Genomic DNA, 144,179 nt, shown 5'->3' with positions numbered 1-144,179 from the left:
TTTTTGAATGTTATGTAACAACTATTCCAGAGCAATTAGAGGGGGAAAGACCAATACAGACCGATGGAAGGTTAGGGTTATCCCGGCATTGGCAGCACTCATAAATGTCTCTGGGGATCCTGTTGGGATTAAAGAAAAAAAAAATGAAATTTTAGAGTCCACCTCACCCTCCAAGCTAAGCATATGGAGCTCATGAAGGTAGCGCTGGCTCCGTGAAAGCCATTTGCTGGCTAATGTGGTTTCAAAGAAGCCCCTCACTCAGACTCTTCTCCTGTGTGTCTGTTGCAGGTGTACGATGGGAAGTCCAATCGGGAGAGTCCAACCAGATGGTCCACATGAACGTCCTCATCACCTGTGTCTTTGCAGCTTTTGTCTTGGGTGCATTCATTGCAGGGGTGGCTGTGTACTGCTATCGTGACATGTTTGTTCGGAAAAACAGGAAGATCCATAAGGATGCCGAATCTGCCCAGTCGTGCACGGACTCCAGTGGGAGTTTTGCCAAGCTGAATGGTCTCTTTGACAGCCCAGTCAAGGAATATCAACAGAATATCGACTCTCCCAAATTGTACAGTAACCTGCTGACCAGTCGGAAAGAGCTGCCACCCAATGGAGATACAAAATCCATGGTGATGGACCATCGAGGCCAACCTCCTGAGCTGGCTGCTCTCCCCACACCTGAGTCTACACCTGTGCTTCACCAGAAGCCCCTGCAGGCCATGAAGAGCCACTCAGACAAGGCCCACAGTCATGGGGCTTCCAGGAAAGAAACCCCCCAGTTTTTCCCTTCTAGTCCTCCACCGCACTCCCCACTAAGTCACGGGCATATCCCCAGTGCCATTGTTCTTCCTAACGCAACCCATGACTACAACACATCTTTCTCAAACTCCAATGCTCACAAAGCTGAAAAGAAGCTTCAAAACACTGACCACCCTCTTACAAAGTCATCCAGTAAAAGAGATCACCGGCGCTCGGTGGATTCCAGAAATACCCTCAACGACCTCTTGAAGCATCTCAATGACCCAAATAGTAATCCCAAAGCCATCATGGGAGACATCCAAATGGCCCACCAGACCCTCATGTTGGATCCCGTGGGACCGCTGTCTGAGGTCCCGCCCAAGGTCCCCAACCGCGAGGCATCACTCTACTCTCCTCCCTCCACGCTCCCCAGAAATAGCCCAACCAAGCGAGTCGACGTCCCCACCTCTCCTGGAGTCCCGATGACTTCTCTGGAAAGACAAAGGGGTTATCACAAAAATTCCTCCCAGAGGCATTCTATATCTGCTATGCCTAAAAACTTAACCTCACCAAATGGTGTTTTGTTATCTAGACAGCCCAGTATGAACCGTGGAGGGTACATGGCCACCCCCACAGGGGCGAAGGTGGACTACATTCAGGGAACCCCGGTGAGTGTCCCTCTGCAGCCTCCCCTCTCCAGACAGAGCAGCTACACCAGTAATGGCACCCTTCCTAGGACGGGACTAAAGAGGACACCGTCCTTAAAACCTGATGTGCCACCAAAGCCTTCCTTTGTCCCTCAAACCACATCTGTCAGACCACTGAACAAATACACTTACTAGGCCTCAAGTGTGCTCTTCCCCACGTGGCTTTATCCTGTTCGCGATGTTGAGAGGATGAGGTTGTAAGGGTACCTTAATACAAGAGACTCGCTTGTATTTTCAGAGAACCAAGTGGCCAAAGAAACTCGTTCTAACTTTGGCAGCATCAGAACTTGCCATGTGTAGCTACTGCAGCAAGGCTTCTGTGTACTTGCCTGGAAACAAAGGAAGGTGCTGGTCATTCCATTTCTTTTGTTTGAAGCTAAAGAGATGTGTGGCTCCCAGGGGCTACCTGTAACCAGTCTGAAGAGCTGATACCGGGCTCGGAAGAATCTGTCTGTGAGCAAATACTTGAAAATGGGTTCAACTTAGACTGCCGTGATGCGTGGTCTTCCCATTCAATGTGAACATTTTAATATGTATGCATTCACCTTGCCTCTTGCACAAATGTCAAAAAAAAAATGGTAATGTCTCAAAGAAATGAACTTGTAGATTACCAAACAATTTGCTAAAAATTCAGTCTTTGACCCAAACTGTAGCATTTTTTTTCACGCGTGGCATTTTTTTTTTCATGCCACCAATGAACTGTGTTGCGTGTGCGTGCGAGTGCGTGTGCGTGTGCGTGTGCATTCTGTCCCCACTAGGATTTGTTCAGGTGCCCGTTGCATCTTTCCGTGCTGTGGAGTCGTTTACATTGCGCATGACTGAACAAGAGACAATAACTTCTTCCCACAGCAGTCCATTGGGTTCAGCTTTGAAAAGGAAAGAAAACCGAGGTTGATTTGACCATGAAAATGATTAACCTGACTTACGTGTTACCCAATGCCAGAATGTAAGCGTTCTAAGTCATTTTGTGCTGCTCCTCATTAAAACTTCCATTGCAGTCTTGCCAGCTTACGGGGATAGATTTGTTAAGAGGTATCTTGTGTTCAGTAGTAGAGCATACCTGTCCACTGTGAATCCAAGCCTGAATCACTCTGTTTAACCTTGGACACACTAACAAGGTTTGATTTTGATTGTTTGGTTCCTCCCGTGCCGTAAAATTCGTCTCCCTTTAACTCCTCCTACCCCCGAGATTAAACACACACACACACACACATACACACACACACACATACAAAACAAAAGACGAAAGAAGGGAATGTGAGAGGGATGTAATTGGCTTAGAAACAGTCTATGGAAACCTAACAGTGGTGCAATCATGTTGTCTATGTTGTGTGCTGTGAGAATTTTCTCCTAAGTCATGCAGGTAATGACAGTATAGTGTAAATACTACATGTGCGTTTACCTGAATCTGTGCATTTTGTGCCTTATTCACGAGAATGATAGAAATACTCAAATACGTCAAGTGTTTCCAGTAGAGCACATCATTTACTGAGTGCCAGTTGTAAATGTTTTTCAACCAGCACCTGAAAAGACTTTTAAAAACTCCTAAAAGCAACCTAGAACAATTAATTGTCAAACAACCCACCCAGATAGCCGCATTACATCCTTTGCCATGGTAAACATTCCACTCCTGCTTTTCCTAAGGATGAAACAGTGATAATGTGAAGTCAAATGAGGTTTCTCAGGTAATGTGACACCTGCAGAAACCACACGGAGTCATTTATTCGTAGTTTTGCAGAAGCCACTTAGAGTGGATGACGTGCAACCCAGATGACCGTTTCGGTTAATATGCTGCACACCACAGTTTACTGAACCTCATCTAGACAGTATCAAGGCAGAGGAATGTTCCTGACCTAGTCAGACAAATAAGTTCACCTGATTTCCTGTGACAACGCTGATGATATATATTACTTGGGGGAGGATGGGTTGCCGAAGACCAGAGCATTTTTGATACAGAATGTAGAATCCTGAAGCAGTTAATTCTTTTCCTTTGAGAATATTGTTTTATAAACAACGTGATCCCCTGAGATCGCTGGAAGCTCAAAAGCTAAAAGTTCCATCCTTGAAACACTTCAGCTTTGAAACTAAACTCTTACAGATTAATAATAAATTAAACCAACCAACGATAAACACTACTCAGTCCACCGCCGACAAACGTGTTTGAATTCACCTTACACTATTAATCCCGGCGTGCGGAAAATGGAACAGTAACTCTGTGTGAACCCGGATAACATTTTGTAACATTGTGCTGCCTTGTAGTTTGTAATGTGAGTTCTGTCGGTATTTATGTTGAAATTTCTAACATAAGATCTAGTCTCTATCCTGTTAATTTAATTTTTAAATGCTTTATCCATTTGTGCAAAGGTAAACACAGATTGTATCTTTTTTAATGGTACGGCATAAAAAGTAACCCTAAAGTGAAGTGGCTCTATACTGTTTTATAGAGTGCTTTAACCTGTATAGCTATCTTGTAAACTTGTGTTGCGGATGTGTAAATAATATGTACTTTGGGTTTTTAACACCGCATGTAAAGTCGAAATAAAATATACAAATCATCAGGTCCCTCCTCTTGATCGCGAAGAGGTTTATAAGGTATCCGGTTTTTGAAATATTTTTAAGTCAGTCAACATCAGTGAGAGTTATTTTAAAAATACACCAAAATAGTCTTACCAGGAGTATTTGCCTCCGGGTCATGGTTACACCACCAGTCTCTTCTTGGGAGGCTGATACTGATGGGCAGAGCCCCTCCGAAACACACGATTCAGAAAACCAGATGAACTGTACTGCATCAACAGTCCAGGGCTTCAGGCCAGCATACCAGTGACTCACCTCATTCTAATATTTCTAGTTCAATAGGCATTTTTAAAATCCATGATTTGGATTCTCTCACGAAATTTTTCCTATTCTTTAGTCTACCGTTAGAGCTGGTACATCAGGTTCCAGGGAACGTTCCTTACTCTTTGGTAGAGGGTATTTCTCAGTGCCACTGTTGCAACTGAACACGGCTTATTAAGAGATTCAACCATTGAAACGGGAGGTGAAGTTAAGACTCCATTCGTCTCCCCCTCAGCATGGCACTTGTTAGTGGCTGCTGTCACTGCCTCTTGTGGACGTTGAGGGTGTCACGACTCTGCTGGGAGAGATAAGAGGAGTGTTTGTAGCAATTCCTGTGATCTTGGTTTTGGCGGCTGCTCCTGGCCGAAGCCCCTCGGCACCTCCTGTATGGCCACATTTTCACCAAGAGCCTCAGTAGCCTCTCTGCAGAAGCAGGAGTCACCACATTTCCTGCCTCAGGCCTCCTCTTTCATGGTGTCATCTCACCGAGGGGCTGCACTGCAGTGTTAATTCAGTAGCATCAGTGGTCCTTTTTTCCCCTATCATGCCATGCGCCAGTCTAGAGATCTGAGGGAGAGTTGGCAGGCATCCTTCTGTAAGAGAAAAAGTGGGATGGAAGGCCTGTTTGCCCCTTTTTACAACTGCCACCACTCCAGCCACTCAGGCAGCAAGGCGGTGCCACCAGTCACGGAGCCTGACGCGGGCTTATGAACCTCCCCCTGACAGGGCATCTGTGTCATCCTGTAGCCTCCTGCAGTGCTGGGGACGACGGTGAAGTGTCTCCCATCTCACCCACTTGCAAAAGTTGATCTGTAACGTTTAGGGTCTGGACAGATGAATGAAGGAAGACACAAGCAAGGGAAATGCACCTTCAGCCTTGCTTCCCTTCTTGAGCGTGGTACCCTCTCTTTTCCACTGTCTATTTCTACTGAGTTAGTGTTTACTATGCCTTCTGGCCATTACACTAGTTTTCTTGGGTTCAGAGATTTTCTTTTTGGTCAGAAAAGTACATCGTTCTCTTTTCCCTTTGTAGCAGATCTTAGCCTTTCTCCATCATGGACATCTCTGATAATTTAATGAATGGTTCGGACTGAGAGCTGAATTTCATTTACAGATCCCCAAAATCATATCTCTGAATCCTGAAGATAAATACTTACATGCCGTTTGAGAGAAATGGGGTTAGAGCACTTGGAGAGTTTCATTAAAAAAGGCATTGTAAAGAAACAAAATGATTTAACCAAGGCAGACCCCCTGTACTCTGGTTCCAGAAACCCCATTGGTTGGCATTTAAGTCACTGGGGGAAATGGCCATTGTGAAGCCACGTGGAACACTGGAGATGCTGGTTCAGGCTAAGAAGAAAGTGTGTCTCCCATACAAGGTGGGGGGCCTTGTATGGCCCAGGTGCTAGCCAGGTACCAGGAGGACTCGCCCTCCTGCCATCTGAGAGAGGCCAACCTTCTCCCCTCCTCTCCCCTCCCAGCTCATCTCCTTCACCCTCCTTATCAGAGGAGGGCAAAGAACAAAGTGTCTGAAACAGCCCTGAGCCCAGGCCTGGGAGCTGGGCGCTAATCCCGACTCCACACACATCAAGTCACTGCAGCACCACACCTCCCTTGACGTTAGTTTTCTCATTTTTGAAAAGAGATCACTCAACATCCACTTCCCTGACAGTTCTGCAGTATTTGTCACCTCTATAATTCCATTAGCTATTTTATGGCTGCTGTGCTTAAATATTACTATTCTAATAGCTTGGTTTGTAGGCTACGGTTTTATGGACGTGTGAGGCCTGCTCCCTGTTAGATGTGAGCGCTATATGAGATTAGCAATAAAATAAGGCATGATAAACAATGCATTTTAAGCCATTTAGCTTGTGTCTGCATTTGATGGTTACCCTTTTTGCATCTATAACACGCAAAACACTTAAATCTCTGCCAATGTTGCATTCTTTATCAAATAGATGTGATACCATACATAAGGGGGAAGTGGACCTATAATAAAATCAGTCTTTAATTTACAGAGGAATCGGAGGTGAGGAGACGGGGGAGGGTAGTCAAATCCTGGATATTCAGACCATGAATCAACTGGGACGCACATGTGAAGGAAAATAGAATATTTCTAGACCCTGTCCCATGATAGAATTCTTTTTGGAATTAGTTATTGATTATTGGTTGATAAATCTCTTTATAGTATGCACTTTGGCTTCTCTCAGCCTCTCATGCTGGGCTTGGGTGAAGGAAAGTATGAAAATATGGCCATTGGTTCAGATGCTTCAGACTGGTCTTCATTTTTGTGAGTTGGGCTGATGCTGCTGTAAAGATCATCTTAAGGCCAGTTGAAGCAGTGATGAGAAGGAAGATTTGTCAGTGTCAGACAGCCCTGTCCATTGGAACTTCCTGTGCTGGTGGAGACATTCTATATCTGTGCTGCCCAAATGTGGCTTCTGAGCAGTTAGAATGTAGCCAGTGCCACTGAAGCACTGATTGGACGGCTCTGGTCTAGAAAGCCACCACTGCTGCTGTCAGGGGTCAGGCTGCTGCTCTGAATGTAGCAATTCCAAGGGACACTGAATTCCGATTAAAAGATAAGACCCACCTTGTATATTCTGTGTGTCCACCCTTGTGGCTCACAGACATCTGGGCTCACAATTGATCACTCACCCAATCACAGACCTAGTTTGAGAGTCTTTGGGATTTTTTTCCTTATTTACTTAGAAACTATGATGAGCACATCCTTTGGTACCGGACAGGAGGTCAGTACTTGGCAGGGGTGAACAGTTTTCTCTTAGGTTTTCTGGTGCTTTTGAGCCCTAGCAACGTGCTTTTTGTCGGAAAGGGATAAGATTTGACTTTCCCGTGTTCAAGCTTCAGAAATTGAGATCTGCGGGGCTGTGACAACTATGGAAATATAGATGACAGCCAAGTCACAAATCAGGGCTAATTCACATATTCTCACACTCCTGCCCTGTGCACAAACCAACACACTCCATGAAAGGGCTGAAAGAAAGTATCAGTGTTCTATCAGAAAGGATGGCTTCTCTCCCGTACTTTATGTATGAGGAGAGACAAAGGGTAGAATAATTACAGTATCCAGGGGTACATGCCAAATATCCAGTGAAAAATGAAACATTTAGTGACTCCGTCACATGCTTGGCCATCATAATGAACATGCCAAATCAATTATTTGAAAAAAAAAAATCCCCAGATTGAGCTGATGCAGTACTGTAGGCTGAAAGCAACCAAAGAAAAATAATTTAGAGATGATGTTAAAGGAAACTGACCTGATGTATCCAAATTGTACCCATCTAAGTTTCTGGGCATCCTGCCAGATCTACATCTGTGGACTGTCAGAGAGTCTTGGAGGAGAATTCACTTTATTTCTTATTTTGGAATTTCTGCATATTGAGCTGGAGCTGCACACTGGGAGTTAAACACGGTTGTGATTTTTTTGCTCTTTCCTATGGTTGCGGGGTGCTATAGGAGTCAGACTTTATCTTAAAGGAGAATGTTTTCTGATCATCTGAGCTGCCTAGCCTCCTGTGAGGCGTGGAGCAACCACATAGAAAATGTCCGTTGAAGGAACAAATTTGATGACTGCCTCAGGGTTTTATCCTAAATCAGAGGGCGGGGCCTGGCCAGACGCTCGCAGCCCTTAATGCTAAGAAGCACAGCAGAAGCACAGACCACTGAGCATTTGCAAATCAGGTTCCCAGGATAAGAGGAGTGGCGAATTCTTTAAACATTCTAAAAGGAGCAGGCCATGCGTTTGGGGGACAGCTTTAGAAAGTGTAAAAAGGAAATGGGACCCTTGGAGTACTTCTGCAAACTTGAAAATCTCAGGTGTTAGAGGGCGGTGGGCATCTGAGTTAAGCGCCAAAGTTCAAGGACATCTCAGGCTGGACCTGAGAGAGGACCATTCGCTGGTCTAGGCAGTGTGGATGTTTCTTGGTCAGTTATGTATCTGCGGCAACTCATAAAATGGAAATCAAAACTTAAGATTCAACCTGGCTTGTTGACAGCCTCTTCAGACTGCCCAAGTGAAGGCTGCTTCCCGAATAAGCCCTGAATTCCTGAATTTACTAAGCTACTTTTTCCAATTACCTAGGCAGCCCACCTCGAGAGAGGTGGAAACAGTTGAGCTCTTGATGTTTGCCTAATTTACACAAATATTTATCATAAATTTATTTAATAAAAATGGTAAAATATTTAACTGAAGAAAGCAACAGAATTCAAATTATTTTAAGTGTAAATATACACATAGAAGGGAGTCTAGAAAGAAACACCCCAAGATCCTAAAAACCTGCAATCATTAAAACTTAACGTATCATTTTGAAATGTACTTCTTTCAAACATATTTTTTTGGAGAAGTGTCTTTAATTTTGATTCTAAGTTTGTTTGCAAAAAGGAAAAAAAAAAAATCCCTGACTTTGATCAAGTATCTGGTCTCCAAACGTGAAGTCTGCTCACCACTGAAAATAAACTCCAGGATGGTCTGATTTAGCTGAGAGGGAGATGTTCCGGTGGTGATCGAACTCAGTGTCCTTTGGTTTCTAAGGTGTCTAAACAGTGTATTTCATTTTTAGCTGGAGATCCTAGGACTGAACTGATGATACATGAAAATTGTGAAAGTCCCAAAAGGCAGAAAAGAGGTTTCTGAGGGAAGGACTAGGTCCCAGGAGGAGCAGCCTGAGCAGCAGCTGAACAGGATGTGAAGAGATGCTAAGAGACCAGAGCAGGACCTCAGGATGGAGAAGCTACGTCAGCCTCCTGCCTGTCTCAAAAGGCAAAGACATGGAAACCTGGAAAGGCCCATTTTCTCCTTTGTCTTCTCGTCCCTGGATTCCAGCATAACAGAAAGCTAGAAAGCAGATGAATAGAGAACAGGTAGGTCTGAGGACAATGAGACTGTTACGGTAATGACAACTTGTGAAAATACAAAATAATTAGAAGCGCAAACCCCGCTCCTCTGTGACAGCACACCAATCAAGGCTGTCAGGGAAGCCACGCCCCTTTCCACAACTCCCTGAGTTTCCTCCCTCGCCCCTCCCACTGCTCCCCCCTTATTCAAAGTGAATTTTCTCAGTTTAATAAATTCTCCCTTCAAAGCAGTGACTTTGCCCCTCCTCTCTATTGTAGCCTGGACCACTTTCAAGGGGATTAAAGAAGTTTTTTGGGTAACCTTAACCGGTATAGTCAGCTAAAATAGAATTCAACCTCTAAATCGGCATTTAGGGGCTTAGCTATGTGTCATCATATCTTTTTTGCTGGCGTTTCTGCTGTTTTAACTTAACATCAAATGTCAACAGCCAAGACAATTCAATGGGAAGTTCTTGGTCTCTGAAAACAAGTGTAGGATGGGAAAGGGAGAATGAAGCCATTAAAGAGAAAATTACCCCCATAGTTGAAAAAACTTAAATTAATCACATAACTGAACTTGTGTCTTTGGAATTAGTTTGGTCACCTACTGCCAGGGGATGAAGAGATCTCTCCAGAGAAAGAGTTCTTTTTCTCATCTTTACATGTGAAATCACCTCAGTTGAATAATTTTCATTTCCAACTCTCCAGTAGCTAAATGGGTGGCCTGGGCACACTGAAAACAGATCGGTTACAACTTTTTAAGACCCTGCTGCTTTAGGGCCTTAGTCACATTTGATTGGAATCTGATCAGGCCCTGATCTGACAAAGCTACTGCCCTGTGCCTGAACTGACAGTGGCCAGGAGTCACAATTCTGTTGCCATCTTTTTTGAATGATTTTTATGTCTTTTCCAACGTTCAGCTCTTTTACTTTTTCTCTTCTCTCCTTTACTCAGACACTGCTATATTTAGGGAGTTGTTTAGAAGAAATACGAAAGGATTCAGGTTTACTATGTATATAAACGTGTTTATCAACTGTTTGGTTTTGTTCATATCTGATTAAAAGACAACAGAAAAGGCCACACAGCTCCTAAAAACAAACAACAACAAAATAAAACAGAACTTCTTGGCAGAATGGTTGGATTTTAGAGCTTTGTGAAGAAACTCCCTTCAGTGTTTGAATAGATATGGAAAAAGAGAAGGGGGTCTGGGAAGAATGCCTTCCTCACCAGTCTGCAATAGGCAACTTCTACCATTTGGGTAGTAAAAATTCCGGGGACATGTGGCATCTCTGCAAATGCAAGACACCATCCCATGGTCTTACATTCCCCTAGGAAAGGATGCGTTTTCCAGAGGCTTAGGAGGGACAAAATAAATCACAGGCTTTCAGTGGGAAATTAGAAAGAGAATGAAGGATCTTAAAAGCTAAATATCAGGAGACCCAGAAAACTCTTCTAAGTGCAGGCAACTAGTGGAAAGATAGAGGAGTAGTTAGAAAACGTTTTGCTTCATAACTGTGTTGCCCTGACATCCCGAACAACAAAGTATGAGGTAGGCTAAAACCTCTGTTCTCGGTTTTAATTAAACTTTTTGATAAAAGCTGAAGGAAGTGGAAAGGAGAGTTGAATGGGAGAGAAAGCAGAGAAGAGTTGGGCAGTAATGGATAATATTTAGAGATTAGTGAGCAAAATACCTGTGTCTGTATGTACTTGACTTGAAAGAATTTCTATAATATACTATATGATCTTTTTTTGGTAAATAAATAATGAACCCCCCATCTCAGAAGTATATGCACTTTTTTTGACGATTTATATAAGCACTGAGAAAATTACTAAAGGATAAACACCAGGTATAAATACTTGATATTGGGCTGATGTGCAATAAAACTATAATAATTACAATAATCGAATGTGAGAAGAAGCATGACCACAGTAAAGACCATCGACGACCCAATCCTGCTCGTGTGCGCATGTGTATAGAGACACAGAAAGACGTTTCTTTATATGAGCACAAGGAGATGCATGAAAGAATCAGCGTGGTTGGTAACCTCCCCGCCTCCTTCCGCTGCGTGAAGCTTGCCAGGAGAGCCCGCCTCCCACTGTAATAGAGGCGGAAAGTGCTGAGTTCGTTTTCAGTCTCTCTGACATTGAGGACATGGAAATGTAATCCAGTTTTGGCCAGTGGAGCCTCAGCAGAAGTCTGGGGAGGCTTTGGGGGAAGGCTTCCTTCCCTAACAGAAGGGAATACATGAGGAGAAGCTCCCTTCCTTTGGATGGTGGGGAGTGACATACGGGGCAAGGATCTGTACTTACCATCTTGGTACCGTGAAGTAAACCGGGCGGAAAGCCCACACGCTGAAGACGGCCGAGCAAAGATGGAGATGTAGAGCTGCTGCACTCGCCAGCTCTGAAGCCCCTCGTATCTGGGCGTCCTATTAAGGGAGATGTTAATGTTCTCCTTGTCCCGTTGCTGATGGGAGATTGTTTCTTCCAGTTGAACGCACCCTAGCTAGCTGAGAGAACCACCACCGTGCTCAAGGGGCTTATCTCCCAGCAGAGGGATGTTGGGCTGGAAATCTCTCCCATCTATCTATCCGCCCACATACAACTTGCTTTATATTAGTGGTTTCCAATTCTGGCCTCATATTAGAATCACCTGGGGAGCTTTTCAAATCTACCAATGCCTGGGCCACATCCCAGAACAATTAAATCAATTAAATCAGCATCTCTGGGTTGGGCCCAGGCACTGGTATATTCCAAGCGTGCTCCACAAGAGTCTGATGTTCAGCCAGAATCAGAAATCCCTGCTCTGTGTTATGCCTTTCTTGTGTGTCATAACAATGTTAGTCAGTGTATCTGTCATCTGAAATAAACTACTTGTATTAATTTTCTATTGCTGCATAACAAATTAGCACACACTAGAGGCTTGTGAGCATACCCTTCTGTAGGCTGGACTGGATTCCCTGCTCAGGGTCTCACGTGGCTGTGAGCAAGGTCTCGGCTGAACTGGGCCCTTCCCTGGAGGCTCCGGGAAGGAACCTGCTTCCAGCTCGTTCAGGCTGATGGTGGAACTCAGTTTCAGTGGAACAGCTGAGGTCCCGGCTCCCGTGCTGGCTGTCACCTGGAGTCACTCTGCATTTCTAGAGGCTGCTGGTACTCCTGGCCACGTGACTCCCTCTATCTTTAAGAAAAACTTTAAGAAAATCCAGAGAGAACTCACTGATTTTAATTTGCGCACTTCACCATTTTAAATGATCACTTGAGGCTCTTATTACAAGGACAACTGACTTGGAAGCTTTAATTATATTTGAAAAATCCCTTCACAGCAGTAACTGTATTAATATTTGATTGAACAATATGGGAATGAGAGTCTTGGGGGGCCATATTTAGAATTCTGTCTACCATGACACCCCCAAATTGAATGGCTGACAAGAAGAACTATTTCCCACAGCCCTATGGGCCGGCGCTCTGGGCAGGGCTCAGAAGGGCCAGTGCACCTCTGCTCCACGTGGCATCGGCTGGGCTTTCTCATGCACTTGCAGTGCGTTGGTTGGTAGAGCTGGCTGTGGGGCTGGCTGGTCTTTGTCGGCCTCACATATCTTGGGATGGCTGGACCTCTGATGTTATAGGCTCTCTCTCTCTTTCTCTCTGTCTGTCTCTCTCTCAAAGAGGCTGTCCCAGGCTTGCTTCAAGCTGTGGAGTCCCAGGAGAGTGAGAGTGGCAGCTCCGAGACCTCTTTAAGTGGCGGCTTGGAAATCACACAGAATCACATCTGCCACTTCCTTCTGGTCAGAGCAAGTCAGAAGGCTAGCCCAGATACAGGGGGTAGGCCAAAAAGACTCCACTGTTTGATGGAAGGAGCTGTAAAAAATTTACAGCCATTTATAATATGTCATCACAAGTAATCAATATTTATGAGGCTATGTTGACAACGAGGTGTTTGGATGCTTCAGAGGTGCGAGAAGCACACGTAGATGGCCCTGACTTACCCTCAGCTACAGGCCAGCACATTTCAGTTCGCTCTGATGGAAAAATCCCAGGCGATTAACCAAGACTGTATGTTGAGTTGTGACCACCAGGTGCCCACGACTCAGATGGCAAAGACAAAGGAAACAATGCGCTGCTACAAGTCCAACCTTTTGAATCTTAGAGTGGCTACAAAATCATGCAACTAGATGTCCAGCACTTTAAAGGGCCACAGGCATCAAAGAACTCTCTTTCCCAAAGTAAGAAGGGGAGCACTTCTCATTCTTAGTTTGAGGATCGTCTTGGCTGCCATGAGGATCTAGAAGCTCCTTGTGACCTTGTATTTTACTGAAATGATAAATAGTCAAACACATTCAGTTTACACTAATTTCACGAGGACATGTTGTCTGCTGAAACTATCCAACACTCTTAGGCTGTGTCCTTTTGGTGGCTAACGTGTATTTATTTCCATTAATAGACAATAGATTTAAGGCAGCCACATCTATATTTGGACTAAAAAGCCCTTTGTTCATTAAAGTTTTCATGATCACTGTTTGAAAGCAACAGAAGCTTAGATGAACATATGAACATCAGACTTTGCACCCACCAACTGATCTTCTATATGACCATCAGAATGATCTTTCTAAAACAGCTTTTGGTCAACTAAATTATTCCCTGATTGTTTAAAAGGCTTCAGTCATTTCTTACAGCAAAAAGAATAAATTAAAAAACCCAGCCTTCTTAGTTTTGTGCACAAGGCCCTTCCCAGTATGGCCTCAGTGATGGGTTCTCATCTCCCGTCATTTCCCTAAGTCCCCCGAAGAAGCCAGTATTGTTCATTCAGTAATTTAGTTATTCATTCATTCAAACAAGTATTCACTGAGGGCCTATTACGGACCATAGATGGTCTTCTAGTTACTGGAGATTCACAGATAAACAAAGTATTGTCCCCACTCCCACCCCCACCCTGCCAATGGAGTCAAGGCTTACTGGAGGCAAGAACAAAGATTGAAATGACAATTAGAGTGCACACAGTGTGATGCTATGATAATTCTCCAACCCAGAATGTTTTGCAAACATTCATTCATTCATTGGACATTTAGAGAGTGTCCACTGCTGAGAAGCATGGAAACACCTAGAGAGACCAGTGGGAAAGCACTGAGCTTAAATTTTCCACTTTAACTGGGCTTCCACGGCGAAGGAAGAAACCAAAAACAAGCACACAAAAAGGCCCAGGACAGTGTATCCATCTTTCCTTCCTGTGCAGGTGAAGCACCTCTGGCCCGGGGAACTGCACATCTCATTGGAGAGTTCTGCTGCCCCGGAGCCAGGGAGCTGTACCTGACTCCAGTGCAAGGCAGGGTGTGCACGGGGGTGGAAGTGAAGTGAGTCAGTTTCAGGAAAACTGTAGTGGCAACTGAAGGACAAAGGCCCCATGAACATCCTGTAAAATCTGTCTCCCTCCTGTGTTCCATGTTTTCTGCTTTTGGTTCTCAGAAAACAGGGAGAGAAGCAGGATCGGGTTAAAGGGGTAAGGTAACTAGCCTTCACCCTGGAGTCATTTTGTTTCCTTTCCCCATCGTTTCCCGCCCCGTCAGTGATCTCTGGAATAGGCCGAGTTACAGCTGGGGAAATGATGGACTGAGTGCTTTTCTGACACCTCACAGGGCCCCACTTCCCTCCCATCTGCCCTTCTACCCAAATCCTCCTCTCATGGAAGAGAACAAGGAAAACAAATTGAGAAAGTCAGCAAAAGAGGGCAGGGGAGGGATAGATTGAAGGAAGAAAGGAGATCAGTGAGAGGATGGATTCATAGAAATGACAAAATCGAAATCCCTTTCACGTGCCAGAGGCTCCAGCTGAACTAATTTCCTAGTTTCTGCACATGCAGGGTTTTCCACCACATACACCCCTGCATATGTGAACCCTGGGCCTCCTTTAAGGTCCAGGGCAAACACGGCCACCTCCTCTCTGGTACTTCCCCTGATCTGCTGGCCGGAAGTGGTCTGACCCCAGGACTCCTAGTCTTTCTCTGACCTCCCTTTCTGGGCCTTAGCCTTTTCTTCACTGCAACCAACCAGCACACATGCAGGGCATTTCCCATCCTTGACTGTGAGCCTGTGGGTAGGAGACTCCATACCTAGCACATCTTGGTAATCCCTGGCGGTGCCTAGCCCAGCCCTGCACAGAGGGGACCCTCAAACGACTCCAAGCCAGGAAACCGAAGGTTTTTAGCTCAGCCTGGCTGCCTGCTCCACTGGACTCTCTCTCTGGCCAGTAACCACACTCTGTTCTCTCTTTCAAGGTCTAGAGATGAGAATTGCTGTCTGCTCTCACTAGACCCCAGGTACTGCATTTTCCATTCTCATTTCCTTACAAAAGAATTTTGTAAATTCTTTTTCTCTTAAACTCTACTCAAATAATCCTAATTTGATTATGTTTTATTTCTCTTGCTCAGACCCTAATTGATACAGTATTTTGTCCATGACAGTAACAGTTACTATTGGTTGGATCACTTTATATATATATATTTCCCCTCCTCTGTCCTTGCAATAAACTGAGCACTTCAGACCTAATTTCACCCGGAGAGACTCAGTAAGGTTAAGTAATTTATCTACAGTTGCTCAGCTTGTGGGGTCTCAGTTCACGTGTTACCATCTCACAGGAGGGCTTCCCTACTCAAAATAACCCCTTCCTCCCAAGCCCTAGTGGCTCTCTTCATCCCCTTCCTAACACTCATCAGGACCAGGTATTTCCCAGTTTAATTGGTGTTTTATCGACTTGTCTCATCCAGCCGAGTGTGTGCTCCGCAGAGGCAGGACTTGGTTTCATTCACGGCTTCACTCTCAGAACAGACTTGATACTCAGTAAATATGTGCTGAATGAATGAGAGAAATCCTCCTTCTTCGGTCCAGGCCCCCTTTATACTACATGTCTTTCCTAACAGCCTGGGATGATTTCTTTTCCTTCTACATCAAGATTTTCAAATCCAGAGTTTAGATCATGAAACTCTACTCACATCAACTCTTTAGATCCAAAGTCAGAAGTCTCAAAATTGGTTTTGATGTTTTAGGAAGAAAATGAAAGAGCCATGAAGAAGCAAAAGGAGACAGAGAGAGACAGAAGGACAGAGAGTGACACAGAAAGAGAGACGCTGAGAGAGAGAGGGTGAGACAGAGAGAGAGCATGGGAAGAGACAGGGAAACCCTCCAGGGCCGGAGCTGCATTGAGAGCTGCTTGGTGACGGGAATAAAGGAGGAGCGTGTGCAAACCTGGAGAGTCGCTCCCGAGACTGCATTCAAGGCAGGGGTCCTCTGGCAACCCGCAAAGTAATGCCACGCTTCAATGATTGCTGACACCGTGTACCTTAAAGCAACAGCAAAGTAAAAATAGTCATAGTTAATAAGTAAACAACCAGTGTCGAGATTCAAATCCAAACAGCCTACTATCTTGAAAAAAATCAAGTAAGAGTACAGATTGTAGTGTATGTTCTGTAAATACTATACCTTCTATTCCCTGGTGACAAAAAATGTTTTACATGCTCTACTAAATCTACTGCTTGTAACGATAGTAGACACCCACACGATTTCACACTTAAAATATTTTAAAATTTCAAATGAAAAGATTTCAAATTCATATGATCCTGCTATACATATAAGTAGTCATTTGCCTTAAAAAAAAATCAACTTTGGACTTAAGTTCTTGGCAATTCTTTCATTTTGTTTCGTAAATCACTCTCTCGGCACAGAATTGGTCTCTGCCTGCTGGGTATCTACGTGAAGCCTCATTCAAGGCTTTTTCAGTTCAGGAAGAACAGAATTAAGTTAAACTCTCATTTCTCCGTTGTGTGTTCGCTGTTCTCCACTGCGAATTTCCCTTGGACGTCACTGTAAGGACATTCCTGGGAGTGTTCCAAAAACCATAAGGTGTACTTGTCTAGGCTGCAAGGCCTGGAGTCAGGGAACCGAGTACAGCGTGTGACACGTCGATGGAACTCGAAAGTGATTCCGTTGGCTGGCGGGAGGATCTCAGGGCTCATCTCAAGAGGGTAAATAGCTTAGTTGTTTTCTTTCCAAAGAAAAGAAGTTACAGCTGTTAGAAGCCTCTGTAATCTGTGTTCACTGGGTAGATATGAGGGTCCTTGCTCCTTAAAAAGTCATCCTGCGTGAATGCAAAAGGAGTCTTAAAGCAAACCCCTGGAGCCAGGGTGGACCAGCGTGGAGAAAAACATCACAGATTAAAATGAGAAGAATTCTGCACAGATGCCAACATGGGACAGGAACAAGACAGAGCAACCCCATTTCTGGCTGCTCATAACTGGAGCCATGACACCAGCCACCGCCGGGAAGGACCGGGGCGAAGAAGAAAAACCACATGTGTGCGTAAAATGAGCTTCCACAAGCCTGGATAATTTATATCAAGTGTGGCTGTTATTCTTGTCAGACGGTTTTGTGTGTGTGTATCTAAAAATCCTTGTAAATTCCACAGAGACATTGTTCCAGTAGAAATCCTTGCAATCACTGTGGTATCTCCTGACCACACCATCATTTCTGGAGAAGAAACTCCAGGCAGGGTACGCATGTCCCGAAGCTGGACTGTGCTGTGCTATCTGCCCATCAGTGTGACTATGAGACACAGTCTGAGGAGGATCACATCCTGCTGGGGTTAACTTGACTTACAGTGAGTCTCTGGGCTTGGCACATCCATGTCAACAGCTCTGTGGCCAACCCAGGTCTCCAAGGGTGGTTTTCAATGGGGCAGCCTTACGGGGAATCTGTGTAAAAAAAGGGTGAATTGTCAGTGATCTATGATTCCCTGAATCCATTTCACATTCCTGTTTGTGCCAATAAAACTTAAATTTCTCGTTTAAGAAAAATAAGCACAGTGGTATTGTTTTGGGCTGCCCTCTTATCATTCTTTCAAACAAATTCTATCATCAGCTTGAGATAAATGAGTTTGAAACCCAATTGCTGATCCAAACAAAACATTAGAAAAAGATGGAGGGAGACAGGAGGGAGTATGAGGTAGAACATCAAAGTCAAGGGGTTTTGTTGTTGTTTCTGTCTTGCAGCTACTTTGTTGTTTTTAAACAATGCAGCATCGTTTAGGTCAGAGTACACAGGGCTGGAGCTCAGGATCCAGACCCGTCTTTGCTGTGTGAGCCTCAGTCCTCAATATCCGGAGTAACAAGAGGTTGCATCAACTAAGCTCTAACATTCAAACCTTGCTTTTGTGGGTTTACACGGTCGGAGCCAGTTAGCCTGGACTTGCTCCACCATCTCTTCCATTTATTCGCCTACTTGCTGTGTGAATACGCCCTTCTCCAAAAAATAAACTCTCCTGGTTCCCCATTTGTTAAACGGGCACAATAACAGTACGTACCCCTCTTAGGGGGTCTGTGGAGATTAATGAGTTTCTATACGTAAAGGCAGCGTTGGCACTTGGAAGTACCTTGTACACATTAGCTATGGATACTTACATCTTTATTATTATTCCGTCTTCATGGAGAAAGCTAAACCAGCATTTCTCATTGTAAGAGAAGCATGCTGTGTGGTGCGTTGGTGTAGGCACGGGCTTGAGCAGCAGGGTTTTGTGAAGGGGCTTACGTTTTATGATACGTGAACCATGGAGAAGTGAATGCCCTTGAAACTCGGCAAAAGCTCTCACCCTGTGAGCCTCTTCCCAGTGAAGTCACTTCTTGCTGGATAAACAAGTCTGGCCCCATTGCGGGAAGCACTCCAAGTGAAGCCTCCTTTTTGGTGTGTGATCTGCGTCTGAAATAAGCATTTCAATTAGATTCATTAAGACAGTTATTACTTGGTAATTGAATAGCAACAGATTGCAAAGGAACACTTACTGAGGTCTAATAAGTATGTAGGAGAGAAATCGTCTCTTTCTGTAATTCCATCAGCTATAAAGCAGTGTAATTAGATTCTGACTAACACATTCAAATTGAAAGGAATGTTGAGGCATATAATTGGCACTTAGGAAGATACCTGCATTACGTTAGGTGCTTCCGATTTACATACTTATTAAGTGTCAGTTTAAGTTGTTAAATAATTGAGACTAGTGGACAGTAGTAGGTCAAGTGATTAAGTATTACATTCTTCAACATATTAATAAATTAAGACCAGGTCTATTTTAAAATGCAACATGCAACCTTACTGTGTCCATAAGGTTGCATCGATACATGTAATATTTCAATGTTTCTCATTCAAAAATTCAGGACTCGACTCTGATTTTCTCAACTATAATAGATTCATTCATTCATTCATTCATTCATTTGCAATCATTTTTTGAGCAACTACTGTGTGTAAAAAAGCACATTGTTTGCCATCAATTTGATAATAGAGATAAGACGGGTATGTAAGAAAAATCCAGTTTGTGACACAAACAAAGTATGCTGGCAGAGCAAAAACAGAAGAAAAAAAAAACAAATTCTTTTCATATTCTCTTCTTTTCAGGAGACATAATCCTCTTTTGGATTTCAATTTTCTACCAGTTATACAACTAGATAGTTCTACTTCCAAACCAAAGCACAAACTTCAGAGGTAGATCCTTATCCTTTATTATTTTTGATGCAAAATGAGGACCACGTGCTATGTGCATAGCAAGTTCAGTTAAGTACTTACAAAGCCCTGGATATCTTTTTGTAATGAAAATGCATTTAATTTTTTTGAGAAGTTCCATTTAATGCAGTTATATTAACCACCAAAATGTGGGTAACTCAGTTTGTCTTTCACTGAAACCACCTCTCATAAGAAAATATAACTTCTTTTTAAATATAAGAGACTCATATCCTAGAAAATCCACAGGGAAACAAAATCTGCAGTGACTGCACATGTGTGGTTGTGGTGAACAGTTCAGACTGCATTTATCAGGCAGAAGGCTCACTTGATTGATAGCTGCTGCAAAAAAGGACCACTTTTGTTAGCAAAGCTGCTGAAAAGTAAAGAAAAACCACTAACCCTCCCCCTCCCAGCACACCAAAAAGCAGGACTTCTTGATAATATCCATTTTTGATGATTTTCTAATTTGTAAATGTTGACAGAATGTGTCCAGATTGCACAAAGTTCTCACGATTGGCAACAATTCCCCCCTCCTCTCTTTTTAACCACCTTTTTATCTCGGAAGGGACGGAGAGGAAAAGAACATGTCTCTGTTACTGTTCCAGCACCATTCTGATTTTACTGTCAAAGCCCCAGCATACCACGACCTTATGTTTATAAATCCAGCTCCTTATCTAGCAGACCAACCTCTCCCCGCTCCCTCATTGTCACAGATACCATGGTCTCCCTCGTCGTTCATGCTCACTATCACAGCTGGCATCTGACACTACCCTTTCCTCCCTGTCACTAAAAAATGGATGTTGCTCAGCCTGTCACTTGTCTCTACTACGTCTTTAAAGCTCCATCTTAGCTCTCCGTGTCTGTTCAACCTTTACTCATGCTTCATCCTGTGTGAAGACTTACAATGCACTGATGTGACAACCAGAGGGATTTATCCTGAATATGAGGGAGAATTGCTTGACCATGACGCATTGGAAAAGGCTTTTAAGGGAGTTTGTCGTGATGCTTAAGGATGACAGACTCCTCTTGGATGGGAGCCATTTTGCGTTTTCTGGAACTTGACTTTGTTCATCTGCTTACTTGGGGCCATGCCTCCCCTCTCCCCTTGCAGCTCTGACTCTGCTGATTCCTCGGCCTCTTATATCTGCCTTCATTTCATCCCCAGCCAAGTACATAGATTTCTCTATTATTGATACCTTATCATTTCTTTACAAATTCCCGTGAACACCCTTCTGAAGTCACTTCAATGACCAATTACAATAGAAGCTAATATTTATTAAGTACTTACTATGCACCAGACCATGTCATAAGCACTTTGCTTATATTATTTCCTTTAATCCCATAACAACTATAGAAGTCAGATATTATCAATATCTTATTGTCCTAACTGGGAAAAGGAGATTTGAGTTAAACAACTTGTCCGAGGTCACGTGGCTAGTAAGTTGTAGAACCTGGATTTACACCTAGGAAGTCTCCCTCGTAACTACCACAGCATAAAAGGAGTCACCTGATTAAATTTCAGGCTTGTCTCCAACAGAGCTGACGTTTACTGCTATCCTCCAGTATTCATCCCCCTCTCCTATCTTAATATCACCCAGATTTAATGAAAATGCCACTCATCTCCAAACTGCCCCATCACAGCTCCAGTGGTGGGCTCTTGTTGGTTGAAACCCATTAAGGCGTTCCCTTTCCTCTGCCATGTCTTTTGTACAGTGGTGGGCGCCTGATGTTTAAGTGTCTGAACCTGGAAATTCTTGTTTGGAAGGCTGGACAGAAGTGCTCCCCCTGTTGCCGAATGTGAGAACAGCAGCACAGAGCTCCCACTTGTCCTGGCGCCAGTCCCATGGCCAAGGCAAGAGCCAGTCTTAGCATGAAGCTACCATCCAGATGGGATGGGAGGCAGATGGGAGACCTGGGAAGAAACTGGCTGAGCTACTTCAAAGCCCACCCAGCCTCTGGAGTTCTTGTTATGTGGGCTAGAGAACCCCTTGTATTGCCCAAGACAACTTAAGCTGGGGTATTTTACGGGTGGAGATGAGGCCCTTTTGCCCAGGACAATCCAAGTTTATACCTGTTTTTCTGGAATAATTATTAGCTATTATTAGATATTATTTTACATATTATACTTATATAATGTATATATTATAATTATTATTGCCTCCTTTCATTCTCAGAGTGTCCTCGTTTGGATAATAAATCATATGGCCACCCTAGCTTTTCCATAACTTGAAACAAGAAGCCCTAACTAACCCATTCAGTTCTTTCTCCGACTTGATTTCTTTCTGTGCTTTTCACAAACACCCTACAGCTTGATGTGAGAGGATCAGAAAATAAAGATCCCCTGATAAATGGGACATGGTAACTTTGACCCATCAAATTCCTGACCTCTCCTTGCTTCGAGTCGGCTAAGAAAAGGTCTCTTCGTGCCCAAATCTAATGAAAAGGCCATTTGGGGACCCGTGAGCTCTCGCCTGCGGGGAGCCGCACCTGAACCCCGCTGACCGCAGGCGGCGAGCCATCAGTGCTGTGAATCCAGAAGCATGGCATCCACATTCTCTTTGTCAGCAGGGAAAGATTAGGCTGTTCCTTGCTGCTCAGTCTTTCTTGCTGAACAGTCCAAAGCAGCCCCTTAGAACAGAAAGAACTACGCATCACTGAACATCATACCCGTGAACCAGCGCAGCACATCAATGCCGACGCCCTGGGAACCAGATTGAAAAGGTGTTCCTGGCGTCTGAGTCAGAGCCAGAGCAACACACTGAGTGAACGTCGGATTCCAGCTAGGAACGCTAATTTTAGCAGGGGCCGAGAAAGAGAAAATGAGGAGAAAATAGCTCTAATGGAGAATCATAACTGGAAACGTTTGGATTTGTACCCTGAAATGCAGCACAGGCCTTTGGACTTGAGGTTTGGGGAAGAGAAAACATAATGATTACAAAGCAAAAATAAGGAAGGATTCAAGCACTTTGCATCCCTGAATCTTTCCTTCCACTCAAATACTGAGAAGAAAAATTTTGAAAATATTTACTTTTTCCTCCAGATTCATGTTCATCTCCTTAAAAAAAAAAAAAAAAAAAAAAAAAAAAAAAAGCTTTAAAACAGCAATCTCGGCAACCAGTATAGTAGGTGTAGCAGGTATCCTGGCTGGGCGGAGGGTGGGCGTCCAACACACGGAGGGCCTCTCTTTGTGTGTAGTAATTGCAACCAGTAGGAGAAAAGTTGAAACTCATCTAATGACCCTGGTTGGTCCCATGATGACTATGTATCTGAGGGCCCCGAGGGCCTGCAGCCCATGGAAAGCAGTCGAGTGAGAAGGGGTGGACAAGGAACAGGCCAAGGTCTCGAAAGGGAATGGGAGTTCTGAACAGAGCTTGGAGGCTCCTACAGAATTTGTCATCATCCGGGGGACCAGGAACCCATTGCTGCATAACAGAAGATTCCCGAGCTTAAAAACAATGACCATTTTATATGAGTCATTTTATACGGGGCGGGCCTCGGTTGAGTCCTCTGCAATATGTCGAGGTGACTGGGGTCACTCCATGGCATTCAGCCGCATGCCTGTGGCCTTGGCAGGCATGGCTGGAAGGCTGGACTCCACTGGGCCCTTTCCTCCTCTGTGGAGTCTCAGGGCCTCCGCACATAGTTTCTCAAGCAAGGGCGTCAGATTTCTTAAGGGGTGGTGCTGGGCTCCAAGTGCCCAAGGCCAAGGCTGCCAGTTTCCTTAAAAGCCAGGGCCAAGGGGGAGCGTGTATTTCAGGGGTGGAGCATGTGCTTAGCATGCACGAAGTCCTGGGTTCAATCCCCAGTAGTGCCATTAAAAACAGAATTAAGAATAAATACATAAATAAACCAATAAACCTAATTACGCCCCCCCCAAAAGAAAAACTATTAAAAAAAAAAAAAGCCAGAGCCAAACTCAGCATAGCTTCACTTCCACCGTCCTTACTCTCTTAGTCAAACAAAGGCCTGCCAGATTCGGGGGGAGGGGGGCAGCAAGGACACAGGGGCCCCATATCTCCTCGGGAAGCATGTCAAATAATTTGCCTCCATCTCTATTTTGCCACAACCAGTTACACCAGCAGTGTGTGTGTGTGTGTGTGTTTATATATTGAAAGAATATATCCCTAAATACTTGAGGGCTGCTTGTGTAATCTTGCTCGGGGAACCTAACTCCCCTTCAAACTGTAAATGAAGTCATTCTTTACCCTTGACTTCAAAAGTGTTGCCCTGAGCTCGTTTCACCTCAGTCAGGTGAAGGCGATACTCACCACGGCAGGGAGGCAAGCGGATCTCCACCTTCAGAGCTGTGTCTCTGAGGACCTGCTAGCCTGTGGGCTACTGATCTAGGCTCAGACCCACCACCCGGGGCGGAGGAAAGAGTTGGATCACTCACAGCTGGGGAGTTTTGAGGCTCCAGCTGAATTTCTGCAGGAAACCTTGTCTTCCTCCCTTGACTTTCCCAGCCCCACCCTCGGCTTCTGACTGGGCAGGAGTGGTGATAAGGATCTCTGGCTCCCAGTAGGGAGGTCGCGTTCCACTTTCCTTGACATGGAGAACAGTTGATTCTCAATTCCTGCAGGATTCAGGCAACAGCAAAAGAGACGGCAGCTGTGTTCTACAATCAGAATGGTCTCTCCCTGGAAACATGGAGGCAGGGTTGCAGAGTGTCCATGAAATACAGAGTGTGAGTTTAGACAGCGGCGGTGATGAGTCATAACAAGACAATTACCCTGGTGATGGCGTGGGGTGGGGCCTGCAGTTAAATACGTACAGGGCTTGGAGCCATTAAGGTTTGGGCACTAAAATTCAATCTGTGCTTATTGGCTGGTGAAGCCTGAGATGGACACGTTGTATAGATCAGATCTTTATTTATTTATATTTTTTAGTGAAGAAACTGAGTTGAAATAAAACATGAGCCGACTTAGCAAAGGGAAAGGTGAAAACAAGGGAAGAGTGATACACAATAACCTTCTTTATTCTGCTCCATCTACCTTCCTTCTCCGCTTGTACAGTTTGAGTTTAAGTCCCGGTGGGGAGAGGTGGCTAGTGAGCACTCCTGAGCTCCAGTTCCAGGCTTTTGTAGAGGGCCTTGGGGCATCTGCAAAGCAGTCTTGCTTCAGGCTGGACATGGGCTGAGCTGCCTGTCTTCTTTTCCCCTTGGGTTATAAACACCTAAGTTGTGAACCTGAGACTTGAGGGGAATGGCTGTCCTGAATGCAAGCATCATCTGTAATCATCCTGTGCTAGTTCCTTCCTTTAGTATATTTCTCAGAAATGTGAATATTGCATTTCGCTGTAAAGGGCACTATTAAGAAGGGGAGAAATTATTAAAGGAAGAGGAGCTGTCTGATGATTTTATTTAAACTTCAGTTTGAACTGTCACATGACTCAGCATCCCTTAATGAGGGGTAAACTTTTAATGGTAATTGTTATGGAGTCCAGTGTGTTTAAGGCCATGCTTGTCTAACTTTTTCTTTTCTTCACTTCCTCCTTTTTAAGATGGTTTTTTTTCATAAAGGTAAAAGTAATCTATAATATTTAGATCTACTATTTAAGGACAGCAACTATAGCACTGAGAAGAGAATAAATTGTAAAAAAAAAACTTAAAAAAAGATCTTATTGATTAAATGTTCCGATATAAGAGGACAGGTTGAGAAACTGCAAATATGTATAGGTGTGTGTATCTATACATATGTGTGCATGTATGCATATAAATATATTAATATAGGAAAAAAAATATTAATAAACAATTTAACCACTTCTTTTATGAGACTAAATCTCTCAGATAACATGATGAAAAGTTAATCCATCTTTTGAAAAGAAAATAAAAACTGAAGGAAAAAAAAAGACCATGAGTCATTGTGTAGAGACATTGAACATACAAACCCTGAATCATTAAATACATTTTCCACCTTTATTGAGGTATAATTGACATATAACCTTGTGTAAGTTTAAGGTGTACCTTGTGATGATTTGATACATGTATATATTGCAAAATGATTACCACAGTAAGGTTAAACACATCCATCACCTCACCATTTTGTGTGTGTGTGTGTGTGTGTGTGTGTGTGTGTATGGGGAGAACATTCTACAAAACTCCCCATAAACTATGCCATCTTCACCTGATGTGGCTTTAGAACCATGGTCCAGAATGACAGCAGATTCACTGCAGCCATAGCTCATCCCAGCTATTCCCCTGTTCCGCCACGGGTACAGAGAGACACCGAGACCAGCTGCATAGGCAGGTTCTCCCACTGCCACGTGCAGGTGGGCTGAGAGACTCCCGATGCGAAACTGAGGGCACCCGCTTTGCAGCTGTAAACCCTAGGTGCCTCTGCAGGACCGCTGCCTGGGGGCACTTACGGAGCCTCTCCTGCGCTCCGCTTTTGCTCAGGCGGAGGCGCCGGCAGGAGGAGTTGGTGTGGGTCACAGGATAAAGGTCAGAACCATCCCCTCCCTACTCCACCACAGCACAGAGATGCGAGGCTGAGAGCTGGAGGGAGGAGCGGAAAAGACACAGGTTCTAGGACCCAGCTCCAGAAGGAGAGCAGAGGCGTTGGCTTCACCTGGGAGCTGGTTCAGAGCTGCAGACTGAGGACAAATCACCTGGGGTCTGGCTCAGCACTGAGCTCTGATTCGCTGGCTCTGGGGGAGCCCTGAGATCCTGCTTGTCCCCCAGGGACACTGCCGCTGTTGCCGCTCCTACAACAGGCGTGGCTCTGGGGCACCTGGTAATTTCAGTGTCGTTCCTCTCTTTGTTTTTAAGCAAGTACCTTTAAAATTGGAAAACACGATTAGGTGTTCCCATGAAATCAATCTCATTATTCCAGGAACTAAGAATATTGAAATCAATGAGGGGAAGGGACTGAAAGTTGGAGGGAGCGGTGGTTGGAGAGAAGAGAATTACCGATAGATATTCTGGATCCAGCCTTTGTACGGAAATCTTGGGACACCTGTCTTTCAGTAGCCAATTCTGTGTATCTCTCAGGTGCTCTGTATTTTCATAGTGTTGCTATGATTTATTATCATTATTATAACATCATGATAATTAAAATAAGAACATGAGGGGTGGTTCATAAGAACACGAGGGGTGGTTCAGAAAGATAGCTCCCCTGCTTGCCATTTGCATGACCCTGGACAAGTCACATACCCTCTCTGAGCTTCTGTTTTTTCATCTGTAAAATGGCAATAATAATCCTGCCTCTCTCACTGACTTGCGAGGATGAGCTGGAGTTAAAGAGATCATGAGGCTGAATAATAATGCTCTGTTCAGATGTTACTTGTCGATACTGCTCATCAGTGACAAGATGATACTGCAGGGACCCCGTTGTCCAGGAGAGCGTGCGCTTGGGCGACTTTTCCTTAGACAGCAGTGGGAAATTAAATCCCTGTTAAAATACGAATTCGAAAAACCAGTCAGAACAGGGGAATTATTGGAATAAAGTAAGCAATGTGTCTGAGTCAAATAGGAAACCGCGTCTAAAGACTTGGAGGGCCTCAGTAATAACTAGCTACCCCCGCGGGGGCCCTGGGGAAGGGTCTGTCTGGGTTTGAGTGACCTGGCCATTTTGTCCCTCATCCACTGATGAGGCCACAGGCAGACTCTCCTTCATTGGCCTTTCATAGATGGGGCCCAGTTCCTGGGACGCCTGGTGGTGAAGTCCCGCGCCGCGCTGCTGGTTCGGCTGAAAATAAACAGGGCGGTTAGAAGAGGATAGGAAAGAGTGTCTAGGAACTGGTGAGAAAGTGAAGACCCCAGCTCGCAGAGAGATGTCACGACTCTTCCCTTCTGCCTGTTGAACTCTGGAACGGCAGGGAGGACGGGGAGAGCAGGGACCTAAGATCTGATTAGAAGTGCTCCATGAGTCAGTTCTAGACGCTCTCATCCCACTTTTCTTTCACAACAGCTTTATGGGGCAGAGAAAAATTCCGCTGTTTCAGAACTGAGGAGACTGCGGCTCAGAGAGGCTAAACCACATGTCTGTCTCAGCTCACACAGCTCACAGAGGACGGAGCTGAGACACAAACCCAGGTCTGGCCTGACTCCAAAGCCCACAGTTTCCCCTCCTATCTTGCTGCTTCCTGAAAAAGACGGTTCGGGAGATGTGATGTTGCTACACAAATGGTGTCAATGCAGGTTGTGTGTTTCCACAGCTTTACTTAAGGTGATTGTTCTCAGACGTTAGCAGCATCTCCTAAAGATCTTCTTAAAACACAAGCTGCAGGGCTCACCCCAGAGTTTCTGACCGAGGTGAGGCCAGAGCATCTGCCTTTCTAGCCAGCTCTCGAGGGATCCTGACACGGCTAGTCCGAGGACCACACTTGGAAAATGGCTGTCTTAGGGGAGTGGATCTCAAACTCGGCTGCACATCAAAATCACATAGGGAGTTTAAGAACCCCAATACCCAATCTGCACCCTATACCAATTACATCAGAATCTTGGGAGGTGGGACCAAGGCATCAGTATTTAAAAAAAAAAAAAAAAAAAAAAACCAAAAAAACTCCCCAGGTGATTCAGCCACCCAGGCAAGTTTGAGAACCTGTGTCTAAAGATACTGACACAATGAGCCAGTGAGTGACGGAGCTGTGGGCTGGGCAGCCAGGGGACAGTTGTGCTTACAATTAGCGGTTGCAGGACAGGGAGGGGAAGAAGAACTGGGTGTTTTTTTTTTTCCACCACGGCCGAGGACTTCTTGGGTGGAGAAACCCACTCAAAATCCACAAATGGGAAGGTCGATAAGGAGAGTCTGTGCTCCATCATGTTTTCTGTTTCCTATTCCATTTCAAAGGATCACCAGCTGCTTATCCTCTCCAGCTTCCGTGAGTTCCTGCTTTACTCTCCTGCTTTCGAGGCTAGAGCCTGTGATTTAGAAGAAACAGAATGCAAATCAACCCTAACTGCGGTCTGCAGCTCGTAAAGTAAAAGTAAGCACACTTGATTATGCTGATGCCATGTGGTGCCGTGTGACAACGCCCTGAAGTTTGTGGTATATTTAGAATCATAAATGTACGTTGTGTTTTTTCCCTTCCAGGTCCCCCAAGCCTTCATAGCTACACTGTTTTCCTGCTTTTTCACTCATGTATTAGAAGCTCATGGGTTCTTAATTTTTAATAAATGAGATATTGATTTATTTTGCAAAATGCTCTAGCAAGTAAACCTTAATTGACTGTTCCTAAAGACCTAGGTTATAAAAAAGCCATCAGACCCCACAATTACACTCTGATTTTTTTTTTCCTTCTAACTTTGGGAGACATTAAAAAGCCTCCCCGCCTCCTTCAAGATTGTTCAGGCCCCTTAATTACAGAAGCTCCACTCACTCCCACAGGAGCTGTCTCGTGGAACTCTGGCCTCTTGCAACTCGTCATCTCCAGAGTGAATTTTTCCTCTCGGCCACTTCAGTTGGGCTTCGGGTGTCAGCTCTGTTCAGGAACACACACTGGGGAGGGGGAAAGCGGCAATTTTCTAGGGAAAGTAGGAGTCAAGTGTTTCCTTCTGATCAAGGAAAAGGGTGAGGTTTCTGAATGCAAAGGAATTGCTAGTGCCCTGTGGCCAACCCACTTGAGCAGCAATCTCAGTAAGATGGCTGGAAAATCACATCCTCACTCTGCAACTTACTGACATGGCTTTCTGGTTGACAGCAGAGAAGGGAGACAGAGGGGAGGAGGCAGGGTTGGAGGGCCAGAAGGATCATCGGAGCCTTAGATGCCAGAGTATGCAACTATATCTTTCTGCCAGATAATTAAACATTAACCTATGACACTAAAATTTAAACACGTGGCTAATAAACTAATGTATGAGGCCATCAGGCTAAAGAGAAAAGCTAATTTGTAGTTGCATTCTTAGTCCTGGCGCTACTCCTTTGGGTTTTGAGGCATGGACTGAAATGTTCGTTTTTTAAAACTACAGCAAAACTCAGGACTTAATGCCACCAATAAGGACTAAACAGCTTATGAACAAGAACCTTCAGAAGATCCCACCGTCACAGTGCAGTCATATCCTAAGTGGCCCTCAAGCTGTTCCCAACCAAATGCTCTCTAGACACCGGGAACAGATTAGTGCCAGTGTTTGGTCGTAGATAAGCCTAATTGTTCAGTTACTGCTTCCTTAATTTGATTTGTTTCCCCCCAGTTTGGCTTACCTGCTGTAATAGTGGTTGTCCTGTCAAAAGGAATTATTTCATACTGTGCAAAGATTCATTCTGGGCAGTATATGGTCCTATGCAAATCGGCAAGGACCATATATGATACCAATGATGCAGATCACCTCCAGTGGAATCTAAATGAGGTGACACAGGCTGATCTCATCAAGCCGGCGAACCCCAACTCCACAAACCACCAAGTAATTACTGTGCCCTGGGAGGTGAGGCTAATCTGATTGTCTTTGTTTTCTCTAAACACATATATACACACATGCAGTTTTGTTTATTTATCTTTGGGAAAATGATCGCTCCCGGTGGGGAAAAAAACCAAGCAATACAGAGTATGAAGATCTAAGCAGGAGAATCATGCGAGAGCGCCCCAGTAGAAACAGCCTCCAACAGAGGCATCAGGGAACTTTAGGAAGCCTCATTCCAGAGATCCATCCACAGACAGATCTCTTTATTATGATACAATTGTATAAAATTTTAAAATTTGATTTATAAAATATTAAGGCAATAAAATATTTTACAATTGAAAATGTTTCAAAATTTAATTCATAAATTATTATAAAGTGCTATCACTTTATTTTTTTTCAGATCATACTGTGATCCTACGATGGTAATTCCCTCACGCCTCAGGACCCTTTCCTGACTACACATGTCACTGTCCCCTCAGACCTGGGGTTCTGGGCACCACCCATTGTGCCGGCCCCATGTCTGGCCTGCACGTGCCGTTCCCAGGCAGGGCCATCCACAGACATGGACTTGAAGCCTCCCTTCTCAGCGCCTTCCCGGCTCTCGGTGCCCAACTCCTTCCCAGCACGTGCCTCCTCTGCTTTCTTTCCTCCAGGTCTTGTTTTCAGTCAGCTGTCATTTAGCTGTCAACACATTTCTGCTGGTATTACCTGATGGCTTATTCTTATCTCACTCTCAGGCATTACATTTGAATGGGGCTTCCTTAAGGCAAAGGCATCTTCAAATACCCCAAGGAATAAATCCTAAACTGAATTTTTAGCATCATGACTAAAAAGAGTGCAGGATGGGGTCAGAGAGAGAACTTGTGGTTACGAAGCCCTAATCTTTGCTCTCCAGATCACCGCTCACAGGTCAGGTCTGCTTTGGGAGTTCTGGCTTCTTCATTCTCTGCTCTCCTACGCTGCCTTCCAGCCTTCGTTTCCAAACCCGTGGCTCCCACACCGTTTGTCCTCCGGAGTCCCTTCCAGAGCTCCAGATTCACCTGTGCCTTCTCCTGAAAACACCGTTCCTTCTGGTCTCCCTGGCTGCATTCAGGCTGCGCATTTTCTGGGGATGTCTTCTTTCCCCTTCTTCTTTCTCCCTTTTCTGAATTTCAAAATCTGATTCACACTCTTAATTCCAACATAAACGTCCCCTCTTCTGCAAAAAACGTCCCCTAAATGCCCCAGGCCGAACTCATTATATCTGCCTCCCAGGATCCCTCAGGACCCTCTGAGGGACTGAAATGGCGCACACGCTGTAAAACGTTTAACGCACGGTGCCTTCCTGGAGGCAGCCGCTGGGTCCCAGTCAACTCGGTACGTTTGGCTCCCAGCTCAAGCTTGGCACTTTGGCACCCAGTAGGTTTGCTGTTGTTGTTGTTTGTTTGTTTTTTAAAAATGATACTTAAACCATTTCTGCCATGAACTGGCGCTGTGCTCTTGGCTAAATCATTTCCATTCCTCTGGGCCTGAGTTTGCTCCATTTTAAAAAGAGGAAGTTGGGCGAGAACTATCCTAAAGCTTTCCCCATCGAGACAACACTATGCCACAGCATCATGGCCCAGGCTCTCCAAAACAAAGAATTACTGTTTTCCTCATGGTATGATAAGAATGGGTGTGTTTTTTAGAGAACTCTTGACACATGTTTGCACAAATAAATTAACATCACCATCTCCACTGACTCATTTGGCCTAGAACCACAAGTTCACTTAAGAGAAAAATATTTTCAATTTATCAAAGTAGGAGTGTACCACCGTCGATTTTTATTCCGTGAGTACCGGCTATTGTTGTCCTGTCACTCTGCAGAATGGGAACGTTCTCCATGGCTTCTCCAGGGAGCATGAGGGTCAAGGATGGCTGCCAAGGCATCCAGAGATGCCATCACCCCTGTCCTTCTCCTTGCTGACTTGACTTCGGTGAGTGCTACTGAAATGCAAGAGAAACCCTCAAGGCAATGTGAAGCTGAGAGGCCCCCAGCTCCCTGACCATGACCACAGAAAGAAACAAACACTTGCCTCTGCTGGTTTCACTCGGTTGCCTGTTCCGTCCAGACTTGAAGGGTCTGAGCAAATGCCCACGTCCAGGGGAATGACGGCGGACCTGACCTTTCCCCTCTCCTGCACCCGCACTCTGCTCCCATGGTAGATGCTGTGGATCTGGACCCAGATCCCCTTAACCAGCTGGTGCCCCTGATCCCATTTGCTGCGCTGATGACTCACAGCTGCCCCTTCTCCAGAGAACCCCCCTCAGGGCACAGGAGCTGCCTTGCCCAGGAAGACAAGCACCCTCCCTGGAAGCCCACAGCCAGTGCCTGATACACACGGCGCATAGAACGCCACCCCTTGGCCTGAAAGGGGACAACTGATCTGTGTGGCATGTGCTGCAGACCCTTCCCCCCATGGGTCAGACCAAGGCAGGGCCTTACCAAGACCACATCCTCACCAAGCGTCTCTGCCTGCCCTCCCCCGTGTCAGGCTCTGCTTCTAAGGAACCCGACCCGATTCAGCCCGTCTCTCCTCGGACTTTCCTTATACCCCTCGTCTAGAAAAGCCCGTTTCACCGGTAGGCAGTCTGCTTTGCTGCACAGTTGCTCTTTGGAGGTTTTATGTAATCCCGATGAATTTCCTCTGTGCTTCATTGATATTTAAGGGGCTAGTGGGTCTCTGATAGTAACGTTCTCAGATCACTGGGGTGGAGGAAGTGAGGCTCATGGCGCTGTGGTGGGGGACTGGCTTAGGGTGAAGGGGAGCTGAGTCCAGCATCGCTCACAACCATTTTGACCCGGGACAAGTTGGTGTAGCTCTTGGGTCTCAGTTTCCTCCTCTGTCACGTGGAGAGAGGAAAAGCTGCGCCGGAAAGTCCCTTCCTGTTCTGCTATTCTAAGGGCTTAGGATTCACCCTTCTTTCCATTTCTACCCAGAAGAACGCCGCCGGAAGAGATGTGCATGTGCAGGAAGAGATATGTGGATGGGGTGGCCCCTAAACTCAGTGAGTCATTTCCTAGCTCCAAAGCAGAGAATCCACACACACATCTTAGTGATATTTATTCAGTGCTTTGTACCTTCAAAGAACTGGTTTTGAATAAAATGGTCTAAGCACCTACTTTTCAGTGGGAAGCTGGGAGCAGGGCTTCCTCACTGCACTCTGGCAACCGCCTCACGTCCGCTCTTCTTGGCTCTGCAGTCACAGAATTGCATGAGAGCCGGATGGAAAAGGGCGAGAGCTGCTCGGATCAGCACAGGACTCACTTGTAGAAAAGGAGAGTGCTTACTGTGTCCATCGTAGACCACAGCATCCCTTTGAAGAGTAGAGAGTCCCCTTGTTTTCCCTTTTCTTTTAATTTTCCAGAAGGCCTTCACCTCCATTCCTCCCTCTGGTCTTCCTGCTGGCCTCGTAGCATCCTACCTTGTTACTACATGTTACGTTGTAACAAACCTCTATTTGGGAAACAAGGAAACCGAGGAAGGGTGTGGTTATATGACTTGATTTTCTTGTCACAGAGCATTAATATCAAAAGCAGTCCTAGGGCGCAGTTCTCAGGCACTCAGCCACCTGAATTCCTACCAAATCACACTGCCTTTCTTAAGAGCCTAGAGTTTGCCCGAGTGTTCTCAAAGGATTTTGAGTTCCTTGGAAGATAGATAATTGCTATGCAAAAAGGAGTGGTCTGTGATGCAGTCGGTACGGGAAATGCTGGGTTAAGCGGGCTGTAAGACGTCCTGGAGCCTTCATGCTACCTCAGCGTTCCAGGACCGGGCAGGGCACGCAGCAATTCCAAGCACACTTGACTGTACAGGCCTTTACTTTCAGATATCCTGCATCCTGGAAAACCCTCTAAGAAGTCACACTCCGCGGCGTATACGATACCCACAGTTTGGGTATTTGGATGATTTCTGGTGCCAAGTGGGCACGGCCTGCTACTCAGATCCTTTCAGTGCGCAGTGACCGAATGCCTTGGCGCCCATGTGTGCTGGCAAGCCCCCCCCTCCCCGAGCTGCAGTACCATGCATGCCATCTCTAGCCCTTTGTCTTTGAAAAGTTTGCCACAGAGGACTGACTGACCACTCCTGCAGAATGGCCTCGGATGTCACCTTCTCAAGGTTTCCAGTAGGCTAACTGGAGCCCCTGGTTTCCAGCAATCTGGACATTTGAAGTATACTGGTTCTGACACGGCTTATCATGTCCGAACCTTAAACCTCATCCACGGTCTTCCTGCCGAGAAGCTGCACAGCTCTCCAAAACGGGGGTACAATCTCCTGTAGTCACAAGGATGCAACTGCCTGCATGTAATACAATTTCAAGGGCTCTGCTGTCTCCACATACACATATCAGACTTCCCTCCATTAAATGCCAAGTACCGGTTGGTTCTGGTTTATGCCTGGACTCAGTTTCCTCATCTCCGCAGCCCACTTTGCCCCACGGTCCCCTAGGTCTTGGATTTTACTCCGCCGCCCTGGTCCTATGGCTGCTGGCAGCAGCACTGGCACCCTATACGGACCTTTACATCCATAAAGGCTCGGGCCCTCCTCATCCTGGGCCAGGAAGGAAACCCAGGGCCTGAGGCTGGGATTGACCCTCTCCTGGAAGGGCTGAGTAACACAGCCGGGCAGTGTGTGGGTTTTTTTGTTTTTCGTTTTGGCAGGAAGAGGGATTAACAACCAGTGAGGCAACCCCTGGCCAGTGAGAGCCACGAGGCAGAAGGAAACCAGCAGGAAAACACTGCTCCTGTTCTCCCCTGAGCAGACTGTCCTGAGGGGCAGTGGCTCCTCATGGCATCTCCAGAGCCCTCGGGGCCACCAGCCGTGCCCCCTTGTGGAACTGCCGCCGGCTCAGAAAGCACTGCCTTTGACCGGCTTCCTCAGCTTGCCTTGCCTCATTCTCTATGCCCAGGAACTGCGTCCCCCAAAGAAGCCTTAGCATTTAACCCCCGCCTGAAGCTCTGTCGTAGGAAACCCAGGCTGATAATTCCATGCAGAGCCCAGGGTTTCCCCTGTTTTCGAAACAATCAGAAGCGTGGCTCTTGTACACGGAACCTGACTACACAGACTTCACGCACAGCTCTTCCTACCTCCCTTCTGATGAGAATGAAATTGTGAGAAACCACTGCCTGTAACACTCCGTTACAGGCTCCCAAGTGTCCTAACGCATGTCTTTCCCAAATTCTCTCCTGCCGAGGACAGATGTAAGAGTTCATTAAGAAAACAATCATGCCCTAGACAAGAATGCTGCCAGCTTTCATCACTGTCGAAGCCTGATTAGCTCATGATCTTCCAGCCCGACCCTACTCAAGGGATAAACGCATTCAGATCAAAAGTGGGAAAAGCATGTGCACGTGTATCGTGGAGGCTGCGCACAAGCTTAGGAAGGCAGGTAGATGAATTTAATCATAGACTTTAACAAAGCATTGAAAAAAATTGGTTAATTCTCTATCCTCGACAGTAAAATCTTATATAGCTATATTTTTATGGAAACTTGGTTCTTTCCCATGTGCTAGGTAGTACGTATTTCCTTGGGCTGGAAGTGGGAAGGACTTTTTCAAACCCTCGCCTAGAAAGATGTCTCTGTGATTCTTGCCATGGGGAACTAGAGGCTCCCCTCTTCCCAGAAGGGACTGTGAGGGTCCTGTAGGCACAGGCTACGCTGCAGCCACAGACGAGGCAGCGATCTCCGTGGCTTGTAACGGTGGATGCTTATTTCCCATTCTCCCTACGTACCCATCAAGGGTCGGCAGGGGCTCTGCCCCAAGTCATCCTGACTTTGGAAGCCACTGTCACCTGGCCATTGCCAGTCACCTTGGCAGGTCAAAGAAGAAGTGATGAATTACGTGGTCACTCTCAAAGCTTCAACAGGAGGTGACATAATTATTTCCACCCCTGTGTCCGTGACCAAAGCAAGGGAGATGGCCACAGCTCACTTCGAAGTGTTGGGGCAAAGGAGCTCTACCAAAAGCTCTAACAACCGGGGCTCTTCAACCCTGATTACTGTGGTCCTGTCGCCAGAGGAAGAAATTACATCCTGGGAATGGAAGGTCTGCAAAGCATCTTGTTCCCAGGGCAGCTTGCCATTTCTGAGCTCATAGTCGATATCTAGAGGTTCTCAGATGTTGGAAGCAGGAGGTACTACACAGACACAACCTACTACCATACACGCACACACACACACACCTCCCCAGACTGCCTAGTGTGACTGTTTACTCCAACCCCCCATCTAAGAGGGACGAGAGCTGGACTCCCCCTCTCTGGTGTTGAGTGGCCTGGAGAGGGGAGGGAAGTCAAAGCTTGTCAGCCCCATTCCGGGGCAGAATGATATTCCGAAATCGCCCTGCCCCCACTGTCCTCCGTGGCACCGAGGGCTTCCTTCTCCTCTTTCTGCAGACTTAGCCTTGGCAGTAGAACCAAGTCCCTGATGGTTTGACACCCGGTGTACATTGCATCCAGATGCATCAGTCTGCTCCGGGAAGCTCTGCAAAGGCAATCCCCATGTCCTCTGCAGGCAGCATCCTGTCAACCTGGGAGTTGGCTTGTTTTCTGTGGTGCTGTCTTTGCAAAAAACCATTTTCCAGAGTGTTCCCTTGAAATGTGCCTATAAACCAGAGTTGAAAGATATCGTGGCCAGAGGCCCTTTAAAGAAATTTCTGTTCTTTCTTCTCCAGGCTTTTAAAAGCCACATTTTCAGTAGCCGTTTTCTTTATCTATGTGGGGCTAAGTAGAGAATTCTACAGAGCAGAGACAGAAGGAGAATTTTCTTTATTAGAAAAAAAAGAAAGAAATGAACAAATCATAAAGGGTTTTTAGGTACTGGAACCTAGAAACTTTGAAGCAGGGCATATTTTTATCACTTTATAAAAATGTCTCTGTTTCTCCTTCAACCTCATTAAAGAGAACAAAGGAGAAAAGCACATTTTTCGCTTTCTTCTCTGAGGTTACCCCCCTCCACCCTTCCCCATATGCCCAAAGGTTAATGCAGCAGCATCACCAAGCCCCCCAAAGAGCTCGCCTCTCTGCCCACTGCCTCCCAGATCCTCTCCGGCTGCGTGGAAAGCAAGCAGCAGTTTAATGAGACAAATCCCCCGTGGAGACGCCTCTCCCCTCCAGGAATTCAGTAAGTGCTTTATATAAAACAGTAATAGGTTGGTTCAGCCAGACTCTCTGGCTCACATACACTAACTGGGGTTCCCTTTGGGATGGAGGAGCAGGTAGCCGAGTGATAAGGCCATTAGGACTGACTGCGCCGAGCCGGCTGCTAGTCCCTGAAGCCACTTTTCTTGCCTGTTGTTCATATAAAAGGAAGTCGGTGAATGGTTGATCAGAACAGACTTCCTGGTGGGATGGAGAGATGTCCAGGGCAGAGTCTGGATGATAATGGGCAAAGAGTGACTCAGTGCCATGATTAATGCTGAACAGGGGCTGGAAGCACTGGGCCCAGAAAGCTCAGAGGAGCTGCAGAGGGGCGACAAGTGAGAAAGCAGATATGCTGGCCCCACAGAGGGGAGACCGCCTACTCTTGTCATTAGAAGGAACCAAGGGGTTCCTCTGGGAGGCCTTGGCAACACTTCCCGGAACACTTGGAGACATCCGGTAAAACGCAGAGGATTTCTCTCCTCCTTAGGTATCACTTTACCTTTGTCCTCTGACTTCACAGACTTTCAGCTTTCTTATGACTCCAGACTTCAAGCGTACCTGGGTCTCTGCCCGTGTTGGTTTCTTTTCCCTAAGATGTTACGAATGTGGTAAGATCGCAACAACTGTTAAGATCAGCAACTGAAGTCAGGGAGAAGCTAGTTAAAGCCGTGAGTGGTGTCAGGACAGGTTAAGGGGCTTCGAATGGAAGTGAGTGGAGCAGAATAAAGAGTGACGTGAATAGAGCTGTATTTTTCTTTTTCTTTCTCCCTTTTCTTCTTTACTTTAATGCATGGTGTTCAGTGATACCTCCCTATCAACGGCACAAATTAGAAATTCTCCTCTAGAAGTGATTTTAAGATGTGTCCACAAATGCCTTGACATTCCACCTTTCGGAAATGGAGACTAATCCTCCTCCACTTGAGCGCGGGCTGGACCTGGTTACTTGTTTCTAACAAATAAAATAAAGCACATGGTGTGTGACTCTGGAGACCAGATCATAGGAAGCCTGTGGCTTAATGCGTGTTCTCTTTCACGCCCTCCTTGAAGCTTCCTTCTGGGGGAAGCCAGCTGCCATGTCTTGAGGACTCTCAGGCGGCCTATGGAGAATCCACTGAGGAAGGAACCGAGTCCTTGTGCCAGCAGCCACGTGAGTGCGCCCCCTCGGAAGCGGATCCACTCGCCCCAGGCAGCACCCTGACCGCCACCTCACCAGGGACGTGGAGCCAGACCACCCGGCTCAGCCACTCCCAAATCCCTAAGCAGCAAAAACGGTGGGGTAATAGGCTTGTTGTTTCATGCCACAACATTGTGGGGTGATGCTATGCAGCCGTAGACAATGGTGACAACTGGGATTGGTCACTGCGACACGGGCAGGGGCCCAAAGTCACAGATGACCAACATGAAGTCTGCTTCATGTCACCCTCTCCGTGATGCCACAGTTCATTAGCATCTCAAAAGTCTGGGGAGGAAGAAAAGGAAAATAAGCCCAAAGCTTTCCATTCATTGCTTTCCATTCCCTGGAAAAACGAATTTGTTATTTTAAAGCATCCTAAGACTTGTTCCTGCGTGCCTTTCCTCAGGTCAAGAGAAAAAGACCTCCAGCTGAAGCTATATTCAAGGCTGTGGTTATGTATTTATGTCATCACCCTTTTTGAATAATTTAGATGATACATCTTCCTATTCTGGGTTTGGAGATTCTCAGACTGGCCAAGTTGGAGCAGAAAGGAAGGAGAAAAAGAGGAAGGAAGGAGAAATGAGTAAAAAGGAGATCTATAGTCTGCATTAGCCTGTTTGTGAAGCGTCAAAAAAAAAAAAAGATTTCATATTTGAACAGCTAGAGAAAAGGTGTCCTCCCATAGTTCAAGTTCTTATGAATTTTGTCTCTAAGCTTTTCATACCTCTCTTGATTTATTAGCCTTTCTCAGCATTATATCTTGTAGACCTGCCAGGAGAACACAGTGGAATGAAACATCTGGCAAATTTTCCCAGATCCAATTATGAAATATCTTCAACTTTCAATTCAGTGAAAAGTAAACAGGTCGTTGTCTTCCTCAGAAGTGATTCACTTTGCCGTCAGAACCCATGGGCTGCGGGCGACAGAGGTCTGTGCGTCCCTCCTCGGGCCGATGGGCACGTGAGGCCTCATCTTTTGCAGTCTGGCTTAGCTGGAAGGGTCACAGAAGCTCTTGGGTGCTCTACCTAAATAAACACATCTGCTTGCTCCGTGAGATGGTTATTTTTTAGTTTCCAAGTGATGTACTATGATGCTGGTAAGGGGTCACTTATGAATTGACTTTATATCAGCAAACAGTAATTGCTTAATTTCTGCAGAAATGTCTAGTTTTATTTCCATTCCAACTTTCCAGCCCCAGCATGTGCACACACACACACACACACACACACAGAGCTAGGCTTTAAAAAGACAACGTAATAACACGTAGGCCACCTCCAGCTGCTCGTGGCATCACATAGCCACATTCTCTCTCAAAGGGGAGAGTTCCAGCAGACCTTTCCAATATCAGTCTGTCTTAGGCTTCATTAAAATGTACACGATTTCTGAAACCTTTGTCTTCATGAAACATAAAACAAAGCCAAATTTTTGGAAAAGAGGTTGACGACGATGCTGATTTTTTTTTCAACGAGGCATCGTCATAGATATGACAAATAGAGATGCTAAGCAGACACCCTGACTGACGGACAGGGAGCCCTGAGCATAAGGACCTGAAGCAGCACGTACTAGCTTTCAAGTGCCCCGAGCCTCTGCCAAGAGACTCTGAGTGACTTAGAACCCAATGACCCTCTAACAAACAACACACAAGGACAAACTAAGGTCGAGTGTGGGAAAGAAATCTGGTTAGTGTTTCACATAAGGGAGGTCAGTGTGGTGCAGACAGTTCAGATGCAGGATGTCAGGGGGAAAAAGGCAAAGATAAATAACTCCAAAGTTAGAGTGAGTCATCTTGGACCTAAAAACACTGCTGCCCTGCTGCAGACTCAGAAACGCCCCACAGCAGGGCAGTCTCACTGTTGCTGCATCTGACCCATTTGGATTATCCGAGGCCGCCTCGGCAGTCCAGAAAGTGGAAGGCCTTCTTTCCCAAGGAGCGCTGGTCTGTCTTTCCAGAGCTTAAGTTATAAAGACATTAAGAACAGAATCTATGATTCAGTCTGTTTCGTACCCCCGGTTTCAAGCAGGGTACTGGGCACACAAGCAGCATCCGGTGAATGCTTGCTGAAGTGGAAAGATGGACTAGTCTCCATCATTTTGCATCACACTTTCTACATTAGCTGCATCTTTCTTGCCTTTCTTCTTCCTTTTGAAGCTGAATGAAGGTAGAAAGGGGCTCCAGCACTCCTGAAATTTCCTTCTTGAAACAAGGGAGCCAGCTGGAAACTCTCAAACTTTGAGTCTCTAGTAATATTGTTCATGCGGTCACGCTGTCTTTCTTTTTGATTCCACCTTAATAAGCACTAAGCCTATTCGTGCTTGCACCCAGGGACGCGAGCAAAGGAGAGAAGAAGGGACGCAACCTGCGTTTTGCCTTCCCTTTTCTCAGGGAGCCAAATTATGTTATTTTTGTAAAAGCATCTCTCCTCTTTCCCCATCGGCAGCCCCCAGTCATCTCTTGTATCTGACGGAGGAGGCCTCAGCGTGGGGGCTGCTTATCTTGGTGGGGATCTGGTGGTAGGCTTTTAAAGTTGCCCCAAGCTGAGCTGGATGTCGGCAATTCTTAGCGTTACTCATTTAAAAAAAAAAAAAAAAGGGCGGGGGGAGGGGAAGAATCTTCACCGTCTCCTCTGGTGTACCGGTGTAGAGAATGCTAGTGAACATTTTCATTTTCAGCTCTAGTTTCTTAATTGCTGGGGAAGAAAAAAACGATTCTAGGCTAGTAAACCTAGAAATTCATGGGCCTGTGCGCGTGCTTGGCATTCATGTAAATATTGTTACAGGGCACCAGACTTGGAGGACAAAGGCGTGGGGGAACGGCCACAGGCAGTCTGGGAGTGCTCCGATCAGCGCTGTTTTCTTTTACCACAAACAGTTATCTTTTCCGTTAAGCCTGTTTGAAAATGCTAATCCAGGTTTGTTTATGGTCGGCCTGAGCCTGTAAGCTTGCAGGCTGGCCGAGCCAGGCGGCCACGAGTGACCCTGTGCCCTGTTCCAGCCTCATCCACGCCGTGAGCCTTGGTGGGGATGATCATGCCGCAGTATAAACAAGGGCGGCTGACGCTGGAGCCCAGAGCAGACAGCCCTGCTGTTTTCTTATTTTACATGGAAAAAAATTGCCAAAGCTTGTTCCAAAACTGCTTTGGGAAACCAGGGTTCAGAAAACAGTGGTCAGGAAGCAACGGATGAGGCCAAACTTAGCAGTTAAGGTGAAGCCTGATTCCTCTCCCATAGGATCAGAGAGCAGAGCTGGTGCAAAGGGACAGACCAGATGCAAAGCATTTGATACGAACCTGTGGGCTCTTTGCCACAGTGGTGGCATCTCAGCACCCTGGAGCTGCTGCACATGGGCTCGGGCCGTGTGCACGGGCCTCGCTGGCCCAGAGGAAGGGCCCTGAGTGACAGAAGCAGACACTAGCTCATCCACCCTCAGTGCCCATCAAATAGAGAAATTAAGGTAAGGCCTGAAAAATAAGAAGGCAAAGAGCAGCTCCATAGCCAGCCAAGAGGACAGGCAGGCAGAGCACAAATTAGCTGTCTCCTCCCGTCCAGGTCCATCCACCCCCAGCTCACCTGGTGCTCCGTAGACGGCCAGGCTTCCACAAACATCTAGCCCAAATGGCACCAGCATTAGGAAAATTAACTCAAAGTTGATAATAAATGAATTAAAGGAAAGAAAAAAAGACCATGATTTTATGAAACTGGCGGCAGCTCTTCAGCCTAATGGGTGGGGTGACTGTGCCGAGATCACGAGCAAGGTTGGGGAAGGTTCCGAGCTTTTATTTAAAGGGATGTTGGTTAGGGAGGCAAGGACGCGGCCCGAATGGGGATGTCCAGACAAAAGACCATCACGTACTACACAGAATAAGGCGATCCTGAGACCGACAGCTTGCTCACGTGTGAAAATGAGGTTTGCATTGCCTCGGCGCCAGCCTCAGTCACAGAGGGCGGAGGGCTGGGGGTGGGTGAAGGGTTTCAGTGAGGTGAGCACAGGTCCCAGAGAGAAGGTGAGAAAGCCAGGCCCGAGGGAAGAGCTCCGCCAAGGCATTCCCCGTGATGGGGAGGCCAACGCCGAGTTCAGCAAGTCAGCCAGTATGGGTCTGTTTTCGGTATGTGTGATGGTCCCTCTCTAGGTTTTCCTGTGCCTTCCAGACAGCTTGATGACCCTTAAGTTTGGGATCCAGCTGGAGACAACCCTGCTTGGGCGGGGAGGTGGGGGTGGGGAGGCACTGTGCTCACCCTACAGGTCCCTGGACCCCAGAGGCCAGAGGGGACTGAGAAAGTGGGCCGGGGTTGGAGACGGTGCTCACAGGGGACTCCAGGACCCTGGGGGACCACCAGGAATTCTCAGAAATGTGCAGGAAGGTACTCAGGCTGTAGCAGTCACAATGAGGGATGGGCTGGAGCCAATTTATTTTAACAGTAAAACCGAAGCTACCCCAGATGTCTAGGACTGGAGGACACCGTTGTCCATGACCTTAGAGTGCTGCTTCTGCTGATGGGAGACATGGATGCCATTCGATTCCGTGAGCTCGGTGGTACCCCAAGTGAACAGCAGGGCGGACTAACCACTCCTCGTTTCAGCAGTGCTGACTTAGCTGCCTAACTCCTAGGCAGGCTTCTTCAGCTCCCTCACTGCTCTCCTCCAATCTTCTCTTCCAGTCTCCTTGGCTGCGCAGCAATTAGCTAGCCTGGCGGCGCTGGGCCCGCCGAGCCTGGTGGCTGCACCGTCAATTAGCAGCCTAATGCCAGCCAAGGAGTGTGGGAGGCTGCGATGATTTATTAGATTTATTATTTCCACCAATATGAGTAAACAGGCCAAACTGCTTTTTTTTTTTTTTTTTAATTTTTAAGGCCAGAAATTAGACTACTACTCCCGAGGTACTATTAAGCAGAAATGAAAGGCTGGGGGAAAGCGTCAGTGCACTAGCATGCTGACTGTGTAATGTGTACGGTTAAGCTGCTTTGTGCTGTCTGCTCTTTTCGTCTTATGGTCTGACACTCTGTGTGATGGCATCTGATGATAAATATTTTTCTATCATTAAACTGGATAAAACGTTACTCCTTCATTGTCCTGAGACTTGATGAAATTGCTTCACTTTGGTTGCGTTAAGTTGCTACTTAGGGAGAGGATTTTTTTTCCCTATTCTTTTTATTTACTGTTTCTAAGCTGAAATTACATACAGATAATGAGTTTTGAGACATGTATACACCTGTGTAACCACTGCCCTAATCAAGTCATGGACTATCTCCATCGTCCAAGAAAGTTGCCCTGTGCCCTTTTCTAGTGACTCCCAACCACCTGTATTCCCCGAAAGGTAACCACTGCTCTGATTTCAGAGTTTACTCTGTTCCTGAACTTCATATAAATAGAAGCATACTGTACACTGTATGCTTTTGCTAATTCTTTTGCTCAACAAGTTTTTCGTATTCATCCATGTCATTACATGCATAAATGACTGGTTCATTTTTACTGCTGAGTCCTACTCCATTATACAAGTGTACCACAATTTGTATTTTCCCTTTCCTGTTGATGGACATTTGGGCAGTCTCCAGTTGGGGCTCTTGTGAATAAAGCTGCTATAAAGATTCTTGTGCAAGCTTCTTTGCGAGTATGTTTTCATTTCTCTTGGGGAGGAGTGGAACGGCACGATCAAAGGATAGGTGTATGTTTAACGTTATACAGAGCTGCCAAATGGTTTTCCAAAGTGGTCACAACATTTTTCCCTTCCACCAACAGAGTGTGAGAGCACTGGTTGTTCCTCAGTCTGTACCCACACTTTGAGTTCAGCCATTCTAGATGTCAAATGACATTTCATTGTGGCTTGCATTTTCATTTCCCTGACGGTAATAATGTTGAGTCTTTTTTCAGGTGATTATTGGCCATTTGCATATCTTCTTTTAAGACATGTCTATTCAAATATTTTTCTTATTTCATTATTGAATTATTTGTCTTTTTAATTCATTTATTTGTAGAAGTTTTTATATATTCTAGATATAAGCTCTTGGCCATATTGTGAATATATTCTATAGTCTGTGGCTTACCTTTTCATTTTCTTTAAATTTTGATAAAGTCTAGTTTATCAACTCTTTTCCTTTGTGTTCAGCAGTTTCTGTTTCCTCTAGAAAATCTTTCCTGTTTGGGTGACTTGTTGACCAAAACTTTTAAAAGAACATTTTCTAAGGGGTCTCACTAATAAAAATTTCCTTATTTTCCATATTCACAAAAATGTCTTTATTTTCATTTTAGTAACCCAAATGCAGTTTTGTGCTGATAAACTAGTTTTCAGGGAGGCAAGGGAAGCCCTAGTTTATAGTATTTGCAAATCTCCACGGTGTAAATTCTCCCACCATCACTGATTTCAAGCTACTGAGGGTTTACCAACTGGATTACAAAATTCCTGAATATTTAACAGTCAACTCGCACTAGCTATTATGATTCTGTCCAGCACACCACTGCAAATGCCACACAAAAACAAGAGGTAAACGCCTGGGGAAGGGCTGATCTCAAGGACAGTACAAAGATGTCATGCCTTGAGGGACACTTGGCAACCCAAGTTGGAGGGTCAGTGACCCTGACTGACAACAGAGCCTGACCTGATTTCCTGCTGCAGTTAATGTTAACAGAAGTGCAGATATAAGTGCTGCGAGAGTTTAAAAAAATAAACAAACACTTAAAATGGGAAACCCACTGTCCTGGCAAATTAGCATAAAAACAGAGGCTCTGCTGACATTCCAATTATCGGTCAACAGGCAACTTCCTCCTGAAATCCTACTGAAAGGAGACTGGAGGGGAGGTTGGAGGACCTCGCAGGGCTGGAGGATGGACATTTGGACTATAGACAAATGGAGTGGAATAGAAACCAACAGGGGGTGATTCATGGAGAGATCCAGAACCCATGGGCACACCTTGCCTAGTGAGTTCACTTGGAAAAGAAATTAAACATTAAACAGCAAAAGCCCACCGAGATGGCAAACGAACACATTTCATCCACAGCTGCTGTGGGCAAGTGGTCTCCTTGGTGTTCTGACACAGGAAATGATCACGGAGTCAAGACCTTGGAGTCCTCAGAAACAATCCCACAGATGACTTTCTTTTCATCAAAAAGCTAAGAAAACTAATAGGAACCTCCTACCACAGCAGTAAGCAGAAAGAGGCATCTCATAGCAATCATTCTATAAAGAACTTGCGTATTAGAGCAGAAAAAACCTGCAGATTTGCAGCTGTGCATGGTTTTTCTGTAGCAGCAATGACAGAAATAGAGGAGGGGAAACACATTTTTTTAAAAAAAATCTTTATTCTTTCAAAATTAAGCTTTGGCCAGTTATGAACCAAGATTTAGATGTATTTCCAGTGTGTATAATTAATTTTATGTTGTTAAATACATTATATGTGCACACATACATATTTAACTCAGTTTAAATAATAATAATAAAATGAATGCTCTTAAACTCACCACCAAGTATATATAATAAAATATCATCAATGCCAATGCTCTCTCTCCATCCCTAGATTCATCTCCCTTTCCCCCTCCATTCATAGAGGAGATGTTTCTTTATTTCAGGCCTCAGTGGTTTCCCTGACTTTACTGCCTGTTCAGCCATGAACTAAAAAGATGTTGTTGTTGTGTTATAATTTACCCTGCAGTTTGATGTGCCCTGGGTTAGGAGCGGTTTCTCTGTAACATTGATACGCCACATCTCCAGAAACAGAAAGTCCCTATGGCTTTTGGTGTCACTAAATAATTGGCCCGAGGTGGACGGACATTCTAGTCAAGGGGCCAGCCCTCCTCATGGCCTTTCCCTGAGAATCCGTGCTCCTCGACCCCAGCCAAGTAAGCATTAGAGCGTGGGACCCTGTCAGCGCCCCACTCCTGCTAACAGCCGACTGCATGAGGCTCAGACACCTGAGACAAGCCAGGCTTGAGAGTAAGAAATGGAGAGACAGAGATCTACCGCGTTCCTGCTGACCGTGGGGTTTGAGAAGCCATGTAGAATCGAGGCTGTAGGTACCACTTTCTCCGCGGTGCTCTGCTCACTCCCTTCTGCTGTCTCCATTTACTCTGTCCTGCAAGAGAAAGGGTGAAGGGGGCAGTTTTGAACTGTACCTCCTCATGGCTCCCAGCTGCAACTCTCCAATTAGCGGCAACGTGTGCTCCTCCATTATCCTTCCGATGGCTGCTTCTTTTTTTGTTTGTTGCAACTAGTTTTTAATAGGCTTGTTTCTTGAACTAATCAGTGCTGACCAGGGGAAGAAAGAAAATGTGACAGAAAGTGTGGTGTCCCAATGTGTGAATAATGAGAGTCTAGCTGGGGTGACATAAAACTCTTTAAGTATTTCCAACACAGAACTTAACGCAGGGAATTGGCAACCCAAGGGATGGATATGCTGAGCTCCAACCAAGAGATGAAGCGATAACCTCAAGATGAGCAACAGCTGGAAGCCACCGTCACACCGGGCAAGAGAGACCAGAGGAGGAGGCGGTGTTACTGGAGCCAGGGGCTTGGATCACATGTTGTAGTCGAGGGAACCTGTCTGGTAGAGCTGGAGCCCAGGAGGAGGCGTGGCTGCTGCTGAGACAGCATCCAAGGGGGAGTGGAAAGGGAGGAAGAGCTAGGCTTCTTCCTTGCCCTGTCCTGTGCGTGCCTTCCACCCGGGGAATTCATCCAGCAGCCACCTGACCCTGAGACCTATAATATGGAGCAAAGCAGAGGAAGGGTGAGGAGTGCATTTGAGGCATAGGGCTCTATAGTGTGAAAACAAGGAATTCTTTTTGCCTCTTCAGCAGAGTTAAATAGCCATGAATATTGTGTGTGTGAAAACCATCTAAATTGCCCAGGGATGGATAAATGTTGAATGAATTATAAAACAGTATGTGGGCTTTGAAAAGGGATATTAAAAAGAATGTATAATTCTATGAAAATATTGAAAGTTTGAGGTTAAGTAAAAATATAGGAAAATATTGAGCATCTATTAGTAAGCATTTATTACTTTTATAATCAGAAGAAAAGATTGTTTTTACTATTATCTGAGATAAGGACTCTACCGTGTTATGCAGCACCCAGGAAGATGACCTGCCATTTTTGGAAGTTACTGTTAGAAATGGTAATTACAATGCTCTCATGCTTCTTATAATATTATTTTAAATAATAACCACATGAGCTAGGTTTTTCTGCCCTGCAGATGAAAAAATAGAAACAATGTAAGATCAGGCTGGTAGTAAAAGACAGAGCCAATGTCAGAACCTTGGCCTTGAGGTACCTTGTCAAATGCACTGTGAGAGTCTTCTCTGACTGCTTCATATGTTCCTCTTTCGAGACACATAGTAGCAGAGCATCTCCACCTCCTGGGAAGTTTGGTCATGTGATTTGCTTTGGCCAAAGAAATACGAGCAGAAATCATGTGTTCCACTTCCTGGTAGAAACTTTAAAAGCCAGTGTACAACTCAGTCATCGTCTTTTCCTGAGAACAGGAAATCTGTGGAAATCCTGGCCACACATTTAAAATGAAGTCTCCATATGTCTAGGTCTCTAAGACCCCCACCTTTTTGCTTTGGGCATGTAGCATGAATGAGAATTAAATTTTCAGTGTGTCAGTCAGCAAGATTTGGGGGATGTTTGCACAGTTTAACTTAATCCATCTTGATCAAAACTGAAATTATCCTCCCACAGCAATGCACTGGGTATCCCATATCCTTACTCCTTCCCAGAGACCACTGAATAGTGACTCCTTGTGCAAACAGCACATCATGTTGACAAGGTAAAAATATTAGAGCAAAGTAGTCAGATTCCTCTTAAAATTATTTAGAATAACTTCATAAATGGTAAAGAAGTAACTGTCTAAATTCAAAGAAAGATAGAAATCACAAATGCAGCTTGGATTAAAACTCTTAACATTGTTCTTTTGCTCTTTCTCGTCCCTTCTTTAAAAACTATTTTTTTGGTTTCTTCCCTTCCTTTATCAAAAAGCCATAAGGGTGGACCCACATATGTAGGTGATCTGAAGGAGGCAGGCCCAAGCAGGGGCTGGATTCGCAACGAGGTGGGTAGCAGCCAGGTCAGGAGCCTGGAGATATTGGGGGCCGGGTTTCTCACTGTTGGCAAAAAGGAAGTACAAATGCAGAAAGGGAGAGGCCAGAGGAAACCTGGAATGTTGGACTGGAATTGGAAATATCAGTGAGCACTCATGGTTTTCAATCTAGTTAGAAAGAAAGAGAATAAATATAGGAGATATATGTGTGTGTGCCTGTGTGTATACACACATGCATGTATATATACATGTATGTGTACACACACATATACATACATACATATGTGTACATATATGTAAATGACTGATTCCCCAGGGCTGGGTCAAACAAAGAACAAGGTGAGCCTAGAACATCTCTTTGTGGCAGTAAATAAGGAAATGGTCAAAGAATGATGGGGACACACCAAAAGTTCATATATGTAGGGGCTTCCATTGGGCAAACGTAGACAATGTGAGCGTCAAAATAAATAGCAAGATGAGAACGAATTAAAACAGGTTGAATAAAACAGGAAGCCACGAGTCCACACTGATATAAATCAGTGAAGAAATAAGTGAATGAGAGGAGACAGAAAGGTCTTTCTTAGGAGAGGAAACCAACTAAAAACTGCAGAAGGAACGATGTTGTTGGCCGAACCACCATTTCCATCGTAGCAGTAATCAATTCAGACAAGAAACACACTGAAGGGCTCTAAAACTTGTCGGTGAAAACTGGATGAGGAATAAGATTTTATATGATCTCAAAACACCACCCCACAATATATTTATTAATTTGAAAGAAAAAAAAAGAGTTACTTCGCAGTGGAGAAAGCAGGTAGACACCATCCCAATCCCATGACTGAAGCTAAAAGCACCGGTTACAGGACGTGCAGACACCACAGGCCGCTGGACAGGATGTATCGGAAAGAACTGCAGCATCTGTGACATCCTCTCCACAAAGTTTACCACTGGGGCCTAATCAGGAGGAAGTGCTGGAAAACCCCAACTGAGGAACATTGCACAGAGTGACTGGTCGACAACCTTAAAAAATGCCAAGGTCGTGGAGATGAGAGAAGACTAAGGAACTATGGAAAGACCAGAGAGCTTGACCACAGGCCTAATGGTTGATCCCGGTGTAGACCTTCTGCTGTAAGGATTATTGCAGAGACATTTAGCAAAACTCGAATGAAGTTCTGGGTCAAGAGTATATGGGAGGTTTTTCTACTATTCTTACAAATTTTCTGTAAGTTCAGAACTGTCAAAATAAAATATTACACACATCTCTTTGCGTGGCCCAGTGGGTTCCCAGTAGCTGACAGAGACACGGTGAGGAACAGGGAATGGAGAGGGACACAGTGCCAGGAGAGGCTGAGGGCATCACCAGTATTTTTCAGTCTTGTCCGGCAAAATCAACCTCCAGTGACCTCCCGGTGCGGCTCCACCACCACGAGTGGGGCACGGGGACTGACGATGGTGGGGGTGGGTTAAGAGGCTTTCCAATTTCGGGAAATTCTGCTTTGCAGAGTCAGGTAAGAAAAGAGCAATTTGGGGAGCACGGACGGGGGATGCAGAGGTAATGAATGGAGCCCCAGAGGGGCTGTGAGCCTGGCAGCTCCGTGGACGGCAGAGCCTGGTGACAAAGGCAGGAGCCGTGAGCAGAGAACAAGAGCCTGGGGGTGGAGGAGCCTCCGCAAAGGAAGAGCAAGGGAAGGTGACGTCTGAGAAGCCAATATTAGGTAACTGGGGCATGAAACCGGTCAGAAGGAAGCCAGACCGGAGGAATGAAGTAAAGACACATAAAAAATAAAAATACATCAAGCTGATAAGAAGGTCAGGAGGACCTCTTAAAAATAGGTGGATTATTTATTGATATTAGAAAGTGAGATTACAGAAGATTGAAATAAATTCTGTGTCTGAGGGTTCATGGGAAAGGCTAGTGGATAGGAAACAGAAATATAAATTTCAGGAGAGGAGATAGCACAGCCAGAAAAAGTAAGCGTGCACACATAAGTGATGGTATAAAGATTATACCACCTAGATCATGATAAAACATAAAGTTTGGAACAACCACAGCCTAGTATTCAAAAGTGGGCAGAGGGAAAAAATAGAGCGATACTTCCCTTTAAAATCACATTGTAATGACAAGAAAGACACCTGGTCAATATCTTACTCAGTAACTAGACGAATACCCAGCGCTCAAACCATCACTGTGCTATCAGAGGGAGCAGAAGGAGAGGCTCGCCCAGCCTTCCTAGACGGGAGCCCCAGGCTTGTGGTCTGACCCACGGGAAGACACGCCGGTGTTCCCTGTACCGACTGAGGGCATCCGTCTTCCGACCCTCAGTACCTACGGCAAGAGCCAGTCACCCAGCAGTTGCTCAATAAAGGTTTTAACTATCTGAAGAGTAAAGGTTTCTCTCAAATGATAAAGGCAAATGGAGAAAAATGGAGAGGTCTGTATTATTAAGTAAAATCTCTGGGAAATTATTAGGAGTAAATAATTATAGATAAAAATTTATGTTAAGGCTACCTTTTAGATTTCATTTCAAAACATTTTGAAATAAACCTTTGTAAAGATGTTAGGCAGTAATTTATCGCTCTAAACTGTAGGTCTAGTAACCATGTTTAGCCAGTCTTATAAAATTTCAAATTGATCCTGACTATGGAAGGGAAGGTAAATGATTTTGAAGAGGGAGAATTGTTTTTTTCCTACTTTGAAAGACAAAGTAGAAAACTTTGTCCTCTTCTGATAGGAAAGACTAAAATTCAAGGAAAACTCAAATTCAGGAAAGATAGACTCTTGACTAGTAGACCATCCTGAAAAGTAAGAAGGCAGGTGACGCTATTGATTTAATTACTTCTGTTGACCTCTGTTGATGGAGAGAGGCTGGCCGTTGAGCATAAATGGTCAGAAGGGAACAGACATCAGGTTGTCCTGAAGTCATAAAGCTATAGTCATGTCACGATAAGGGACTCAGATTCCTCCAGAGAAACAGAATCAACTGGCTGTATATAAAGAGACTTTTTATAAGAAATTGGCTCACACAACTTTGGAGGCTGGGAAGTTCCACAATCTGCTGTCTGTAAGCTGGAGACAGAAAAGCTGGTGGTGTAAATTCCAGGCTGGCTCCAAAGGTCTGAGAACCAGAAGCACCAATGTTGTAAGTCCCAGTCTGACAGCAGAAAGCCAGTGTGCAGCTCAAGCAGCTAGGGAGGGAGAGAGGGAGATGGAGAGAGAGAGAGATGGAGAGAGAGAGAGAGAGAGAGAGAATTCTTCCTTCTTTCACTTCTGGTTTTATTCAGATCCTCAGAGGACTGGACTACGTCCACACTGAGGAGGACAGGCTGCTTTACTCAGCCTACAGATTCATATGCTAATCTCATCTGGAAACACTCACAGACAAACACCTAGAAATAACCTTTGGCAAAATATCTGGGCACCCAATGGTCCAGTCAAGTTGACACATAAAATTAACCATTGCGAGAAGTCGTGCAAAAAAAGTGACTCAGGGAGAATCTGTGTGGTAATTTGAGATTAAACACATACTGACCTAAGACTAACAGCAAAGGTCACAGAATGACAGATTAAATGAGGCTTCTTTAAAAACTGTTCTTCAAGTAAAGGAAAAAACAAACAGGCCCTTCTTTCTCAGTGGTTTGGCTAAGGAATTAAACCAAACCAGGAGAGCTGTGAGGACATATACTGATTATAAAAGACCTTCTTTAATACGAGTTCTACAAACCTAGAGCTCCCATACACAGTGACAGGAAAAGTCATGTGAATTAGTCATGTGGAGACTGAGCCCAAGCTAACCGGCTGGGGGATGAGAGACAACGTGGGGGAATGCACAGCTGTCTCGGCGAAGGCTGTCCTGGGCCGCCTCACAGCCAGCCAGCCAGCCCCCTCCCATGGAGGGAGCCCGGCCAAGGCGCACAGACCCTTCTGCCATCACACAGCGTCTGCGGGTATGTGGGTGAGCCCAGCGGAGACCCTAAGAACCACGCGGCTGACCTGTGGACTCGTGAGGACAAATACGTGTTTACCAGAGCACGTCACTGCTGTTTGGTTCTTTGCTACTCAGCTTCGTCGTGACAGTTCACAACTGACACCAAAGGCTTCCCGAGGTAGTAATCTTTCAACAAAGCCAATGAAGAGTGAGAAGTGTGACAGGCAGTGCCAACAGGGACGATTTCAGGCAAAGGAACAGCATGAATGAAGTCACAGAGGGAGAAAGCCCAGGATATCTTCGTTTCATGAATAAACTGAGAGTTTCAAAATGACCCCTATCATGATATCAGCCCTAAGAACCGATCGAGAGAGGTGGGTGTCCTCTGGCCAAGCAGCCCTATGGAGAGAGGGTCCATTCTGACACGAGGCCCCTGAGACGCTGGGGCCGTGGAATCTGGTTTGCACTCCTCACTGGGCTGAGCCCGGGAGGTACAAGAAATGGAAAGAGTCAAACCTTGCAGTTGCATCTGTTTTAGCACATGCATCTGAGCAGAGCAAGGAAGCAAATACTTTCTTGAAATGAAGATAACACGACTGAACGGAGGAATAGGGAACTGGAACAAGGGAATACAGATGTTTTTGCTGAGACAAATTATTTCACTGGAACTTAGAAGCCCTCAAGTCAGATTTTCATATTGGCTGGTTGCTGCTGTTTTGCCAAGAAACTAAATTTAGGAGCATGCAGGTGTTACCGAGACACTGTCACATTGGACTGCCTCAGAAGTCTTTGGGGAAGTAAATGGCATATGAATAATCAATAAATAACTAATCCCTTTCTAGAGAAACGGGAAGAAAAACAGAAACACAGTGTTGAGCTCCTCATATTGATTGTTTGCTTTTGCTTTGTGTTCCTGCCTCCGATTTCCTGTAATTGCCAGGATGCTAGGTGACCTTTCTGAGTTTAATTACCCAAAAGAAACATGCAAGAAATGAATGCCAGAGGAAGAGGGAGGTCCTTATTCCCGAGTGTCTTGTCAAAATAACCACCTTTAAGGTCTTTCTTCCTTTTCTGGGGTATATGTGATGCTTGGTTGAAATGAACAGGAAATGAAATGGAGACAGCAGATGGCTGTGAGGCCAGAGAAGGTGAAATAGGATGAGGGACAGTGAAACCAAAACACGTCCCTGAAAGGAAGCGTCTCAGTGTCATTCTTTGGAACAGAGTGGTTCCTAAACGGTCCATTCCTGGGAATTCTTCAGAGTTCTCATGTCAGATGCTTCTATCAGGAAGCTCCCAGTCATTAGATCCAGCTCTCTCACCCACCCCATGGTTGTTCCCAACCTGCTCATTCCATAAACACAGCTTCTTGCGGAAATAATGCTGAAGAGAATAAGGAAGATGTTTCAGAGCTATTGCTACTCAGTCAAGTGTCACACGCCACTTTCTCCAACGAGCGCAGAGGAAATAATATTAATTTCCTCTCTCGTCACTTTATCTACATCTGATGCCTTAGGTGCCTAATAAAAGCTCCTTTACTGCCCTGGATTATTTCCTGACCTGGTGACTATTTTATTTCACTATTATAGGGCTCAATAAGAGGTACACGGATGGACACGGGAGAACTTCAATTTGAATTACAAGATTTCTCATTTGCAGTTTGGGCACTGAGACAGAACGGCTCAGCTCCATTTCACAGCCCTCCAGCTGGAGTCCACACTGTCAGGGCAACAACTCAGGGTCCTTGAGCGCATGCATGTCTTGGAGCAAGGTCTAGGTCTATAGAGAAACAAGTTGGAAATGAAGAACCTTTAGTGGGAGTTAACAGAACAAAGTAGTGTGGGCAGCAGGTGAAGGCGACAAAGAAAAGAATTATGTCCACGTTAAGAAGTGGCTAGAGATTATGGCTTTGCTTAGTATCCATCCACTCAAAGAGTGTCAGAGCTAGATGCATCTCAGGGATTATAACCTCCAAACTACTCATCTCATCAAGGGGAAACTGGGACCAATAAAAGAAAAGATGTTTGCCACACACAGATCCCCATCTCCCCATTCTGGGTACCACTCCACCATGAGCTTTATTTGAAGTCATCCATGCTTCAGCCTAAGGACCTGCCTTTCACACCCTCCCCCACAGACACATACAAGGATTTCTGAGCACGGAGATAATCATATCTATCATGCCACCCCCACAGCCAACAACCCAGAAGGGCACACATCAGTACGTGTGCTTCATCTGCCGCGTCCATGACTAATCCAGATTGACGGGCTCCACCAGATGGAAGCCAGTCATGGCCAGGCTCCTCAGACCACACTCTGTTAAACTAAGAACTACTTCAAATTCCTTTCCCTTTATCTCAGCAGATTGTCTGTTGATAAAAAGGAAATGAACATCCTAATTATTCCTGCATTGGACCCTTTCTTTAGCCACTGGACGGATGATGGCCACAGAGCTTCTCCAGGTGACTCAGAATCCCAGCTGTCTGATCACAAAGCCTGGAAGTCCAGCCTTCAGGTGCTAGCCTGAACAAGGAACAAATGCCAAGACAGCTAGTGAAATGTGACTTCTTCTCTTGCTCACAGAAAGGGATGGCAAAGCTGGTCAGCCAGCGGATTTCAAGAGCTGAGATAGTGATTCTTCATCGGTGCCAAGGGAGCGACTACTTTCCCTCTAGTCTTTCTTGTAAATAACCATTTGACTTGGCCGCTGAATGACAGACTCATTAGCGTACTAGCCCTGTCTTGAGACATCTTGGAAGCCATGTTGGGGCTAGACTTCCCAGTGTTTACCTTCTCATCAGCACCCCTTTGACAAACGCCTCCTCATCTCCAATTTCCATGTGTAAGAATATCGGTTTTCATGTTTTAGCTTAAGATCCTTGATTATCTTTACTCCCTTCCCCAGTGTCAGTGTGGGAGTTCAGACATGTTTTCATATGCACTAAGATGTCAGAGAAATTAAAGAAGAGGCAGATTTTTCATATCAGTCAGTTAAAGACTAATTATAACTGTGCTTTCTAGCAAACCAGTGATTGGAGGCTAATTTTCAGTTATGAAACAGAGACTGAGGTTAATGAGGCTAATTGTGTTTACCAGCACTTTCAAAAAAGAAAAGAAAAGAAAGAAGCCAACTCAATTTTGAAGAGAGTTCTTTGTCAAGAACGAATTGGGGGAAACTGCTACACTTGTATCAGGGTTTCCTAAAACTGCTTAGTGCCATGCTTGGGAAACGAACATCCTTGAACACAAGCTAGCAATGAAGAAAAGCAAGTCCTGAGACAGTGAGGCTTTCCTGACCCCAAAGCATCCCTGCATGACAGTGATAGCTGGAATCGTGGAAGCAGTGTGATGAGGCGTTCAAGGGGCCTGCCCTCAGTCCTGCCCCATTGTGCGAGAGGGGGAGGCGGGAGGGGTCATCATATGCTGATGTCTGATAAACTAAGATCTAGCTTTGCTGACTTGCAGAGATTGAGGGAGGTGGCACAGGCAAGGAACCGCCTGAAAAGAAGACCACATCCAGCTGGAGATGAACAAGGCTCTGACGTGCCAGCGGGAGGGGACCGCAGCACGGACCGCCGCCTGTTTGGGGTTGCCCATGAATGGTTCATCCATCATCTCCAACAATTCCATCAAGCTAGAAGATTGGCTATAACAACTCCTAGGAAGATCATCAGTCAAGAAGCCAGAGTTTCCTGAGGCCACGAACAGCTCACCATGTAACAGGGTGAGCGTCAGCTGAATACCAAGTTCACGGAATGAAGAACAATGCTTCTGTGACCACGTATAGCTTCAGGCTGGAACTGGAGGCAGCAGGGACTGCCTGTATTCCCCACGCGGCCTCTTCCCACTTGCTCTAAAGGATCCCCCGCTTCGATGACACTAGACCACAGGGCAGTTAGCTGTGCTCTGGAAGAGGCTGATAACATGGCCACCAAAATCAGGTTCCTTTGGTTCTAAATTTAGATTCCAAGATCTCAGTGTCTCTAAGGAGGCCTCGGCAGAGAGTCCTTTGGGGGCGTTAGGCAGACTCTGGCGGTTCAGTCACCTTAAAGAGAACAGTGGTATTTGAAATACACCACATCCCCTGTTATGACTCCAAACAACATGCCCTGTTTTAAAGGAGGTCTGGGGTTCTTTAACTTGAGATTGCCTGATGTAACCGAATCTGCTGATACTGATGATGGTGGTGGTGGTGGTGATGGCGATGACGTGCCCATGACCGAGTCAGGGTTAACTGAGCACCTGCTGTGTTCCTGAGGAACACGAGAGCAAAAGATGACAGGGCTTGCACTAACGTTTACTCTCTGCCAGACAGACCAGAGCCCCCAGCGGCTGACACAACTGGGCGTGAAAGAAATCATATATTTTAAAAGACGGTCACATTGGGTTTGGCTAATGCTGCAATGGCAGATACAAGTGCTGAAAACAGTCAGATACTGAAGACCATTCTCCTTCACCAAGGCCTAGTTCAAACGCCGGCTCTTTGGTCCCTCCCCCTCTGGTCACAGTCAGCCGCGTGCCCCTGAGATCCCCAAAGCACAGGGTTCCAAGCTGGGCTCAGCTCCTGCTTCGCCTTGCCTTACGGGTATATTCGTCCATTTCGTTGATTTATCCCTTCAGTTGTAAACTCCTTAGGGCAGGGGTCCTAAGCTACCTTCGGGTTCTTCACAGCACGTAATACTGACGTAAAGTAGGCACTTAGTAAATGTTTACTAAAACGAACATGAAAGAAGAGGAGCTATTTGTGTTTTCCATCAATTATTAGGGAAAGCATTCTAGATATTAGGCAACAGAGGCCAGAGCACAGGAGCCAGTGGGATGAGGACTGAGGTGAGAGAAAGAGAGGTTGACTCCCTGAGAAAGGGAGAAGAGAGTGAGCAAATAGAAAGCAAACTTTGCGGGCGACTGGAGGGGCCAGGTAGGGGTCGGTAACGGGAGATCTGGCAATGGATCAGAGATGTAGAAAAGTAGAGACAGGTTTGGGAGATTTTGAGGAATTATTTTAAGTACAAGAAGCTTAAGTTTGCCAAAATTCAGTTCATTGATCCCTTACATCCATTTCTGAAATGCAAGAAGGTGATTCTGGGAACAGTGTTTATCGCTATGAGCTTGCAAGTCTGAACACCTACCACCTTGGTCTTTGAAAAGCCGGAGGAGTAGGGTGCTTAAGAGACAGCAAAGGTTTAGAATTAGCCCTATGTACAGGGAGGTGCTGGATCAAAAGTCAGGCCAAGAGCCTGTTTACTGTGGGGACCCAGGCTGTGTCTGTAGCTTGGCACTCCGGTTAGTCTAGCCTGACTGGCATCTTAATGTGGGCTTGGCTCCTAAGATCTGAGTACCAGCTCACCAGAGTCATCATGCCCAATCAGTCATTTTCCATTGTGGTGGCTCTTCAGATATGGCAACCTGTGCAGGGCACGGATGTCACATTCGCTTTTCCTCGTTTCCCATGGAATCATAGCCCCAGTTCAGGAGACAACAAGCCCGTGGCCCTGCTGGTTTGCAAGGACTACATAATCATCTAGGGGTGGTGGGCCAGCTCTTTCTTCTGTGGACACAGGCCTGAGCATGAACATCGCCATTCATGCCAAGGGACACTTGGTCACAATAGGCCTTTGAGGTCACTTGAATTCTGACATTCTACTCAGCAGTCCCAGAGCTCTCCACGGCAGGGCTGGCCCGTGCGTGGCCCCCAGTGGGCACAGAGGCTCAGCTCATTAACATTTTAGGTCTATGAGATAACGGCATTTTGTTTTTGAGTAGAAAACTAGTACAGAGTGGCACCCGAACATCTCCACGTCTAGGCATTCTATGCACTATTGTTTGCAAAATTATTACGAAAAAATGCATTCTTGCTATTTTATGGAGACAGGAGGAGGACGAGGAGGGGGAGGAGGAGGAAGAAGAGGGAGCCCCACCAAGGCCACCGCCACCAAGATGTAGACTGATGGTTTCTTATATTTTTCAGTCCCACATTCCAGAAGACTCTATCTCCATCTTCAAGACTTAGAAGTTTGAAATATTCGGGAGGTCAGGAGAGGGCGGCATGAAAGCTCCCGGGGCAGATCCAGCGCTTACGCTCTTCATAACCTGCCCACTCTTGGCTTTTGCAGCCTCGACTCCAACTACTCAGTCACTCCACAGCACCTGTCGCTCCCCACACATGCCTGCACTTTTCTGATTTGTTCACCCTGCCTGGGCTTCAGCCTCCCACCCTCTGCCAAGTGCCAGAAGTGCACAACATTCTTGCAAGCCTGGTACAAATCCCATCTCTTCTGAGAGTGGGGCCAAGCCAGTCACTCCCTCCCCAGCACGCCCGTGACGTGAAACTTTGCACACTTGTCCGTTAATCTCTTATGCTGCAGTCAAGTTGGTATGTTGACGAACGTGTGCCCTGCTTCTGTGCAGTCTAAGTAAGGGTATGGAATGGGTTTACTCTGCTCATATGGTGGCTGGCATGGAGTAGGTGTTCAGGAATAATGTTTACTAAATGAACGAATGAATAGGTAAGTGCATTAAACACTGAAGAATTTAAAAAGGAAACGGCTTTCCTTTTTTACCTGAATGAAGTTCTTTCTAAACAGGACAAGGATACCATTTAGCACCATGTAGATTTCTCCACGGTCTAAGCTACTCTTTGAGCACAGAACTAGAGGCTTTGAACTTAGTCTTAGGGGAATCTGATAACTGACAGCACAGGAAGAGGCTGGGAAGAGATAAAGTGAACCAGAGGCACTGTTACCCCACCTAGGGGCAAGGAGCGCAAATGGGCTGCCTTAACAGAGCGGACGATTCTGCTGGTCTGTGGGTGCGTGTGTGTGTGTGTGTGAGTGCGTGTGTGTGTGTGTGAGTGTGTATGCGTGTGTGTGTGCATTCTAGGGCTGGAGGTTCTGAATGAAAGATGTGAAGAACACGGACACTGGATCTGAGTAGAGTTAATAACAAACTACCCACAAACATAGAAAGCACTTTTTTCATGTTGAAAATATATCACAGTGAAAATACCAAAATTAAAGAGAAATTGCAGATTTGTAGACATGATCTTAACCTTAGTCATTCAAAAAACAAATGAAAATGAATTGATGTTTGCAAAATGATGGTCTCATTTTTCTCTGTATTAACAATTCTATGTTCTTCCATTAAAATACAGTTAATTGTTTTGTCCCCCTGGTTAAAAGCAGGGGGAACCCCTAGCAGTTGGGCTGGGCTGAGTCCTATCTTCCCGGCATTAGGGAGGCCGGCGCTCAGCAACAACTCGACCCGGACATCACTAAGGTCGTTCCGGGCAACAAATAGGAAGCATTAACGTATTGATCTAAATTTTGAGCGAAGGGACTGTAAGTCGTCAGCATTTCCCAGGCCTACTGAGCTCTATAGTACAGAAAAACTGTCCATTCGTAAATATTATCTAATTTCATATACAAATGTGTAGTTAGAATTTCATTTAAAAAACAAGCTGCCGTCACTAAAATACACCATTCAGTCAAATTAGATTGTGGATGCATCCAACATGCCGTGTAGGGTAAAAACTCATTTAGGTCTAATTTATACTAACAAATCTGGTCGGGAAATAAGGGCTAAAGAGATTGTTTCTCCTTTATCCCTCCGAAAAGGCTTTCATAATTTTTTCCTCTCAAAGTTTTCAAGTGGTTGCCTCAGTTCTCAAATTCTCTTTGTATGTGTAGCTATAGATGAAAATTTGTTCTCTCTGAAAATAAAATGCTTTCAAAAGCATTTTTGAATGCCTTCTAAATGAAAGCCAAAAAAGACCAAGAAGAAAAAAATACTATGTTTTGTTGGAAGAATGTTTCAAGCTTAATTCAATTACAGAATCTCATGATTCAAAGGAACTTGAGAGATCATCTGATAGGAGTCTGTGCTGAATTACTGAATCCCAGCCCACGCGGGCATCGGCCTCTGGCTCTTCTAATCACAAGAAGTGCAAGACGAGGCATCTCATTTGTTTCCTGAAAGTTCTCATTGTTTAAAATTCTGAGTGCCGTCAGCCTCCTTGAAATTCAGTTTCTGTTCTATATTCTGGAGCCGCACAAAAGCCTCCTCTTTCACACGTCAGTTTCACCCACCACCTTCAGCCGTGAGTGGGATTAAAGTTGTCAGGAGTGTGTCACTCAAGGAGTCACGCCCTACATGAGGGGTCATATCCCACTGTGTGAAAATTAGGACAAGTTCATGGTCAGCACCAATAAGAACCTATAAGGCTCCTTTGTCCAACATGGTAGCTATTAGCCATATGTGATTATCGAGTACTTGAAATACGGCTGGTCTGAATTGAGATGTGCTATGTGTGTAAAGTACGCAGTGGATTTTGAAGACGTGTATAAAAAGAATGTAAAGAATGTGAAAAACTCACTAATTTTCTATATTGATCGCGTGTTGAAAAGTCATATTTTGGATATGTTGGGTAAATAAAAACATTTTATTAAAATTAATTTAATCATTTTAAACTTTCTATATTTTTATTTATTATTTTTTAAGCTTTTTTGGGGGGGGATTAGATTGATTGATTGATTGATTGATTGATTGATTGATTGATTTAATGGAGTTACTGGGATTGAACCCAGGACCTTGTGCACACTAAGCATGCACTCTGCTACTGAGCTATACAGCCGCCCACCCACTTTAACCTTTTAAAATACAGTTATGAGAAATTCTAAAATCATAGATTCTCCAGTCATACAATTTTCACCATAGAATTTATCATGACTTGTACCGACATGTGATCACATGTGCGCGTGTGTGGTGGGGGAGGAGACATGTATGTGTGTGTGTGCTTGTGCAACGTCTGTCTCTCTAGTCGAGTATGAGCTCCATGCAGGAGGCCATTTCATCTCGTTCACTTTCTACTCCTAATACTTGGCACAGCACCTAGCATGAAGTAGCTATTTAAAAAATCGTTGAGTGTTTGAATGGATGGGGCTTACCATACCAAGGACCAATTTCTGCATCATCATTGGAGAGTTTTCAAACATGTGATTCTGAGTTCTGCCTACTCAACCCAGGAGCCATATAAGAGTTGGGGATTTGGTCCGACCTTAGTGAGAACAGGGCCAACACATGTTACAAAATGCAGAGAGCAAGGGACGTGGGCTGGTAGGACTGGGGAAAGGCACTTGCACGCAAGGCTAGAGCATGGGTTAGACTAGCCTTGCATTTGTCATGTCTGTAAGTAGCCACTTGCCCCCAGACAATGCTGTCCTATGAAAATACAGTGTCAGCCACATATATGAGTTTACAGAGAGAGTCATAAAGAGTATCTCTAAGGAAGTGATATTAAAGGAAAGATCTGGAAGGTAGAACAGATTCAACCAGGTGAGACTGGGCGAAAGAACTTTTCAGCATGTAAAGGCCTCAAAGTGAGAGAGAGGTTCGCCACATTCAACTAAATGAACAAAAGACCAAAGGAATTGAATTGTGGAAATCAGGAGGAGAATGGGCCAAGATGAGACTGGAGAAGGAGTCCAGGGGCACATTACAGATTGCTGTAAATCATGTTAAGAAATTTGGACTTTAAGATACCAACTGCCAATTGAAGGATTTTGATCTCACCAGCGATGTGATGAAATCTATTGCTTTTGTTTTTTGATTCTTTAGATCATTCTCACAGCCGTGAGTAGAACAGACTGCCAGGGTCCCAGAAAAGAAGCAGGGAGACAAGTGAGGCTATTTCTGTCTAGATGTTTAGATTTGAAGGAATGGGAATGTGGACAGTGGATGAAGTCAAAAAAGAAATTCTGTAGAACGTGGAATAGATTGAAGAGAGTGTGTGATGAAAAAAAAATCAGAGAGCAAGGATTTGGGGGGCTTCAGAACCTGGAAAGAAGAAGATACAGTCACTGAATGGAAGAAGGCAGATGAAGGAGCTGTGGAGAGAAAGATCAAGAACTCAGTTTAGCATGTTTTTAGCAAGCTGTGCACACTAGGATGAAAAAGTGTTGGGGGCGGGGTGGAGGTCAAGGGGAGGTGAGAAGTGGCTAATAATGGTCGTGACCCTCCTCCCAGGTGAGAATGGGCAGCCTCTGTGTCAGTCCTGCAGTCCCCAGGATAGCCTAACTTTATGACCCAGGGAACACGTGCTCACCTGAATGTCACAGGACTAAGCCTGGAGGCACTGACACCACCCAGCAAGCTTTGGATTTGCCTTCAGAGCTTCTTCTCAACTGTTTATGACATGGTTAAGAATTCTGCACACGGCGCTGAAGAGGAGGCATCAGATAAAAGTGAGAATTTTAGACAGCATCTCACCATAGGCATGAACCTCTGGGGAGCTTGTAAAAATTGGGTTCTTTTGTGTTTCTAGTTGATAAGAAGAGTAAGTTCCTGCCCAGACATGCTTAGGGTCCTTCCTAAACCTCTCACACTGTGCTACACAGAAGAAGCTTACTAACTTCCCAGGAAATCCAGCATCGAAGCCTACTGTGTCTTTTCAGCGCCACAAGGAATGATTTGTGGGAAGAAGGAAGCCGTCCGAGGACCCAGTCAGACGGTGGTCCACAGAGGACTTTTGATGATTAAAAAGGCACATACCACCCTGTATGCATAAGGAGGCACTCTTTGTGGGCCCATTATATTGGCTGCCAAGTCGGAAGTTCTTATTGCAAAGCTGCCCCAGCTCATCACTTTGGTTCCTGTCTGCATTTGTCCTCCATCAGATTCTTTAGTGAGCTACTATTCCCAAATCCAGATTTTCATGTCTTCTGGAGACAGAATGCTGCCCTACCCCCGTGCTTTCAGCAGACCTGCTCCCCTTTCTACACCCACCTCCTGTCACCTACCTCATACTCAAGCCACAGGAGTTATCCCCAAATCTCAGAACGCTTATGGTACCGTTTCCTGCACTGTGTTAAACACTTCAGGCTAACGATGCTCTCCATGTTTTGCACATTCACATCTCTTAAGTAAATTTTTTTTATAAATGAAGCTTCCAAATTGCCTGTGAACGGTTACAAAGCACGTCGAGACACAATCAGGACTAGTCAAGTATGAAGCAGGACAGAGGAAAAGTATTTCAAAGCAGGCGCACGGACCTCAAGTTATTGTCAATTTTACTCCATTGTTAGGATTTCCCTAATGTTGTATTTGTTCCATCGCGTCAAGGTTGATCTGCCATCTATGCAATCCACTGATCTTCAGACAGGAATTAATTGCAGAACTCAACAACTGTCAGAGTAAGGCACTTAGTTTAAAAATACAGTTTTCTGTTGCAGATCTTTGCTAATGATGATTTTCTAAAACTGAACTTCAGGAGGTAATAACACCAAAAGCAGAAACAGAAAATAGCTCCGTGCACATCGAGACTTGCCAAAAGGAATCTGAAAGCCTGTTATGTATTCCACACTGAGCTCACATATACTACACATGTAAAATGTTTCTTACACATCTTTATTGGAATAATTTTCAGTAACATTAAAATAAATCATCGTTCTTTAGTTGTATACATGACAAAAATAAAGAAGGAAAATGTAACAAACTAATTTTTAAATAATCCTGGTTTCTAATCCATATTTAATATCACAGGTCCACTTTTTCTCCTACTCATGCAACTAAGGACACAAATAAATAAGTGCATCCTGGTTATTTTTCAAAGATGCTTATTTATTTACTTCTAATTTAACGTTTATCAAAGTTACATACATGCATAATAGCAACTCAGGAGATAATGATGGAGAGCATTAAATTCAGAAGTTTTTCTATTGACTTCCAAAAATAAAAGATAAAGATCTGGGTCACTTATGCTGGCCCCTTCTCTTCTGCTCCTAGCATTTGATAGTTAAATGTCCAACATGTCTCCTTGCAGCTTTAAATATGCTATTTCTTACCCCACTGACTTCCAATATCTTTCTTGATACTGTATTTGTAAAATAAAGATATTGGCGTCCTACTCTTTCCTCCACCTTTTCTCCTCCCCCCTGCATTCCCCCTTTCGTCACCTGCACTTTGGTGTTGACAATGTGGTTTACGTTTACATTCATCTTGGCGACCACAAGCAAATGTACTTAGTCTGCAAATTGACAGTAAACATCTAATACAACAAAACCTGCGTACATTATTAGGATTGTGTAAATTGTGTTCATTGTTATATCGAACAGCATGCCAGGATCGCACTTCTTTCTTTGCAGGTCTTGTCTCATGATTGCTCAGTCATTGGTAGATAAATTTCTAGCATCAGAGTTAAAAGCGTTTTATTCCATTTATACTCAGTTACATAAACTCAAACAACATTGTACTTTGTTTCGTAGTGAGACCATTCTGCTTCTTCTCTTTTGTTCGTTTATTTTTCTTAGAGTTTCTAATTTTATTCTTCATTTTAGTTTGGATTTTAGCCTTTCTGATATGACCAAATATGCCCAAGTTATCTTATGAAGACATTTGTAAATTTTTCTACTCAGAATCTGAACTCTCTTTTACTATGCTGGGAATTTCCTGCTGGGTAAGTCTTTGGTGGATGGGGAGGTCAAAGCCCAGGTTCCTTTACTGGAAGCTCAAAATGCCTACAACCTGCTTTCCTGATCTCCTCTGCATCCATGGTCATGGACATGTTACCTAGGATTTGCTCATCAGATTTCCCTACTCAGAACTTTGAATTGAGAACCAGTGATTCAGAAAACCAGGGACCACAGAGTATTTGCTCTGGGTGGGATGGTGGTGTTGGTGGCAGCTGCCAGAGTCTTGAGTTTCTGTGGACTCCAAGACAGCAGTGTCCAGGGCCAGCGGCGGCAGCAGTGAGACTGGCTGCACAGCCAGCCAGCTCCGGAGCGGGGAGTGGTGTCCTTCCAGCCTAAGCTGTGGCCTAATTTTGGCAACTGCCCGGTTATGTTCAGCCACCCCTCCCTGTGCACTTTCCTCAGTCTGATACTTCACCTTGCCAGTCATGAGATACACATTTTCTGTGTCTTTGATATCTAAAAAGGTTTCTGTTCTCACCTCCCACTTGAATGGGCAAAAATCCTAGGCTGAACATTCTTTTCCTCAAAGCTTTGAAGTGTCTGGTTCTGTTGTCCTCTAGCACCCCAAGTTGCTTTTGAGAAGAATGCTGTCAGTCGTATTCTTGTTCCTTCGTATGTTTAAAAAATAATTTCAGAAAGGTTTGGAGATCTCTTCATCCCTGGCATTCTGAATTCCCACACCTCTGTCTAGATGAGAGTTTCTATCCATTATTTGGAGTCAGCACTTGGTGTGCCCTTTCGTTTGGGAGATCCCAGTATTTCCGCTCTGAGAAAAATCTCTTTTCTTATTATTTACTTTCCGTCAATTCCTTCTTTCTAGGAGGCATATTCATCCAGTCTGAACTCCTTGGATGTGTCCTGTCCCTACGGCTCCTAACGTTTCTTGCATTCTTCCCCATCTCTGCCTTTTTCCTTTATTTTCTGAGAAATTATTTAGCTCTAATCCTCTCATTGATTTTTTTTTTTAACTTTTGGCAATTGTGTTCTAACGAGTCGGAGACTTTTTCCTAGTTCTCTGAGTGTTTCTTTTTATAGCATTCAAATCTTCTATAAGTATATTTTCTAATCTCTCTGAGTTTATGATTTAGGGAGGTTTTAAGCAATTTTCTTTTATTTTATGAATTATTTCTTTTCTCCATAGCCTCTTGTTGGATTATTTGAGTTCTGGTAGTTTTCCTCATTTGCTTTGTGCTTTTCAGCAGTCTACACCTCGCTACCCTGAAGATCAGGTAGCAGGAATGGTACTCCTCTGCTACAGGGAAAGGAAAACCGTGTCTGGCCAGGATACAAAATAATTTAAATTTGCAAGGTTTCCCTACTTGCTGGCCATGAGAAGCCTGTGAAGTTACAATTTATGTGTGATCAAAGTGAGGTGCTTCTCTGGACAAATCTTCATACGATGCTCAGCACAGAATGGTGAGATGACGTCCATTGGGAGGTCAGGACACAGGCACAAAAACTCAAATCTGCTCTGTCCGGGCCCGGCCCGGCCCCAGGCCCGTGTTGATAATGCTAATACTTTCCGAGGGCTGAGAATCACTGTCTCTCACTGTTGACAAATCTTCCCCTACTGCTTCTCTCTCTGCTTACAACTGAACTTTCATCTCTGTCAGTCACCTAGCATCTACCAGAGGTAAGGAAATGTTGTCTAGATCGGTGGTTCTGAATATGTTCTAGGTCACTGACCGCTTTGAGAATCTGCAGAGAACACCAGCTCCTTCCCCTAGAAAAACGTCCATGTCCAGGATGGCTTGCATGGAATTATAAGGATTTCAACCCATCAGTAGACCTTGTGACCCCAAATTAAATACTCTTTTCCCTTTTTTTTGTATATATATATATATTTTTTTATTGCAGTGTAGTCAGTTTACAATGTTGCATCGGTTTCTGGTGTACAGCACAATGCTTCAGTCATACACGAACATACATATATTCGTTTCCATACCCTTCCTCACCACAAGTTACCACAAGATACTGAACATAGTTCCCTGTGGTATACAGTATAAACTTGCTGTTTATCTACTTAAAAATATGGAACACTTCACATATTTGCATGTCATCCTTGCGCAGGGGCCCTGCTTACCTTCTCTGAATCGTTCCAATTTTAGTATATGTGCTGCGGAAGTGAGCACTAAACACTCTTTTCTATGTTCTGAAAAGTCCAAGTTTTATACATTGGAAGACTATCCAACAGGCAATACAGGTATTTAACCATGTCGGAAAGGGTCCTGCTACCAGCATTACTCTTAGAAAAGCGAGTGAAGAATTCTGATAATAGTGCTTTATCAAAAGATCTTCTGCTGACGACTGGAGTTAAAAAACAAACAAATGTCTAGGGCACAAAAGTTAGGAATTCCAGACCCCTCCCTGACAAGGAGATCTGAACTATGTGAAAACGTTCTTCAAAATTAGTTCCTGGTTTGATTGTGTGCCTCTGGCCTGAGAATAAACCAGTTATCCTGTCCAGTGACACAGGGGACATCTCTCTGTGACTGGCATGAACACAGGGCTGGATTTGGTTCGTAGAAGAAGCTATGCAGGTGGAAAGCCACGTCCGCAGAACCACTGAGGGTCTGACCCAGCTTGCCATTCTCTCTGGACTCTCCTCCGCCGTCTTGTCCCTCTGAAGGCAACATTTAACCTGGTCTGCGTCCTGCTCTTTGGGTGTGGGGAGATGGAGTCTTGTAGTCCACAAAGATGCAGCGTCACGACAGGGAGCTGTGTCTAGTCCGGGGTCCCTGCTATCCTCACGCTAACGCCGGGGGATGTCACTTCTCTTACTGGAGTTTGTGTCAAGGCAGCAAGAGGAAAATCCGGAACCTGATACAGAATGTCCTTGCCCACTTCCCCTCCTACCTGGAGGAATGAGTTCTGGAAAAGCTACCCAACCTTACCGTAAACAATATCACCTTAACTTTCGTATGGGGTAATACATGACCCTTAGGATTGAGTCACTGAGGAGTAACCACTCACCAGCTCTGAAAACCTACTTTGAATTGTTAACAAAAAAGCCCACACAACTCACTTCTATTAAGATGTAAGCGCTAATTTTCCAGCACACACTTTGTGTGCCAGAGCTATTTAATAGATATGTTCCAAAGATGTCTGATCGCCTGAGGTCACTGCTGGGTGTCAGAGGCAAAGAACCTCCATGGGGCTTTTTGGCTCTATTTTACCGCCTCACTCAGGACTTGCTTGTGCCAGAACCAGGAGATGCTGACCTTTGATAATTGTGGCAGTCTCCTCAAAGGTCAGCCCTGACAGAAGACTCTGTAATTGGTGTGGTTGGAGTTGCTGAATCCCCGGGCTATGTCAGCTCAGAGGAGTAGTCTGCTGTTTCCTCTCACTGCTCTATGGACGGCAACTCAGCTCCGGCCACCTGAGGCTTTTATATCCCCAACTGGGGAGGGAAAAATCAACCAAACGCAGCATCCCTGAGGGCAGGGATTTTGTCCTTTTCCGTCATGGAGTCCGTAATATTTAGCCCAGTGCCCAAAGTTTACTAAATATTTATTCTCTCAGTGATTGAATGAACAAATAAAAAACATTTTTATAATAAATAGTTATGAACCACTAGAATTTTCCTGGAGTTTCCTGAAGGGATATACCCAATTTAGCCATTTCTTGGAACTGGAGATAAAGATTCCCACAGTCTTACCCTGAGCTTCCCTTCCTGAGGGAGAGGGTGTCATGTGCCTTTTATGCCTCATAGCCACCCTTCTCAATCTATGTCGTGGTTTTCATTTTACAGACGAGGGAACTGAGACTTAGAAAGATGAGAGAACTTTTCAAGGATGTAGGGATAAGTGCATGTGGACCTGAGATCTGAAATTCCAGTCTGTCAGAATCTGACATCCAAACTGGTACAGCCACCATGAAGAACAATATTGAGGTTCCTTGAGAAACTAAAAACGGAGTTTATGATCCACTGATCCCACTCCTGGGCATATATCTGGAGAAAATGCTAACTTGAACAGATAAATGCACCCCGACGTTCATGGCAGCACTGTGTACAATAGCCAAAACATGGAAACAGCCTAAATGTCCACTGACAGGTGACTAGAAAAAGATGTGGTATATATACATTCAATGAGATATTACTCAACCATAAATAATGAAATAATGCCATTTGCAGCAACATGGATGGGCCTAGAGATTATCATATTAAGTGAAGTAAGTCAGACAGAGAAAGACAAACATCATATGGTATCACTTATATGTGGAATCTAAAAATTATGCTACAAATGGACTTATTTACAAACAGGAAATAGACTTGCAAATGTAGAAAACAAACTATGGTTACCACAGGGGAAAGGAATTGGAGTTGGGGGGGAAGATAAATTAGGAGTTTGGGAATAACATATACTCACTACTATATATAAAATAGATAAACAACAAGGTCCTACTGTATAGCACAGGGGGCTATACACAATATCTTGTAAAACCTATAATGGAAAAGAATCTGAAAAAGAATATATATTTTATGTGTGTGTGTGTGTGTGTGTGTGTGTGTGTGCGTGTGTGTGTGTGTGTATAAGCGAATCACTTTGCTATACACCGGACACTAACACAATATTATAAATCAACTATACTCCAATAAAAATAAATAAATAGAAAAGAAAAAACCCTAAATGACTATTGTCATATGAAAAAAAAAAAACCTCAGTAATAATATACAGTAAAAAAGAAAAAAAATGGAAAGAATCTGACTTCTGAAGACATCCCTACCACATAGCACTGGGTTAGCCCTTGCAGGGTTTTACTTGTCCCCTAAATGTCTCTAGCTTTATCTGAAGTTCCCATCACCTACAAAGATGAGAATAATGCCTCCACTAAGCCCCAGTTCAGACGCAGCACGTTTATGTAAATGTGGGGCTGTAGCCCTTTACTGTTAGCGCTGCATTGGGAGGACCTTCAGTTAGGGTGGATGGAAGTGTGACATGCTCTGGATTAGAACTAAGGCTGAGGGTGTGGAGCACGAGACAAACGTCCGTCCTCGGGGACAGCTTCTTAGGGATACAAATCTGTAGAGAAGTTCCCATTGCTAGGGGGCAGGGGGAGACCCCAACCTAGTGCACCTTCCACAGCCTAAATGTATCCATCATCTTTCAGAGGGAGAGGTCCTGGGTAATGGGGAACACTCTTGACTCTACCAACAGAACTGCACAAACACCCTTGGGAAAGGTCACCAACCACATCCCCATAGCATCAGTAAGATGCCAAGGGGAAGGCTCTGGACTCAGCTGCCCACCCAAGAGGAAGTGGGGACCCCAGGCCAGCCTTGGGTGTGGAAGACTGCTGAGTGGCCCAGAGACTCCAGGCACTGGCTCTCTCCCGAGGCGTGGGGGCAGGTGTCTCACACAAAGGGAGCTCTTACCTCCCCCCACATTCTACAAGATTAATAGCCAGTCAGGGGCTCCCAGGAATACGACTCATTAGCTCTCTTTCTACCAGACAGGGATGATTTGGCCTGGTTCTAGTTCTACCCAAATGCAGTAAACAGTTTTTTTTTTCCCCCTGAAGATTGCCTATTCCTGTCTTTCACCTCCCTTGCATGTGGCAAGGAGAAATAAGATAATATATGTGCAATGCTTTGAGCTCCTTGGGAAAGCAGCACTCTCTAAGTGCATGATATTAATAATAGCAATATTTCTGTTACCACGAAGACAGGCTGAGTCCATCTTTCACGTGTCCTTTTAAGTCATTTTCCCTGCGGCTGCCTATCCTGGTAAAATGGTTCTGAGTGAGCCATACAAATCTCTGGTTTTAAAATACTCATTGGGGAAAACACTAGTTAGTTTCCATATTACCTGGAAGGGGAATATTCTGATGTTTGTTTCTTGAAATAAGGGTGCTTTGGTAGATGAAAAGTGAGAGCACAGGCAACCCACATGTCACAGAGCTGAGAAAGAGGCAATAGTGTGGGAAATAGAAACCCATGGAAGCCCTGCACGCCATGGTCAGGATTCCAGGCCAGCTCCCTGAAGAGCGATGAGGTCAAGTGACATGAAACTCCTTTCTTGGGAGTCAGGAAACACAACAAGTCTTCTTGCCTTAAGGAAACAGAGCAAGGTAGCAAGGTTCCCATGTCCAGAGCCAAGAGCCTCACGCTATTAGAAACAGACCTGAGGTTACTATGCCCAACATTGACAAAACACCATGATGATAATGCTGGTGATAATGACGATGATGACGATGATGATGATGATGCTGGTGATGATGACGATGATGACGATGATGATGATGATGCTGGTGATAATGACGATGATGACAATGATGATGATGATGCTGGTGATGATGATGACGATGGTGATGATAATGATCATGATGATGGTGATGGTGGTGATGATGATAATGACGATGACGATGATGATGATGGTGACAACGATGATGATGGTGATGATGATGATGGTGATGATGGTGGTGATGATGACGGTGATGATGATGATGATGACGATGGTGATGATGCTATGATGGTGATGATGGTGATGATGGTGATGATGATGATGATGGTGATAGCCACCATTTATAAAAAGTTCGCCCCTCCAGAGACAGAGCTAGACTCTTTATACTCCTTGTCCCATTTTATTTAATCCTCTAAACAAACCTACATGGTTGACACTATTATTTTTAAAACTCAGAGATGTTTAGCATGTTGCCCAATGTCACACAGCAACAACTTAAAAGTTGAGGTTCCAGTTGAAAATAATATGCTGTGGCTACTTAAAAAAAGAGAGAGAAAAGTGGGGTTTGCTCCTTTGCTGTGACATCCCCCTCCTACCTCCTCTCCATCCATTCAAATGCATTTGGTGCTGTTTGTGTCTGTTCTGCGAATACAGCGATGAGTAAATAAATGTCTCCATCCTGGAGGAACAGGAACATGCCCCAAATGACACTGTGCAGGCTATGAGCACAGAAGTGAGGTCTGTTTCCTGGTTTGCTCACCACCCGCAGGGCAGGCTGTGAGCCTGTGGTTTCCAAGCCTTTAGCCTCTGTGCCTGGGTTCACTCTCTCTCCAAATCCCTCCTTCCTTAGGAGGCTGCAAACATGTCATAAATAAAACCAAAGAACAGGGTGGAGCCATGGGCAGTAAAGAACACAGACTTCAGTGTAGATTAAAGCTGGGTTTTAACTCTGGATTTCCCACCTACTTGCTGTGTGACCATGAACAAGTCACCGCCTCTCTCTCTGAGCCTCAGTTGCTCCTATTTTAAATGCAGTTAACACTATTCATTGTGAAAGGCGATTGAGAGCATTAAATGAGCTATTGCATTTAAAGGGCCCAATGTAGGCGCTGGCAGCTCTAAGACTCTCAATTGTGGTAAATGCTCTTTCTGTTGTAAAATCCAAGAAGAATGTTCAAAAACAGCCAGGCTTTAAGAGTAAAATCTACTGGAGACTAGGGACGTGCCAGCATGACCATTCTGAAGCCTGTGAAATCTGTAATATAACCTCCTTCCAGCATCCACACTTGTCCAAAACTCCTCTGCACAGGAAGATTACTAATAAAATGGGGACAAAAGAAATCACGAGGAAACCATTCATTCAGTAACCAAATAAAGCCAGTACAAAACCACCCACTGCCCCCTAGCACAACAGAGGGGCGGGCCGCAAGGCAGGGGGCCGAGGGTGGCTGGAGAGCCCCCTTGTTAAACAGAGCTCTGAAGAGAGGGTTGCCATTCACTGGCTGTGGCGCCTGGGGGTTCGGGATTGTCCACCCTTACCTAACAAACACTGGCGTCATCAGTAGGGGATGGACACAGCCCTGGGCGTAATTAACTGCCTTCTGCTTCACCCCGTGCTGGTCCTTGTTCTTAGGAGACCGAGAATGAATTTGGTATTTTGCCTTGATGAAGGAAAACAAGTCTAAGTGTGAAAAAAAAATTCCAACTTTCTTGTATGACTGGCAAGAGTGTCTGGTTTTACCCTTTCACACCGACCACACACTCGATTTTTCTTTCCTCGCCGGAGAATGTCATTGTGAGGCAGACCAAATGTGACAATTTAAATGTGTACCCCAGGGCTTAAGTATCATAATGCCAGAAATTCAAGTGATCCTGGTTGATACAGTCTGACCTCCAGCTTCAGGCCTTGGAAAAGGGAGCTCTGCTGTCCAAACACAAAACAAATAAGACCTTTTTTAATAAAGGATTCTGTCAAGTGTCCTTTTTTCTTTATTTTGCCTCTGGTCACACTCCATCAGAAGTCTGAATATGAAAATCCTTTCCTGCTGTGCTTGGTCTATTTTCCTTTTTTTAACTAAAAATTTTCCTCATTTCCTTTTTAAAAAAACAAGATGTATAAACAACTACAGTTAATTATTTTAAGGTAGAGCTCTCAAACGGCTGATGAAGAAGAAATGGTGCAAACTGACAGAAGTACTGGCATAAATGCAGCGGCCTGAGGCAGTTCCACAAACACCCCAAAGACGCTGTCGCTGATACCTGGATATCCGTGGCCCTTCTTCCTTGCCGCTAGGACCTGATCTGGTTTCGGCATTCACTTCTGCCCCATATGAGTCACAGATACATCCTGAATGGCCCGAGCCAGTGATGGAGATATCATTTTTCTTGGTTTAGAGGTGGACATGGATGCTAGTCCCAGTCAATGAAATGTGAGGGACGGCCCATTGGGAGTCTTCCAGGAATGGTTTTAAAAAGAACTAACAAGCCCAAGAGCCACCTTATTTTGTAACATTTTATGTAAGGTAATATTTTTTTCCTTATTCTTTAAGCCTATTGAGTTGGAGAGTTCTCATTTGTCACTGAAAACATTCAAGCTGATAAATGATAACTGCTCAACTCATTTTGTAATCTCCTTGATGGAAAATGCTGTCAGAGTCAATTTCCCACCATCACAAGGAAATCCGTGTAGCAGTCACCTGTTGCCACTGCTCAGCCTCGGTTCAACTTTCTTAGGAGAGCGGTCAGTGCTTCTCAGACTTGAATGTGCAGATGAGTCATGGGTTGGGGAGGGCTCAGGGGTCTTGTGAAAACACAAAGTCTATTCCGGGGCCTGGGACTCAGCATTTCTCCCTGGTGATGCTGATGTTGCTGCTCCAGGGACCCCTCTTTGCATATCAAGGATCTGTATTTCCACTGGGAAAGCCAATCAAGTCTTTAGATTAAACTAGGGTCAGCAAACTATAGTCATAGATCTGTTTTTGTATGGATCTGGAGCAAAGAATGGTTTTTACCTTTTTTAAAGAATTGTAAAAGGAAGGAAGAAAAGAAGGAAGGGAAAAAAGAAGGAAAGAAAGAAAGAAAGGGAGGAAAGAAAGCAATGCAGATAGTAGAGTGGGTGGCTCCAAGCAGGGATTAGTAAGACTTTTCTGCACATAACCGGACAGTGAACATTCTCAGCTCTACAGGCAATACAATCACTGCTACAACTACTCAACTCTGCTGCGGTGGCTAAAAGCAGCCACAGACAATATATAACTGACTGAGCCTGGCTGTGTACCAATAAAACTTTATTTACAAAAACAGGCAGCAGGTCAGATTTGGCCCATGGGCCACAGTTTTCCTACCCCTGGTGTGGAGCCACAATTCCTTTTGATCAAAAAGAAAAAGAAAAAAAGGAATCTGATCAAACACTTTATTAGGTAAACTTGTTTTTGAAAGATTTTTGGATGTTTTAAAATAAATAAGTTCCTCTCTTAAGGAGTGATGAACATTTGTGATCAGTGGGGATATTATGAAGGATGAGCCAACAATCTTAAAGAAGCTCCCAAGAAGGAGTGACCAAAGCGTTGAGCTGTGGCTGCCTCTGGGTCATGGGCCGCCCTGCAGACGTGGACTTTGAGCGATCTCCATAGACACACGAGCTCTGGCATGTTTGCATAACCCACTTTCCCAGGCCCGCTGTCCAGCAGATAGAAACAGCTAACAGCTAGAAACTCAGCACAGGGTTCTTTTGGCTCGACCTCACACACTTATTCTGTGGGAAATCTGTCCCCCTTCAAATCCACAAATGGTTCTTACAGCTGTAGTCTCCGTTGGCTCTGACTGTTAGTCCTCGTGGCCACATTTCCAAAAGTTCTTCTCTTCTCTGCTCCAGATTTCTTTGGCAATAACAAAGGCAGCAGGTGGCCAAGTCAGGGAAGGGACAGCCGTGAACGCACATGGTTCTACTACTGTCCTCCCAGCTCAGGTAATGAGGCCAAGGCCAAGGACACCGGTATTTGAGCCAACAGTGCTTGTACCATGGGCATCGGTGACTCCAATGAACGCCACTGAGGCCCTGTTGTTGCTGTTTCCCTGCCTCTGTTCCCTGTGGCGCATGCTAGTCTGCAGCCATCCAGACTTGGATGAAACGGCTTTTTTCAGTGTACTTTCCCCTTGACGGTCTTATCACAGCTTCCTTAACCTAAGGTTCAGGCATGTGTTCTTTGAAGCTGAGCCTTGTTGTAGCTCAAATAATGACCCCCAAAGTTAACCTCAGGCTCCAATACCTGGATCCTGTGAAGTTGTCACGTATGGCAAAAGAGACTTTGCAGACACAATTAAGGATTTTGAGACGGGGACAGTGTTCTGGGTTATTTTAGCAGGTCCTAAATGTAATCACAAGTGTCCCTGTAGGGTAACGGGGCAGGCAGGGAAAGACTTGCTGACAGGAGGGGAGAAGGTGGTGTGACCATGGAAGCAGACACTGCAGTGACGCGGCCACAAACCAACAAATGCCAGCAGCCACCAAGAGCTGGAAGAGGCAAAAAGTGGATTTTCCTCTGGAAACCCAAGAAGGAATCAGCCCTGCCTACATTTTGATTTTAGCCCCATAAGACTAATTTCACATTTCTGGCCTCCAAAATGTAAGAGTACAGGTATTTTTTAAGCCCCTAAGTTTATGGTAATTTGCTACAGTGGCAACAAACAACGAGTAATAAAAGCCTGGAGACGGTCATGCTTGCATTCAGAATCTTCCCCTCCTTCCAAAGTCCTTGAATCACCTATGTTTCCTTAGGTTCCTCTTATTAAGATACCCTTGGCTCACATACCCTACCGGACCTCTGCACGTAATCAGATATACCTAAATCCAAGCTTAGGCTAAACAAGAAATCCTAATGCTTATCTCTTTATAATTAAGTCATATTACTTTTATAAATGACCCTGGAATGGTAGCACGTTGCAGCTTTCCTGTCATTACTTTTCTCTTCACTTCACTCACTCTCAGATTAGATTGTATTAGTTAGACTAGAGAGACAGAGGGTCCATCCAGCGTCTGAAGTTCTTTCCAGCTCAGTGTTGCTATAGTTCCACCTTGTAAAGAGAACTCAAAACACTGAACATCACTCTTCCCAAGGGTGAACATCTCTACCATGCAGATGCAGAGTGATCTTCTAGGAAGAGGCACCATAGTGCTATGGGGAAGGAAGCCTAGCCAACCTGGCAGACGGTATGAAAGGACTTTAATAAATGCATATACATTTTCACGCAAAAATGTACTCCTAAGAATGTATTATAATCAAATTAACCCAGATGTACATGAAGATATATCTGCAAGCATGTTTACCACAATTTAGTTTACAGTTGCAAAAGGGAAGAAGTAAAAGAAGTAGACAAAATATCTTAATACAGGAGATTCTTTAAATAAATCATGATTCTTCTTTATGATTGAATGCTATGCAACCAGTAATATGATGCTATAAAAAATTAATGACATGGGAAATCTTCACATGAAATTAGGAAGAGGAAAAACAAGGCTGTAAAATAATGTTTATTTTAGGTTACCATGAGTATATACACAAAGATAAAAGACTAGAATGATGTGCATGTTTAAAATGGCTATTTCTTGGTCATGGGATTAAGGATGATTTTTATTTTCTTGTGTATGTCTGTATTTTTTTGAATTTCTACAATGAATACACTATTTATGTGATGGAAATGAAAAACAGTAATTTAAAAAGTAGAAATAGCCCTGATCTGAGAGTCAGAATCCTGAGTCCCATTCTGATCTCCATCAAAAACCAGCTGGGTGGCTTTGGGTAAGTCATTTAGTCTCTCTAGGACTCGGTGTCCTCTTCATCAGAAAGAGCCCCAGGGCTGCACACAGGTGTCTGGTGGGAGGCTGAGCAGACACATGAACCCCCGACCCCTGCTTCCATCAAATCAGCTGTGCTGCTCTAAACATCAGGCTTGAACCTTATGTTTCATTTGAGAAAATGTTTCATTTCTAATTATTAAAAATGACCGATTTAGACAGTTTCCAAGCTTCCTTCCAGCAATAATAGGCTTTGACCTAGTGACTATAATTTCACATCCATTCTCGTAACCATTTCCAAGATATTCAGACCACATCCTGCTTGAATCGGAGGCTGCTACAGGTAGACCTGAAAAAAGGTGGGAACCCCAGGAAGAGGAACGAGGAAGTCCATCTGTCGGGTTTTGGCACAGGAATGCAGCACATCAAGGTTATTTTGAGTCTGGATTCAATCATCCATCCTACTGGTCTGCCCCTAGTTTGGTGCCTTCCATGAACGAGGTCCTTAGCTCCCTTTTGGCCCATTCTGCCATCCGTCCACGGGTTCTGCAGATGGATGATCACCTGGGTCTCTTTTGTCCTTTTTTAGGACAGCCAACACTGACAGCCAGACACGTGAGCAAAGGCACTTCCAGACTATTTCAGCCCCCGGCATCAGGTCACCATCAACCTCTGACTGTTCCCAGCTGAGGCGCAGACATCATGGAGCAGGGCAAGCTAGCTCTGCTGCACCCTCTCTGAATTCCCGACTCGTGGAACATACAAGCGAAACAAGGTGATTGTTTTATGCCACTAAATTTTAGGATGATGTGTTGCTCAGCAAAAGTTACCAGTGTGGCCCTAGGCCTCATCAGTTATAGATTCAAAAGAAATTGCATTAGCTTGAATAAACCCACGTGTTCCTCTCGCACCCACCTGTTCACACAAGCCCTCCTGCCAAATTGTCTTGGAGGCTCCAGAAGAGTGTCAGATGCCTTTGGCTGACCTCTTCCCCCGTCCCCCAGCCTTTACTGATGACCAGTCTTGTCCACTGAGCATTCACTGCACCAGATACGTACCCTTCATCTCCCCTAGGCTTTCCTGCTGCCGCTGCTCCCCGTCCGGGTGAATGCTGCCCTGACCTGGGTGCTCTCGTGTCTCGATAAGAACGGAGGAGCTACTCCTAGAAGAAGAGGTACAGAGGGGATTGTAACAGCTGGGCCGTGGGGGAGGCCAGGAGCTGGGAAGGGGCCAGTCCGAGAGTAATTAGGAGATGGTGCACTGCCTGCTAATGGGGATCCGGGTGGGGCACCAAGAGCCTCAGCTTCGAGGGGAGAGAAAGAGAGACAGAAACAGAGAAAAACAGAGAGACGGGGGGAAAGCAATGAGGGCACACACTCTGGAGTCAGAATGCTGGGTCCACACCACAGCACCTGTATGTGCTCTATCACCTTGGGAAGTGACAACTTTTTGTGCCACAGTGTCTTCATCTATCAAATGGGGCAGCTAGTAATACCTCCCTAATGAGACCCTATGCATCAAGCACGTGGGTCAGTGCTGCTTAGAACAGCGCTGTCTCTCTGCAGCAGGGAAAGGCGGCCCCGAGACCTCTGGTTCCCAGGACATCTGTCCAACTTGTAATGGGCCCCGGAGCCGGCCCCTCTCCCCCTGTACATGGAAAGCAATGAAAGAGATAAACAACAAAAATACCCCAGAGTCTCATGCATTACTGGGGCTTGATGTTACCAGGAACAAGTGTCCCCAGAGAGGAGCTTTTCCAGAGACACTTAGCGGGAGTGGGGGTGGGGTGGTGAAGGGGAGAAGAAAGCAGAATTGTTCATTGGGCATTCCCTTAAGTGATTTCCGAGGGTTCGTTTCTAAAGGCAAATACAGTAAACTGTCCCCCTAAGGAGTGACCCAGTGTACCAGAGGCTCCGAAAATATGCAGATGGAATTTCTGGGATTTGTGATGTTGCAATCAGTTGTTTTCACTGTTTTTCAAGTGGCAGCCCCGAGAGGGCTGGCGGCACGCTCTTCTCAATGCCAGAGATAAGCAAAGAGCAGCTGAGAGGGCCTCCCTTGCCAGTCCCCAAGGTAGAGACAGGGGAGGGCCGCATAGAGCACACAAAGGGACACAGCTGGCATTTACGCTAAGATGCTGTGCAGAGCTAATCCTGTGCCCTTTGACCCCGCACTAAATTCCAATAGGTCAGAGCATCCTTGCTTGGCTTCCCTAATGCATATTATCCTCTCTGGTCAATAAAATTCCCCTCTGTCTCCACACTGACAATAGATGTGAAGGTCAGCTCGCCCCCTCCAGCTGCAACAGTGTCTGAGCTGTCAGTGGGAATTTAAATTAAGGATATAGGTAATCATTTCATTGCTTTTAGGCAAAAACGGGAGAGGCTGTTGCTCTGGCTGCAATCAGATTCTCGGAAGAGAAGTGGAAAGATCTCTTGGCTCCCAGGGGAAAATATTTTAAAGTGCCTAAGTGGGGGCTAGAGCCCACCGTGGCCTGAGGTGGTAAATTTCCTAAGAGAGAGACTCTCTGTTACATTTTTCCTGGTGCAAACCACATTCTTTCTCAGCTGTCACTGTCAGACAGTGTCACCTCCAGTGGATGGAGCCATCATGATTAGCGTGAAATGAATTTCATACGGAAAGAAATGACAAGAAAAGGAAGGCAAGAGGAAATGAAGAGATCGCTAGAGAACTGGGCGGGAAGGAAGCAGCATGTGGATTTGGGAGCCTGCACCCTGGGCCGCCTCTGCTACTGACCAGTTGTGTGACCTTGGGTAGATCCATTAACCTCCCCGGGACTCAGTGCTGTTATCAGCAACATGATTTGATGGAGGTTAAAAGTTCTCGAGGATCCTTTCGGGTGGGTTCCAGTATTTCCCGAGCTTAAAAGTCATTTCAGCTTAGAGCTGTTCAGTGTGCACTAGTCTCATTTTAGAAAGAACGGATGAGAGATGCGTTTTGCCCTCGGAATCCTTAAATCCTATAAAGTTGAGCTGGAACAGAGCCCCACAGATTATCCTGCCCAACCTGCTCATTTAGAAGATGGAGAAACTGAAGTGGCTTTTCTCCTCGGCTTTTTAAACCAACATTTCCCCCTTGATCTCCCCTTTTCTTTCTTCCTTCTCTTTCTAGCTCTCTTTTCTTGACCTCTATTGATGAAAGATCTTCAAATTCAGTTCCAATTTTCTCAAGAAGTCAGTGAGAAATAGAAGATAGAGCCAGAGAGAGAAGGAAGTTGCCGCCTACTTCTTTAACAAGAGTCTTCTTGGAGGTTAGTGGTAAAAGGAGGGGAAAAAACTGGAAAAGAAATTGCACACTTTATCCATTAAAAAATTACAGGATGATTGAAGATTTAATTGCAAAAAATCAGAAGTACTAGATGAAAATAAAGAAAAAAATGTATTTAACCTTGCTTTGGGGGAGGATTTCTGAATATGACGCTGAAGGCAGAAAACAAAGACAAATTGATCAATATATCGCAGTAACATAAAAATTAAAAAGAACTGCGTACCAAAAATACCTACATACAATTAAATGCCAAAAGAAAGTTATAGGAAAAAATGTGCAATTCATGTGGCTAAGGATTTGGTCTTCTCAATATATAAAGGTTTTTTTCAACTGAATAAGAAAAATATAAGCACATAGTAAAAGGAGCAAAAAAATGTGAACTGAGAGTCAAAGAAGTATGAATGACCATACTACTCACTACTCTGTGTGGTTCTATAGTGATGGATATGGGTCATTTTACATTTGTTCAAACCCACAGAACGTGCCTCACCAAGAGTAAACCCTAATGTCAACTATGGACTTTAATTCATAACTATGCATCAATATTGGCTCATAATTATGCATCAATAAATATTGGCTCATTGAGTGTAACAAATACACTACTATTGCAAATAACTAATGCAAGATGTTAATAATAGGGAAAAATGAGGGAAGAAGGTGAGGACATGGATGGGAACTCTCCATTCTTTCCATCAGTTTTCTCTAAACCTAAAACTGCTCTAAGAAAATAAAGTCTATTCATGTATTGTTAAAACAGGGAAAAAAATGAAAAGGCAGAAAGAATTCTTCTATACACCCTTCCTCCCCTCCATACACGCATAAACCCACAGTGTTCACTGAAAGGGCAGCTGAGAAGCTGACAACCTGAGTAATTTAATATTCGGGACCCTGTCCCAGGCCGCCTCTCCGGGATTATTCTTCTGTTCTGTCCAGCACTGCTTCAACTCAGTGTGCTTGCCTTGATGACACTTGTCAAACATGCTGGAGAGATTCAGCCACAGCCACCACGTTTACTGCTATCAAAGTTCAGTACAGGACTGATAAAAAAGACTCCATGAGACCCCTGTCAGCTCAGGAAACACTTTTGAAAAAGATGAGCCACCTCCCTGCTGTTATCTTCTGGTTATTCTTGAAATTACTCACAGACAGGAGGGTTTCGTTAAGTCACAGTGGACTTAAGCTTGGAGGTTAGTGGTAAGAGGAGGGGAAAAAACTGGAAAGGAAATGGCCGAAGATTTCAAGTTAGTTAATCTTGGGATTTTCTTGTTCAACTCATGTAATAGGGGCCCGTTGTCTTTAGTGAAATCTGAGTCTTCACTTTGATGCTTTATGAATGGGGTCAGGAATCGGTTGCATAACACACAAAGTAAAATTTTCAAAGACTTTTCTATTCATTTCCAATGTCAGCCTCTCTGCCTGGTCATCAGACCATCACACGGATATGGCAAGGCATAGTTCCTTTCTGAGGCCCAGCTGGCAGCAGTAGGCACTGGGCTGACCCTGACGGTCACCTACCCCCCCCTCCCAACTCCACAGCTGGCCCTCTGGACACAGCTAGGACACATTAAGTCTGATCTGAAAAGACACAGGACAAGGGACACGGTCCCACTTGCACGTCTCTCTTCTTCAGATTAAGACTATTTGATTGCCAGAAACAGACCCAATGACAGGCCAAACAACAAGGGATGTTTTCAAATACTATGTCCAAACTAGTTTTGGAGCATTAGAAATTTACTGTTAGCATTCGAGCCTTTAAAAAATACTGTAACTATAAGGGACTGACTTTATGTCTTAGCTAAGTACAAGCCCCCACCGCTGTCCTACAACTGACAGTAATATATGGGCCACTCCCCTTGGAAAGGGTAGGACTGGCGATGGTTAGGAGTATGTCAGAGGCCAAGCCAAAGTGGCATTTCTCCATATTGTTCAGAAATGGCCATTTTGCTCCCTTGCAAAGATACGAGTGCATTACTGTAGCAGTGATGCATTAGATGGTGTTCTAAGTGGCCTTCAATAGGTAGTAGATCTCTTTAAGCACCTAACTTGCCTCTGAGGAGGGATTCAGACACAGGGGACAGTGGGACTTTGGCTTATTATCTAACTGTACAGGCTCCAGGTAACCAACAAGGGCTCACATTCTCACCCCATAATAATATCGCTGCAAACTGGAATGCATTGAGCATCTTCATCCGTAAACTAGTCAAAACTGAAGCTGTGTCTAATCAACCAGAATATAAAGATCGTGGAGCAACAGAAGCATCACTTTGGATCACCATGGCCTGTCTCCTCAGTCAAGATGAATGTGCCATGTGTGCCCTGACTGCTCAGAGAGTGATGCCCTGTTAAGATGGCATGGTGGTTTGTTCAGTGATGCTTCAGGCAGGTCACTGCATTGCATAGAGGCATGACCTTGAATAAAGCCATTCTTTCTTCATGTCTGGCAAACAGTGTTCAAAGATTCAAGTATTTAAATTTTTAAACCAATGGCCCTTTTCCCCTCCAAATTACATGCTAGGGAAAAAAAGAATTATGTCTGAATAACAACATTCACCTGTCCCAAGGGCTGCTAAGTTAATGCCTTTATGTGAAGGTTTGTTTAGGGGAAAAGAGGGAAGTGCTTTTGGTCCATTCCACAGACCCCTATAGCCCTGCTGAATAAATAACTCCCCCAGAGCCACGACTTTTTTTCAAGTCTCCATTATCCATTGTCCATTTGTCCAGTTGTGCTAGTGAGTGACAGATTGGAAGGAGAGTGAGACTCTGCAGTGACTAGAACTCTTACCAAATGTTCTGCCAAATGTCTCGGTTTTATAGGTCTGGCATCTTGTGCCAGTCGATTTTATTGACACAATTATTTGTCCCAGTTTCAGTACGTAATTGGCTCATTTTTATCTGTGACTGTGAGTCACTTACTTCTCTTTGATGTTAATTGTATGGCGCGCAGTTGAAAGAAGAGTTCTGTGTTTCTCCTCTATCTGATAGGAAGCATGGTTCCAAGTCAGAATAAAGGAAAATGAGAGAATCCGATTAGTCAAATTGCCTTGGGAAGGTAAATGGTGGTCATTGATTGTGTTAGAAGATTCGATTTCCGAATGATCCCCGATGCTCAGAAGTGCAGCACAGCACTAATTCCATTCAACGTCACATTTCAAATCAGTGATCGATCAGCTTTCAAACAAAAACAAACTCCAGACTCTAATCAGAATACTTGCTGAAAAGGTGACTCAAATTTCGTCCTGCTTTAACTGAAAACTATCTCTTGTGTTCACCGAAGGTCCTCTCTGATTGGGGAACTAACCAGATGAGGAATGCCAAGCGTAAAGAACATGTGACATTTTCCACTTTACATTCAGATGAACTGGTGTCACTGAAAACTGGTATTTCAGACATCAAATGGAAAAACCTAGATAAACTTGCGGTTAAAATGCTTGAGAGACACTGGTCTTTGATTGTTAATATGTTTGCCTGAAAAAAAATATTTCAGAGCCTAGAGAATACAGCCCTTTGACTTTTAAATATCTGCTATAATCACTTGCTTCTTAGTTATATAGTGTGTCTTTTCCTGAGTCTGCCTACTAATACCCTAAGAAGAATCCTGTAAAGATAGTTTACAACCATATCAAGAAATTTTTAACTAGAAAAACAGTGACTGGAAATTGAAACCAGTAAGACTATGTATTTAAAAAAAAAAATCTAAACCCAAGTCAGAATATTCTTTATGGCTCAGATGCAAAAATTTAACATGAATTCAATTATGTATTCTGTAGATGGAAACTTAAGGTTATGGAATAATTACTAGTGCAGTATATGAGGATGAAGATGGCCATCCTTGATCACAAAATTGATAGGAGCCTCATGTTCATTGCATGTAATGAGCACACTCTCACCTAATTACCATATCTAGCCTATTTTTGTTAGAGCTCACACGGTGTATTGAGTGCTTGATCGACTAATGATTCACACTACACAACTGCCAAACATCACGATAGCAGCAATTTAGAAGCGTATCAGTGCGATTTGTTTGTTGTGCCGAATCAATCAAAATATTGTTCCCAGTTTCCCTTTAATGGTTTTACTGAAACAATTTAAATATTCTGCCAGTAGCCATCCATCTTTGACACCTTCCTTTTCGAAACTATAGAAGAATTTTAAATTTAGGGTGTGGGTAGAGATGTATGGAGCCACATACATAGAAATATTATTTTCAATTAAAGCATTTCTATAAACTTTGCTCTCTAGGCAATTTATAGACAGTATTGCTTTGAAATAGGGAGTGACCTGATGAGGTGTAACAGGGTGTTTAGCTAGGCTAGATTTGGGACTCAGATATTTCTGATCAGTCATTTGGAAAATAACACCTTTACCCCATAAAATACACATATTTATCCCCCGAATTACACAAGGGCTAGGGAAATGCCTAGGGGAACAATGAGTGAAAACATAGTATGGAAACACATCAAAGTCACAAAGATGAACGTACTATTACAAACTATCATTAATGCCATTACAGAGAGAACACACTAAAAGGGGCCAAGAGAGACTTTCTGGGGTAGTGACGTTTGAGTTGACATCTGAAGAAGCTGGGTGGCTCACAGAATCCTGGGAGGGTATTTATGAGTTGGGGTAGGAGAAGCAGGGGAGGCCAGCTTATGCACAGCCTTTTCAAAGCTTCTGGTCCTTAAGAGCAATGAGAAGCCACTAAAAGTGTCCTGTAAGCATGCTCACATTTGTATCTGGACTTCTCTGGCTCTACATAGGAATGAACTAAGGGAAGCCAGTTAACAAACGATCTAAGTTGTCCAGGTGATAAATAACGGAAGCTGGGGCCAGCATGGGGTAACACAGATGGAAACAAGTAGGCTGGTTCCAGGCATTTGGGAGGCAGAATATCCAGGCTTGGTGATTGATGGTCATTATTCGGTAGGCAGGTAGGCGAGGTAGATGATTTCCAGTATTCTCACTTGCTTCACTGTATGGCTGCAATATTTACTAGCTAGATAACCCTGGAAGAGGATTAATTTGGGAAGGAGGTATGATTTTTTTTTTTTGGATAAACTGAACTTGAGATGCCCTTGAGACATCCAAGTAAAGATGTCATGTAGACAATAGCTTACATGGTCTAGAACCCCAAGAAATAATATGAATTATAAATATATATTTTGATACCACTGGCATATGAATAGTAGTTAACGTAGAGGACATGAACATGGTTCTTAGGAAGAATATACAGAATAAGAAGAAAAGAGGACCAGGACTCAGCCTTGAGGAACTCAAATACTAATCATCAGATGGAGAGAAATATGCAAGGGAAGACCTCGGACAAAGAGAAGCCAAATAGCCAGCAGGAATCCATGGAGAGTGCGGTAACCCAGCGACCTCAGCATAAGAGAACTTCAAGGAAAAGGGAGCATGGTCAACAGTGAAGGGCCTGCCAAGAGGTCAGACACAAAGAGCACTGAAAAAATAGCCACTGCATTCGGTGCCCTGGCAGGACTACCAGAACTGTTCTCTAGCACAAATGGGATCAGAGACTTGCCTGGGGCACGTCAAGGAAAAAGTAAGAAATGGGGAAATGGAGATCTCAAGCAGAGAAAACCTTGTCAACTTGTAAGCCCCTGGGCGGATTCCTAGAAATAATTAAGAAGGGAGACCTCTGTAAAAGTTTTATGCTGGTGGAAGCTCAGACCAGTGAGAACTAGGTGTTAATGTTTATATTAATTTTATCTGTACCGCCTTCAGGTAGAAGTTTGCTTAGTATTAAAGCCATTAAGCCTTAAACAATTAACCAATATATGATCAGATCACATTTTGCCAACTTAAAAACTAAATTAGATCATACAGCACAGCAAATCAATTGCTTACGTGGCAGTTGGCCTGTAAATGATCAGTCCAGGCAAACACACAGTCTTTGGTTCTGAACTGCCTCCACCACACACACAGCCACGCTTCCATCAATGGAGGCATATTTAGTTTTGACTAATATCAAAGAAGGTAAGAGCATGGTGTCTCTGTGAGAAGGGTGTCCGCCGAGGACAGGTAGGTAATACAAATGATGGAGATGCAGGTGTGGAAAGCCAGAGGAAGTACCCCCCGCCTTTAATGGGGAGCTGCTGCTTCGTTCAATGTGATGACAGCCATGGGAAGTGCCAGAAATCCAAAGTTGTATGTGAAATCTGCCAGTAGGCCATCATGTCAAAATTTTAAAGAGTCTGGCCTATGATCCGTCAGTGTGTGACTTCTGACTTGCTGTAGGACTACGAACTTTTGTGGATGTTTCATGAGCACTTCTCTCTGTAAACTAGATAGAAGCTTATGGGGAAGCACAGACGGCATGGCCCCTGCTCCCTGAGAGGCCATTAGCTAGTGAGGAGACATGAAACTGTTCTCATAGAAGGCAGAGGGGACAGAAATGCTAAAAGGAGGTACAAATGACAAATTTCCAAAATGCAGATGAATGAGAAACCGGGCTCTCAGAAGACTTAATAAAGGTGCCATTTGTCATTTGCACTGGACATTGAAGTGTTTCAATGGGGAGGAGGGAAAGGGAATTCAATAACTTGTCAGTAGTACCCAAAATCTTCCTTTATAACATAAAGTGTAACCAAAAAAAAAAAAAAACCAGTACAATGTATAACTTTTCTAGGTTCAAAAAGCTTTGTTTTGACATGCTAAGAGCTCCTCCATCAAAAGAGGTGATTAATTAGCAAATGACATCACCCAGCAATTTGCTAATTGCCGTGAATGATATGATAAAGTAACAAGGAACACTTGCACAGCTTTTTAGTTTACCTAGAGCTCTCATTCCCTTTTTCTCAGTCAGGAATGCAGTTTAGCCAAGACTCTCCCAACCCAGGATGGCCACCTCAGAACTTAGCGGAGCTGTTTGTGGCCAGAGCGCCTCGCCCTCTGGTTACGTTACAGTGTGGTCTGTGACGCCGGGCCAGGGCTCACCTCCTTGTAAACAGTCCCCAGTGCTAGTCCGGTTCTGCTCTTTGGACTCTTTCCAGGTCCTTTTCCATAGGAGAGCTCAGGCATTTTCCTTTTTAACCCAGTGAACATATTCGTACTCCATTCAAGTAAAATACAGTGTGAAAGCAGGGATGGAGGACGGAGGGCCGACCCACATTCAGGTTCTTAGGAACAATGTAGTCTTACTGGCCATGAATCTCTGAGCCTCCATTTCACCCCTGGGGAAGGATCTTAGCATATGAAGTCTCTGAGTTGAGCAGGAGGCAGAGCATGCAGGGCAGGGCCACTCCAGGGTGGTATAGTCCTGCCCTGCCCACCCTCCTTCACGCCCCTGGTGGACCCTCACGCCAGGGTAATGGGTATATGCATGGTGGTGCACAGGCATTTTTCATCTTTCTCTGGAACCTTCACGGTGGTGTCTGCAAAACCACGTAAGCAAGAAGACTGCAGGAGCTTGTTAAACACAGAGTGTCTTCTTGTGTTTCGTCATAAGAGCAGAACTAGGTTGGTAAAGAAGAATTTGGACTTTAAGACTGGCCAGCTCAGAATGTTCCCAGTGGTTCCCAGTCCACTGGAGTGACTTAGGTGGCCCCAATGATAGGAGGTAAGCAATAAAAATATGGCCACCAGAAGGTGTGATTTCCACACAGAATATGAGCAGAGTGATGCTTCTGGGTGGCAACTTCAGTCACATCTAAAATCAGGCCTCATTTGCCTTCAATCCCAACCCCATAGCTTAGTAGTTCTCAAACATTTCTGCACGCCCCCCAAGTCACCAAGGCCATTGTAACAAAGGCAAATTCCTGAGACCTATCCCAAAGGTACGGCTCAGAAGGTCCAAACTGGGGCCCAAGAATCCAAATTTCTAAAAGAAAGCCCAGATGATTTTGAAGCAGGTGACAGTCCATGGGCTTGCCTTTGAATCCAATGTTAGGAATCACTTACTTCCTCAAACCACTTCCTACTCCCAGACTTACTGAGCATCATGAACAGGGAGAAATGAAGGAACCAGACGGCCTATCAGGGGGGTGAAAGGGGCAAAGGTCCTCGTGCTCAGGGCCGCCCATTCAATGACTACCTAAAATTGAGATTTTTGACAATATCTCCAAATACAGTTACTTATATATTTAATTATAGAGACGAACCAAAAGGATCGGAAGAAGATGGTGTCCACCAAAACAACTTTAAACTTTGTTCCCATGACCGGATTATAAATTTTAAAATAAATCCTCCAATTAACGTTTTGAATGGCACAATTCTATTACATTGTATTTTCTGTATTGAAAGTGAGAATACCTTAAATGCAAATATTTGAACTGCATAAGATTTTGTCATTTTTATTTTGCCACTTATTTTTATTTTAGAATATACCAAGACCGCCCCCAACCCGGCCCCAGCCCTACTCCCAAACATAGAAGTAATCTGGATCTCTCTCAATGTCCATAGAGAAGGCATCTTAGGAGAGTAGAAAATAAAAGATAAACTTTCAAAGAATGCTGGGATTTTAAACATGCACCGCAAAGCTAGAGCCATTTATTTTGTCTCAGAGTCTCTGGCTTAGCATGGCTGAATTCCTTCCCAGTGGTACCACAGTACAATAGGAATTGATCTGCATTAAGATGAAGAAAATAGCTTTTCACGCCCAAAAACTGAACCAGAAGAAAGGCCTTTCTCTGGCGATCACTAAGCTGAGTTATCCCTGGACAGACTGTAATGAAACATTCATTCACAGTTAGAGGATCCAGAACATTTACTGGATGTTTACCATCTATTTATGCGCTCTCTCTTCCCCTCAGTCACAGGCAGGCGCGCGCGCACACACACACACACACACACACACACACACACACAAACTACTTCAAATGACACATGGGGTACATCAGTGGTATAAGCCATTTCCTGCTACTTCGTTCATGATTCCCTGAGTTCTGGTGGGAAACTCATTCCACTCCCTGTTTCCTTACGGAACTCCACAGACGGATGCTCGTGGTAGATATTCAGCAGAGCTGTACGGTTAACAGGCTGCGGGGCAATTCTGTCAAACTTGTTGTTTTCTGGTGACTTATCTATATAACAACGAGGGAGCTACACAATGTTATCTGTTTGTAAATAATTGGAAATCCTTCCTGAGCGTGCAGGGAGAAATGCTTTATGGCTAAATGGACTTGATTCCCCCTGGTACTTTAGTTTTCTTACAGAAACCTCCTTGATGACCTCAGACCAATACCTACGTTTTTTTCATCCTTTTTCCTCCCTGGAGAAGGAAAAGCAAATAAACAAAAGCAGACTTGTTAGAATACAATAGTTTGTTAAGAATGAGCTAGATTAGTTGGCAATTAGTGTTGTTTTAATTAAATAGGAAACAAAGATGGAGCCCATGGGAGGTTATTTGCCTTTGGAGGAAATAAACTTAGGAGGAGAGATTAGGGCTGGGCTTCTACAACGGGAGTGGGTTTTGTTTTGTAGTCTGATGATCACTGTTTTTCAAGATTTCACTCAATCTGAGGACCAAGGACATTTAGACAATTGTTGAACATTTAATTCATCGGGGTCAATTAAAATAACAATACTTTACATTTGTGCTGAGCTTTACAATTTACAGAATGCCTTGAGATAGCAGTTAAATTTTTCTTTCTTGGTACCCTATCTTAAAGCATCAAACTGGGCAGCTTTTATCCCATCCACAACAATTTCCTCAATAGTCCCAGTTGAAATCTTAAAGTTCTTTGAAATGAGTTTTGAAAGAGAATGGTAATCTTGAAACAATACTTTAAAATTTAAATTAAAATGTTCTCCATATGTTGGCGTACATTTTCCATTGTGCAATTAAAAGAAAAAAAATCTGCCACCTAAAAACTCTATCTGGCCATGTTCTGGGAACAGTCCAGTGGAGACAGAAATAAAGGCAACCTTTTCAGAAGCCCTCTGCTTCCCCCTGCCTCTGAGAAGCAGGCAGGTGGGAATTGTGGGGACACCGGTCATTTTCAATCAGAGTAAGTGGACTGGTATTAGAACATGCATCCATTAACTGACAAATGGACTCGACTCACAGTGTTCAATAACAGCTAGGAAGAAAGGCCTCTTGCAAAGGCCCCAGACTGCCAAGGGGCTGACCGTGTGAGTCATCGGGGTGACAGGGCTGGTTCTAGCATCTAATCTTCCTGATTCCAGCATCCCACGCTGTCAGGGAGGGGGCTTGAGCAGAGTAGCAGCCCACTGGCTTCACCTGCCTCAAAGAAAGGCTGGGACCCCAATCAGGAGTCTGTCTTCCATGAAGGAGAACATTGTAGAGAAAAATGAGAATTAATGAAAAGCTTTTCAAAAATTCAAAATAACCCAGAAGCAGTAAATAAGCTAGAATTGGAGTCACAGAAGGAGAAAACAGACCTAGAAACAAGTGCATTTTGCTGAATGCAACTGGCATAAACACTCTTCTTTAGAGAAAATTAACTGAAAATCACAGTATCAAGAACTCATCCAACTCCCTTTCCCAATGCCCTCCTCCCATGTTTGTCTGCCTTGTTCTGGTACCGGAGGTCGGCAGTCAACCCAAAGCCAGTCATGGCAGTGGACACATTCCAGATGGAAAGATCACTTTGTTTCTAGACCCCGTAACAAAGGGCTTGGCAGTCAGACGAGTAACCCTCCTGCCAGGAGCAGGTGTCTTCCCTTTGACAAGTCTGCATTTTATACTGAAGAACTTGAAGTGGACTGTAACTGGTAGCAGGTCAAACAAGTTGGGGTTTTTGAAAAGGGCTGGCTAACCAGCTCGAGGTGAGGAGCAATGACATGGGAAATAAATTACCTGTTTACTAATGTCACAATAATTTATTCATTTTGACTGGAGCATATGGCGTTAAGGCTCCTTACTGCAGCCTGAGCTTCTAGCCTCTGAAAGGCCCAAAGGAAATTGCTGGTTGGGAGGACAGTAAATTAAAATGCGCACACACACACACACACACACACACACACACACACACACACACACAAACAAACTAGATTTTGGAAAATAATTCCATAATGTGAGCTAGTGTTTTCCTTCAGTAGAATATACCCACACTTCTAAAAGGTGAGTTTATTACTTTGGAGTTCATGTTTTCTGCAAATAACTCAACACAATAAAAAAAAATCTTTAGGATAACTACCCAAACACCCAACAAGAGTAGAATGGTTAAGTAAACTGTAATATCGTTGCACTGTGGGTGAACAATTACAAATACGTGAAACAATATGGGTGAGTCTCACAAGACTGAACAAAAGAAGTCAGATCTCAAAAAGCACCTACTGCACCATTCCATTTGTAAGTACAAAACAGGAGATCCTCGTGAATGTGGTTAGAAGTACGTGGTTACCCTGGGGGGGTTGTTAGTGACTGAAAGGAGGCCAGAAAGGATGCTAGTAATGTGCTGTTTCTTAATCTAGGTGTTGCTTCCATGAATGTGTTCGGTTTGTGATGACTCAGCAAACCACTTAGATGCACTTTTCTGTATGTAGATTTTACCTTAATCGAAAGTTAAAATATTATATCCCCCTATTACATAAGATGTTCTTAAAAGAAGATCTGATTTACACATGTTTTACATTGGGAAAACAATCTACTGAATTGCTGTAGAAAAATAAATTAGGGCCAGATTTAATTCTTGGTGAGTGATGGCTGTGTCCATGGCTGAGAGAGTTCTGGATCATGAACAGATTAAGACACGAGGCATCTAACAACCAGTGAGTGTCTCTGTGGGTAACTTCAAACACATGTTTTCAATTCCCTTCCCAATGAAATTCTAACCATGACCTATCTTGGGTTAACCTTCCATTGGAAATGCACTCTGCTTCCGTCTCATGTTGAATGTAAAATTGTACCTGGTATATAAAAGTAAATTATTTGAGAAAAGTATATTGTGAGCTTGTGGAACAAAGTTAGATTGAACTTTTTTTCTCCCTAGATTTTTCTACTTCCTATATTTCATGGATATTCATCTATCAAATCTCTTCCCCAGTGGATTGGAAGTTGCTACTGTAACTTGACTTTTGTTTAAGTGGGGAATTGAATCACAGGGCATGGGGTGATAATGAACTCAAATAAGTGTTGAGAATGTTGACATCTAATCTCAGTTTTTCCACTCTCTCACACTGGAATCTTAGGTAAATCACTTCCTCTCTCAGGGTCCTCAGTTTCTTCGTCTGCAGAATGAATCGGTTGACTTGGATGACCTCTTAAAGACTCAAGAGGATTAACACAAATAAATAGAAAAAAGTTTGACAAAGTTAGATATGATAGAGGACAAAGATCCCACCAGAAGAGCTTCTCAGATTCTTTTACCGGGTGATTTTTAGGGAGGGAGGGGAAGCAGCCCCTAAGATTGATTGGATTACGGCAAAGACTTCTCACCAATCCTAGAATAGAAATTATGTTTCAAATTGCACTGGGAAGGCAGTAGAAGGTTCAGAAGTTATGATTCGATTTTTCTTTGACCTCAGTTCTACCTCTGGTCATTACTCATTGTTGTCCTCACTTAAAACACTGCAGTTCTAACAAAGAGAGAAGAAAATGGCCCCCTAGAATGGAATATGTCAAACCAGAGTGACCTTCGTCCTTCAGAGTCAAGGAAGTAAGTCTTAACCCAAAGCCCAGGAACCCCGTAATTACAGCAAATCCACCTCATCGGCTTGTAACTGGGATTATAGCGTCAGGTTGGGCCATTCTCCTGTCCCTTAGAGGAGATGTGGTTTATGGAGGACCGGCATGTCTGAGGTTAAGGGAATGCTCTCAACCTGAGTAGATATCGAACTGAGCGGTACTCTTGTCACAAAGGGGCCATTTTCAACACTGTAAATTTTCCATTTCTTCTAAAACTTAGAGCTGGTGTAAGGTACAGGGCTATCAGAGAAGAGGACTTAGGTCCTTCTGGGCATATAAATCAGGCACAACATGAAAAATGTCAAGGTGTGGGAGGTAAGAAGAGCTGCCATGTCAAATGGCTTCAGTCCTGTCTCCACCTGGCAACTTCGACAACTGGGGGCTGCCTATCCCTGGTTATGGAGAACTGGAAACAAACAAACAAATCAGACTTTCAGGACTAAATGCCTCAAGCTTGGGATCATTTTAATGAAAAAAAGCTACCTTTCATCACACTGGAGCTTAATCCTCCATGGCAATTTCAAGGTAACCTATTCAGCCTGTTTATTATAGTTAAAAAAAAAGGTGGGGAGTGACTGGCTCTGAAGGTTCTCCAGGTGATAATATATCCACAAGATTTGCCTCCTTCCTTCCTTAAAGTTGTCCTCTCTGAATTAGAAATAATTCCAGAAGAATCACCTGTAAGACCATTGGAGTTGACCCAGAATCCTGCCTGCTGCAGGACCTCACAGAATCTTCTTAATGCATCTTTTCTGAGAGGTGAACAGAAGCAACTGCAAACGTGGCTGTGACTGCCCTGGGTGGTTGCAGTGGTTGTTTTTTTTTAAACTCTTGAACTGCCTACTAATGAGACTTACAAGGCATAAAAAGGAGGTGCTTTACCTTATCCAGGTTGTAATAGCTCACTCAGAATTGGGGGTTGCGGTGGTGGTTGGGGGGGGAGCTGTTATCAGCTTATATCTGGCGAGGTAAGTCAGTTCCCTGACTGGGACTAGTACAATATGGACCTTGTGTGCAAAAGATGATTACAACATTAGACTTGTGATCAGAATTTGTTCTCAATGGGTGTTACTCCTAAAGCAGTTAGTTTTTCCCTTTAGGGCGGGTTATTTGCATTCACTAACATATTTAAGTCGGCACAAGTATTTAAAGTACAGGGCGGTAATTTCACCTTTACACCCGTATATGCCTTATTCATTCTTTTGAGGATTGCTAATCTCATTAAACGAACTCTTTGTGAATGAGTTCTACATTTGACTCTTAACCTAATTTCACTTGGGCTCAACTTAAGAGTGTACTGCATTGTTACACAGACCTGTATCTTTTAAATGCAAAAGGAGATGCTGTCTGGTCCTCAGGATGTATTTTTTTCTTTATAATAATAATCTTTAAAAATGAATTATACATGTGAACTTTGCCATCTGAACTAATCTTATGTGATCTAATTTCATCCGAACTAATGTATGAACTAATTTTAGAGTCCAAAATTACCCACGTACATACCGTTTCATTCTTAAATTGTACAAATGGTGCATTACTGGCTACTGAAATGGTAGAATATGTGTTTGTGTTTTGGAGAAAATGTGGTATAATCAACGCCTTTATTTTTGGCCAGAGGAAAAGGGACTTTCAATGAAGGAGAACTGAAAGTATTTGAGTCCTGTAAGTACACATACATTTGCAGAGGGCTGTCCATGCCACTGCGGACTACCCATTATTAAAATACCAAAATACTTCCTCTTTAACAGTTGGAAAGCAGCCTCTGCCCCTGGCCCTAAAAGTGGCTGCTCCAGATCTTCCCTGAGGATCCCGGAACCTCCCCAGCATCCAGCAATCAAAGAAATTGAACCAGCACAGCAAGAGGCCTCCAGGACCCAGTGGTGCAACACCATCACCCTAACCAGCCTGCCTGACTCAGGGAGCAGTCCTGGCCAGCAGGAATGTGTGACTGTGCTGTCGGCTGATACCGTGGGCCCTGAGCCAGCGGTCTGGCTCCTCCAATTACTAGCCGGGTGACTCTGGGCAAGTAACTTACCCTTTCTGTGCCGGGTTTCCCTGTCTGTAAAACGAGGATAATCACAGTATCTGCTTCATGGAGTGGTCAGTACAGTTAAACTGAGTTTATGTATGTAAAATGCTTAGAACAAGGCCTGTGTAGTACTGGGGGTGACAGTGGTGATAACGCTGATGGAAATGTGAGGGGTCTAGACGTGAGCAAGGCCACCTCGTCATGAGGTGAACCTCTGATTAAGTGGGGTGTCTGATACTGACAACATCCTCTCTCCTGGGAACTATGATTACTGATTTGCACTGAGATGATTCCTTCTCTGAGTTTGAGCAATATTCCAAGCAGTGGGGAGCTACCATTCTTATTCTCCATGAGGCCAAGTGATATACCACAGGGATTGCAGTAAACCTCCATTATTAAAGTTATTCTGGGTTTATGTCCTCCATGCTGCTTAAAAAAACCACACATGATACAATTAGATGAAGGAACGTTCTGAACAGGGAATCATATATCTATGCAAAATACTCGTTGCTGGAATTGAGACAGGAGGGAAGGCGGCAGGGCACAACCATTAAAGAATGACATAACGCCTAGCCAAGAAGGTGGAAGACTGGACTTTCAGTAGACCTTGAGCCTCATGGCACATCCACAGGCGCCATGGTAGTTCCCAGGCTGACTGTAAAAGGCCAAAAGGTGGGTGGGTGGTGGGTCCAATTGCTGGAATCCCTGCCCTCTCCCCAAAATAGTTGGGATAACCCTCCTACTTGTTAGCCTGTGAATCTACCGAGCCCATTAAAACAACCCTGCACCTCGTGGTCGCTCTCTCTCTCACCTTCCAAGCCTGCACTCTGTCTATGGGGTATGCATCTCCCTGAAGAAACCTACTTTCACTTCACCATGGCTCACTCTTGAATTCTTTCCTGCACAACACAAGAACCTACTTTCCGGTAACAGAATCTTTGAGGAGAGTATAAATCCCTAGAGAGGTGGTTGTCACCCTTTAGAATGACATCTGCTGGCATCCCGAGTCCCCCAGACCACCGTAGACTAGAAGGGAATGGCACTTTTGGTCTGGGGAAGGCCATGGCCAGCTTAAGGTTTAAAAAAGAAGAAAGAAGAGGGGAAGAAAAAAGAAAAGAAGAGGAGGGATTATATTCCTTGTACACAGAGCAACTTCTTCTCAGGAGAGCATGAGCACTTGGGATGGATTCAAAGTGACATCCCGAGTACTGCACGTTGGCATGGAAAGTACACCATAAGGTCTATTGAGATCAAGGCAAGGAATGTCGCCCTTGGTTAGGAGGGAGGAGAATGCAAAAGTGTGGATGGAAGAAAGTACATCTGATTGGCTGGCCTGGGCCCACCCTTTCCTCCCCATCCTCTGCTGCTTCCGTCCGCGCATCCCATTTTCCTTCTCAGCGCACCACCCAGAGGCACAAGCCAAAACCAAGGTAACAGGGCGTGACTCAGTAACCCTGCCTGGAGTGGTCAGAGGGCACTGCCCTTGGGACTGAACGCTACTGAGGAAATCACCTGCCCCATGCCCGTGTGCCTCTACTGCCGTGGTCCGTTTCCTCCACTGTAACAAGCAGGTTCACAGAAGAGTGCAGGAACATTGCCTCAAGAAGTCCATGCAGTCTGAAAACTGGAGAAGGACCATTCTAGAAAAACCAATGCACTTTATGGCCCTGCAGCATCATGGAGAGCCAGATAGGGAAAACCTCACAGGGGGAAAAAGACTAGGGGCATGTGTCATTCAGACACTCAACCTGCACGGCGTTCCCTTCTCTAGTCATATTCCTCGTGTGCGGCAAGATTACATTTGAAAGAAGGAAAACAGTGGTCTCCATGCACTTGGAATATTAATTGTGTCTTTGCACCTCTTTCTGCACAAGCGCTCTTTGCTCAGTTGTCAGGGAGCATGGGACATTGTCATTTATCTTATTTTTTTTTTAAGATTTCTTAACCCACAGCCTTACAAAGAGAAAGTAAGTGTACTTTTGGTGTGAACAAGAATTACATTCACTACAAGTTTGTATTCTATGTCTATGAGTCTGTTTCTGTTTTGTATTTATGTTTGTTTTTTTTTTTAGATTCCACATATGAGTGATCTCATATGGTATTTTTCTTTCTCTTTCTGGCTTACTTCACTTAGAATGACATTCTCCAGGAACATCCATTGTGCAAATGGCATTATGTTGTCATTTTTATGGCTGAGTAGTATTCCATTGTATAAATACACCACATCTTTGCCAAGGGGATGTGGGGTGGGAAGGGACAGACTGAGATTTCAAAATTTGTAGATACTGACAGGCATATGCAGAATAGATAAACAAGCTTATACTGTATAGCACAGGGAAATATATACAAGATCTTGTGGTAGCTCACATCGAAAAAAAATGTGACAATGAACATATGTGTGTTCACGTATAATTGAAAAATTGTGCTCTACACTGGAATTTGACACAACATTGTAAAATGACTATAACTCAATAAAAAGTGTTAAAAAAATTAAAAAAAGAATTACATTTACTAAATAGTCTAAAAGTACAAGTTCAAATGGGAGAAAATGCAGGTGCACGGGAGGAATTCTGTTCAGAAGAATCTCGCTGCGGCACACAGCTTCCTTCATTTGTCAGAGCTGAGTGAAAAAGCTGTTTTCTCATTTTCCTAAATCCCCAAATATATAAAGGGCAGTGAGGCCACCTCACCTCTGATTTGCACAGAAAATGCTGATAGGAACAGAGCAGTATGCGTGGGGAAGGAAACACAGCTAGCAAATTTTCTCAAACTCAATATGCAGCCCCAAACACCCTGGGCAGACTACTGAATCTTGGTCATGAAACTCGGAGCTCTGAAAAGCTGCAGAAGTGAGGGGTCCTTACCTTGAAAGTTTTGTCCATCGTGGAATCTTGGCTTCATCGGGGGCTCAGGAACGAGGCAAAGCTGTCAAGAGGACATAAAGATTACCCCCAGTTGCTGACAGCAGATGGTGGCTAATGGCAAGTGTTTTTAACGGAGCTTTATTGTTCCAGGTTGAGGCATTAACCTGTCTCTGTGGGGGTTTTCTGGCTTTATTTATTTATTTGCTATTTTAAAAAGTCACTTTGTAAAATGACAGTGTGATGTGCACTGTAATTTGGGGCTACACTGGGCTCCCCTGTCATATCTGTCTTCTCATTTTCCAGATGTGGGGGTGGCATTTGGGATCCAACCAAAAGCAAGCCTGTGTTATTTTGAACCTTGACAATTAATAAGAAAAGCACCAGTTCTTCTAAATCAGAGTGAGGAATTGCTCCTCCATTTTCTGAGCGACTGCAAGAGCTTTAAAAATCAAAGTAAATACAGCCTGTTTTCCCCTTCGAGGTGGGTTTTACATCACTCTACGCGCACAGCCCCAAACCTGTTTGTGCCAGCTACCACAGTTCAGTAGCCTTAGAAGAAAAAGCTTCTTACCACTTTTATTTCTCTGACAAAGCAACTTCAGTCACTGCAGATTTAAATCTGATTTCTGGGTGATTATCTTGTTGTTTGATTTCTAAATCCCACGTATTTTGCGAGACTCCCGCAAGTGGTGACTAAAGCCTCGGGCAGTTGATTAATGCAGACACAAATGAAAGCTGAAAACAGAGGAAGCATCCACAACCGTTTTTTACACTTTCCTCCGCATCAGAGTCCATCTCAATTATCGGCAGAGGAAAATCATACCAGGTGAGAAAGCAGCCTCCCTCCCAGCCGCCTTGCTGTAGTCCAAGGACCTAGGGACTCCTGGAGACTTAAGCAGCCCAGCTGCCGAGGTAAACACTGGCAGAAAGCGAGGGGACCGCTGTGCCAGTAAGGGAGCACTGCATTTTCTGCATCTCCATGACTAATTCAGGAGCACAGTCTGAAGCAGATTGCCAGGCTCTAGAATATTTCTTCCCCGCTCCAAACTTAAGACGTGTCTTCATGTCTTTGTAAAACTGGATGCAGTCGAGTTGTGCACATAAGGATCCAACTTGCGATCAACCTTCTGTGGTGGCGGTTAGACTGGTCGGGTGAAGAGGGGAGCAGGAAGGAAGGATGCGTATCTGCTGCTCGTGGGGCAGGTTCCTGTCTTGGCAGGACCTTTCACAGCACGGAAGGAGACGGTGGAGCAAGTCCTTCCATGCAGACACCTCCCCGCTGCCCTGGAATTCAGGCCAGACCCAAGACCCGAGTCCGTGTGTCCAGCACAGTTTTGCAGTTGGAAGCCTGAGACCCTTCCTTGGTCACCAGCTGTTTCCAGTTTTAAGAGAAAATAACAAACAAGCAAATAAAACAGAACAAATCAAAAGATCAGGTTGTTTATCTGGCAGTTATCAGCTGCTTAGAATTGTTGTATTCACTCGGGAAAAGTTGTACAAAGTCTCCCGCCCTTTTTAAATTGCAGAACAAGCAGCTCAGCCTCTGAGACTCCAATATTGCCACAGGGTGAAGGTGCCAAATAAACAGATTTTCCGCATCTCTCCTTCCTCCCTGCAGCGTCAGGCATCTTGGGCAGTATTTGTACCTCAGGAGGAAAGAGAAAAACAGTGAATTTTGTACTTTTGATGCAGGCAAGAGCCCCATTACTAATTAAACCACAGCAGCCTGAACATCGAATCATCAGCCAGTAGGTACCTCCAGCAGCGTTAGAAGGTTCTGTTGAAATGGGTAATGGAGTTTTTGTGCCTCAGACACATTTCTAGAAATAGCTTTGATGTCACACCCCACTGCATCATTTCACACCTATCATCCCTCCCCCACTTGGCTGTCTGGGAAATTGGATCAAATCCTTTCTGCCCCTGGCCTCCAAATCTTACAAGGGCCAGCTGAGTGGTGATTAAGCCAGGACCCTTAAAGATTGCTATTGTATCAAATAGGATGACTTGGGCTGTAAATAACAGAACATCCTACCTCACCTGGCATAAACAGTAAGGGCAATTATGGCTTATGTGACAGAACATCCCAGCATGGGTCAACTCCAGGGTGGCTCAGTAACACAGCTCAAGGACAACAGGACCTTGGTTTGTTCTTCTTTCCCCTATGCCGACCTCAGCACCTTGGCCTTGTCCTTGACAAGCTCCCTTCAGACTCGCCAGATGACTTCCAAAACTACAGACATCATCGGCAAATATCCACGTGCAGTCAAATGAGAGACAAATTACTTTTCATCATTTGTCTTTTCTAATGAAGAATTTCTTTGCCAGAAAATGCTCACCGGAGCTCCCCTTATTTCTCGTTGGTTCTCATACCCACCTCCATACCCAATTACTGGCTGGGAAAATGGAACTGCGGTGACTAAGATGAATCAGGATTTTCACTACAGCCAAAAGGAGAAAAGGCAGAAACCTGAATGAGATCAGGAGTTTGTGAGCAAAGACGAGTAAATGGCAGTAGGGTATGAAACCAACATACCTGGCCCAATTTCAAAAGACAGATAACCTCCTGAATGCCATTCATCCAGTATTCCATGAAATCTTTTAGAAGAACAGTCCTCTCTGCCAACAGTAGGGCTAAAAGTAAGAAATGCTTACTTAGTTACATTTCCCAGCACCCGGGCTCAAAAGTTCAAGATATAAGAAAATGTAGGATCATTAGTGTGTTCTTCTTTCTTTTTTTTAGATTCCACATGTGAGTGATATCATATGGTAAATTTTCTTTCTCTTTCTGGCTTACTTCATTTAGAATGATGATCTCCAGGTCCACCCATATTGATGCAAATGGCACCATTTTATTATTTTTTATGGCCGAGTAATATTCCATCATATAAATAGACCCAAGCTTCTTTATCCAGTCCTCTGTCAATGGACATTTAGATTGTTTCCCTGTCTTGGCTATTGTACATAATGCTGCTATGAACACTGACGTGCATGTGTCTTTTCAAATTAGAGTTCCTTCTGGATATATGCCCAGGAGTAGGATTGCTGGATCATTTGGATACATTATGTTGTACACCAGAAACTGACACATTGTAATTTAATTGACTATACTTCAATTAAAAAAAAAGAATGCGTAGGATCATCAATACTAGAACAAAAATACATATATAGTATTTATTTCTCTAGGTTAATGAAATCTTTGGTGTTTCAGAGTCTATTTTAGTAAGATTCTTATCTTATCTTTAAGATTGTTTTTTCTTTTTACAAAATTTCTAGAAAAGCAATTTGCTCTTTTTTGGCTGAATAACTCTGGTTACTGCATGGATGGGAGCTTCCAACTAATTCTCGTCTAGGATGTGTGGATCCTGCCCAGCAGAGGGGATTTCTACACCACTAAGGTCCACAGACTTCACATCCACCTCTGCCTGAACCAGCCATTCAGGATGAGCACAGGGTTGACACAGCCAGAGCCAATTCTCACAGAGACAGAGACAAAATCAACCTCAGGATGGAGAGCTGATCAATATCAGTGTTTTTAAAAAACAAATGCCAGTTTTTTTTATCCCATACCAAACTGTTGGGAATTTTTTTTTTTCTACAGAGACCATAAAGAAGAATTTCTTGTGTCTATTTCACTAAACAATAATTATATTTTCTACTGTACCACATAGTTTTAGAAATAATTTATAGAAATGGTAAACCATACTGTGATGGTTAATTCTGTGTGTCAACTTGACCGGCAAAGGGATGCCCAGAGAGCCGGTGAAACATTATTTCTGAGTGTGTCTGTGAGGGTATTTCCAGAAGAGATTAGCATTTGAATTGGTGGACTGAGTAAAAAAGACTGCTCTCACCAGTGCGGGTAGGCAGTGTCCAATCTCTTGAGGGCTGGAATAGAACAAAAAGGCAGAGGAAGGGTAAATTCGCTCTCTTTGAGCTGGGCCATCCATCTTCTCCTGCTCAGACAGGTTCTTGGGTCTTTGGACTCTGACCAGCACATACACGATTGGTCCCCGATAATCAGGCTTTCAGACTTGAACTGAATTACACTGCTGGCTTCCCTGGATCTCCAGCTTACAGAAGTCAGATCGTGGGACTTCTTGGCCTCCACAATTGTGTGCGCCAATTCCTATAATAAATCTCCTCTTGTATACATCTCTATACATTGGTTTTGTTTCTCCGGCAAACTCTCACTAATACACAAAAATTATCCCGTGTCTGTTGTTTGGCAAATCTGTGTGTCTCATCAACTTGAATCATTTAGAATTTGCTGTTATTTTATGCGTTTTACAGGCTATGTTGCTGCAAGGCCAGGTGGGCTGGTAAAAACTTGTTGTAGGAGGAGCCCTGATCTTGGCAAGATGGCAGATGAAGATAACACGACAATCCTCCAGCTAGAAAGAATTAGAAAATGCTGCAAAAATAAAATGAAATGTTGAAATGCCCAATGAACTCACAAATAAAAAGAGGAACACTCAAGTTGCCTGAAACAAAGGCAGAAATACAAGAGTTGAAAGCGTATGAGCTAATGGGTCAGGAGTGTCAGTGTGGGGCTGGCGAGGGGGCATCCTCATGCTCTATGACAAGAGACAGGACTTTTGAACCAAGTGACGGGGGGTTAGGAACTGAGACTCTGAAATAAAGTTAGGAGCCCCCAAGGATGGCAGCCTCATTGAAAAATGGGCTTGAAAATATTATCCTTTTCAAGGGTACGATATAGAAGATTGTCCATCTCTGTCTGAGATTTAGATAATGAGAAAACAATTCTTCCCTGAGTGGGGAAAAGAATGGAAAGCAGGCCTGTACTTAGGGTGACCAATGGTCACCGTTTCCCTGAGACTGTCATGGTTTTAATTCTGCAAGTCCTGGATCCTAGGAACCTCTCTCAGGCTTAGGCAAACCAGGACAGCTGGTCACCCTACGTGCACCTTGTGTAGTGCAGGCATCCAAATTCACACCAGCCTGTTTCCATGAACTCCCACAACAAAAAATTAACATAATGTGGTCTCAAGGCTGGTGATACCTCCGAGGTCTCAAATCCTCTCAGGTCTCACAGCCCTGGGATGGGTTAGGGGCCGGGGAGACGTGTCTGTTAAAGGTGAACCTACATCGACATAAATACATGAGGCGTCAAACCACCACGTGCAAGCGTCAGTGGATAAAGCGGGATTAAAGCCCCAGAACCCGGAATGACAGAACAGGAACATGGAAGAAGCCATACAGTGAGAATGTTAAAAAATACTAAAGATGTATATGGACATGTGAGCGCAAACCCAAAGAAAACCACTGGGCGCTAAGTAAAAACACAGGCGTATTTGAACAGGAAAAAAATATTGTTGCCTTTTCTTCATTTTCTCCTTGTAATTCTGTCAGTTTTCTTTTGTATATTTTGATGCTATGTTGGGATTACAAATTAGTTACTATACATAATGTATATCTTACTGCTGGTAAACGTAGTCCTGGTAAATATTTCCTTTTGTCATCAAGTTATAATTTTCTTTAGCCTTAAAAATTCTTTGTGCCTTGCAGTCTTTTGCTAATATTAAATACAGCTATAACAAGTGTGAGTTTTTTCATTTGATTTTTTTTTAATGTTTATTTTTGGGGGTTGTAGTGTACAGGTCTAAGACCTCCAGTGCCCCCAAGATGACATTAAACACGCAAGAAATGTGCTTTTGTCAGAGAAAATGTTCAGGGAACTGGGAGAGGCTGGGACAGTCTACAGACAACAATGCAAGCCTGACCCAGAGTGAAGGAGAAAGGATGGAAGGAGGGGAGGCTGGGTGGAAGCATCTTACAGTGCAGTCCAGCCTAAAAGAAGTTCACTGAGGTCATTAGAGACTCCACCAGCCACACTCACCTGTCAGAGGAGTCCCACATCTCCCAGGAACCAGCCTGCTCAAGCACACCTGCCCCAGGGAGCCAGCAGCCGGTCTGGCCCAGGGGAAGCCTGGATCTAGGGCAGAGTGGCTGGTTGTCTTGCTCATCTATGCTTCCTACATCGGAGATCCGAGGGGTGCATTCTCATGACTGCCACAGTTAGTACTGGACTAGTATTTTTTATATCATCCCTTTACTTTTAAAAATCACCCCTTTACTTTTAATTTTTCGTATCATTTGGAATGTATCCATTATAAACTGATTACAGGTGGACTTTCAAGTTTCCAGTGTGAGGGTATCTATTTTGTAACTGGTGAGTTTAGTTCATTTATATTAATTATGGTTACTGACATAACTGACTTTGTTTCTTTTATAATATTTGTTCTTCTAATTTACCGTAACTTTTCTTTGCCTCTTCTTTCTCCTCAGCCGCATTCTAATGATGATCTGTAGGGTCTGTAAAATAAAGGTGCTGGTAACAACATGTAAAAGGACAGTATGTGATTGTGAAGATACAATTTTACCAGAAAGTGTTTTTTATTTCCTTTTTTCTTTGTACTGGTTTGGAAGTTATATGTTTCTATTTTTTAATGGTTACTCTTTGAATTTTAGATTGTATGCTTTTCTCAACAAAGTCTAAAGTTAATCAGTTTTCTCCAAATTAACCTAAATTCAATACAGTTACAAGAAAAACACCAGCAGTTTTTTTGTTTAACTTAGTAGATGTGCATTAACAATTGTGATATAATTCTAAAATACATATGGAACAGCAAAAGCCATGAATTTCCTAGATAATTTTGAAGATGAAGAAGAAAGAGAAGGAGAAAGAGGAAGGATTCACCTTCTCGGGTAACAAGACTTTCTATAAAGCTAAAGTAAACTAAGGGTATTAGCACAGGGACCGACAAACACAGCAGAACAGAGAGCTCAGAAATACTCTCTCCCTTCCCCTCTTCCTTTCTTTCACTCTCCCTCTCTCTCCTGCTTGCTCACAAACACACACAGACGCACACAATATGGGTGTATGACAAACGTGGCATTTCAAGACAATGAGGAAAGGATAGTCTGTTTAATATATGATGCTATGACAATTAGATATCTAAAGGAGAGTATCAAAGAATTTTATAGATAAGGGAGAAATTAGATTTCCAACTAATTCCACCTATGCATGCTCTCTCTCTCACACACACACACACATACACAATTCCAAATGAATTACAGATTTAAATATGAAAAAGTAAAACCTAGCATTTCAGAAAAAAAATACAGAAGACTAACATAAGATTACGATAGGAGAGAATTTAAAAAATAAAATACAAAATGTGTAAGTTATAAAGGAAAACGCTGATAAAGTTGATACTAAAAACTAAAATCAATGCATGATAAAAAGCATTTTAAAAGTTGGGAAAAATTTACCAACAGGTGACTGGATAAAGAAGATGTGGTATATATATACAATGGAATACTACTCAGCTGTAAAAAAAAAATAGAACAAAATAATGACATTTGCTGCAACATGGATGGACCTGGAGATTGTCATTCTAAGTGAAATAAGCCAGAAAGAGAAAGAAAAATACCATATGATATTGCTTATATGTGGAATCTAGAATAAAGGACCCAAATGAACTTATCTACAAAACAGAGAAAGACTCACAGACATAGAGAACAAACGTGCAGTAACCAGGGTGTAAAGGGGGTGGGAAGGGATAAAGTAGGAATTTGAAATTTGCACCTCTTAGGGAGTGGTGGAAATGTTAGGTATCTTGATTGTGGTGGTGGTGGTTTCGTCGGTGTACACATCTATCAAAATGCATCAAATTATACATCTGAAATATGCGTAGTTTACTGTACAGGAATCATACCACAATAAAGGTGTTTAAACAAACAAACAAACAAATAAAAGTTAGGAAACATTTGCAACAACATTATGGAGCTTGAAGGCATTATGATAAATGAAATAAGTCAACTAGAAAAAGACAAATACTGTATCCCATCGCTTGTGTGCGAAACCGAAAATGCTTACCTCATAGAAACAGAGAGAAGAGCCATGCGTGGTTACCAGGGGTTGGGGGTTGGGGGAAATGGGGAGTTGTCAGTCAAAGGATACAAACTTCCATTTATAAGATGAGTAAGTTCTGGGGACCTAATGTACAGTATGGTGATTAGAGTTAAATTGTATTATACACTTGAAAGTTGCCAAAACAGTAGATCTTAAATGTTCTCACCACAAAAAAAAAAGAAAAAGGAAATGATGTGAGGTGATGAATGTGTTAACTAACCCTATTGTGGCAATTATTTTGTGATGTGTAAGTGTATCAAATCATTGCACAGTACATCTTAAACTTACACAATATTATATGTCAGTTACATCCAAATAAAGCAGGAAAAATATTTAAATATTTTTTGAATTTGGGAAAAACACCTTAGACCAGAAGATGATCTTTGCATCTTTGCAATCTCTTTTCAATAGACAAAAAGTTAATATCTAAAAGGTATCTTACAAATTAATGAGAGAAATTATACAACCCAATAGAAAACAGACAAAAATTATGAAAAGAAAATTCACTGCAGAGGAAATGGGAACAGTTAATAAAGATGAGAATTTGCTCAACTTCACCACTAAACAGAGAAATGCACATTGAAGTGAGCTAATGATACACCAAGTCATAGCCATCGCACTGGCAAAAAATAGTTGTCAGACAACACTAGGTTTCAGAAAATGCAGAGAAATAAGAATGCTTACATCTTGCTGCTAAATGTGAACGTGTTTGCAGTGATATTGGCAAGAAGTTTAGCAAAAACTAGAAAATTCCAGATGTGCTCACCCTCCACTTGTGAGGTCATCCTTTGGAAAGTCCCCGTTTATGTACACAAAGGCTTGTGTAACGACATCACTGCAGCACTGAGACTAGAAGACAGAAAGGACAAATCACCAGCTTGTCCATTAGCAGGAGAGAGAAATAAAATGAGGTGTATTAATACAATGCACTACACCAAATAGCAGTTACAACGAATTGGCTCTACATGCACCCAAAACCAACCCTGTGTCCTGGGAATTTACTCAAGAGAAATGAAAACATCTGTCCACGCAACAGCATGTACATGAGTGTTTGTAGCAGCACTGTTCACAATAGCCAAAGGTGGAAACAACCCGTATGTCCATCAGCTGATGAGTACATAAACAAATTGTACCCATATAAGGGAATATTCCAACAGGGACAAACCTTGATTATGCTAAGCGAAAGTAACCAGTCACAAAAGCACACATATTATATGGTTCCATTTATATAAAATATCTATAGAGATAGAAATCTATAGAGATAGGAACTTGATTAGTGGCTACTTACAACTGGGGTTAGGGGAGGATTCATGGAAGAATGGTGGATGGTAGATAAAAGTACAGGATTTCTTTTTGAGGTGGTTAAAGTGTTAAAAAATTGACGGTGGTGACAGTTGCAAACATCTGTGAATACACTAAAGTGTACACTTTAAATGGATGAATTATATGTTATGTGACTTATATCTCAATAAAGTTGTTTGAAAAAAGATGTAGACCAGTATAGCATTTAGGTAAGTAAGAAAACAAAAGGAGATGTCATTTGGGAACATACATGCAAACATGGTAAAGCGTCCAAATACGCAATGGGGCACATCAAATTCAAGACAGAGGGTGCCGTTGTAGAGGGAAGGAGGGGGCCAAGTGGAAGGACGCTTGAGTGTATGCATAACGTAGTGTTTCTTTAAAAAGGCACATCAGAAGAAGCATAGAAAAATGTTAATGAAGTTTATTCTTGATAATTCATGCATAGATATTGTATTACTTTCTGGGCTTGAAATCTTTCAAAATTAATTTTTGTAATTTAAAACAAACCAAGAAAATCTGATAGACTGTCAAATTCATTGAAATGAAAATTTAACCCTCAAGGAAGGAAATAAAAATTTTCCCCTTGCTCTGATCTCTGATAAATACATCCTCTTTTTCTCCCTTTGGCTATGTTTTATAATTGTAGAGGATGGTCTCAGGTGATAGGTATTTGAGTCCAAAAAGTGTGTTTTGCATGAATCACACGCCTTTCCAACGAATGAGGTATAATTCCAACAACAGAGAACTACAAAAAAATGGTGCTTTTTGTCAGTTTATAACAGTTATTTGTTATCCCTTCAGGAATGATATTAAATCATTCTTCTGTTCATGATAATATAATAGCACGTTAGCCTCAGTTTGTGAATGGATCACATTGGTTTGTTTTTCCAAAATGAAGATTATTAGATGGCAATGGTGGTGGTAAGAGAAAAATCAGCAATCTGGGCATTTCTGAAAACTGAAAAAGAATTGAGAGTCTTTTTATATGTAGTCTGTCAAAATGGGAACTTGTTGGTTGTGAAAAAATGTAAATATTTTGGAGTCCAACTAAATCCAAGTTTGAGATGCGAGAGACACATAAAAATTGTACTGCGCTTGCATCTCAGAGACCGTCTCTTTTACTGCAAACTGTAAAATAGATTCAGCTACTCTAATCCTTCGAAAATGGCATATTAAATTGGTATCTACAACATTCTGAGGATATCGTGAGTACAGCAAAGCAAATGATAGAAATCTGTGCTGTACAATAAAAGAAAACTAATTGCAAAATGTACACCATCCTGGGACCATTTTTGTCTGAAAATAGTAGGAGTCACTGGGTAGATCTTGACTGAAGCAGTATTTATGACCAATCCCTGGAGTGTCTGAAATCACTGATAAAAGATGCTGGCAAAATCTACTCTGCTTACTGCCTTAGCTGACCATCATGCCCAAGAGGAAGGATTTTTATGGAGAAAAGTCTTTTAAATATGTGGTTGACTGCTAATAGATGGAACCAATTACCCAGGAAATTAAAATGAATAGATGGTTAGTCATCACTGCTTGGATGACTGTAATAGCCTGTTTGTGACGAGGACTTCTTTCTGCACCAACAGTGACATCCCCTCTGAGGACCAATACCCAAGTTCTAAAGATCATTGATAACTCATAATTTTTTTCACTGGAAATTACCACTGGTGGACCCTTCTGCACCTCTGTAATCCACCAAAATGGTAATTTATAATGAACTTTAGCATATTCTGTATATATCCCTCGAATCAACCAGTATGAAGTCTATTCCTTTTTTTCCTGGACCATTTTCAAAAGAAGTTTTTGAGCAATCAGCTTGGCCATAAAAGCAATCTGATGTATTCTTAAAACAGCCTAAAATATTGGATTGAGTATATTTGGAGCTAATGTTTAAATCACATAAACATTCTCCTGCTCAACAAATTAATAGAGCAGTCCCAAAGGCCTGAATAATTCGTTTCAGATGCAGTACACGAAGGTATTGGATTCATTCAAGCTTTTATGATCGACATCAAATTCATATTACGTCAATGCAAAACCTGAAAGAAATGGGATTTTTTAATGCATATAGGAAGTTTCTGACAATGTTCACCAGGTTGGCAACTTGGTTAGTAGAATCCAATATCCTTCGAAAAGGATTTTGAAATAACTATTAGTTAAAATTTAGATAATATTTGGACCATCATTTCTTAAAATGTGTTCAATCTCCTACAAGTCCTAGAAGATGTTACCAAAACAGGGGGAGGGTTGGAGGAGAGGGACTCTGTGATCAATTTTTTTTCAGGAAATAGCGTATTCTATCCTCTTTTTGGAGAGTCCCAATGTATACTGGCATATTAAGGATACTGAGAAGTCCTCCCACAAAGAAAACTAACCCTGACTCAGCATTATCCATGTTTATTTAATCAATGAATCCTATTTTTGCCTAACACTCCACACAATGCATGTCGGAAAACACTGATAGAGACTGATCTATTTCTTATGAATAAAGACCTAGAATTAAGTCTAAACTACTTACCTGAGATCACATGAGCACTTAGTTGAAGAGTCAGGAGTCCTGGCTCCCCATCTGGGCTACTTCCTGGGATGATCCAATTAAGGGTAAGGTTGTTATCTAAAGGATACTCTCAAATTACATGACTTTACATAAAAATAATAAAAACGGTAATTTAGGAATTATTAAGCAACCTCAGAATATTTAGGCACTGCTCTTCTCCCTGGGTGAGGACTAGTGTGGTGATGGGCAGGACAAATCAGATGGAGATACCACACAGTGCAATAGATAACATCGTCTCACTCTGAAGCGACGTTGCCCATTGCCCTCCGCTTTTCCTTACTCTCTCGCTATCTGTATTAATACTGCAGCTCCAAGGCCAGCTCTCCACTGGAAAAAAAACAAAAACTTTTTTTTAAAAAATAGAAGAGTGGGCTCAGATCACAGAAACAGTGGTGGGACTGAGACCTTGATAACCCAGAGGCCAAGAATGGCTCTGGGTTTCTTCTTTATGTCATGCTTCCAATTATACATCAGTACTGGTGGGAGACCCTCAGGAAAATCCCCGTCTGTGCCTGAGACCCTCTGACTTCACCATGTAACCATTTTTCCTTCCTGTCAGAAGCAGATGGAATTAATAGACTGTGACAATTGGCTATTGTTCTAAGCAAGTTACGCCACGATCTGTACGCCTCCTTCCCAGAAGATGGACGACAGAGTGCAGTGGGGAATGAGAATGTGTAATGTCTGCAGCTTTCTTGTGAAAAACCCCTCTTTGTTTGGAAGTTATGCTAGCTTGGCTTTCTGTGTTCTATTATATAATATAAGAAGCTTGATCCTTAGCGTCCCGGATGAAATCAGACTCATGATCAAGTGTCACCAAGGTCTCACGGTTTTCTGCCTTGAGGAAGCATAAAACAGGGGTCAGAATGTCCCTTCCTTGGAAAGGAAGTTCCTCAGGCCTGCAGACCCCCACTAGAGGGCCAGACACCTCATCTGTCATCTGTCCACCCACCACAGAGAGAGCCAAGTCAGCCATGGCTCAGACTCACTCTGATCATTGAAGAACCCACCTTCAGGCAGAGGCTAGAAGTTGTGTGGTGACACCTGACTTTTCTTACCTTAGTCTTTAATAGCATGATCTTTGATGGGGAATAAAGACTGGTGAGGCCCTTTGCCTTTGGGTTTCTCAGAAACCTTAATTTTACTTTAGATGGCCTGGACTCAAAAGAACATCACCCAAACCCCAATTTATGTAGTTTCTAAGTCAATATGATTATAATTTTTCACAGTGATTAGTTGTATAGCTCACTTCCATTTCAATACATAGAGCATTTTTAATGAGGAAAAGCCGGGTTTGTGGATATCTGCTGGTATCAATTATTAATGCTCGTTCATCCCTTGCACTTAACAAAAGCTGAATGCCTGGAGCTCCATATCGAACCTAGGAAGGGGGAATAAACTCAACTAATATTTATTTAGCACCTACTGTGTGTCAGAAACTCTGCTACGTCTCCAATATATTACTAGTACATTTCATTTTCAACCCAACATTGGAAAAGTAGCCTTCATTGTCATCTCTGTTACAGGCAGTAAAACGAAGAATCAGAAAGGATCATTTAGTCTATTCAATCAGCATGTATTACCTACAAATTTGAAGGAGGAGGAGAAGTAAGAAGAGAAATTAAAGAAGAGAGGCTAAGAGAGTCTACACCCTTGATCCACATTGGCATTACCTAGAAGCTTGTTATGAATGCAGATTATTGGCCCGTTCCTGATGTCCGGTGTCGGAATCCGCTCAACAAGACCCCGGGTGTTCCAGGTGCACTTTCAAGTCTGAGAAGCAGCATGTATCCAGTTACAACCTGACCCAGGGGGAAGGGAGGAGAGAGGAAAAAGAAACCCTCTACGGGCAAGACTGAGAAAAAGACGGAGTTGTGAGAAATGTGAGAACAAAGATCTTGAAGGCTCTCAGGTTGTGTCTGGGAGAAGGAGGGCAGTTGGGAAATTAGCATCTTAAATGCTTTTTTTCCCCCTATGGTTTTTAAATTATTTCCTGTTTTAACGTTTTTCAGGAGAATACAGTACAACTTTGAATTTTATTTTCAATTGTTCCTCGTTTCTGCTCTGACCTTGGCCTTTCTCTGCCTGACTTTCAGACAAGCTGCTACTTAATCCCACTTGTTGAATTGAAAGCCCAGATGTGATTCCCTGATTCTGCAGGAGGAGAATCAGGCTGGTGGTGCTCATGTCTCCCCCTCTCTGGTCAGGTGATTAGGTGTGGGATATTTGGCCCTAACAAGCTTTATTTCCCCTAGAAAACCACACAGGAGTCAAATCTGGGGCAGCAAATTGGGGTCCATGAAATGCTCAGAGTCTAGGGAGCCATGTCACTTAGCACATCCCGCTGCAGCCACCGGGTCCTGTGGAGCCTTGTTACCCGACGTGTAAATCAACGGACAGGCGGCCCCGGCATCACTGAGGAACCTGTTAGAAACGCAACCTCGAAGCCTCTTTCTAAGACCCACTGAGTCAGAATCAGACACTCGGGTAACTCACGCGCACTTCAGAGTCTGACGGCGCTGCTGTAGCAGTATTCATCTTATTTTTTATCGCTTCTTCCCTCAAATTGATCCCCTTCCTGTCTTAGTCTGCTCAGGCTGCTATAGCAAAATACCACAGACCAGGTGGCTCATAAAAAGACAGACGTTTATTACTCACAGTTCTGGAGGCTGGACATGCGAGTCAGGGTGCAGCATGGCTGGGAGGGCCCTCTTCCGGGTCACAGACCCCCTCCCCACCCCACCCCCGTATTCTCACATGGTGAAAGAGGGGCCAGCTGGCTCTCTAGACCATCTTTTATGAAAACATTCATTCTATCCATGAGGACTCCACCTTCACGACCTAATCACCCTCAAAGGCCCCACCTACTGACACCACCACCCTGCAGTGTATTTCAACACATGAACTGGGGGAAGGGGACCGGACACACCTAGACCACAGCACCTACCAAAAGCTCTTTCTTCCAAGTCTGTCCTAGGCACACACAGGGACACGGTTAATTTTTAGCGTATTTTTCTACAAATATCTCCCAGGTCAGACCTCCCAAAGTGCCTCAGGAGAAAGTATGATTCTGAACAGATGCCAAATGCAATTTCTGGCAGAGGTAGAGCAAAAAATTCTGGATTATCTACTCCGTGCTGGAGGGCAGAGGGATGTTAACCTTTTCCGGGTTTTGTTTACTTAATTATAAAGCCATTTATGCCATGGTTGTTTTAGCAAATCTGACTCCAAGTTTTTCTAAATATAAAAGAATTCGCTGCAGTCTAATTTTGAGCCTTTGAGATTTTCACATCCAGTTTGATTTTAGTGATACTGATAGCAAGGTCGTCTTTTTATAGATATGCAGAGAAATGACTGGCTTTACCATATGGCCCAGCAATTCCACTCCTACGTATATACCCAAGAAAAATGAAAACATAGAGCCACACAAAACCTTGTGTGTCAATGTTCATAGTGTTATTATTCATAATAGCCCCCAAATGGAAACAGCTCAAATGTTCATCAACTGATGAGCAGATAAATAAATGAGGTATATCCATACAATGGAATGCTATTTAGCCATAAAAAGGAATGAAATCTGGATGCATGCTATAAAATGGATGAACCTTAAACACGCTATGGTAAATAAAATAAGCCAGACACGGAAGAACAAATATTATATGATTCCATTTATGTGAAATATCTAGAACAGACAAATCCATAGGGACAGAAGGTAGACCCAGTGTTTGCCAGGGTCAGCGTGGAGGTGGGGGAGGCATGCTAATGGGTATGGGATTTCTTTCCCGGGCATTGAAAAGTTGGCTATGATGACGGTTGCACAACTCTGTGAATATACTAAAAAAAAAAGCACTGAATTGTAGACTTTGAATTTTATAGTATGTGAATGATATCGCAATAAAGTTGTTTTAGGAAATGACTGGCTATGAAACAAGAGCAGCTCTATGTTGGAGGTGAAAGTCAGCTGAAGGAGGGTGTGCAGGTCTGCCCGAGTCAAGGGACAAGGAGAGGGGCAGCCCCATGGCCATCAGGTTTCATCTGACAGGCCCCAGCGTGAGTGGCTGGGCATGGGAGGGGCTTCTCAGCACCCAAGATCCCACACATGGGGGCGATCTCAGCGTAACTCCCTTCTCCCTGATTGAAGAGGGTGTTTCTGACATTGATTACTTTTTTTTCCCACATAATGAACCTCACTTCATTTTTCACTAAGTCACTTTGCAGGATATAGGTGTCTAATGTGGTAATAGTAAAGAAAATAATCTTTATTGGAAAAATGCTATTAGTTCTCCTTTGTTCAAAGTTTAGCTTAAGCCCTCTGTGGGGAGTTACTAGACCCCAAGGAGAAGTTTCTCCCCAAGTGAATCAACTCTACCTGGTAAGAAGGTCTTTACAGACTAAAGATAGGTGTTATGCAATTTGTCGTGCAAATTTCTGGTGCATGATAAAAAGGCACAGTCCCTTGTTCATAAATTATTAACAATTTCAAAAGTGACAGCGGAGCAAGCAGGAACGTCTTCCAAGTGTGAGATCCTGTGTGACTGTACAAGTCCACGGTGAAGCTGGCTCTGACAGATAGGCAGATAAAGGGGGGAGAGAGAGAGAGAGAGAGGTTTCCATTCTTATGTACTTGAAAATAATTTCATATCCTTCATTGGACATGCTGTATCTTGTTAATAAAAACTACTTCAAAATGGTACATTTCTAGGTAATAGCATCAAATATAATCTGATTTTTAAGGAACTCTCTCAGTGTTTCATGAAAACAGTTTGTTTCCAGGACTTTGCAAATTACTTTATTCTTACCTCCCAATATTATTGTGATGTTGAAAGAGACAAAATTTTAGCATCCATTTTACATATAAAGAAACTGTCAAGTAAGCATTTTAGAGGAATATCCAAAGGCAAGGGAGCCCAGTGGGAGAGGCAGCATTTTGCATTTCTCCCGTTTCTTTTGATGGTAAGCTATGGTATCTGTGATCGCAGTGTGGGGACACTGCATATCAATCCGTAACACCGACACAAACAGTATTAATCATAGCTACAAAATAACATGTTATCAAATGTTTACAATGCACCAGGGGCTGTGATAATCCTTTTGTATGTTTTATAATGTTTGATTTTTCACTCCAAAACTCTTGCCCAAATTGATCATTTGTGCAGAGAGGTAAGTACTTGTCTGTATCAGACTGTGTGTGTGTTTGCTTGTATGCATGTGTGTTGGCAGAGTGCAAACCTAAATTAGCTTTAGTTAGCAGTAAGTCTCTTTTAACAGAAATATTTTATGTAAAGAGTTCCAAAATTATCCCAAAAGTTGACCACTGATTATATTATGAACCTAAAGCATGGCATGGTGGTGGAATGGGGGCTCAGGGCTCAGGACGTCTGGGTTTCAATCTCAGCCACACTGCTCACGAGCTGTGTGACCTTGAGCAAGTCAACTACCCTCTCTGTGACTTGGTTTCCCTCCTTATAAAATGAAGATTACAATAGTACTCACCATCGGGTTATTGTGAGAACCAAATGAGTATCTAAAGTACTGTATTAGGCCAGTGTTAACTACTGTTGTCATTATTGTTATTATTACATAGAAAATCAGAGCTTAACATCACAGGTTATCGGTTGAGATTGTCCACTAGCATCATTCTTGATCACTGATTAAAATGAATTTAAGGACAGTGCGTGATGTTTCTGCAAGAAGCAAGATAACCAACCACTAGGGCAAAATGAGTGGAGAAGTGATGGGGCTGCAGAGGCTGACTCCTGGACCAGGAAGAACAGGTAAAGAACAGTGCCAACCTCTTTTAAACAGCGTTTAAACCAGCATAAATCTTAGTCATGATTCAAATGACAGTTGGCTTCCAACTGGGGCTCTCAATCAGGCCAGCAAGGGACATGGGCCCAAAATCCAGACAGCAGAGCACTAGGGAGACAGATAATCATCCTGAAAACCTCTCTCTGGGGGAGTAAAATCCCAGCAACTGGGCTGGGGTCGGCCCACATAAGAGGAAAGAGCGTCAGGAGTAAAGCAGAGCAATGAAGCCCCAAGCCCCGGGGCCTGGCAATAGCAGGACTGTGGTCCAAGGAGGGCAGGGAGCTGGGCAGGAAGTAAGCTGTCATCTGGGGGAACGTGATTCTAGGCCTTCCTCCAGGAGCACCAATCAGTCTGCATCCGATTAGGGGATAAAGCGCAATGTTCGGTAGGCGTAGCTGGGCCAGGTCTGTAATGGTGGTGTGAATCAGAGGGCAACTCCTGGTAGAGAAAGAGGGTATGGCTGTGGGCACACTTCCAGTCTCCATCAGGACTGGCAAAGAACAAGACCAAGATGCAGAGTACAAACAGGGGAATCAGTGGTCCAGCTGTGAGAAAATAGGGACCTAGAGGCAAAGGAAACAAGATGGCGGCAGCACGACCAGTCCAGACTCCCTTGTCACCTGTGCACACCTGACCTCTAGTCTCCACTCAGACCCTGATGACCTGTGAGTCCCCTGTGTTGTGACCCCTCTGGACAAGAATGACCTCTCCATCCTAAGATGAACTGCACTGGCTTTCAAGGCCAACCTGACTCCACACACATTACTGCTGACTTTTCTTGCTCTGCCCCTTCTTTGGGGGAGTCCTGTACCTGGCGGTGACTTACAGAGGGTGCAGATGAGGGAATAGGTGGTGGCTCCACAGCTGATGCCAAACACTCTTGAGCTTTATCCTTCCTCCTTTGTTCCCCATAAAACCTAAAGCAACATGTTGAGCAATGTGAACGCATCCTCTCCCATCTTCACATTTGCTGTGCAGCCTGTAGTCTGTCTTTATGCTCCTCTTTTTACATTTCAAGCTTGAAGTTAATTTTAGCCTAATATTGCTTAAAGAAAAATATTGGAAGACAACACAGTATTATTTGCCTTGGATCTGAATCTCTGAAATGGCCTTAGCTAGATCTTTGTACATCAGTCACATAGTAGGAACTCCAAAATGCTTGTTAATGAGTAGATGGATGAAAGAATTCTTGTTAATATTCCGAGTTTGTAGTGAGATGTCTAATGTCTAAGGGCTCTGTTGAACAAGAGAAGAATCAGTGTATTAAGGTAATACATTTACATAATGAGGTTTAAAGAATGTTTAGCACATCTGTGAGCAGGAATCACCACCTTTTCCTTGGATGCTGTGTTGCCATCATGCCCAGGCTTCAACCTGAGCCTAAAGGAAGAGGCAGGGGGAGAAGATTCAGGGCCCTGATCTAGGATGGAATCAGGAGGATGGGAGCCCTTGGGTAAGGCCCATCTGTGGTATAGAGATGTATAGTTTTAATTCCCCAAGTTGCTTAGACCATTTGCCCACATGCATCATGCTAGCTTACGTCAAGTTCACGCCCCACACCACAAAGGGCAGACAATGCTCAGACATCCACTAACTTCACAGGGACAAAAATGAAAAGTGACAGCAGCTTCCTGACAGCTTTGTGAGCTGACACATTAAAACCTGCCTATTGGCAACAGCTGAAGTAGAGGGTGGCGGTAGCACTCTGAGTGTGATGTTTTGCGAGCAACAGCTTTAGCAGCCTGCTTCTCAGAAGCAGAAGGTGCTAAAAATGCCCCGGCCTGAGGTTTACCTCAAAGAGCCAAACCTGAGGTCATGAAGAATAACTTTCAGAAAGTTAGATAACTTCTGTAATATCAGCAATTTAACCTTCTAGCCTCAGAACTAGCAATGAACACGTGGGGTTCAACAAAGTGATGACATAAAGAAAAACACACACACAGTTTTTAATGAACTATGATCAGCCTGGGGTGGATATCTGTCAGTCAAGAGGTCAGAAATGATATTGGCTCCAGCTCTTCAAAGGAAAGATTTGAGAATTTTACACAATGCAGAGGAGACTCTATTTGACGGATCATGAATTCAGATGGAAATTCAATGGGGTACGAGTTGAAATTTGTTGTTTAAGTCCAGCTGGATCTCTCTTCTGCTGATTCCCATAATTCTGGTCCTAATGGATTCTGTTTTCGTTTTGCCTCCTAAAGTACAGTTTTATTGACGTGTTCCATTACTGTCAGAGGCGAGGACTTCAAGCTGGCCAATCTCATCCCCCTCCATTCATGCATGCTGCTATGATTTTAGGAACTACACAGAAATGAACTATTCATTATTTCCCTCTAAGTCTTTTTATGTATGTGCTCTAATTTAGTATGATTTTCCAGGGATGATAGTTTAGAATCATTTTTGTGTTCCAGAAGGGTAATGAGGTACCCTAATGAATGACTCCAATGTCTCCCATGAAATTACTGAATCATTGGCAATGGAGATATTTGTGCCTGAGAATATACAATGTGTTAATTAACCTAGTCAATAAATATCTAGTCATTAAGAGCGGCATAATGAAATCCCCATGTTTTAAACCCCTAGACACATCTGTGCAAAACCAGAAGAAACAAACATCATCTTAAACGTTCATCAGCAGACACCAAACACCCACACATGTGAAGACAAGGTGAACAGAGTTATAGCAGTGAACAGAAACGCCAACAACAAAAGCTGTAGAAGCAGGGTAGATACATAAAAGAATAGCCCATTTCCCTAATCCAGGCAATTCAAGGTGGATTCACCTTGACTTGTGCTGCGAAAACCCTAGCTAATACCGGCAGTCACGTTTTCATTGTCTTTTTTTTTGCAGCAGCAGCAATGGTCGTGCTTGTTAGTCAGTGACATCAGGCTTGGCCAGATCTGCTGGCAAGGAAATTCTTCTTTTACACAATACACAGCAAGCACTCACAAGCCTTGTAACATAATTTGAAGAAGACCACTGGTCTACCACTCTCTTGTTACCCTTCAACCTTATAACCTTGCTTCTTTCTCCAAAACCTTCAAGATGAATCAGGATGTCCCCCTATGCAAGCGTGCACTAAGGCTTAGTGCGTCCCGATCCCTGGTAGTTTTATAAGAAAGGAAGAGACCCAAGTGAATTTCCAGGCTAACAGTACTTTGACCCTTGTCTTCTGGAGGCATTCCACATCTGGATCACTTGTAACTGGACCTGGGCAGCCAGCTGTGGATGGAAGAGGCTTAGAAATTCACTCCAAATCTGCTTTCTTGAGGGAGTGTGTTCATGTCATCTAATAGCTTAGCCAGGGGTCCTTTCATGGCGTTAACACAACTCCACTCAAAATAGGCTAAGCCGAGGAGGCAGCGTCACTGACAGCAGCCGTTCCCAGGTACGAAAGGCAAAGGTCAAGAACTGAGGCTGCTTGTCTGTCTCTGAATGGACCCGGTGGACTCTGACTTCTCTACTCTTTGCAGACTTAGAAGCTTATCTGCTTCGCCAAACTTTCCGCTTGCACGAGATTTTGCTTAGCCCCAAATCTACGTGACCCCAACCCATGCTTACTCCATTACATAACCCTAGGCTCCTCACATGGTGTCCACAGACCAGTCCTGCTTCTTTCGTCTTCCATTCATAAATGTTGACCCTGAATAAATATATTGTTACCCAAACTCTGCATCAGTGCCTGCTTCCAGAGACTCAAACCCTCACGGTGCCATTTTAGCCTGACATATAGGGGGTGTGCAAGCCCAAAGCCAGGGAACTAACCCAAATGTGAACCAGAGCTGCTCAGAAAAGGCTCTCCAGAAAGGACTGACATTTCAGTTGAATCTGGGAGAATGAATATAAAATTGAGGCAGGAAGCAGAGTAAGGTAGCATTTCCTCCAGGTGCAGGAAATTGATTGTGCAAAAACACGGAGGCATGTTCTTGGCTTAGCGAGCTCTTGTCTTATGGGTCTCAGTTCAACCCTTGCCTCCTCCAGAAGACTTCTCTGATCTTTTAATTTAGAGTAGCCACCCCTATCCCTGCCTAAGTCATTCTCACATCCCATGGAAATGTTAAGAAGAGCAGCTGGAAATGTAGACGGGGAGCAGACCAGAAAGGGCTGAGCAGTCAAGGCTTAATTCTGAAAGTCACGGTAAGGTTTTGGGAGATTGGAAGTGCACTTCCTGTATCAACCAAGTTCTGCCTTAGAAACTCACTTGGCAGCTGCCTGAAGACGTTAATGAAATGGGTGAAGAGTGGTGACGGGGGATCAGTTCAGAGGCTTTTGCAGTGATACAGATTTAAAAGGTAATGCCCGAAGGAAGGTGTGAAAGACTATGGTTCTCACATGTTACAGTGCCTGTGAATCACCTGGGAATCTTGTTAAAATGCACATTCTGATTCAGGAGGTCTTGGGTGGGGTTCAAGACTCTGCATTTCCAACAAGCCTCCCAATGATGCTAGCCCTGCCAGCCCACAGGGACGTGGAGGGTCTCTCTGGGACGCTATTAACCAGCAGGTGATGTGCACTGACCTAATATGAGAGGGCTACAGGCATTCATAGTTCTGTAAGACATAGACAGGCTCTCATAGCAAATGACCAGGATAGACACGCATAGGTCTTTGATGCAGAAATAGCTGGAGGCACGCCAGCCAAAGAGATGGCTATCTCATTGCAAATGGCCATAAACCTCTCCAAGTACGATACTCGGGTATGCGGTTCATTTAACTATGGCTTCACATCGCCCGCTATTGACCAGGAATTAGACAATTTAACTACAAATGGATTGCATCAGCTTTTGGCTTCTGTGGGCGCTCTGGATTCATCACAGTTTCAGCTGTTGTTAGTTCGTCCAAAACGTGGTTTTCACAGGGAAAAAAACAAAATCCATGGCTAGCCAAATTCTTCTCTTGGTTACTATTATGCAACATTATTATTAAAACCCATTACCAAATATACCTTCAATTGGAAAATTTGAATGGGAGCGTCTGAGCACTTAATTATTCCATTGAAGTCAGCTATAAAACATACTTTTATTGGGGTCACACACGAGTACGTGCACACCAGCCTTAAGCAGCATTGCCCATTTTTAGCCTAGGTGGTTGCTGTCTTTTTCCTCTCCCTCTTCTTTACTTCCTCTCCTCTTCCTCTACCCCCACATCCATTAGATATTTGTCACACAGCAGAATATGGAATTCCTGGCACCTGACATCAAACCTTGATTATTTTGAAACTGAGATTTTTCTTTTCTTCTGTGTCTTTAAATCTGGTTGGAGAAAACTTGGAAAAGCTACAAATTGTTCATGCATCTTAATCTGGGATTAGGTCTTCATGCATATCAATATATTACTGCCACATAAAATGAACATTAACCTTTCAGACTGATCTTCGGTAAAATTGCGTGGTGCTTTAAAACGTCTTCATTCTACACACATATTGCTATGGTAGGATTTGGATTCACACACATCTAAGTATTTTAACATTAAAAATGAGATTTTTTTTTTTAAAACTAGGGACTTGGGGGGGAGACTCAGTATGTTTACATACAATAATACAACTATCGTTTAGATTTTATTTTTTAATTGTCTCTTCAGAGAAAGTGAAAAGGATGGTCTTGCTAGTCTCAGTTCACATATGGTAACACACAAGCTGTAAAGAATAAATACTTGCAAATCCTGTGAAATGCCACTGGGACTGACAATCTCACCCAGGGAGGAAGGACAGGAAATATTAATTATAAGGTTGTGATTCAATTTGGAAGACGCTAAGGGTAGCGTCTAAATTTAGAATGAATGTGCCACAGAGTGTTAGTAATTTGCCCCTCACTGCTAGTCATTTCCGCCTGGATCCTGAACTTGGTTTAATTAAGATTGAACCTTGAGAACCGAACAACATACGACATTGTTAAAAGAGCAAAAAGAAAGGATCACAAGGTTTTAGAACGAAATTAGAAACTCTATATAAGGCTGATAGCCGTTTCTGAGGCAAAAATAATAGTACCAGTGGGTTAACGTCTATGAAACTGCACTGGAAGGTATAAAGTCTTATACATGTAGGGGATTATTACTATTATTATATAAAAGAATGCTGGGAGAGGGAGAGAGGCCTCTTGGTGGGAGAATCATAAATCTTCAGGCTGGGAAAATAAAGTAAGTGTATACCTCTGGCAGAGGAAACAGTACAAATGTGAAAGCAAACAGCAGCCAGGTAAAAACCTGTTCACATGCCCACGGCTGGAGCGTTTCCTGTGCACCAGTTGGATGTCACAGACCACTGGAGCTCAGCCATGCTGCAGTTATCACCAGGGGGGTTTCATTCCCGCAAAATATTTCCAGAAGAGCCGTGAACAAGGGCACGGAGTGCTATCATAACATTATTGCACGGTCATCTGGGATTTGCATACGGTAATTAGTGGTGGATTTAGCACAGAGTTAATAAAGCTGAAGCTTCAAGGCCCTGGTGAATGCGGGGAGCTGAGGGCGGTGTGGAGTGTTCCCCGTGGCAAATGGAAAGCAGGTGGCACTAGTAAGCATTCCTGGCAAACTGCCTGAAGATGTCACAGGAGAAAGGGTCCTGAAGTGCCAGGGCTCCAGGCATATGTTGTGATTTCTCTTCTCATCCTAAATAAGTACGGACATCCATAGCTATATTCATGCATGAAACAAAGACGAGGCATCTGACTTGATTTCTTTCCTCTGATTCATCTGTTTCCGTATAACATAAAGTTTAGTTAAAACTGACCTGACTCAGCTTTTCAGCAGAAACTCTAAGACGCCCACAAGTCTAATTTACCAATCAGTCACCAAGTTCTCACAGAGCAAACACACTAGTCAACAGACCCTTTAGAAGGGCCTCGCTGTTTTGCATGCAGCACCTGGAGCGCGGTTCTGGGAGGCGCATCACTCTGACATCACTGCAGGGCTTGCCTCGTCAGACACATGCTCAGTCGAGGCTTGCTGGGTTTTCCCTCCACTTCTCTTCACACATTAAACATCTGCCCATTTGCCAGCCCTGCTATCAGTGTTTTTTAGATATAATTTCATGGCAACCCTAAAAGACGAGCATTACTACCACCCCCATGTTAGAGAACCCAGGGGCAGCCACACAGCTGGTAAGTGGTTTGGTCTTGGTTTAAGACAGGTGATGTGCCCCTTAAGCCATTGGTTGTGCTGCCTCCAGGAGCTGAAACCTGATAACCTCCTGCCGGCTTCCTTTCTCCAGTGCATCTTGGCTCCAGATTATGCATTAAACCAGCGGTTCTCATCTAGGGGTGATCTTTCACTCCAGCAGACATTTGGCAATGCTGGATGCCTTTCTGATAGTCAGGACTGGGGAGTGGGTAGAGGTCAGGGATGCTGCTAAACATCCTGAACGCACTGGGCAGCCCCCACAATAAAGAATTATCCAGCCCCACATATCAACAGCACCACTGCTGAGAAACCCTGTGCTAAATCAATACCAAATAATCCATCTCAGACACATCATCCCTCCTTATTCCTTTCCTGACCAAACCGATACTGCATTCTCTGCCTCCTATAAGACGCCCTTTTCTATTTTTCCTTTTATTTTTCAATTCTGCCACCACCATCTCCACCCTCAACAGAGCCTATCGTCCGTACACTGACCCAAGAGACCGTCTAGGCTTTGCTCTCGGCTCTGTAGCCACTGGCACATCACACAGCCTCTCAAGGCCTCAGTCTCCTCGTCTGTGAAATGATGGAACTGGGCTACACGATCTCTTGGACCCCTCCCAGCAGAGCCACTTGCCCCGGCTCCCTCGGGAGGGAGAGTCCTTCCCAGGGGAAGACCAGGCTCTTTGCCTGGCACCCGACTGATAACCAGGCCTGTTCCTAGAGCAGCCAGAACTGAAGTGCAGCAAGGGCAGGGGCCAAGGCTGCAGGCAGGAGGGGCAGCAGGAGGTCCGGAGCCCTGGGGAGGAGGCAGAGTGTGGACCAGAGCAAGACAAAACATACTGCCGTGGAGGTCACGAGCAAAGAAGGAGGGACTGAAACAGGAACGATGAGGCTCCTCCTCACAGGGGCTAGACCTGCAGTGCCTGGCATGGGTCAGGTAAGCGAGCTCCGTGGGGTCTGCGTTGCCCCGGAGCTCCCCAAAGCGACGAGGATGGGGGAGCCTGTTCTCAGATGTACTGCGATGTGATGAGTGGCAATGACAGAACCTTGGTTGAGTGATCAAAACACTCACTGACGCCTCCGCCAGAGCCAGACTCCGTGGCCCCAACCAGCGGTAACCCCAGCCCCACCCACTGTCCAGTGCCGTCCTTCAGAGACCCCTGAGGAGCCCCGCTGAAGGGAGGCCACAGTGTTGGCTTCTGGCCACTTCGCTGCCACCGCCCGAGGGCAAAGAAGTTCTTTAGTTCTCTGTCCCTGTGCCTTCCTCGGCAACTTTTCTTCTTTGAGAGTCTAGCTCATAATACTCTATAAACAACTGGGGTCTGTCTGTGTGTGTGTGTGTGTGTGTGTGTGTGTGTGTGTGTGTAACAACCTTAAATGTATAGAAAAATTCCAAGAACAGTACAAGAATGTTTTTTTCAGAACCATCGAAGACTAACTTGTTAACACCATGCCCCCATCACTTCTGAATGCTTTAATATATAATTCCTACAAACCAGCACCTTCTCCTACATGACCTGATCACAGCCATCAAAACCAGGACAGTAGCACTGAGATGCTAGTACCACCTAATTCTCAGGCCCATTCCTGTCTCACCTGCTGTCACAATAACGTCCTTTAGAGCAAAATAAACCAGGCTGAAATCACTAGTTGCATTTAGTTATCAAGTCTCTTTAGTGTTCTTTAACTGGAAAAGGATTTTGAGTCTTTTATAACCTGGATACTTTAAAATTACAGACCAGTTATTTTGCAGACTGTCCCTCAATGTGGGGTTGTCACATGATTCTGCATGATTAGATTCCGATTATGCGTCTTTGCGTTTGGTGGGAATGCCACCCAAGTGATGCTGTGTTCTTTACACTGCATCCTATCAGGTGGTCTGTGATTTCAATTAGGTGGCAGAATGATTTAACATCACATGACTGATGATGTCAACTCTGATCAGTTGATTAAGCTGGTGTCTGCCAGCTTCTCCAATGTAAAGTTACCCTTTTTTCCATTGCATTTAATCAGCATATTATAGGGAGGCACTTTGAAACTTAATAAATAGTCTGCCCTTCTTTCAAACTTTCAACCTATTCATTTGCTCATTGGTATCAGCATGGACTCATAGATGTCTATTCTATTCAGTGGCTCATAATCCATTATAATCATAATTTATTTTGATGCTCAAGTCGTCCCAGATTTGTTCAATGGGAGCTTCTCAGGCTAGGCTCTGTGTCCTTTGACGTGTCCCCATCATTCATCGGCCACATCATTACTTTCTGGCACAATGCAGTGTTCTAGATAGCTTAGACTTTCTCCACCCTATCTTTGGGGCGTGTTCAGTGCTCCTGGAGAATGGAGTTTGGTTTCCAAGATCAAGACATTTTGATGTGTTTATTGCTATTGGGACGTCCCTGCTCCCAGACGCTCTTTGTGAACAGAGCTGGAGAATATATGCATGTCATGGACATTTACAGCCATATTTGTTTATTTAGCAAAAACGACAATCTTGTATCGGTATCTCCAATTCCAATCTGACACCATAGGGTTCATTCTAATTTCTTCATAGTTGTAACTGCCTTCTCTGACCATGAGAAATCTTGTTCTCATTATCTTTAAAATGTTGACTTATTTGCTCACTCTCCCTGTCTGTATCCAACATCCTGTTCAGCTGCTGGATTGATTCCCCTCTGCTGCATGGTTGCCCTCTTCATCCTGACCAGACTCTGACACTGCCTGCTGGGCTGCGCCCCTCCTCCCCATAACAGCCCTCTACGCTCACACAGATGTCCTCCTCATCTGTGTCAGTTCCCAACTGACATCCCTGCTGATGCTGCCACCCTGCCTGACGCTCTTCTCACTCTGACTGGGCTCCAGCCCCCAGCACTGGCTCCTCCTTGCCAGCCATGCACACACAGGGACAGTGCCCTCACCCTCCTGGGGCTCTGACATCCTGCACCGCTCACCTCCACCTGCATGCCTTCCTCACGTCACCATCACTGGGGCTCTGATACCCCTGCACAGGGGTCTCCCTATCCTGCTGTGACTTTGATGGCCTCTGCCAGACACCGCTGCCACCACCCTCCCACCCTCACCTTACAAGGGCTCTGATGCCACAGCAGGACTCCCCCTACACCGTGGATGCTTTTACTCCACCCACGTAGGCTTTTGGAACAAAGTGTTTTGGAAGGCAAGGAATGTGAAGGGGGAGGGCAGAGAGGAAAGAGAGAAAAGGAAAGGGAGGGAAAGAGGAAGAGAACCACTGCTCCTTTTGTTATTTAAAAAAAGGGGGGAGGTGTGCACTTCTGGGTCAGTCAGGGCTCTGTGTAAAAAGCAAACCACTCCAGGTATTTTAAGGAGTAGGTATTGACTTCGGGTAATTGGATGCTTACATGTGCATGGGAGCAAGCAGCAGCAGACTCCAGTCTGAGCCTTTGGCAATGATTTCTTGAAAAATGTGGGACTGAGGCAGCTGTTGGGTCATGCTGGTTGGAGGCCAGAGCTGCAACCCTTCCACAGCAGCGTCGGGGCACCTTAAAACCATGAAAGGACACCTAAAAAGGACAGGACACCTAAAAGGATGTGCTATCCACAAATCGGGGAGTCAAAGCAAGAGAGCTGTTCCTACCAACACTTTTTCTTAACATCCAGGAAGCTGGAGGATAAATCCCAGAAATTCCAGCAGAAGAACTACAATCCTCCTCACCAATGGCAGCAGCCTGAAGCCCATGCCTTGTTTCTTCCTTCTGTTCTCTAAGTCACACTGAAGCATCTCACTGGAGGAAACTAATTCATCCACGGCTCTTGCTTGACAAGGTTCTGGTAGAAGTTCTGGTTCTCATTGATGTGTTTTGTTTCATTCCTTAGTGTTTGTTTGCTGTTTTGATTTTCAATCTACTCCTATCGGAGGAGGGTGAAATGGAGACTGAGTGGCCAGTTCCAAGAATCCCCCAAGAACCCCCCTTTCCCTTACCATATCCAGTTATTTATCATGTTAGGGGATCTATGTTTTGAATAAAACTAATAAGATATTAGCATCTTAATACACAAAATATTCAAATATTTCCATGAATGTTCCAAATATAGACATTATTCAATTTCTTAAGTCAGTATCTATATTTTCTTTTAAAGTCAAACAGAAAATACTACCAAGAAACTCCAAACTGTCACATGGCCACCGGGGTCTAGCCTGTGCTGGCTCCTTATTCAACTCCCTTCCCAGGTACACTCCTGGCCACCCAGCCTCTTAATTCATCTTCCAGTCAGCGACCTTCAGATCTCCCTTCCGTTTTTTTTTTTTTTTTTTTTTTCCACCACCAGTCTTCTTTTTCTTTCAAATTTTCCCTCCACTCTCCTAGACTCTTCTTCCATTGGCTTTCTTTTACATTTTCAAGTTACCCACCCACCATCCTTACCACACACATAAACCGAACAAGATTTCACTGTATTGCTTCTTCTCCACCTTTTCTGACTCACCACTGGCGTGAAAACATACATCCATTTAAGTTTAACAAGCCATAATTGACTTTGCCTGGGGCAGTCAAGTGAGTTATTACCCGTACCAGCACTTAGTCTCAGGATGCCTGGGGTTGACGATGCTGTCAGTGCCCCTCCCTGATCCCCTCACAACCCTCTGCCGTTTTGTGCATCACTGCCTCTTGGTGTGTTTCCACTTCCAGCAGCCAGCATCTCTTTGCTGCATCTCTTTGTCAAAGGGCTGCCCTCGGGTTGCTGGAACCCACTAAGCCTGCGAGCATAGAGGGTGCAGAGTCAGCAGTGCCTGGAAGAGTCCCTGTCCTTGCCCTGAGCACCTTACACAATGACTGAGGAAGGGGAGGAGTAAATAAAGGCCCCACTCCAGAGGCCTTTGACTGGTGGCTCTGAGTTACGATGCCCGAGCAATCCTATCTATGTGGTGGTAGGTGACCTTCTACTGGACTTTGCTGGATATCTCACATCTGTTCGGCCTCTTTCTGTCCCAGGCCCACCTCCTTGCTGTCTTGCTGTCTTTTAGTGGGACTACTTCTTCATAAATCACTTTCACATGAATCCTCAGGGGCTGATTCAGAAGACGCCAACCTAAGACACATGGAGAGATTGAATCCACTCTTAGCTTCAGACAGGGCACTGTATAAACACACAGACTGCTAATGCTTTTCCTTCTATCAGCATGGGATTATTTAACAGTTAACATTTCTATTGGGAGGAACTTTGTTCCTTCATTGAAACCATTATCAACACTTGCAAAACAATAAGAGAGGCTAACAAGGGCCTCAATTTTCACATGATTTTCTTTAAAAAAAAAAAAAAAGCCTTGTTTTCTAATGAGCTGATAAAAATGAAAACCTTTCAACTTCTCTAGAAATAAAGTAATACAATAGAGCCAAGAAGGAATGCTATTTCTTACTTATCCAGTTAGCAAAAATCTTGAAAATTATCTTATTCGTTTCTGGCAAAGGTGAGGTCAGATACAGTCATGCACTTCTAGTGCGAGTGTAAACTGATACCACCCCCCCCGGAAAAGCAATTTATCAAAATATGTCAAGAGTCTCACAGATGCTTCAGGCCTTTGGCTCAATTTACACACCTTCAGGAATCTATTCTAGGAAAAACAATCTGAAAATTTGGATAAAGATTTATGCACAAAGATGCATGCTTTCTTCCCTTCTGTAGTAACAACATTTTCTGCAATAAGTAGGTATTAGTTTTCTAATTAAAAAACATATGCTTTAGACTGTCACAAGCTGTCTACCCCTCAAATGTCTCCAGGACATACACTCTTGAACCACGCTTGGTTTTATATTTTTTCTTTACCCCCATAATTCCAGTTTTAAGATTTACTTCAGGAGGAAGATTTCTTGTAGACAATTCATTGGAAGGCAGACAATATTCTATATTAAGCTCTAAGGAAACATCTTAGATGCACTCTGGGTACACAGCTCTCTTTGTATGAGTTTCTCTTTTGCTCTTCCTTCATTAAACATTAACATGGAAAGAAAATCTGTGGACTTTTAAAGTATTCCTCCACCCTGAGTGCCTATCCTGTCACAAAAGCCATAGGATATTCATGTAAGTCTTGTAACTGTCCCTCAACCTTCATATTTGCCAACAAGAAAACAAGGGAGGAAAGACAATGAATCACGAAACACTAAACCTGAGTGGGAAAAAAAAAAAAAACAATAAATATGGTAAAAAAAATATGACAAAAAAATCAGAACCCATTATGGAGTCTGTCAAATTATCTTATGGAGTATGAATATCGTAAGACAACGTATGTTTTGTTTCTATTTAACACTTATTCATCATCAATTAAATTGTATCCGTATATAATGAAAAACAGATTTTTCTGTATTATAATTCTCAGGTTTCTAATCTAAGTCAGTCCCCTGGTCCCACGCCCTCCTAAGCCATCTCAGGAAAGGCTCAAATAATACAATACAAACCTAAAAAAAAAAAAAAAAAAAGATTATAATGAAAATTACCATCTTTTCCAATTCTGTTTTCATTGCAAATATACTCTGTGTAGATAAAAAGTTACCATAAAGGTTTTAGACGTGATAATAGATATAATGTGTCATCAATGATTGAGGCAAGAGGACAATAAGTGAAGAAATAGCAATTGGATACACTTGGGTACTGAGTCTCTGAAGTGGGAGAGATGCTTAAAAGAAAGAGGATGAGGGAAAAGGATGAGATCAATGCAGGACAATGAGCTGCGGTGGGTGGCCAGGAAGTCAGCAGCTGGCGTTTAAGTGTGGCCAAGAGAGAGAAGAGGAGAGAAAGTACTGAAGAGGGACTTGAGAGATCGAGGGAGCCTAGGGAGACAAGTGTGTTCAAAAGGTCCTGGGAAGTAATCCAAGGAACCATACGCTAGTTTAACAAGGCCCTGGTGGTTGCTAAGAGCATGGATTTGGCTGGAGTTGAGGGTTGGGCTTGGGACCCTATAGAAAAGAACAAATAATCTCAGGAAAGGCCAGCACTAAGACTCAGTTGACTGACCCAGAGGAGAGGCAGGAGGGGGAGAGAGAAAGAGAGGGAAAGACAGAGGGGATTTGCAGGGGGGTGGGGAGGGGGGAGAAGGGAAGGGGGAGCCTCATGAGTTTAATCTAAATCAGTCAAATCTGTGTCCATGTGGTTTGCCTTTTCTCTAGGAGCCTTTGGTGGCCAATATTTCTTTGGCCTCCGTTGGTTTGAGGGCATCTTTGAACAATAGGTGATGCACGATGAAAAGTGGAAGTGATGGTGAAGTTTTCTGAACTCTGAAGCCCAGCATCACAGAGAAAGTGATGAGCTGTCTTGTGCAACAGGCTGGGATGGTGCCCAGAAGCTGTATAAATGATCGCTTTCAGCCAGCGGTGTGTGAGCAGGGCAGGAAGGGGCCCTGCGAGAACTGGGTGTGGGACGATGCTCAGAGCTGCCTTTCCCAGGCCACTCGAGGGGCCTCGTCTGTAAGCTGGAAATGATTTTTTCCTGATGGGAGCATGGAAGCCAAGACTTTTCATTCTTCTGGTTAAGAAGAAAATGCTCTATGCCCTTGAGCGATTCCTTGAGAGTGCCTTACCACCTCTCCTTTCACAAAGTCCTACACCCCAGAAGGAGGGGGAGCAGAAGTTAAGAGCTGTGAGCAGAAATGTACCCACATTCAGCTCTCCCCCGGCTTCGCTGTCAGCATATGGTGATGGGAATTTATAGCTGGTCCTCTATCTCCTTGATCAGGTCCCTCAATAATCTCTCTGCTTTCTCCATCAGTCAAAGGGAATTAGAACATTTGCCCTAGAGACAAGGAGTGCAAAGAAATTCATCCAAGACTTTGCAACTAAGGTGTGACTCCAGTGGAGTCTGGTGCTATGCCTGGCCATGATTTGCCAAATGGAGGTGTCAAGCTGTGCAAAGATGAAAGGAGACAAGCCCTGGGAGAGCTGTGAAGGGAGTGAGAAAACACAGAAGTTGAGATTCTTCTGTTTTTACCTGGCACTCAGGTGGTTCATCCTGGGGCAAGCTCCCAGGCAGGGAGGGGTTCAGCTCTCTCCCCAGGAATCCCGTTCGTAGCTTCCTGGTATAATTATTTGTTAGAGAGGCAAATATTGAGGGGACCTTGCTGAGACCAGTTGTGGGATTAACTTTACATGGGGAGTCACGAAAGGGAGAGGGCTGTTTTGACATCTCTCTGAATCTAGCTTGGCCCCTTCCGCAAATTTCAAGGCCAAGTTTGCCATCGGTACTTCTCTAATTTCTCCTTTCTGTCTCCCTACCCTGTCCTGTTCGCGTCACCCAGAATTCCCACACTGGCTTAGCTGCCCAGGAACTCTTTCTGCATTGTCCCCTCATTTGTCATTCACACATGTATTGAATACATAATAGAATCCAAGCATTTTGGCCAATCACTAGATATACAGAGATGATTAAGAAGCAATCCATGCCATTTGAGAGTTCAGAGCCTCGTGCAGAGATAAGCATAGAGAAAAAGAAGCATGCCAAGCTGTAAATCCTAGAATAAAGGTAGAGGTGTGCTATGGGGACCACAAGGAAGGGGAACCAAAGTTTGCATGTCTGAGAGATAAAGCTTAGGGGAGTATAGAGTCCAGGTGGGTCTTTCCAAAAGAGATGACATTTCCATCAGGGAAAGAACAGAGCCGGGGAGCAGCATGAACAAAGGTCTAGGGTTAGGAAAGTGTATAAGGCACCCCAGGAAGACAGAGGCAGCCTAGAAGTTTACAGCATGGGATATATGAGGCTTGGACAAGGGGCAGAGTGGCCAGGAGGAATCCTACTGGGAGGTTTGAATGTTTTGAAGGCTGTATTAAGAAGTTTGGGCTTTCTAGACAGTGGTGGGTCTCTGAATGCTTTAAAGTAGGAGAGTGGTGTTTTTAGGAAAGAGTACTGTGATAGCACAATGGAAAATGAAGAGGAGGAGAAATCTGATTAGATGGTTAATTCAATAGACTAGAGCTGGGATGATAAGACTCTGAAACAGGGAAGTGGCAGTGAAGAGAGTAAAGGGGCTGTCTGGAGAGACAGTTGAGAAAGAATTAACAGAATGGGTTGATCATGAAATATGAGTGTCTAAAGAAAGGGCAGGATAACTCTGAGTTTTCTGACGTGGGCAGTGGCTACAGTGATATGTCCATGAACTGAGACAGGTTTGGTGGATTTCCACACAGGAACTGATGAGCTCAGATGGGGACCTGTTGTGGTGCCTACAAGATGGCCAGCAGCATTGAAGTCCAAAGCTTAGGAGAGGGCCAGGGCTGTAGACATCAGTTAAGAGAATCATGAGTACACTGTGAAGAGATGCATGAAGGAAATAGAGAAAAATCAACTTTTAAGTCTTATTTTAGGCAATACCTTATATTTCTCAATTACTTCTATCTTTCCTATGAAATAAAACTTTCAACTCTTCCATGCCATGATCTTACATATGCTTAAGAAAAAAAGCAGAGGTCTATGTTATTTTTAACTAAAGGGTAAATGACTGCTAGCTTGTTGAGGAAAACTTGCCTTTGAGGTCAAATTTAAAATCCCATGGATAATGGTGAACAAAGGGGCCAAAAGAAGAATAATGTGCATATTACTAGAACTGACATCACCACCTTGGGAAGCAGACGGAACTGTTATCAGTTTTGTTACATAGATAAGTAATCTGAGGTTCAATAATTTAATGATTTAATCTAAGGTTTAGAATAATGTAATGGCTTGTCCGAGTTTACAAATGGTAGAGTTGGGATTTAGACTCTAAATCCTAGTCCAGTGGTTTTCTCCTTTACACTAGTCTGCTTTTCAAAGGCAATAGGTAGAAAGGTCATTCTTGAATGCTGCTGGAAATTAAGAAGCACGCTTCTTCCTTACTGTGAAGGAGGAAGAGGGAGGGGAGTGGAAAGTTTATGATGGCAAAAATGCCCAAGCAGCTATATTTTGGGGGTATTTCTCCAGATCTGCTTTCTCATAGGATTTCAAAGGTGGATAGTTTATTTGCCCCAAAGCATGCATTTCTACTGTTGGGTTGGGCGGGCAGGGCCCCCTCAGGTCACAACCCTCAGGGGCCCATTTTTGTAGCTTTCTCTCTAAAATCTGCCCTGTCTCAATTCTCAAATGAACTACAATATATCTATGCATATTTTCAACCAAAATCACTCAAATATCAATGCTGGAATGAAAGATTAGCACTTTGAGTGTTACGTGTGCTGTAAATATTTCATCATTTTCAATCCCCAAGTAAGGAGAATAATCTTAATAGTTTTTCATTCTAATGCCCTATTATTTACCCAACATGATTGGAAAAAGAGAAAGACTTCGACTTTTTGCAGTGTTTTTAAAGTGCATTTTGTAGTCTACATAATAAGGCAGCGGTTGTTCAGGCTATATTTTGCCCTGTAATCGATGTTAGAGATGACTTCACCAGAGACTCGCAATGGGATTTTTATTTGATTTACAATGCAATTTTCTCTGGCATGCTATTTTTCTTGTAAGTTGCACTAAAACATGATGTAAATAAGTAGATTACATTGCTAAATAAAAAACAGAAAAAAAAATTATAAAAAATTAGAATGAGAATAATTAAATTTTTAAAAAGACTGTACTAATAAACATATTTGATTATGTCCAGAAACTGGAAAAGTTAAAAAGATATAAAATGTGGATAAATCTGAAATGGCTTTATAAACTGGCAAGACATAATTATAGAAAATGTACATTGGTTTCACCACAATTTCATTGGCATTTGTATAGTTGATAGATATTCATTAAATACTTACTAAGTTAAAATCACAGAGCTAAGTGCTCAGGATAATGCAGTCAATCACACAAAATAGTTTTATTTCTCATGGAATATTTATAACCTAGCAGAGTAGAGAGAGAGGACATATATGTTGTATATACACACTTTTATTTATACAGGCACATGTATATATATGTATATACATAGTTACATCTATATTCTATTAACTTACTGGTTTAATGGGGAGATTACATCATTGCAATTTTAGCTGACATTTGATTTCAGTGAGCTTGAATAATCTTTTATAATTTTTGCCAATTATATTTCTTCTTAAAAAATTGGCTATCATATGTTGCTTAGTTTTGGCTTAGTGATTTTCTTATCAATTTGAATGATACATTTATATAACCATGCCATATTTACTGAAAGTGTTTCCCAGATTCATATACATATATATGAAACTTCTATCTATATGAACATGGAGAAGTTATTATATAATCAACCTGATCGAGATTGTCCTTTCTGATCTGTGTTCTTATTTCTGAACTTAGAAAGTCCAGTCCAGGTCCCCTACCACTTTCCCCTACCGCTGTTAAGTCAGCTAACTAGTTAAGTAGGATGAAAACCTACCTCAGCGGTTTCCAAGAACAAAATCTGGTATTCCGAAAGACGAGAGGGGGAAAAGAATTTTAAGAAAGAGTAATCAACGGTGGCAAAAGAGGTTGAGAGGTTGAGAAATTCACTGCTGAGAACTGACCACTGGATTTGGCAAGATGTAAGTTGCCAGCGGTCTTCCCAGACTAGTTTTAGTGGTACGTTGGGATTGAAAGTCTGAAGAGGTAAGAGGAGGTAAGGACAAGTTGACAGTGAGTCAGAGCAAACTTCTTGGGGTACTTGGCTTTAATGGATGGCATTTCTAATAATCGAGTGAAGGATGGAGAAAGACAACCTCTAGGGAATATTTTTTAGGATGGGAGATGTTGGCGTTTGAGAGAACCCAGTAGAAAACATCCCTTTCATATCTGCCCAAATTCTGAACTCTATGACAGATAAGAAACAGGCAGTCAAAGATCAGAATATTACTTTCATTACTGACAAAACTGTTGGGGTAGATGGATTAAGTCAATTACCCAAATGCAATTGATTATATTTTATACAGAATTAGGCAGACTTACCTGCCAAATTCCTGGCAGCCCCTAACAATTGCAGACCTTCCTGACTGGGGTCTGCCTTTGTAAAACATAACTTTAAGAAAAGGAATAAAATGTGGGCTTTCTTTAGGCAGGTGGAGCCCAAAGAGGAAAGAGAGAAGAAGGAACTGAGCTAAACTTCTCTACTCAACAATTGATCATTTCCTCCTTCCCTGGAGGATGAATGAGGAGTTCTTTCCTAACAAGAGATAACCCACCATGTCTGCCCACTGATAAACAGGGGAAAACTGAAGGTTCAGGAGAGAAGGGGAAGGCCAGAGTTCTTGAGTAGGTTACGGGAGATGAGATTCAGTACACAAACATTTGATAAGAACTAGGGAAGTTTAACCCATTTACCAGGAGAGGAGACAGAACGTAAGGGTACAGATATAGTTAGATTGACAAACTTGGTGTTGGAAGATGCATTTTTCTCTTTGGATTGTTCTTATTTCTCAGTGAGCTAGGAGGGGAGGTCATTAGTTATGAGCAAAACCAGAATAGGTTCAAAGAGACAGAAAGTGTAAAATAATCTTCTCAAAGAGTGGGAAAGGAAATTGACCAGAGAGATGAAGAAGATTGGCTGAGCAGTGCTGAGGGTCCACTTGAGTTTTGTGGTTGTAAATTTAGAGTGAGTCTTTGCAATGTGGTAATAGATTTTTCCTCCCCTGGTCACACTGCTCAGATGCAAGGAGAGAGAAGGCAGAGAGCTTTATTTAACTAGGGCTGTGGTTCTGCGAGGTGACTCTTAGAGCAAGAGAAAGAAGAAAGGGTGTTTAGGCTGCATGCAAGGGAGTGATGAAGCATGAGACTCAGTCTAGTTAGAGAACAGAAATGATGAGAGAGGTATAAATGTAAAGGAAAAAGGGCAGGGCAATGAACTGAAGTTCCCAATGGGGTCAAAGAAATGCTGTGGTTAGAATAAATGGATAAATATGCTGGAAAGCTAGGAGTGATTGTCAAAGAACAGAATGTTTGACATTGAGATTTGAAGTCGTTAAAGGCAATGACAAGGTCTACAATTTAACTCTCAGAGTAAGTGGCTGAGGTGCATTGGTTGAAGACAAGGCTCTGAGAGGATGAGCTGTTGAAGGGACCATCTCCAGAATTGCTGAAGTCACCAAAACAATGACAGGAATAGTGACAGAGACAGACAGTGAGCCAAGTGCTAAAAGCTTCAGTGAGTTGTATGAGTCAAAGATCAGGGAATGGTTGGAAGAAGGAAGAGTAGAAAGTAGTTTTAATGGCAACTGCTTCAGAACTTTTGGATTTTAGGAGAAGATTGAAGAGAAAAGATCCGGGAAAATAATGACAAATAAGGAGGGCACCCACCATCATCTTTTGGGTCCATAGTATGGAGACAGTGGGAGAAAAAGCAGGTCCCATTTGAGAGGGCTTCAAGGAAAGCAGATTCCAGACTTTTAAAGATGTATCATAAGATAAAGAGATGACTGGTCTGAGGAGAGACTGGGGATGTGGAAGATTATGCCAAAGAGAAAACATATGCAACAGAAAGCAGAGTGGAAGGATTTAGATCATTAGAGGATGCAGATCCTTGTATGTGGAGCTATTCCTGTGTGTTCTTTGATGACCTGGGTTCTTGGATTTCTGGGAGAGATTGAGGTAAAAGTTCTGGTGGTTTACTAGGGGAAAGCAGGTCATTTATTCCATTTACAGCCTTTTTCTTGGTTATAATAGGGGAGAAGTAGACTGTCTAATGGTGAGAGTGGTGGTCTTACCAGAGGCTTATAAAAATATGGAAAATTCCTTAAATCCAGCTAAGGGTATTATTATAGTGTACTGAGCTACACACTTTGCTCTATTCCTTCCAGAAATTTATTTGATATTCTGGTCTGTGTATTCTATTGCATGTACTATAATATTATATTGCAAAATTTCCAAAAAATCCCTCTGGACTTTTGATGTTGATTAATTCTTGAGATTGATTTGGAGCTTAATAGAAAAATATCAGAACTCTCCTCTTCCTTCCACTCAAAAACAAATTCCCTCCTTTGAGTTTCCCATAATCCTTTACTTGAATCTCTCTTATAGCAGTTTATCACACTTATTTTTGTGAATATCTTATATCTATGACTTGTACAACTTTTATTGCACTAACACCTTAAATTGTACCTTATAATCGTGGGTCTTAAATAAATATATGTGGAATGTATGAATAAAAAAGCAATGACCAAGCTGGGATTCAGAAAGTCTGCATTAGAGAAAAATTCTGCCTCTCACTATGTATGCAACCTTGAGCAAGCTGTGTAACCTCTCATATTTGCATCTGTAAGGTAGGAATAATAATGGTCCTGTCTACGCACAGGCCACTGAAGTTGTAAGAAGTGTAAGAACTAGAAGCAGTGTTGGAAAATGCTTTGAAAACTGAAGCTATTTCAAAACTGACATTTAAAAAATATTATTAGTCATTACCAGACAATTTGGTAATTTGCAGGAAGCACTCCATTGTATGTCCAACAATTAGTTTTTGGCTCAGACACATCTGGAAGTAAAAAGTCTGGAGAGGACTCAGATGATAATTAGGCTCTCTCATTCTGCCATCTTTAGCACGGAAGTACTGCTGAAGGGAGCAGCCATGAACTGACTGTAGCTTTCAATTCCAAACTCAACAAAAATTCTCTCTGGCTTCATACAATACCTGAAATCTCAACGTTACCAATTTAGTCCCTGGAGCTAAACATTGTCTTCATTCTTTGAGTTCCATTTCAAAGAAAATAAAGGAATGGTATAGTACAGTGGCTTGGATTTGAATACAAGTTTTGTGATTTAGTGGCTCTATGACTTAAACAGTTTCCTAATTTGCGAAATAGGTATAACACTAGATCTTCCTCCTAAAGCTACTGTGAGGAAAAAGGATGATACTGTTCAAGATATATGTGAGCATTTTGAGATGGTACCTAGCCAATGCCAATCGCTCAATAAATGTCAGGCATTTTTAAATTCATCATAAAATCTCTAATAACGTACTAAGGATAATAGATGAAACAGACAAGAAGGATCTAATACAGAGAATCAGCAAATCCAAAAGACTGTTCTTGGAAAAAGATTAATAAAATAACCAAACCCTTGGGGAAGTTGATCAAGAAAAAATACAGCAAGAACACAAGAAACGAAAGAGGGATGTAACTGTAGATACAGCATAGATTAAAATTTAATAAGACAATGTTGTTAATACTTAATGCCAATATATTTGAAAACTTAGACAAAATAGATAAATTTCTAGAAAAAAATTATAAATTTCCAAGCTTGGGAAGAAGCGGAAAGTTAGAATATTCCTATAACCATTCAAGAGATTTAATCAGTAGTTTTAAACCTTCTCATAACAGGTCCAGATAATTTTATAAATGAGTTATACCAAAGTTTTAGGGAACAGATAATATCCATCTTATTCAGCCTAGAGAACAGAGAACGAGGTAATACTTGTCCAACTCATTTTGCAAGATGGGTACAACTTTGCTGTCAGAACCAGCATGAAGAATATGAGAAAATAAAATTGCAGGTTAATCTCACTAATAAACATAGATTCAATGCTCCTACCTAAACCAAAACTTAGAAAACAAAGTCCATCAAAGCAAAAACATATAATACACAAGAATATGTATTAAATGCATATTTATCCAAGAAATAAAAAACTGGAACATTATAAACCCATTGATAAATTTTTAAATTAACATATTTAAAGAAGAAAAATCATATAGTCATCTTAATAGATGCAGATAAGGCAGCTGATAAGATTCAACAACCTTAGTAAAATAGGAATTGAAGGAATTTTCCTTAAGTTGATAAAGTGTGTCTACCAGAAATACATAGCAAGCATTGTGGTAATGGTGAAAAATTAGAATCATTCCATCTAAAATCAGGAATAAAATGAGGATACCTACTATTACTACTTTGACTCAACAACATACTAGAGATCTAGCTGGAACTGTAAGGCAAGATCAAAGAAGATGCGAATATATGGAGGGGAAGCGTATTAGCCTGCTTGGGCTGCTCTAAAACATATTATAAACTGTCTTGCCGAAACAGCAGACCGAGGTTCTGGCCAGTTCAGTTTTTGCTGAGGTCTTGCTTCTGGGTTTGCAAATGGCCAGCTTCTTGCTGTGTCATCACATGGCGGGGAGGAGAGAAGGGGAGGTGGGGTGAGAGAGAGAGAGCGGGAGAGAGAAAGAGAGAGAGAAGCTCCTGGTCTCTTCTTACAAGGTTACTAATCCCATCATGAGGACCCCATCCTCATAACCTCATCTAAACTTACTTAACTCCCAAAGCCCCATCTTCAAATACCATCACATTGGGAGTTAGGGCTTCAACATATGAATTTGGGGGATGGGAGGGGTAGCGCAACAATTCAGTCCATAGCAAGAAGATATTAAAATATCTGCAAATGATTGATTTTATACATAGAAAACCCAAATGGATCTACAGAAACATATCGTTAATGACTGACTAGCAAAATGGCTGAAATGGGATTAATATATAAACAATCAGTCACATTTTTTTCCTCTAGAAACAAACTGGCAATGAATATTTTAGAAGTCCAATGCACTATCCATTGTGCTACAGAGCCACCTGAATATTTTAAAATATAAAATTTATAATAGCAAGTTAAAAAGCATAAAATAACTAAGAATAAGTCTTAGAAAGTATGTGTAAGTATTCACTGAGAAAATTAGAAAACTTTACTAAACAAGACTGAAGAAGAACTAAGTAAGTGGAGAGAAGACAAATGGATCGACTACACAGAATAGAGAGCCCAGTATATAAGAGAAATTTACCTACATGACAAAGTGGCACCAGAAGTTAATGGGAAAAGAATGTGTAACTTAGGAGATGGTGCTGGGAAAACTGACTTACTTCAGGAAAAAGTAAATGTGGACCTCTGAATAACACTACTTACAAGAGTGAACTCTATGGATGAATTAAAAATCTGTGAGAGTTACATTATAAAATTCTTACAAAGAATTTCAGGAAAATAATTTTGTGACTTAGTATATTGGTTTTCTACTGTTTCTATAAAAAAAATAAAAAAAATTTTAGTAGCTTAAACAATACAAATTTATTGTCAAAAGTTTCAAAAATAAGGTGCCTGTATGGCTCTGCTCCTTCTGGATGCCCTGAGGAGAATCCTTTTTCTTACCTTTTCCAGCTTCTAGAGGCCACCTGCATTCCTTGGCTTGTGGCCCCTTCTTCCACCATCAAAGCTAGCAGCACGGCATCTTCAAGTGTCCATCTCTCTTTGACCTCTGCTTCTGTCACTACATCTACTTCTTTAATTCCCATTCTCAGGCTCCTCTCTTTCCTTGTAAGGACCCTTGTGAGCACACTGGAACTACCTAGATAATCAAGGATAATCTTCCCGTCTCAAGATCCTGAACTTTATTACACCCGCAAAGTCTCTTTTTCTGTGTAAGGTTATATATTCATATGTTCTGGGGATTAGGATGTAGACATCCTTGTGATTAAGTCTTCCACACTTAGGAACAGGAAAGGACTTACGGGGAAATATTTCAAAAAGTCTAACCATAAGAAAAAATAATTACATCAAATAAAGAACTTCTGAAAGAAATTTAAGAAGATACAAATAAATGGAAAGATTTTCCATGTTCATGGATTGGAAGAGTTAATTTTGTTAAAATGTCTATATTACCCAAAGTGACCTACAGATTCAATAAAATCCCTATCAAAATTCCAATGACATTTTTTACAGAAATAGAATAAATAATCCTAAAATTTGTATAGAAGCACAAAAGACCCCAAATGGCTACAGCAATATTGAGAAAGAAGAACAAAGCTGGAGGCATTACCCTTCCTGACTTCAAACTGTATTACAACAGTATAGTAAATCAAAACAGCATGATATACATATAAAAACAGATACTTAGATCAGTGGAACAGAAGAAACCCACACACATATCTAGTCAATTAGTTTTTGACAAAGGAGCCAAGAATGTACAATGGGGAAAGAATAGTCTCTTTAATAAATGCTGTTGGGAAAACTGGATAGCCACATGCAAAATAATGAAACTGGACCACTATCTTACATTATACACAAAAATCAACTCCAAATGCATTAAAGACCTGAACTTAAGACCTGAAACCGTAAAACTCCTAAAAGAAAACATAGGAGGTAAGCGCCCGTGGAGGATTTTTTGGATTTGACACCAAAAGCAAAGGCAACAAAAGCAAAAATAAGCAAGTGGGACTACAAACTAAAAATGTCGTCTGCAGAGCAAAGGAGACCATCAACAAAATTCAAAGACACCTACGTAATGCTCAAAAATATTTTCAAATTCTGTATCTGATGAGTTGTCAGAAGTTCAGAAATATCAGAGGTAAAGCCAATAAATCCCCAAAGTAGTCATTAGTAACAGTTTATTGCGTACACTCCAAAAAGACAGTTTGCAAACCAGGAGCGTTCAGACCAAAACAAGGTATGAAGCTCAGAGGTATATTGATATAAAGCAGTTTATATAGTGAGAAAATAATGACTGCTCTTTAAAGCGACTGGTCATAATATTTGAATTTTCTTAAATGATAGGGAATCAGTTAGTGGTTATGTCATATCAACCTTGGGAAACACTTTAAGTATTACTTCTGATTTCCAGAGACATAACCAAGAAATGACACAGGTCAAGTCAGTCTTGCAAAATGCGCTAAATTGATTTTGCTTGTATGACTGAACTGGTTTTGTCTGCTCAAGGAAATTTCAAGGCTGGTCTCCATTTGTTTTTTATTTTTAAGGATTCACATCTAAAATACAAAATGAATTCATACAACTCAATATTAAAAAAATTCAATTAAATAGTGGGCAGAGGAACGAAATAGACATTTTTCTAAAGAAGACATACAAATGGGCCAGAGGTACAAAGTATCATGTCACTCCTGTTAGAATAGTTATTATCAAAAAGACAAAAGATAACAAGTATTGGTGAGGATATGGAGGAAAAGAAACTCTGCGCACTGTTGGTGAGAATGTAAATTGGTGCAGCCACTATGGAAAAAAGTATAGAGGTTCCTTAAAAAAATCAAAACTAGAACTGCCATATGATCCAACAATTCTACTCCTGAATATATATTCAAAAGAAGGTATCTCAAAGAGATATTTCTACCCCCATGTTCACTGTTGCCTTTTTCACAATAGCCAAAAGATGGAAACAAAGTGTCAGTGATGGTTGAATGGATAAAGAAAATGTAATATTCTTTAATGTAATATTATTCAGTTATAAAAAAAAGAAGAAAAAAATCCTTCCATTTCCAACAACATGGATGGAGCTTGAGGGCATTATGCTGAGTGAAATAAGTCAGACAGAGAAAGACAATACCATATGCTTTCCCTTATATGTGGAATCTAAGAAAACTGAACTCCCAGAAACAGAGAATAGATTGATCGTTGGCAGAGGGGAGAGATCCGGGCTGGGGGAAATGGGTGAAGGTGGTCAAAAGGTACAAACTTCCATTATAAGATAAATAGGTCCTGGTAATATAATGTACCGTACGGTGCCTGTAGTTGGCAACACTATATTGCATTTTTGAAAGTTGCTAGGAGAGCAGATCTTAAAAGTTCTTATCATTAGAAAAAAAATTGTAACTATGTGTGGTTATGAATGTTAACTAAACTTGTGATCATTTCACAGTATATACCTAAAATAAATCATTATGTTGCACATCTTAAATAGAATGTTTTATGTCAATTATATTTCAATAAAACTGGAAAATAAAAACTAATAAATAATTTTTAAAATAAAGAACTTCTGTTTAGCAAAAGACACTGTGGAGAAAGTTAATATACAAACAATATAAAAGAAGGTAGCTGCAGTGTCTAAACAGACAAGGGATTAATACCTAGATTATATAAGAATGTCTTACAAATCAACAAAGGAAGAAACAACAATCCTAATGGGAAAATGTTCGTCACATCACACCACAGGAAAGTAACAGAAAAGGAAACTCAAAAGACAGAAAAGCATGTCAAGAGACTCTCAAAGTCATCAGGAAAATGATATTAAATTAAGTTATATTCTCTTTTACCTGTAAGATTGGAACTTTAGATAATGCAACAGGAAGGCAAGGACTGGGAACTACACACGGCAGCCATTCTGGAGAGAAATCTGTCAAAACATAGTCATGTTAAGAAATGTTAGCTATTATACACAAAAATAATTAAAAAAACAAATTTCTTCTGTGTAGCACAGGGAACTATTTTCAATATCTTGTAATAACCTTTAATGAAAAAGAATATGGAAACAAATATATGAATGTATATGCATGACTGGGACATTTTGCTGTACACCAGAAATTGACACACTGTAACCGACTGTACTTCAATTATAATTTCAAAAATGGAATAAAAAAAAAGTATGCATCCTCTATGACACTGCATTTCTCTAAGTGAACAGACCCCAAAGAAATTTACCTACACACACCCCTACCAGGTTGTTCACGAAACTATGTAATGTATTGTATGTAATGAACTGAAGTTAATCTGGGTACTCATAAATGTACATGAAAAACAGGACTGAGAAGAAAAGAGTAATAAATATTATACAACAACACTTACAGAAATTAAAAGCTGTGCAAAAACATATGTTACAAAACCACAGACCAAAAGATTCACATCAAACTGATTAGAATGTTTGCCTGTGATGAGGAGAATGAGGGAGGGAGGGAAAAAGGGAGGGGAGAAGGCAGGCAGGTAGCATGTTCAAGGATCCAAACACTCAAATATTGTAAATACATCTATTCTCTCCAGATTGATTTACAGATTCGATAAAATTCTAATACAAATTCCTACAGGGTTCTAAGTGAACCTGGACAAGTTGATTCTAAAATTTATGTAGAAGAACAAAAGGTTAAGAATGGCTACTATATGCCTAGGGAAGAATAACAAGGCAAGGAGACTACAAAAATCAAGACTTATTGCAAAGCTTTAATAGCTAAGAACATGATCTTGGCACATGTAGCAGACAGACCATGGAATATAATATAAAGCCCCACACATATGGAAACCTGATATATAATGGGGGGTGGGATGGTATACAGACTATGCAACAAATAATTAAGTGGTGAGGCACTTGGTTATCCACTTGAAAAAAGAAAATGGATTCTTTCCCATGCCACATATAAAAACCAACTACATGTGTCAAAAACTTAAGTTTGGAGGTATTTTCTTTAGGAGACAAAATAGAGTATCTTTATAATCTTGACATCAGGCATGATTCCATAAACAAGATGAAAAAGGTAACTATAACAAAAAATATTGGTAATTTTGACTGCATTAAAATTTAAAACTTCTGTTTATCCAAAAGGCTTCATAAAGAAAGTAAAAGGGCATTTATCACATGTAAAAACAACAAAGTGTTAGCATCTGGAATATAATTAAAAAAAAAAGAATTATGTATCAATAAGTAAAAAGCAAACCAAAAAAAGAAAAAGAAAAAACCCAGAATAAAAATAGTCAAAAGACATGAATTCAAAACAAGAAGTATGAATAGCCGATAAACATATGAAAAAGTCTTCAGGCTCATTAGCATTCCGAGAAGCATAAATTAAAATCCTACCGATGTACTATTTCATACACATCAGATTGGCACACATTCTGAAGTCTGATGACACTGAATGTTGGCAAGGATGTAGGATCTCTCATATCTGGCTGTTGGGAATGCACATTTGTATGACGCCAAAGCGATCTGGCATTAGGCAGTGAGACTGATGGGGAACCTCCCCATGACCCTGCTCTTTACCACATGTTTTGTGCCCTGGAGAAACTTCCACATGTGTATACCAGGAGTCAGTCACCATGCCCACCGAGAGCACCAACAGGCAATACAGTGGGATGCAGTCACGACATAAAATTCCCCACCGTGGCAAGAATGAGTGAACCACATTCATTCATTCACACTGCATTCAACTACATTCGTAATATATACTACATAGATTAGCAGCGATGAATCTCAGAGTCAGATTGCGTGGAAAAAGCAAGTCGTAGACAACCATATTACATATTCTATTCATGTAAATTCTGAAAACATAC

At 43.3% G+C, this 144,179-nt stretch overlaps 1 protein-coding gene, 2 long non-coding RNA genes and 1 other non-coding gene across 17 annotated transcripts in view; 1 reads left to right on the top strand and 3 right to left on the bottom strand.

Moving 5' to 3' along the window:
- SEMA6D (semaphorin 6D) overlaps window positions 1–3,997 on the top strand; it is a 518,009-nt gene extending 514,012 nt beyond the window's left edge. For all 14 annotated transcript variants that reach the window (XM_064485625.1, XM_031453115.2, XM_031453114.2 and 11 more), the window contains one exon: window positions 289–3,997. In XM_064485625.1, coding sequence (XP_064341695.1) covers window positions 289–1,577 — 1,289 coding nt within the window. In that variant the 3' untranslated portion in view covers window positions 1,578–3,997. The remainder of the gene's footprint in view (window positions 1–288) is intronic.
- Window positions 3,998–16,372: 12,375 nt separating this feature from the next.
- Window positions 16,373–18,825, bottom strand: LOC116153331 (uncharacterized). The gene is made up of 3 exons (XR_004137050.2): window positions 18,762–18,825; window positions 17,774–17,868; window positions 16,373–16,460 (listed from the first exon to the last, which is right to left on the bottom strand). It is a non-coding gene; the product is annotated as an uncharacterized LOC116153331 (long non-coding RNA).
- Window positions 18,826–45,726: 26,901 nt separating this feature from the next.
- On the bottom strand, window positions 45,727–100,122 carry LOC135321387 (uncharacterized). The gene is made up of 4 exons (XR_010381117.1): window positions 100,042–100,122; window positions 98,080–99,154; window positions 97,509–97,569; window positions 45,727–46,395 (listed from the first exon to the last, which is right to left on the bottom strand). It is a non-coding gene; the product is annotated as an uncharacterized LOC135321387 (long non-coding RNA).
- Window positions 66,770–66,876, bottom strand: LOC116153781 (U6 spliceosomal RNA). Its single transcript, XR_004137659.1, has one exon. It is a non-coding gene; the product is annotated as a U6 spliceosomal RNA (small nuclear RNA).
- Window positions 100,123–144,179: the final 44,057 nt, after the last annotated feature.

Source organism: Camelus dromedarius, chromosome 5 (assembly GCF_036321535.1).
Source record: "Camelus dromedarius isolate mCamDro1 chromosome 5, mCamDro1.pat, whole genome shotgun sequence".
Lineage (NCBI taxonomy): Eukaryota > Metazoa > Chordata > Mammalia > Artiodactyla > Camelidae > Camelus > Camelus dromedarius.
The sequence above is the reverse complement of the archived record's forward strand: the minus strand, read 5'-3'. Positions and strand labels throughout refer to the sequence as shown.